Raw genomic sequence first — 121,896 nt, 5'->3', positions numbered from 1 at the left:
AAAACCTCAATTCGCTCGTAGCTCTAATGGTTGGATGAGATAAATGAATTATCTCATGACTCAAAATAATATAATAAATACAGATGATACAACAAATAAAACATATATAATGTCCAGTTAAATATGATCCATATAAATATAAAGACAGTATCAACTAATAACCACACAGGTTTAAGACAAAAGATTTTAATAAAAAGCAAAATTTTGGCCAATTTACAGGGGCACCTGATTTTGGATCGGACCTTTTTATCCAATGTTGGACATCCATAAACAATCCAACCAAAATAGTGAGTTTAGATAGCTGTGTTCTGGACCTGATTACTAAATTATATTTGAAGTTTTTTTTATAATGTAATTAGATAATTCATACAAAATTAATATGAATATATCCAACAAAATCAGAATAAATATTTCTAAAAATTTTTGAAGCAGCTATTGCATCGATCCATAGGATCGCTGAGTCACAAAAACAAGCGACCCAATCCGCTCGGGACGCAAACTGGGAGTTCTAAACACGAAAAGTTCACACAATACATTACATAATGGGTAGAAAGAAACTGTTCTATCATACACCAATCTCCTCGTGCTTGGTGGCACGCGTAACTACGGTCACGTGACTTAGGGACAAAGCATACTTACAACTCCGCGGAGTAGGATACGTTGCGTGGCCACCGGCAACCACATCACGTGCGAAATAAATCCCGGAGAACGTGCATCTGCGGCCGCCGCGTCCCGAGTCCATGCCAAGTGGAAGGACAGGCGCCGCCTGCCTCCTCGGTACCCGCCCAATTGCGCTCACTGCCATTCCCGCTATTATTATTGCCCTCGCCATCACCATGGCGATGCTCTTCGCTTTCCTTCCCCTTCTCCGTAGCCCCCATCTGCAACTCCAAGCCAAAGATGATTTAAGAGAGATGAAACCTAGCAATCGCTTTTCTTCTTAGGTTTATGTTGTGGTTGTTGTTCGCTCACCGATACCAGAAACCTCCTCTCCTCGAGCAACGCCTGTCCCTGCACGACATAACACAAAAGAGAGACGGAAGGCATGTGTATAATATATATATATATAACACGTGCTTAAACATTATGGTTTTTATTTTTTACATTCATATTGATGTTTTCTCTCTTAATAATGTATCCGGGTTATCTTCTTTCATTCTTCCTCTTGTCATTGACTTTTTTTTTTTTTAAGTTTTTTTTGCGTTTTTTTTTTTCTTTTTTCAACTGCTACGTATTTGGATGCATGTAATTTGGTCGTTTGGGATGGTTATCGGAAGCGGAGGAACGATGGCACCGCTCGCCAGGGGTCCTGCTGGCTGCGGTTTGACAGCTGGAAATTAAGTTGGAAGTCGAGCGCGCAGTACAGGCAAGTGATTACTGATAATCCTTTTCTTATGCTGCTACAGTAGATAGCCCCCCAATATGCACCGGTTTCGGATGTTGCTATGGCATCCCTTCCGTTGTAGGGAGGATCAAAATATTTGTCAGTATTTATATTTCTAATAAAAAGATGAATATCCAATCCAACCTTTTTTTTGTAATTGATGTTTAAGGTTTACCTTGTAACAAGTATACATCCTCTATCACCCAAAAAAATTGATTTGCACCAATTGAATAATCAATGTGAAACTAAATACCCAGCATATACTCTTTTGGTTTAAGCACCGACATTCTCATTAGGCTAAAGATTCAAATCCATTCAAAGCTAATCATAAATACTACAATCAATTTATGATCAACCTCAATAAGCCCCTGTTACACTACAATCAATTCATAATCAATCTCAATTAGCCCTTGTTGTAGTATCCTTTAATCCATATTAGCTGTGTCAGATCAGTTTTAATACTATTTATCATAATCTAAGATCTTATCTAAAAAAAATTAACTAAAAATTATTATTTGGATTCATATAAATATTTAATTTTTTTTTTATGAATAATCGATGTAGGACTAAATATATGCCTGCATGGGTTGTTACACAAACATAACCCAATCAAATTCTCCAATTTTAAAGAAAAAAAGAGAAGATCTACTCTCTCTCTCTCTCTCTTCTTGAGTCATGAGATATTGCGGGTAGAGATCTAGAATAAGAAAAAAATGATGTTCACTTATATTATTTATATATATAGAGAGAGAGATAGAGAGAGAGAGCATGAAAAATAATTAAAAGAATGTAACTAAAATTCAAGATAAAAAATAATATATATAAAAAAATAAAAAATATCCTAGTATGATATTTGGATATCATACTAGTATTTTAAATCTTGATTTACATTATAGAAGTTCAATGTACATGAGTGATGAACATGATTTAGATGCTGACAGTTTGAGATTTCTACTATCCTGGATTCGTGAGACCTAGCCATCAAATATTTACAACATGAATCACTATATTATTTATGCTTCCATGTGTGAACCATTGAATTATTTTGTTTCATAGGATTTATCAAACAATCCCAAACTAGGCAATTTAGGCGATACCAAACAAGATAGGTCATAAATGGGGATGGTTCGGCCACCCAATTTGGTCCTATATCAAAACCGCCCAAAATTAGTCTGAACCACGAGCTTTGTTCACTTTCAAATGATTTCAAGCTATTATGAAACTGAAACAAGCTTAATTTTCTATAACCATCCTCTCTCCTGTTTCTCGATCCTCCTCTTTTGTGACTCATCTTCTCTTTTGCGATTTCCCTCCTCAAAGTTAAAGTTTTATCACTGCTGCCGCTAATATTGATGATGACGATAACAACCGCAGACTATCATCGCTCTCTCTCTCTGCTCTCTCTCTCTCTCTCTCTCTCTCTCTTTTCTCACCATGCCACCATCTTTCTCTTTCTTGCCACCATGCTACCGCCACCTTTTCCATAGATGATGATGATGAGGATCGGATCCAGAGATTTTAAATTTGAGGTTAGCATGCCTAGCTATCTCTTGCATGCTTCTCTCTCTCTCTCTCTCTCTCTGCCCCTCTCTTAATTTTGATATGTCTTATATCAGTACAGTACATACCAATATCCTATGAAACTGATAGGTATGACTCCTGATAACGGTTCAGCAAATCTTGCCGACTCACGAAAAAAAAGAAGACAAGTAGATGATCTACATGGGTTGAATGGAGAGAGATACGAGGACTATGGGTATCTTCTGATATCGCACGGTTGCAACGCTCGGCCTCGTATCAAAAGCAAACCCCATTTTTCCATTGGGAAAAAAACATGAGGTCAAGGTGCATTTCAAGGACCGCCATGTAAAATGACACCAGTCCAGATAATCACCATTTTCCCAAAACGAGGAGGACGCTCAGTCTTAACATAAGAACTTGGAAGTTCGAGTGGCTAAATAACCAATCTTGGATGTTCATAGCTGAGCTCGAGCCAATCTAGACCAAAGAGTTAGCTTCCGCAAATGGCTAAAGAGTGAAGCTTTGACAACTTATATATCACAGCCAAAACGAACATGCAGGTTGCGTTGCTTGCAGCCCTACTGTAAGTGATTAGTAGACAGAAACAGATGTGTGAAATACTTGGTAAAACAAAAACTTCCACCCTCGTGATGCACACAGGTAGATCGAGTGGACAATTTGCTATATTGGGTTTATCAGTATGACAAGCCTTCGACGCGACAGCACGCAAGTCTTTCATGGAAGAATATGCAATGAAAAATGAAGATGAATCCTGCAAGTTTTGTTTTTGCTCTTATGCGTGTCCAAACCGTTGGAGGACAATACCGAGTAAGTCCAAGCCTGTTAGAAGGCAAAATTTATACTGCAATTTGATCGCCCCACTAGTTCCGCTTATATTAAGTTCACATTCAGCCTTGCATTTTAACACAAATATACACATGACATGTCGTTTATTTAACCTATAATTCTTACTTATAATAAAACTCTGATTGATAATGCAGTTTGGTAGCATCAACTGTTAAATCAACTTTGACCACTAACTTGAAATTGACCCTGAGATTATAGATAACTTGAGGGTGATCCACACGGAATGAGAATAGTATGCAGGATCTTTCATGTTCAGTAGTTTTAGTAATGAAAGGACTAATCCTTTAGAAACATTTACTATCATTGAATATGACCATAACATATGACTGGATGGTGCTAGTTAAAATATCTGGATTCCTTTTCATGAACAACATACCTTCTCACGGAGCCTGACAATCATATCCATCATCAATTGGGTCTGCATTCAGAAGGGAGAAAATAGGTGTTGAGTTAATTCTTTCTTCGAGTCTAGCATGGACCTATATCCATAATGTAGTATTGTTATCTCTAGTAATGGTTCTTTGTAAAAGATTTATTGAAAAGCAAACTTTACAGAAATATGTGCTCATGTTCGTACTACTGACTAAAAAGTTGCCAGAACATCTGACGAGTGTGCATTATTCCAATACCTCAGTCTAGTATTTTGTGAAAATAAATTGGATGAATTTCTTGAATAGCTGCAGATACCTCTGAGATGTACAAGTTATCTAAGTTCAGAAGACTATATAGTTGACAAAATATTGGAAACATTGCACTTCAGATGTTGCCAAGCTATCCAAGTTCAGAAGATTATATAGTTGACAAAATATCAAAAATGTTGCACTTCAGATGTCATTAATATTTTGTTGTATCATCTGAGGCTTGTTTTGCAATGTGTCTAGAGGCAAAGCAGTTAAAACAAAGCCCTAGGACTTGCAAGATGACTTTCTGTTGTATGCTGCATATTATCGGAGTCCACACACCTTTGCTACTTCATGAAATAAATAAATTTTAGAAGAGAGTAGGCCTAAATATAAAAAGGTATGACCAGTGTTGGGAATAACCCTGGATCCAGATCTTACTTGGACGTGAAAATGAAATAAATTAATAGACAATAAACAAAGATAGAGAAATAATGAGACACAAAAATTTACGTGGTTTCGCTTTTAAGCCTATGTCTACGGGTGAAGATGATCAAAGAAATTTTCATAAAATGGAGATATTATAAAATATTCAAAATTCTCTCAAACTCTTTGCCTAAATACATCCAAATCTCACTTGCTCTTACAAGCTCACACTCATTTTGCTTGGTTGCCTCAAATGCCACACAATGTGGCCTTTATATAACATCCATATCATATCTTGCAAGAATCTTTTAAGATCATATCATATCTATGCATATCCTTATCATATCTATCCAAAGATTTTATCAAATCTTTTGTATATCCCACATTTGTCATATGGGTTAAATGCTTGGCCACCATTCATTTGAAATCTTTGCAAGATCTTCCACATTTATCACATGGGTTTGGGCATTAATTGATTCAAGACACAATTAACAAATTTTCACTTTGGCTTGAATTGATTAACTGCCATTAAAAAATTCTTCAATCATCTTCTTCAAAATGCCCTTAAAGGCAAATCTCAACTTTAACAAATACTAATCAAGTCCAAACAATATCTGAACTTGTTCACTGTGAGAGATTTAGTCATCATATCAGCTGGATTATCTACAGTACCAATTTTTTTCCCGATAATTTTTCCTTCAGAAATAATATCTCGGACAAAATGGTACTGCGCATCAATGTGCTTCGTCCTTTCATGAAACATCTGGTCCTTTGTCAAATGGATATCACTTTGACTATCACAATGGACGACAGTCACTTGTTGATTGGAGCTAAGTTCACCAAATAAACCTCTCAATCAAATAGCTTCCTTTATAGCCTCAGTTACTGCCATATACTCTACTTCAGTAGTAGATAATGCAACTGTAGATTGTAAAGTAGCTTTCCAACTGATAGCACAGCACAATCACTGAGGGTAAACACATACCTCGTAATGGATCTTCTTTTATCAAGATCACCTGCATAATCAGAGTCAACATAACAAACTATATTATCTTTCGTCCTTCCAAATTCCAAACATGCATTAGTAGTACCGCGTAAATATCTCAACATCCATTTCACTGTCTGCCAGTGTTTTTTCTTGGATTGGACATATATCTATTGACAATACTAATTGCATGTGAAATGTCAGGACGAGTACAAACCATAGCATATATGGTACTACCAACTGCATTAGAGCAGGGAACATGTGACATATATTGAATTTCTTTATTTGACTGTGGTGACAATGCAGCTGAAAGTCTAAAATGAGCAGCAAGTGAAGTACTTACAGGTTTGGCGTTTTTCATACCAAAATTTTCTAAAATTTTTTCAATAAAACTCTTTTGAGTTAGATACAATTTACCTGTAGTTCTGTCTCTCTGAATCTCCATACTCAAAATTTTTTTAGCTGCTCTCAAATCTTTTATTTCAAATTCACCACTCAACTCTGATTTCAACATGTTAATTTCATATATATCTTTGACAGCAATAAGCATATCATCAACATAAAGTAACAAGTAAATGAATGAGCCATCATTAAGTTTTCTGAAATAAACACAGCTATCATATTGGCTCCTAGAATAGCCATGTCTAATCATAAAAGAATCAAACTACTTATACTACTATCTGGGAGACTGTTTCAAATGATACAATGATTTCTTCAACAAACAAACATGATCTTCTTTACCTTTAATTTTAAAACCCTCAAATTGTTGCATGTAAATTTTCTCTTCAAGTTCACCATGCAAGAAGGTAATTTTAATATGTAGTTGCTCTAATTCTAGATCATGCATAGCAACTAATGCAAGCAAGATACGAATAGAGCTATATTTAATAACAAGTGAGAAAACATCATTAAAGTCAATTCCACGAACCTGACTATAGCTTTTAGCAACTAATCATGCTTTATATCTAATATCTTTAATACTATGAGTGCCTTCTTTCTTCTTGAAGACCTATTTGCAACTAACAATTTTCTTGTCTTTAGGCGGTTTGATCAATTTTCAAGTTTTGTTCTTCTGAAGAGACTTCACCTCGTCCTGCATAGCCACAACCACTTGCCTGAATCAACACAAGAGACAGCCTCTAAATATGTTGAAGGCTCATCAACAGTATTTGTCTTTTCTGCCACAGCTAATGCAAATGAGACAATCTTCAAATCTTACGGGTCTCATCTTCTTTCTTGGTGGCTTATGTTTGGTAATGAAATATTCTTCCTCAACATGTGGTGTTTCCTCTACTTCAGTAAAGGCAGGCATCTGAACTGAGCTTTGGAGAAGGGTTACATTTTCCACCTCAAACTTCACCTGCTTAGAACTCTTAATACCTACATCAAAAGAAACAGAAATCTCCTTTCTCGAATGTAACATAGCAGATTCATCAAATATAACATCTCTACTAATTATCAATTTTGAAGACTTAGGATCGAGGCACCATAATTTGTATCTTTTTATACCAGAAGGATAACCAACAAATATGCACCTTTTAGATCTAAGTTCTAACTTACTATCATTAACATGTGTATAAGCAGGACACCCAAATATCCTTAAATCAGAATATTCAATAGGTTTACCAGACCATACCGCTTCTGGAGTCTTTAACCCAATTATTGTGGATGGAGAACGATTTACCAAATAACAAGCTGTAGAAGCTGTTTCTGTCCAAAAGTTTTTAAATAGGCTAGAATTTGATAATATACAGCGAACTTTTTTCAAGAGCGTTCTGTTCATATGCTTTGTTACACTATTTTGTTGTAGTATGTCTCTGACTGTAAGGTAACGAACAATGCAGTCAATTTTACAAAATTCATTGAAGTCACCTTCACAGAATTTCAAGCCATTGTCTGTACTGAGTCGCTTGACTTTTCTTCCAGCCTACTTCTCAACTAAGGCCTTCCATTGCTTAAAGGTGGTAAATACATTATTTTTATGCTTCAAACAATAGATCTATATCTTTTTGAAGTAGTCATCAATGAAGGTAAGCATATACCGGGCACCACCTTTTGACAGAATACGTGCAGAACCCCAAAGATCTAAATGAATGTCGTCCAGAGTATCTTTAGTTCTATGAGCTACCATACTGAAAATGACTTTTTTCTATTTTTTGAAAATACAATGCTCACAGAAGTCTAATTTTGATGTACTCTGACCACAAAGAAGACCTTTTCTGCTTAACACTGTTAAGCCTTTCTCACTTATATGTCCCAGCCTCATGTGCCATAATCTGGTGACATCTGAGTCTGATATGGAAGATGTAGACAAGGCTATTGCACCTGTAATTGTAGAGCCTTGCAGCACAAATACTTTACCCAACTTTTCAACTTTCATCACAACTAAGCAGCTTTTGACAACCTTCAAAACTCCATCTCCAACAGTATATCTGTAGCCATTCGTATCTAATGTACTCAAAGAGATGAGATTTCTCTTTAAGTCTGGAATATGTCGAACATCAATGAAGATTTTGACTACTCCATGCATCTGGATTTTAACTGTGCCCACTCCTGCAACTTTGCAAGCATGATTGTTGTCCATCAACACAACTCCATCATTTACGAATTCATATGTGGAGAAACAGTCCTTGTTGGAACACATATGAAATGAGCAAGCTGTATCCAGAATCCATTCATTTTTTATTTTGGATCCATCATCACTAACCAAGAGAACATCACATTGCTTATGATTCTGCACAAGACTGGCTTCAGCAGGTTCATCCTTCTTCTGGTCTCTATTCTGCTGTTTGTTCTGTAACTTAAAGCATTTTGCTTTGATATGCCCATTTTTCTTACAATAATTACAAGTCAAATTTCTGTATCTAGACTTTGGTCTAGACCTTGACTTTTGACTGCTAGCAGAGCTTCTATCTATAGACCTTCCTCTGACGAGTAGACCTTCTGTCGGGTTGTCATTTCTACTCGTGCTAAGCTATTTATCAATAAGTTCTTTTGAAAATAGAGCTGCTTTAACATCCTCTAACTTTAGAGTTGGCCGACTATAAATTAGAGTATCTCTAAAGTGCTTGTAGGATGGAGGTAGTGAGCGAAGTAGCATAAGAGCTTGATCTTCATCATCATAAGAAATCTCCATATTTTGTAGATCCATAAGGATAATGGAGAAATCATCAATATGAGATTTAATAGACGCACCTTCGGCCATGCTGAGTGTGTAAAGACGGTGCTTTGCTACCAACTTGGTGGTGAGATTCTTTGTAATATATAAAGATTCAAGTTTGTCCCACAAATCTTTGGCTGTCTTCTCTTGCATGACTTCTCGCAAGACTTCATTTGACAAGCATAACTGAATGAAAGCAACGGCTTTATCATCCATCTCCTGCTTCTTTGCCTCATCCATGGTGCTAGGTAATTTGTCTGTACCCAGTAGTGCCTGATGTAGACCATTCTAAGTTAAGATTGCGTGCATCTTGACTTGCCACATAGTGAAACTCATATTGTGATCAAATTTCTCAATATCAAACTTTGTTGTTGCCATCTCAAAACCCAAACAAGAATTAGCTATAATAGTTCTGATACCAGTTTGTTGGAAATAACCCTGGATCCAGATCTTGTTTGGGTGTGAAAATGAAATAAATTAATGGACAACAAACAAAGACAGAGAAATAATGAGACACAAGAATTTACGTGGTTTAGCTTTTAAGCCTATGTCTACGGGTGAAGATGATCAAAAAAATTTTCATAAAATGGAGAATTACAAAATACTCAAAACTCTCTCAAACCTTTTGCCCAAATACATCCAAATCTTACTTACTCTCACAAGCTCACACTCATTTTGCTTGCTTGCCTCAAAAGCCACACAATGTGGCATTTATATAGCAACCATATCATATCTTGCAAGGATCTTCCAAGATCATATCATATCTATGCATATCCTTATCATATCTATCCAAAGATCTTATCAAATCTTTTGCATATCCCACATTTGTCACATGGGTTAAATGCTTGGCCACCTTTCATTTGAAATCTTTGCAAGATCTTCCATATTTATCACATAGGTTTGGGCATTAATTGATTCAAGACATAATTAACAACCAGCATCATGAATTGAGCTGATTCAAAAGGTAAGGACTTAATTTAGAGGATAGATTTGGAAAGATCATGAGTTCATCTGATTTAGAAGGTAGTAACTTGATTTGTGGGTAGATATGGCCAACTTAATCAAGCATTTGTTAAGCCAGTAGTTACGCATGGTTAATTGGTTATATGCAGCTGAGTTGGAATGGAAAAAAATATTAAATAAAGCACAATAAAGAAACAAAGAACTTCTAATGTGCACTTCTGAGAGATGGGTGGTTTGCATCTGTTAGATAATAGCAAAAAAGATCAAAATGCCCACAACGTTCTCAGAGTCCTAAATCTTACTCAAATATTAATTGCGTTAACTGTGTCACCATCTTGTGCTGAAATTCAAAAATTGAATACTCCGATCTGAAAGTATAATTAGCTGTCAGTATATTGAATCACACATTAACTTGTGACCTGGCCTGTCAAAGTTGACAATTATTTAACTTATTGCCTTTGTAAATCTAAAAGATTGAATGACTGCAATATACTTCCTAAAGTAGCAATACTCTGGGTCCAGTTATCAAAACCATTTCCTAGTGCAACCAGAGCCTATAAATCCTTCTAAAGTGCATCTACATAATTCATCTAGTATATACATATTGGAAATACTCAGAACTGCCAAAAAATATAGCTTTTCAGAGGGGGGACATCAACATTACAGCAGTGCTTACTGTATGGCATTATACCTTCCAAATTCCATCTTCTATATCCTCATGAAGTATTCTTAAGCTTCGGTAGCATATAGATAACAGTGTCTGCATTTACTGCTTTCAACCTTTGTCAACCCAACAGCATTTTCTTGAATCTCATGGAAAGAGGAAGAGGTCCTTGGAGAAGTGAATCCGTGTTGTCGGAAATTATGGGGGTGCTTGGTTGGACGGATGTGGGGGTCTGGAATCGGAATGGAAATGGGTAACTTCCATTCCAACCGTTTAGTTGGGAGGAGTCCCATTCCGATTCCGATTCCAAAGTAGAATGGGAATGGCCTAATTTATATAAAATTCAATCCTTATTCTCCTCTATGGATTCAAATTTTCATTCTAATTTCGATTCCGATTCCGATCACGAACCAAGCACTTCGGGGGATTTGGCCATTCCAATTCTGATTCCAAGCCACTCCGATTTCCATTCCCATTCTAATTTCGGTGGTGAACCAAACACCCCCATATCTATTGAGCAACAACTTTTGCATGTGCCTTCACTATCTCTAAGGACATTCCCCATTGATTTCTTTCACCACCCTTTCTGTAATCCAACCTCTACTTTCAAGTCGATGATCCAGTCAGCAGCTTCAGTTTTTAACATCTTGAATCATGCCTGATGGCTTACACGTATTTGTCTCAACGACCAGCTTCTACCTGTCTAAAAGAAGTCTACACTCTCTAGTGAATTGCCTATCATCAAGATATGACCCTGTTATCATCCATTTTTATCAATTTCTGCCTTTGGAACTTGTCTCCATCCCTGCAGATAGAGTAACTTTGAGAACCATCGATATGTTATGAACTTATGATCATTCAGAGAATGTGCATCGGAGGAAATGGTGATCGATGCAAGAGCAAAATAGGCAATTATAAGGCATCTAAGAAGCCGAAGTCAAGGCATAATATATTTATGCAACTGTACTAATGCTAAAGCTTCAAAATCACCATCTTCAAATTACTGTTTATAAAGAATCTTTGTTCTCATCATATTTGTACAAGTAGATTCCCTAGGGGAGATTTTCAAGTAAACTCTACAACACTGGTAAGCCTCCAACACTGGTGGCAGTCACTTTCACCTCTGCTAAGATGTTTGAACTAGCAACAACTGCGGCAAGGGTCAATCATTCACTGTAGTGGCTTAATCAAATGATATCATTATAGAAGCATGAAGTGCTATATGAATTAGAATTTGCAGCATCAAATAATAACAGATTTGACAGCATCCAGATTGCCACGGAGGGAGAGAAATTTAGTTTCTAGAGCTAATAGACTTATAGGTTATCCAAAGATGTAGTTACTAGTTAGATTATGAAAGTGCTTTTCCTTTTGGGTGGGATTGGGGGAAGTTGGGCTGTGCTGCCAAGGATTTCTTAGTGGGCAGAATGTTACTGTCATTTGTTTTAGGAGTTTGAAAAAGGATGATGGCAAAACAGGAGAGATATGTTTTGGTTAAGAAGAGGATTCCTTATATGGAATGTGTTGTAGTCTATGAAAGATGGTGGGATAAGATCAAACAAGTCTATTAGAGTTCATGTGATGAGTTTGGGGTTTGTGACTGGTCAAGCTTCAATGATTGGAGGGGTGAAAGCTAGAAATTTGCTAAGTATGCAGAGGAAATAATAGTATCTTTGCATAGCTTTTGTAAGAATTATGATGAATATTATAATAAGTTGTCAAGATCATGGCAACTATGGTAGCATGACCACGGAAATTCCAAGATCAGAATATCATGGTTATTATGGCCATAAATATCATGACTATTATGATAATGATTATCATCACTATTATGGTAGCATCACTATAGAGATTTCAGGGTCAAATTTATCATATTTATTTGATTGTGATTATTAGACACAATTGTATAGCTACCATATCTGTTTAGATACAATTGTAAAACTACCATAATAGCTATTCCATTTTAGTATATTTAAAGAGCTGTATTCATGAAGTTAATAAGCAGAAATACAATATTATCTTTTTCATTAACATGGTATCAGAGAACCCAGTTCCATAACCCTAGCCGCCACCCATCTCCACCACCTCAAACCATCACTGCCACCTCCTCCCTCACCACCCACCGCCTTTCTTCTTGATCCCACCCTCTATTTCTTGACATTTTTTTCTCTCTTCTTCTATACGGCGTAGGTACCTTTTCTATGCCATGTGAAGATTATCTGACTATCTTTTTGGCTATTTACTAATCATGAAAGCGGTACACTGCTCGTGATTCTCCTGGCTGCCACCCCATGGCTGTTTGGTTATTTCTATCCTCTTTCTGGCTGCTATGGCATCCTCAAATGACGATAACAAACAATTCTTAACATTTCTGACTCTCGGTTCTGATGATGTGTTCAAGAATCTAATGGCAACTACAGTGAAGCTTAAAAAACACTATCTTTTATGGGTCCAATCATTCAAACTATTTATTGGTGCCCCACGGAAGGTGCAGTACTTGACTGATGATCCTCCAAATTTCAATGATCCCACCTATGAAGACTGGCTGGCTAGTGACTGTTGTGTTATGTCATAATTATTGAATAGCATAGAAGAGAAGGTTAGTGCTAGTGTCATGTTCTTAAAGACGACTGAGTAAATCTGAGACACCCTCAAAGAGATGTATGGGCATAAGAAGAATATCACAAGAGTATTTGAATTCTATGAGTAATCCTTCACACTACAGCAAGATGATAAGTCTGTAGCCAATTACTATGCCTCTCTGAGAGGTATTCTTGACTAGTTAGATTTACATCAGCCTCTAATCTTGGATCTACAGAAGTTAAAAGACTACCGTGAAGGTCTGGCGGTTGCAAAATTTCTATCTAGATTGAATCCATCTTTAGTTCATCAAATTCGTAGTCAGATTCTTGATGGTGATTCAATTCTCTCTGTCTGTGATTTTTTTTAGAGTTCTACGTGTCTCCACTAGAACATCAGCCTCCACCACCACATATCAAATGGAGCATTCGGCTATGGCTATTGGTGGTCGTGGTTGAGGCCATGGTAGAGGATGTGGTACAAATTAAGGGGGAGGCTGTAGTCATCGTCTGCTCACATTTGACAAGGGACCACGTCATTGTTCACATTATGGGCGCAACAATCATGTGTCTAAAAATGCTAGCTCAAATTTGGCAAATCTGATTGGGCGCAGTCGGTCTCTACCGAGACTACGACTGATACTCTTATTCCGCCACCGTTGGCTTCTTCTTTTGGCATGATGTAGATCCCACAGGCTGAGTATGAAAAATTTCTTCAGTTCCAATCTACTCAATATGCACGGACAACTACTCACGCCACCACTCCAAGTATTGGTGCATTTATTGCTTCCTCTGGTAGTTCCTGGGTACTAGATTTAGGAGCATCATCTCATATGACAGGTATAAAAAATCAATTTCACTTTCTTGTCTACTTCTAGTCTTGTTCCTTCTGTTGTTCTTACTGATGGCCCTTCTTATCCAATTTTCGGTGAAGTTGTTCGTATTTTTTCATCATTTTTTTTAGATCATGTGCTTTATGTTTCAAAATTTTCTGTTAGCATTTTGTCCATTAGCCAAATAACCAAATCTAAAAATTGCTCTGTGATATTCTTTCCTACATATCGTGTTTTTCAGGATCTACAGACTAGGACGAGGATTGGTTTTGGGAGTGACAAAGATGGCCTCTATTATCTTGACAATGGTGCATCTTCCAATGTTCTAGCTATGGTTTCTTCATTGTCGTCTATCTCTCCATTATTATGGCACCACCGATTAGGTCATCCTTCCTTACAGAAGCTAAGTCAAGTTTGCCTTTTAAGTCGTCTGTATCTTTTTTAGAGTGTGAGTCCTGTCAATTAGGTAAGCACCATCATTCTTCTTATCCAAGTCGACTCAATAAATGCAGTTCCATCCCTTTTGAGTTAGTTTATTCTGATGTCTGGGATCCACATCGTTTTACTTCTATTACTGGACTTAAATATTTTATTATTTTTATCGATGATTATTCTAGAATGACCTAGGTGTGTATGTTGAAAGACAGGACACAAGTTTCTGATGTTCTTAAAATCTTTTATAATAAAATAAAAATCTAATTTTCCATATCCATTCGTATTTTTCTCACTGATAATGCTCTTGAATTTTTGAAGCATGATGTATCTCAATTCTGCTATTCTCATGACATTTTACATCAAACTAGTTATGCCCACACCTCTTAACAAAATGATGTTGCAGAAAGAAAACATCGGCACTTACTAGATGTTGCTCATACTCTCATGATTCAAATGCATGTACCCAAATATTTGTAGGCAGATGCTATTTTGTCTGCTTGTTATTTGATTAACCGAATGCCATCATCAATTCTCCATGGAGATATCCCTTATTCGTGTCTCTATCCTGATAAAGCCATTTTCTCCCTTATTATATACATTTTTGGGTGTATCTGTTTATGCAGGATCTTCATCCTGATCTTCGTAAATTGTCATCCAAGTTAGTCGACTATCTTTATAAGGTATTCACAGACTCAGAAGAGATATAGGTGTTATGATCTGGTGACTAAAAAGTATCACACATTTACGAACATTATCTTTTTTGAGTCTACTCCTTATTTCTCTGACGGATCTCCAAACCTCACTATTGAGCATATTCTTCTTCCTCAATCAGTTGAATTTGTACCTATTCGTGTTATAGCTAAACCATTGTAGGTATATACCGGAAGACAGAACTCAGGCACCTATCTCTACTCAAGCTAATTCCTCATCTTCAGTTGGAGATCCAAGCCATCAACAACCTGAATCTCTTGTGATTACCTCAGATTTGGATCTACCTATTGCTATCCGCAAAGATAAACGATCTATCACAGCTCATCCTATTTTTCATTTTGTTTTCTATGATCGTTTTACCCCTTCCTTTCACCAGTTTGTCTTGTCCCTGTCATCTATGTCTGTACCTAGATCTTACAAGGAAGCTTTGGATAATCCAGCTTGGAAGGTTGATATGGATGATGAGATGGCCGCTCTTCTCTCTAGAGGTACATGGGATCTAGTTGATCCTCTTACTGGCTCTAAAATTGTTGGTTGTAGGTGAGTGTTCATTGTCAAATATAAGCCAAATGGGATAATAGACAGATACAAAGCCGGACCAAAAGGGTTTACTTAGAATTATGGCGTTGACTATTTTAAGATATTCTCACCAGTTTCTCGGCTAGATTCCATCAGGATAATCATCTCAGTTGCTGTCAACAATTCCAGCTAGATGTCAAAAATGCTTTCTTGTATGGTGATTTGCAAGAGGTATACATGGAGCAACCTCCTGGGTATGTTGCTCAGAGGAGAGAACATAGTGTGCAGACTTAAGAAGGCAATTTATGATCTCAAACAGAGTCCTCGTGCTTGGTTTAACAAGCTCAACCAAGTTATTATGGCATTTGATTTTCATAAGTGTAACTCTGATCATTGTATTTTTGTTCGTGAAAACTCTGCAAAAACTGTTATTTTGGCTGTTTATGTTGATGACATACTATTGACCGAGAGTGATCTAAGTGGAATAGAGGAAACTAAGGAGTACTTAAAATGGCATTTTGTTACCAAAGATATGGGGAAGCCTAAATACTTTCTTGGGATAGAAATTCCATACAACAAAAAAGGTGTGTTCCTTTCTCAGAGCAAGTATGCTTTAGATTTATTACAGGAGATGTGATTACTTGGGTGTAAATCTGAAAGTACTTCCATTAATATTGATCCAGAGTTCTAGGCTGAAGATCCAGAATTATTTGAAGATGTTACACAATACAGGAGGTTAATAGGCAAACTCATTTATCTTACTGTTACTAGACCAGACATAGCCTTTGCAGTGGAGGTTGTAAGTCAGTTAATGCAAAAGCCTAAAATAGTTCACTGGAAAGCAGCTTTGAGAATATTAGCTTATGTTAAGAATTCACCCGACAGATCCACTGTACAAAAAGTATGGACATCTTAGAATTGAAGCCTATTTGGACTCTGGATATGCAGGAGATAAAGGGGACAGAAAATTCACATCAGGATACTGCATGTATGTGGGAGGTAATCTTATAACATAGAGAAGTAAAAAGCAGAATATTGTCGTCAGATTTAATGCCAAGGCTGAGTATAAAGCTATGGCTTATACTACTTATGAGATGATGTGGATAAAATCTTTAATGTCTGAGTTTGATTTTGATCATCCTGATCCTATGCCTATATACTGTGATAATTGGGCAGCCATTTATATTGCCAGCAATCCTGTGTTCCATGAGAGGACCAAGCACATTGAAGTAGATTGTTATTTTGTAAGAGATGCTGTGATGAACAACATTATCAGAACACTGTTCACTCTATCATCCAAACAGTTGCTGACATTTTGACTAAATCTCTATCTTCTGGTATTTTTAACTCTGTGTAATAAGCTGGGAATGTTTGACATATATGCTCCAGCTTGAGGGAGAGTATTAAAATCATGGTGAATATATTATAATAAGTTGTCAAGTTCATGACTACTATTGTAGCATGACCACTGGGATTCCAAGATTAGAATATCATGGCTATTATGGCCGTAAATATCATGACTATTATGGTAGTGATTATCATAGCTATTATGGTAGCATCACTATAGAGATTCCAGGATCAAATTTATCATATTTATTTGATTATAATTATTAGACACAATTATATAGCTACTATATCTATTTAGATACAATTGTAAAGCTACTATAGTAGCTATTCCATTTTAGTATATTTAAATAGCTGTATTCGTGAAGTTGATAAGCAGAAATACAACATTATTTTTTCCACTAACAGCTTCTAATGAAGGCAACTTATTGGCTAATTATTCAAATAGAATGTCATGTAAAGTTTCTAAATCAACGCAAATTGGAAGACAGAAACTAGATATAAAAACGAAGACGCTAGCATTTTCTGGTTAATCACTAGAATTGGTTATTAAGTTTGTTAGTGAGAATCTAGATATGATTTTGACTAAACGAAAATTTGATTTTAAAAGATTATAGTTCCGTATGGTATAAAATAGAGGTGCTTAAAATGGAAGTTGGGCAGCAAAGAAGGTAGGAGAGGGGACTCCAAAAAAAGGTTTAAGGTCTATATTTAAGATTGTGGTTTTATTCTAGGGAATCTGGTAGCAACTGAGTAAAGAATTTATTGAATTACCATGGCCAGAGACTATTGTATGGAGCACTTGTTTGCTTAGGAATTAAACTATCAATTCAAGAATGAAAACAGATGACTTATTTCTAGGCATTAAAGGTTTGTGTACATTTCTCTAATGGCGCTTGCACAAAGCTCAATGCTGAGTTTTTCATGATTTCCAGTAAACTTGAAATTCTCTCATTAAAACATATCTCCAACCACAAGGTTAGCGCAAAAAATAGATAAGTGCAATAAAAAGATCAGCGACGATTAATGAACAGAATATAGAGTCCAGAAAGAGCAAACTTGTTATCTGTCATTAGTTATAGCAAGTTTTGGGATATGAGAATACAGTCATGATGAGTTAATTTCTCATAAATCTTAATTCTGTCATTAGGTGATGCTACGACTCTACGAGCATGCAGCCCTTTCTTTTGAAAGCCTTGTGCTTCACTTTTATAACATTTTCCTTCACCACCTACTAAAATCAAAATAACAATCTTAAACATCACCATTAGGAAATATGTTTACCAAATTGAGTTTTAAGATGATGCTCTGCAAGAATTAGTTTCACTAAGCGTAAGTGTTAATGCCGTGTTCTTTTGCTTCTTAAAAGGCATTATAAAATGCTACTTGCTAATATGGCTGTTATCTTCCCATTCAAGTGGAGAAGGGATTCTAAACCTTCGCATTTAAGTGAATGTGCAAGGACAGTCCCTGATTTTGAAAGTTGAGCTAAAGGCTACAAGGAAATAGCAAGAGAGATCAAAGACATGGTGAGTGGAGTATACTTGGCTGAGGAAGCTCAAGCATATAATGGACATGCTCGAGCCTTAGAACAATCATTTTTAAACATGATAACTGAAAGGTCAACCACATTAATGAGAAAAATCATAAGGATCTCAGCAAAGACAACATAATTTATCCTTAAGCAGAGTTGGAAGATACCAAAAGTTAAAGACTTTAACGAGAGAAATCATGTAAATGCTAATAAAGACGGCCTAAATTTATCCTTGGGCAGTAAGGGTAGATAATTACATGAATTCGGGGTAATAAATGGCCTGAGTGAGGGAATTAATATTACTTGGTAAAAAAATTGGAATTGAATATATACTTGCACAAAAGATCTGAGAATGCTTATGACAATGTCGATCACAAATTCCTATAATTTGTTTAATAAGGGTCTTCTCCTTTATTTAAGAAAAGTAAGGTCTGTTCACTTTGCAAAACTAATATAAAAACATTTTTAACAATGTTGTGTAGCATGGAGTGATGTCCTTCTGTGGGAGATACAATTACATATACAGTGGTTGGAAAAGGCATAGACAGTATGAACATGGATATAAGGAGACTTCAATAATGGAGAGAGGCTTCCATTGATGTGGAAGGTCCAGAAAGAGGATCGATGATAATTAGCCTGAAGTCATAGAAAGCAAAGATCCAAGTCCCAGCAGTACGTTTCATAGGACATCGGGATAGAGTACCATTTCATGTCTCGGGACAGGATCATCCTATTAGCATCTCAGTATCTTGACCGGAATGTCTTGGGACATCCTGACCCAATGGTCAGGAGAGGGCGGGATGGTGGCTATCCCATTCAATGAAAAAATTGGGACAGTGCCATCCTACGGGATTTAAAATTTTGATAAAAAGCGATTGCAACATTGCTTTTTCCACGTGTTTAGAACTTAGCAGGAATTTTTGTTATATGATTTAGCTTCAGTTCAGCTACCGGACAAAATTGTCATGTAGTCATATTTATCCAAGTTCTCAAATGTTTTTGTTCAAATGATGCGAGAGATTTTTGTGAGGGTAATAGTGCATGCGCAAACAAAAATTGCATCTGACCTTTCTTGACATTGTTTGCTTTAGTGCCCAATCTAAGTCCTTTTCAATTTGACTAAGCTCATCCAAGCTCAGCTGGGCAACATTTGATTCATCAAGGGACCTGCAAAAATATTTCACTCTGAATTAACCCATGCATAAACTATAGTGTTCTTTATTTTGCAGATTTGGTAGGAAATGTTACCATTGAGCAATCTGCAGAAGTTCATATTTGGTTCTTGGACAAGCAAAGCCTTTGACTAGACCCTGTGCAACAATGATGAAGCAATGTTAAGTGAACAATAATAACTAGTTTACTTTAGATACACCCACCCATCCACCCACGCTTAGGGCATGCTACTCAACATATCCATTACAACAACAAACATATATATGGAGATACATGAAAGCTGAGCATGTTCACCAGTTTCATGTAAGTCTAAATATATCTGGTCTGGTTTATTAGGCATTGGCATAGATTGTTGTTATAATCAAGGTTCACCAAACCGATACCGAAACCCATACCAATCGGCTACCAGTTTTGTATGGTATTGTTTCAGTACCATACCGACACACGATATGGTAAGGCGTGCTATTCGATACGGCACACCAATTTCTTTTTTTGGGGTTTTTCAATTTTTTTGGCTCCCAAGAGCTCTAATCTTTTTTTTTTTTTTGTTGAATAATTTTAAGCTCCAATTAATGTTTGTTGATGTGGATCTAAGCTTGACATGATGCTTTACTCTAGGGACAATCTTGCAAGGACTAGCCTAGGGACAACCTTATAAGGATTAGTCAGATGTGACCCCACTCATTGATGAATCGATATTGAACATTAAATAAAAGATATTACTGGACCATAATATGCTCAAATCAAATAAAATATAAAATGATATTAGTTAGTTGCATGTATTTAAAATATACATATTGAGATCTAGAATCTTATCGAATGTCAATATTGCACAAAAATATTCGAATCATTTGCATAATCAAAAGGCACATCAACCCATCTACGATGCCTGGGCTTGAACCCATCAAACCAAGCTCCTTTTATTTTTCCTTCACATGACACCACTTTTAGTGTGTGGAATAAAATATGGAGAAGGGGAGGCGTGTGTCTTATTAATGTGTGCGCTATCTCTCTTTATGTGCAGTCATGGCACAAGCAAAAAAAAAAAAAAAAGGATTAAGACAAGGACGTGGAAGGGGGGATAACCGCATCGCAAGAGCCAATGGAAGGTCCCATCCTCTCTCTTCTTTTCTTCTGTTCACATTGCACTCTCTCTTCCTTCTATGCTTTCAATGATTTTCTCTCTCTCCCGCACTCACCTCTCTCTCTCTCTCTCTCAAGTTCTCATGCTCCTACTCCCCTTCTAATTTCTCTCACACACATGCCTAGCCCTTGAGAAGTACTACTACTCTTTTCATCCTCTCTAGCCTAGCCCAAAAGGGTTTCATCGTGCCACCTCCTGCTCCTCTGTGATGGAAATAGGGTAAGGTTAGTAATCTATTTCTTTATAAAAATTAAAAATTGGTTAGATGTTTGAGAATTTTAAAAATTATTGTAATATATTAATATGTCGCTAAGTAGACCCATATGCATGTGTGGTTTTGGATTATTAGATCTCGAAGCATCCCTGTGACAAGATTAAAATTATCTAGATCTTGACATCTGTAAGGTAACTTAATGCTTCTTGGTGTATTTTTAAAATAGTTTAATAATTTGTGCATTTGTCTAATTAAATGGTCAAACATATTATGTTTATCTATGGTATAAGAATTAAATGTCTTTTGATACTTCTACAAATAAATTAATTTGATATATGATTTGCTCTAAAAATGATCTTAAAAAATGATTGGGTAACTTATGAAAATATTTTGGTATATATTTAATATGGCTATGATCTATTGTAGCCCAACCAGTAAGGATTGCATATTGGTCCCGTCGACTTATAATCTAAGAAATTAGTTTCGACACTGCACTATCGATGAATAGAATAGTAGTTATCTAAGAACCTATTATCTATTATCTATTATCTATTATCGATTATTTGTTACCGACCCATGCTATTGGGTTATATGGCTATAGCTAAATATTAGATCTAGTACTAGTTTGTGAAAATTAAGTATATTTTTTTAAAAAAAAAGATTTATTATTCCTTGATATGTGATAAAAATTCAATTTTGCCCAGTCAATTATATGTATTTAGTTTTGTTATGAATCAATATGCTTTGACCGACCCTGAGGTGTTTTGACATTTACTGGGCTACTATAACTCATTATTTTTCCTCTTTTCCTTTATTTTTAAATGCTGAATGCTTACAAGACTCTAGGAAGCACGCTAGCTAGCTGTGAGTACTTGTAAATGCTAGTTACTCTAGTTATCTTTGTTAACTAGTTTTGTGTTTAGTTTAGATCTGAAGGTTGTTATTTGACTTTTCTTAATATTATCTGAAAATGTTAGACTTTTCTTATCACAAGATTATATGATAATAAAAAAGGATAATGGAATATAATTATATGAGCTCTCGAGGATTGTAATTATTCTAATTAAAATTATAATGAAATTATTATTCTTATTATTCTAATTGGATTTATCATTCAGGTAGCCTTACGTATCTGTGGGATCTGTCTTGTAGACATGCGGTATTTGTTACACTTTGGATCGGGGCATGACAGATTAAATAGTATCAGAGCTAAGTTTAAGATTACTAGGATAGTGATAAACTATGATTCGAGTAGTGATATAAGAATTTAGGATCTAGGATCTTTAGGATCTATTGGAAAAGTTGACAGTTGGATATAGATTAAGTCATGAGATGCTCTATTTGTGTTTGCTTCCTTATTGATAATCTTGTATTATTTTGTCTAGAAATTACAATAATATTTGTTTTACTTTTTGTTGAAATTAAGAATGCAATCCTATCATGCATGCAGCTAAAGAAAAAATGATTTGCTAGGAGGTTCTCAAGGTGAAGCTCCTCATAAATCAATGGCTTAGAACACACAAGATCAGGTGCATTTAATTAGAATGTAAATCCTAATATTCAACAAGAAGCGACAGTTGATCAGCCAGTTACAAATCAACCAATCCTGGACCAGCCAGTAGTTCCACCAGAGAATGTAGCTAAGAATTTGGATCGAATGCTTGAACTAATTCAAGAGGTTGTGAGGTTGGTGCATCAATAGGAGTTACCTCAGCAATCTTTGCACTCACTACAATAGAATCCTAGCTCATCCGATCATAGAAAGAGCAAAACAGAATTCAAAAAGATAGCCCCTACGGTCTTTAAGGGTACTACTAATCCTTAGGAGGCTACAGCTTAAATAGATGAGATGAAGAAAGCCTTAAGGGCAATGAAGTATACTGAGGAAGAGAAAGTCAGATTTGCTACTTATATGCTTTAGCATGGAGCTCATCACTGGTGGAAATCAGTGAAGTATACACTGACCTTTGTTTAGGGACCAATTACTAGGTGAGGTTTCGTAGTATCTTTTATTCTAAGTATTTCCCTTTGAGCCGATTGAGGGAGTTGGAAAGAAATTTTTTAACTTGTCCCAAGAGGAAATGACTGTAGATGGATATAAGACCAAATTTGATAGATTTTCTCGATTTGCTCGTGCCCTAATCACAAATAATGAGTCTAGGATGAGGAGGTTTGAGGAAGGATTAAGATCACACATTCGGAGGAGTTTGGCTGCAATACATTCATCAAATTATGATGATCCAGTGGATAGGGCCAAGAACTTGGAAATTATTTGGAAAGAAAATCAAGATATAATAGGAAAGCAAAAGAATAGGAGCAGAGATTTTGAAACTCAGTGGATAATATGGACAAAGTTTTAAGGGACCTGCAACATTTCAAGCAACTAGGAGCTCTGTATCTCCATCTATTTCTTATGCTAAGGTTTCTCAACAAAGAAAATAGGGATCTTATGGTGGGACCCATCAACAAGACATGCCTAAATGTGCTATCTGTGGGGAATCCATAAAACTGAAAATATTAAAAGGGCATCCAAAGCCTGCTCTAAATATAGCCAATAGGGTCATAAAATAGCTTAGGGCCATCAAAATATTCAGGAGTCCCAATCAGTACCAAGACCTCAGACTACTACAACTCAACCAATTCAAGGTACGTTCTACCACTTAGGCTCCTATTACTCAAGCTCAGGCAGCTCCAACATCCTTCCAAGGGCAACAACAGGGGGGAAACCGCGCATTTAATGCCATGTCTACACACTAACACAGCAAAATGCATAAGCATCCAACACCGTGGTATTAGATATATTACTAGTTACATCTATTTATGCTCATGTGTTATTTAATTCTGGTGCCACTCATTCTTTTGCATCTTTCATGTTTGTGTGAAAATATAATTTGCCGTGTGCCATTAGAGTATGATTTATATGTTCGTATTGTTAGGAATTAAGTGATCTCTAGTCAAATCTGCAAATCTCATTCAGTTCAGATAGAGGATAGAAAGTTGATGGCTGATTTGATAGTTGTAGGCATCCATGGTTTTGACATAATTTTGGATATGGATTTGTTGCCATTAGATTATGCCACTGACAATTACCATGAAAAGTGGGTAACTTTTTAAATCCCTGGAGATGCAGAGTTCAACTTCATTGGTAGTGGCGCCTATGCTTCTCCTTGAGTTCTCTGCCATGCAAATTAGGCAGTTACTCAGAAAGAGGTGTATGACATATCTGGCTACAGTGGATCAAAAATTAGAAGATATTTCTATAGTAAATGAATATCCTGATTTTTTCAGACAATTTTTCTGGGTTACCTCCAGATAAGGAGATCAAGTTTATAATTGACATGATTCTTGATTCGACACCCATCTCTAAAACTCCTTATAGAATGGCCCTAGCTGAAATAAAAGAATTAAAAGATCAGATGTAGGAGCTTCTTGATAAAGGTCTTATTAGACCCAGTATCTCCCTTTGGGGAACTCCAGTGATATTTGTTAAGAGAAAGGATGGTAGTATGAGACTATGTATTGCTTACTGAGAATTAAATAAGATAACAGTGAAAAACAAATATCCTCTATCTAGAATTGATGATCTATTTGATTGAAGGGAGGTCAAGTGTTTTCCAAAAAGACCTTCATTTCAGATATCATCAATTGAAAATAAAGGCAAAGGATGTACCCAAGACTACTTTCTGCATGTGTTTTAGTTAGTCATTATTTCAGCTTTTCAATCAAAAACAAGAAACTGGCACACTTATTTAGTTGAAGTTCAAGAAGAATCTCAAGCTTAATAGTTTTAATGCAACCTTCTTTGTGCAGAAAAGGAATGTAAAAATCATGTATTTTTACCTGAACACCAAAGTTGCCTCTATTTACACCTCTTTCCGCCTCTGAAAATTGGCAATAGCGCTCAATAATTTTTTCCATGCTGAAATGATAACAGCTAGCACTTAGGCTCAAGTATGATGTCAATGTGTTATAGACTAATATTGTTACCATGCAATTTCCAGCAATTTTTAGCTGCAGATAATCAGCAAATATTATAGAGAAAAACATCGACATTTATGAAAGTTGTAGGAGTCAAGACTAAGCTTTAAAATTATTTTATATTACTATTTATCCTTTTTTGAGAAGGAGAATATTTTGGAGAAAATGTATACTATTTATTCTTGAATTTTAAATCAATCAATTTTCATGTTAGTCTTCATGGCAGTATTTTGCACATACTAATTCTTCATGTGATTTCTAATTTTAGTAGTCACAGTGTTATGAATTTTGAAATCAATATGATTCTCCAATGGTCGGATATTGTTGTGGCTTTAACTGCTAGTTGGTATTGGTAAGGCACTGTATGATATGTATCATGACAATGTTTTTTTTTTCGGTACATGAGTATCATGACAATGGTTTACCGGCATGCAGTACCAACATGGTACCAATTGTACCCATTATGCAGTTTATTGTTGTGTCAAAGCGTGTGAAGCTGAAGGGGTGGCAATCGGATCGGGTCATAAACAAATTGGATCAGAAAATCGTCAATCCAAATCCGACCTGTTTATTAAATGAGTTAAAAATTCAAATCTAAATCTGACTTGTTTATTAAACAGATAATCCGATCCGATCCGTTCAACTCGTTTATTAAATAGATCAAATTAGGTTAAACGGGTTAAACAGATCGGCTTAAATGGGTCAGAAATAGGTTAAACAGATTTTAAACAGATTAAACGGATCTTAAATGGATTAAACAGATAAAAGAAGTCGGATTAAATAGGTCAAAAATAGGTTAAATAGGTTAAATGGGTTATTTGACTCAACTTGACCTGAATATTAAACGGGTTAAACGGGTTAAACGGATCAGATATCTAAAATCCAAATCCGACCTACTTATTAAATGGGTTAAACGGGTTGACCCGTTTATGACCCAAACCTATTTAACCTAAATCCAAACATGTTTATGGTGGGTCGAACACGGGTCAGGTTGGTGGGTCGGGTCATATTTTGCCGGCTCTAGTTAAGCACTCTTGCCTTGACATCACACGGCAATACATGGTGTCAAGTCAGCCACCGAGCCATGATATTTTAGTTCTTGGTTGAAATGAGATGGATAATGCACCCATTTTGTAGTTTATTGTTGTGTCAAAGCGCATCAAGCACTCTTGCCTTGACATCACACAGCATACATGGTGTCAAGTCAGCCACTAGGCCTTGATATTTTAGTTCTTGGTTAAAATGAGATGGATAATATTAATGGCTTTCACCAAGATCGGAAGGCCTATGCATGTGAACTCTACCATGCTTGTGGGATACAAATGTCAGATCTCACAAATATGCATCAGTAACTCCCCCCACCACAAACACAGCCCCACCCTCCCCCCACCACAAACCCACCACCAAACCACGAAAAAAGAAAAAAAAGGGAAAAAAACTGAGTACTTGGCTATACTTCCTAGGTACTTTATGAGAAACAGAACCAATGCTATATTTTTGGTTGGGAAAGTTGATCTCCACTAGCTCTTTGGTCTGTCATGTTCTTTTTCTTGTTTGATTAGGTGTTCTTAAGGTTATTGTTAAGTAGGTCTCAAGTTCGGTATAATTTCCAGAAGTTCATCTTCAACACCTTCCTAATGGTACTACCATGATAGTTATAGCCAAGGTTTTATGTCCCAGTAGGATGGGAGGTGTCCCAGCTATCCTATTCCGTTCTTATGAGAAAACGGGATCGAGACGGGATCAAGACTACAAAATCCATCCATATAAAGAAAGAAGAAGAAAAAAGAAAGAAAGAAAGATGAAAAAAAAAAAAAGCAAAAGAAAAGAAGAAAAACGAAAGAAAGAAGGGAATGGAGAAGAAAAAGAAAAGAATGAAAGAAGGAAGAAGGGAAGAGAGAAGAAAAAAGGAACAAAAGAAAGAAAAGAAAGAAAAGAAAGAAAAAAAGGAAAGATAGGAACGTAGAAGAAAAAAAAGAAAAGAAAGAAAGAAAAAAATAAAAAAAAGAAAAAAGAAGGGAGAGAGATAGAGGATATCAATTGGGATGTGTGATCGGAATGGCTATCAGGATGGGATAGAATAGCAGGACATCTCATTCCATAGAGATACCGAGAGAACTCCGTTCCACAAAATTTAAAACTTTGGTTATAACAATAATCAGTGGTTCGACACAGCCCTAGCATTTAATTCCATGTCTTTTTTTTTCTTCTTTATTTGAGAGAGCAACTATCCTGCTTCGTTTCCCTCATCTATTTTGTCTGTTACATATAATGTCTAAAGTTGGCCACACAAAGTCGGATTTTAGAGGTGAAGACCTATGGGATCAATGCATTAAATACATTTGGTCCCTTAACTATGATTTTTTTTTCTCTACTTTTGGAGAGGAAAAAAGCAACAAATCTAGTATCTACCTCTATGTCAAATATGGCATCTTTTTCTTCACAAAAATCAGCAGCAAGCCATCTCTCTCTTTTTGCTGTATATGTGTATACACGAAAAATATATATATATAAAAAAAGGCATACACTTGTATGCAAGAATTGCCAAACTGGTATTGGGATCTATATCGACCGGCAACCAACATGGTACGATCCATAACAAACTATGCCAAGGCAAACTATTATTTCTTTTTTGAATTTTTTAAATAAAAGTCAGCAAATGAGTTGTCGACTCCAATTTAAAATCGGTAATTTTTTTTTAAAAAAAAAATTTCAAAATGAAATGGGAGGGCTTCCAAGCCCTCTCTCCCTTCCTGTCTCCCCTCCTCCCTCTCTCTCTTTTTCTATCTTCTTCTTCCTCACCCTTTTTTTCAAATTGACATAACGAACCATGCTAATAATTGACCGGTTCAGTTTGGTACATCCTGAACCAGCTGGTTCGGCATGATTCAACAAATTATGCTTGTATGCATGAGGATATATAAACATATTCACTGATATATTGAAACATAGACAATATGTGTATGTATATACACATGAAACATATGAAAGATATTTCATGTAACATGTTTCACAGATCTCACAAAATTGGTTAATAATATAGACATTATTTAGTGTAATGTGATTGCTGTAAATGTCACACCAAGATATAATGTATGAAAATCTAAGTAAGATGATGGTAAGAGTATAGACAAATGAAAGATATAATGTACGAAATTGGTTCACAATTTTGTATTGATTTTCTATTAGCTAGTGGATTTTCAACCCCAAGTAAGGTTAGAAAATCTTTTAATTCATTAGAATTATGATCCGGAAAGATTTGATAGTTTTATACAGGATCCTATAGCATTACAGATTTGTTAATATGACAAATCTTAGATTATCTTCCTTTTTGATATGATGGAGATTTATGTTGACTAGGAATGCCATCGTAGTCAAAGAATATAAGTTATAGTCCTACATTCTTCTACTTCATTCAACCCCTTCTTCATATATTTACTTTTTCATCATTTTGGCTAAGAAAATAGTAGAATGTAAAAGAGATTAATATTAGAAGGAAAGCACCAATGCTACCTTAATTAAATATTGTAATCTGGGCACAAATTAGATCAAAGATGATGAAAATACTCTCAACCAAAGTTTGCAGAATCGGTACCGATGGCCAAATCGGCTGACTGGCGGTATGATTTGGCATGCCCCCATTCCGTTCCGAATCGAGGCGAACCGACGAAGAAAAATGAAGCTGAACCGGAGAAGAAAAAGAGAGAAAGAGAGAGAAATAGAGAGAGAGGAAGAAAGAAAAAGAGGGAGGGGGGTCTGTCGGAGGGGTCGTCGGAGAGCCTCCGACGGACTGTCATGGCCTGTAGGTGGTGTTTACGCCCCTTGCGGCTCCACGGCATGAAACAGGGACGATCCGTCCTTATTTTCATATTTTTTTTAAAAAATATTTTTTTAAATGAAGCCGGCACTTTAAAAAAATATTTTTTTAAAAAATATGAAAAACAGGGATGGATCGCTTTGTTTCACGCCGTAGAGCCGTGGAAGGCGTTTACGCCGCCCGACGGCCACAATGGCCCGTCGGAGGCCCTCTGGCGGATCTCCCTCCCTTTTTTTCTTCCTTTCTCTTTCTCTTCCTTTCTTTTCCTCTTTTTCTCTATTTTCTTCTCCGGCATCGGTATGTGCCGTTTTTCATGCCAGAACCATCTCGGTTCCCCACCGATACGGTTCGACATGTCTCGTACTAGGCAGTTCGGCCCGGTACTGCATTCCTTGCTCAAAACAAATAGATGATTATAACAAACATATTTAGTAGCTCAATTTAAATACTTCAATAACATACAAAATACACCAATTATGCCCCTTTTGTCAAAAAACCTCTAAGCAGAAAAAAAAATATCATCTATATGGAGTGAAGGATGGTGGGCTATCTAGTTTTTGCATTAATGATCTCCCCACCTTTTTATCACATGATAAACCTTTTTGCCCCCAACCTCTCATGCTTAATTCCTCATGAAAGGGGGTGGTCTTGCATCCCAAGTCATTTGGTACAACCATTAAAAACTCTACTAGCTTGCAAAGTTGATACTTCAACTAACATTTTATATCCCGATGGGATGGAGGGTATCCCAGCTGTCCTGTCCCATTCTTGTGAGAAAACAGGACCGATACGAGCTTAGGACTCAGGATTTCGAAACCCCTCCTTGCATGGAGAGAAGAAAAAAGAGGAAAGAAGGAACTAAAGAAAAGATGAAGAAAAAGAAAAAATGAAAAGAAAGAAGAAGAAAAATGAAAAAAAGGAAGGAAGAAGAAAAAGAAAGAAAAAGTAAAGAAAAGAAAGTAGAAAAAAAGAAAGAAAAGAAGGAAGAAAGAAAAAAGAGAAAAAAAAAGAAAGAATAAAGGGAGAAAGATGGAGGATATCTATTAGGATGCATGACTGGGATCACTATCAGGACAGAACGAGATAGTGGGGCATCCCGTCCATGGAAAAATCGAGACACTTTTGTTCCACATAATTTAAAACCTTGCTTTTAACCTCCCACTCATTCCCTACATTAATAGATGTTGTTTAAGCAATATTTGAGTTCAACCTCCTAATCATTTCCAATATTAATGGATGTTGTTCAACCAATATTTGAGTCATCATCACCATTAGTGCTAAACTAATGGAAACAATAATGCTAAAAAATTAAACAGTTTATGCTTGTCTTAGTGGAAACATTGTATTTGAATTTTGATCAGAGTCCTCTATGTCAACTAAATATGTTTGTAAGCTAAATTGGTTTCTCTATAGTTTACTAGTTTTGCATCACTAAATGTTCATAAAAGCTTTCACCTCGTCTATATGTCATATAAGGAGAGCTCCCAAGAGAACATTGCACAGCTTAAAATAGCACATCTAACTTTTCAGTCATTCGCATGTTACATACAAAGATCACACTAGGCGCCCCTCAGACCCGTAGATTGTTTTGGACAATGTTAGCATGGATCTTGTTTTAAGTACAAGGTGGCAAAACTGATCAATACCTACTAAGCTGCATGAATCCACTAGAAACAAATGGGTTTGTGTAGTTCTTTTCAAAATTAATTCTGAGTCAATCCAAAACCAACTTGAATATAATGGCGTGTTTGGTTCATGATTAGAATCACGGAATAGATCGGAATAGGAATCAGAACGGTCGCATCCTTTGATGTGTTTGGTTCGTAAATTGGAATTAAAATGGAATTTGAATTCTAAAGAAGAATGTGAATTGGATTTTAGAGGATTGACACATTCTGATTCCATCTCTGGAATCGAAATAGGAATGGGACCACACTCGACCAAATGGCTAGAGTGGGAGTCACTCATTTTCATTTCCATTCTCATTCCAGAGTCTAACTCCAACCAAACATGCCCTAAATGATTAGATTTGGATTAGTACTTAGACTCGGTAGGTCATTCAGGGTGATCAATCAACAAACTCATAAGCTCAACAAAGTTCTAGTTCTCTAATTCTATCCAATAGAGTGGTTCGATTCACTGAAAATACAAAAAAGAGAAGGATTATAAAGAGTGAAAGGATTTTGGAATTTGAAAATAGATTTGAGGTTGTTTTATGCTTAATTAATTTATGACTATCATATGTTGTAAATTTCTAAGTTTATTATGATTATTGATATGTTTGAAGATAGATTGGATTCATTATTTATGATCTTTACATACTACATTTTGGTTTGTTTTTCAAATATATAAATATTTGATGAGTGAAAACTTAAATGGATTCATGGATGGATATGGATCTATATGTAAAACTAAATGGGTTGGATATCTGTCTACATTTTTCAACTCAATTATCAATGGGTTAGGCATGTGTCGAGAGTTTGACCCAAATCCAACTCAACCAAAGAAAAACAAAACTATAATGGTGTCTCATTGCCACTTGTTATATCAAACAACCTAGTACCTTCCGATCTAGCAATTTGTGGTGAGTTATGAAAAGTACATGACATAATTAAGATATTAATTCGTGTGGAAAAAAAGACTTTTGCCATTCTTGTATGAAAGGTAGGCTGACATACAAACATCATACAAAGTAGATATTTTAGATGTTGAATTGGGAGATTGGAGGTACCCCATCATCCACTACTTGACAAACTATTCGGCCCAGACCAAAAGCTTGGTGAAGTTGAAGGCCATTAACCACGTATTGATGAGTGACGAGCTGTACAAGAAACAATGAGATAGATTATCACACGGGTTTTTTAGTGAGGAAGAGTCCATACTGGTAATTAGTGAGGTCCATGGAGGAATTTGCACGGGGACTGGCCGAAAGATTGGGAGAACTGTATGAAATATGTCAAGAGGTGCTAAGTGTGCGAGAGACATGACCTTAAACAAAGGGTCCTTGTGGCATAATTACACTATGCTGTCAAACCATTGCCATTCATGGTTGGATCAGGACTTGATCAGCCAGATTCTTCCATCTTCATCTACAAGTTTATTATCATGGCTATAGACTATTTTACTAAGTAGGTGAAAGAAGTGCCTATAAGGCTAGTTGATCAAACTACCATAGTTAACTTCATTAAACATCATATAATTCATTGTTTTAGTCTGCCAAAAACCATCATGATTGATCAAGGGACCATCTTTAGCAGTTGATATGTCTTGGTATTTGTGGGGGACATAGGTTTCCATATCATCCACTCCACATTGTATTACGCTCAAGGTAATGGATTAGCTGAAACCATCAATAAGATCCTAGGGTTAATATCCAAAAATTTTTTGGAAATATATTGAAACTATCACATGAAGTCATATCAGAGGTATTATAAGGATATAGAACTTCAAAGAGATCGGCCACTATAACACTCCTTCCTCTCTAACGTATGGCCATGATGCAATGCTATTGATGAGAAGATGATTGTTAGATCATATAGAATAGCCTACAATCCAAGTTGTTAGATAGCTGTGTATTAGTTGTCAAGATACACCTAGCTAGCTTTCCTCTTCAGTAAGATTTGGGTGAGTTGTACATGGATGTCAAGAAACACCTAGCTAGCTTTCTTTTTAGTAAGATTTGGGTGAGATGTACATGGATTGTGTATAAATTGTATATGAGTAGGCGTAGGTACATGCCTGACTTAATTTACCTCTTGTGTATATAAGGATGCATCCTGTAACGTATTTGGACATCAAATAATATAGTAAATTTATCCCTTCTATCATGGTATCAGAGCATTAGGGCTCACGCCCTAGATCCCTGCTATGTCACCATGCCGCACTCGCCCCGGGATGCGCCGTTCCATCCCGACCATGACTTCTAGTTCCACTACTATGGCTCTTCCGATCGTCAACATCAAGAGTCTTGTCACCATCAAGCTGACTGAGAATAATTTTTTACTTTGGAAGAAGGTTTTTTCTAATATTCTTTCTACCTTTAAGGTGTTAGGACATGTGAACAGTACTAGCCTCCCACCTCCTGCATTTATTGAAGATGATTCCAAAAATCATCTTCCTAATTTGGCATTTGAGACATGATAGGAGAAGGACAGCATTGTTCCGCTGTGGCTCGCTGCCACCATGTCCCCTACCATGCTTCAACACTTTTTTTCTGGTACTGAGAACACTGCTAGGGACATTTGGCTTGCTATTGAGAAGCACTTTGGTGACAAAACCACCGTTATAGAGTTCCAGTTAGAGAGCGAGCTTCATCTTTTGAAGAAGGGCACTATGTCTGTCTCTGACTATATCTTAAAAATTAAGGCTATTGGTCAGAGTCTTTGATCCATTGGTAGTCATGAGGTAGATCGTGATCTTGTGATGGCTGCTCTTTATGGTCTGCTCGAGGAGTATAAGAGTTTCATTACCACTATTACTACATGTGGTAATCTTTCTGATCTTGAGGAGCTTCGCCTGCTACTTCAGGAGGAACAGCAGGATCAACGCTTTAATGCTCTTTGCAGTTCTGCTCCTCCCACTGGCCATCTACTGCCTTTGTGGCTACACATGGTGGTGGTCGGCCAGGCAATCAGGGTAGCCGTGCAGATCGATCTCGTAGAGGCAGAGGTAATCATGGAGGATGACATCAGGGACTAGGACAGATGACTAACTATCAATATGGTGTTCAGCCTAACTACTATCAACAGCAACATCCACACTACCGAGCCACACCACCTCCCAGACCTCCTAACCCTTCCCTCTTTCAGAAGCAATCTGGCCCAACGTGCCAGATGTGGTAAATTTAATCACACAGCACATCAGTGTAGATAGCACTTTAATCATAATTATATATCTTATGATATACCACAGTCCTTTACTGCCATGAGTATTTCACAGGATGAGTCTTACCAAGAGGTGTGGTACCCTAACACGAGGGCGACGAACCACATGATTGTCACTTGAAGTATACATTCGCACTCTCAATCTTATCACGATAGTGATCGTATTCTAGTAGAAAATGGAGAACAAATTGCTATTCATGCTGTTGGTGAATCTAGGCTGCATACACCTCATACTAACTTTCCTTTGCATAATATTTTAGTTGTTCCTTCCATTAAAAAAAATTTGTTATCTATTCGACAATTTTGTCGTGATAATAACTGTTTTATGGAATTTGATTCATCTAATTTTTCTGTAAAGGATCTGAGAACAAGGAGCTTCTTCGATGCAATAGTCCTGGCTCGTCACTTTATCCTATTGCTTCTCAAGTTTCCACTATCAGTGTTAGGAATAAGACAGCATTAGCAGCTATCCAGTTGAGTCCTAAACTTTGGCATAGAAGATTAGGTCATCCCAGTAGTGATGTTTTGCTTCATTTCTTGAAAGATATTAATAATGTTTTACATACATCTGTTAAGTCTATTCAATTCAATAATTGTAATGCTTGTCATCTTGGAAAGCATGTCAAATTATCATTTAGTGTTTCTCAATCAAAATCTTCTTATCCATTTGAACAAATTCACTTAGATGTTTGGCAATCACCTGTTCTTCTCCCACTGGATATCAGTATTATGTGTTGTTTGTTGATAATTTTTCTCGATACGTCTGGGTATGTACTCTTAGATTTAAACATGAAGTTTATGATAAATTTATGAAATTTCATGCCATGTTAAAAAATATTTACAAAGCAAATATTTGTTACTTTTATTCTGATGGGGGAAAAGAGTTTGTTAATAAGGTTTTTATTGATTTTTTGAGTGCCAGTGATATTTTTTATCGATTATCGTATCCCTATACATCTCAGCAAAATGCCATTACTGAGCACAAAAATAGACACATAACAAATGCTATTCACACTCTTTTATTTCAATCTGCCATGCCAGTGCGATTTTGGGCTGAAGCCCTACACTATGCTGTATTTCTTTTAAATCACATTCGATCATTAACTATTTTGAATAACTCCACTGCTTATCAAAAATTACATGGATATTCTCCTCCTGATGTGAATGTTATCAGAGTTTTTGGGTGTCTTTGTTATTCGAGCATTCAGGATATTGCATCGCATAAGATCCATCCATGGTCTCTACCTTGTATTTTTCTTGGCCCTTCTGAGCATCACAAGGGATTTCGCTGTTTATATCCTCCTTTTGGTAAAGTTCTCATTTTCCGTCATGTTGTGTTTGTATTTTTCTATACTTGTTTATAGTCCTTTTCAAAGCAATCACATGACATGCCTACTGCTGGTGACTTAAATAAACTGAATTTGTTTGTCTCACATCCACAACATGATTTAGATCCCTCTACTGCCTACTCCATTTCTGTGCTGGTATTTCACGTCATAGTTTGATATCGATGACATCATCACTGCATCTGCATTTGGTCTAGCCCTAGATTTACCCAGTGCTGTTGCTACTTGTTCTCCTGCTTCTACTGTGGATACTAATAGTTCTACTGAGGTTCCTATTGGTAGTCATGTGGATCGACCATCGGTTCGGATTGTGCATCAATGCATTCGGGTACAGACTCCTGAATCTACTCTGGTTCCCACACCCCCTAAGTAAATTCTATCCAATCCAATGTTGCTACTGACCCTAAACCTCTTAGACAACCTCGTCCTATTCTACAACGCTTGCACCATATGATTCTTAGACATCAGTCCTCTTCTCAAGCTGACCCCTCTACACTACTTGTATCTTCTAGTTCTAGTTTTTTGCAGAAACCATCGACATTCAAGGAGGCTTCTCAGCACCCTGATTGGGTCGCTGCTATGCAAGAAGAATATGATGCTTTGATATCGAACTGTACTTGAGATCTTGTTCCTCCATCCCATGCTAATGTTATTGGATGCAAATGGGTCTATAAAGTCAAAACTCATGCTGATGGTTCACTTGAGTACCTTAAAGCTTATCTTATGGCACAAAGATATAAGCAGCAACAAGGTATTGACTTTGAGGAAACCTTCTCTCCTGTTGTTAAGGCCACTACTGTTCGTATAGTTCTCTCTGTGGCATTATCACAAGGTTGGCCCCTTCGGCAACTTGATGTCAAGATTGCCTTCATGGCATTCTTCAAGAGGAGATCTATATGAGACAGCCTCCAGGATTTATTGATGCTGCTAATCTATATTACCTTTGTAGACTCAAGAAAGCCTTATATGGTCTCCAGCAGGCTCCTCGTGCCTGGTTTCAGAGGTTTACCTTGTTTCTTGCTGAGCTTGACTTTCATTCTAGTGCTGCAGATGCGTCTCTATTTGTTCATTTCAGTACTCATGGCATCTTAATACTGCTCTTGTATGTAGATGATATTATAGTCACAGGCAGTTCTGGCCCTCTTTTGGACTCTCATTACCACTCTTCAATCTGGGTTTGCTATGAAAGACCTTGGTCACTTCACTACTTGGGGATTGAGATTAAGTCTAGTTCCTCAGGTCTTCATCTCTCATAAGGCAAGTATGCTATGGAGTTACTTTCTCATCATGGTATGAAGGATTGCAAATCTATCAGCACACAACTCTCTTGTAGCACATATCTATCCATTCATGAAGGACAGCCTCTTTTAGACTCATATGAATATCGTCAAATTGTTGGGGCCTCACAGTACCTTACCTTCACTCGGCCTGACTTATCTTATGCGGTGAATTTGGTAGCTCAATTTTTTCATGCGTCACGTGAACCACATCTTCAGGCTGTGAAGTGGATCCTCCGTTATGTTCATGGTACACTCAACTATGGATTACATTTCTCTTGATGTCAAAATCCATCGCTTATTGCTTATTCAGATGCCGATTGGGCTAGGTGTCCTGATATCTAGCATTCCATTGCTGGATTTTGCCTCTTTCTCGGGCCCAATCTCATTTCTTGGTCTGCCAAATAACCCACTATTTTCAGATCCAGTTCTGAGGTCGAATATCGTGCCATGGCTTTGGCACTTGCTGAAATAGTTTGGGTCTGTCTCTGTAGTCTTCGTGATTTGGGATGCTTTTTGTCATGCCCAATCCAGTTATATTGTGACAACCTCAGTACAACCTACTTTATCGCCAACCCTGTTCTCCATGCTCGCACTAAACATATTGAACTTGATCATTTTCTTTGAGAGAAATTACAATGTGGTGAGCTGTCCATGTTTTATATTTTTTCTGACAAACAATTGACTGATATCTTCATTAAACCACTATCTACATCGTGCTTTCATACTCTCTACACCAATCTTCACATCCATCCACCAGATGCTCACTTGCAAGGGAATATTAGATAGATGTGTATTAGTTGTTAAGATACACCTAGCTAGCTTTCCTCTTCAGTAAGATTTGGATGAGTTGTACATAGGTGTCAAGATACACCTAGCTAGCTTTCTTTTCTAGTAAGATTTAGGTGAGATGTACATAAGTTGTGTATAAGTTGTATATGAGTAGGCATAGGTTGGCACTTGCCTGACTTGGTTTACCTCTTATGTATCTAAGGAATCCTATAATATATTTAGGCATCAAGTAATATAGTAAATTTATCCCTTCTATTATAAGTAAACAAGCCAAAACTACACTCTAGCCATGATAATTGATTTAAGAGAATTGGATGAGTAAGATTGGTAATATTGGATTGTTTGCATGTATAAAAGCTCAAAGTCACTTGCTCTTACAATAAGAAACTTCTGTCAGAGTCTTTCAGCATTGGAGACTTGGTCTAGAAAATGGAACTTTCTATCGGATGATAAGATCCTAGATTTGGGAAGTGGTCTTCAAATTGAGAGAAAACTTACATCATCCATCAAATCCTACCAAGAGTTTACAAGTTCGTTCATAGGCATTTAGTAAAGTCTCTTTCTAGAGTCTAATATACAAAGAGAGTCAGAACAATTTCTTTAACAAGTTTATTCACAATCATTCATGTAGTCTCTTTTTGGAGGCTCAAGCTAATGACTGAGGTATGGCCCGCTAATGTACCCCAAAAAAAGCAACCACTTAATTAATTAAAGAAAGAGCAAAAATGGGAGAAAAGGGAATCAAAGCAGAAGAAAAAGGGGAAGATAAATATTTAAGAGAGAGCCCTTCTCTTTATCATGCAGGGTAGCCTCTCTTTTTTCGTGGCACATTGTGGTCATTGTGGGTGTTGGGCGAAAGAAAGAAATAAAGGCTGAGAGAAGCAGCTTGGAGTGATAGAAAGTGGTAGAAGGCAAGGTCGATAATGGAGTGATGGAAGGGGTGGAAGGCAAGGTTGAGGAGGGAAAGAAAGAGGGACAATGTGTGATGCGAATAAGCCCTGAAGATGTGCAGGAATATAAAGAAGATCATTAAAGAGTTAAGAGTCTCTAGAATGTGTCAATCAAAGAAGACTTTTAATTTTCCAATTGAGTGTAGAATGGTCAATGAAAGAGTTTTATTTTTCCAATTGGGTCTTTAAATATAGTCTTCAATTACCAATCAAAATTTTGTTTCTAAGTTAGTATTTATTATTCTAATTCTTGAAAGCACTAGGAGCCTATATGAGGCTTCCTTATATACTTTTGATTTTTGAAGGTATGAATGTATTTAGTTTTATATTTATCTCTCTAGTATTATATCCAGATTTATAAGTAGATTTTCTAAGGGAAGCAATGAGGGGAGGAGGGCGCTCTGGTGGTTGTGGGGGCGGGCATTTTGGTGGTAAAGATCGGTAGGACTTAGGATTCACGATGGTAGTCTAAAAGTGGGAGAGGGAGTATTGTTAGGAGAGATTTGATGAAAAAGTATTCAAATCAGTCTTATGGTAATATTAGTCCCGTCCTTCTTATAAGGGCCAATGTCGTTCCCCTAGGAAGGATGAGGAAAGCTATGGCCCTTCGTGAGGAGGTTAGCTTACATTGATTGAGGAGTTCCCCTCCATTGTCTAGTAACTCTGATATCATGGGTTTTGCCCCTCTTAATAACCCTTTATCATTTTCCCACCCACCCAAGTTCTTGCACTTAAGTCCTTGCACAAATGGAGCGATCTTTTGAAAACCTCAACCATCGAGCTCTTTATCAGTAATGTTGTTATTGCTCTTTCATGATCTGCTCTCTTTTAATCAAGCCACCCATCTTTTGCTGCACAATGCACTTATTGCTACCACCTCTTCAAATTTGACTCCTGTTTTCAGTGCAATAAGCTCAACCACTTCCAAGCGGAGTGCAGGAATGGCCTGGCCAATTTCCTCCATAGAGGTGAGGGGTGCTGTTCAAGGGTGTATAGCCTGAATAGAAGTAGAAAATAAAAAGAAGACATGTTTGTCCTTAGAAGGCCAATCATCAAAAGGTCTCCATCCCCGTCGAAGCCTTCCATAGGAGGAGGTATGATGAATTATCTCTTGCTATAATTGTTTGTTTTAAGCCCTATGGATCAGGTGTGCATCCTTCGATGATTGGCTAGGCCAAATAGGTGCTCTGTAGATTTGCTACCAATTTCAAGTGGGATCCACTTCCTATGGGGCACAATATTTTTCTAGCAAATTTTTCCTCTCATAGTTGTCTCCTTCGAGCCTCTGGCAAAGAAGAGAGGCACCATTACAATTATTTGATCTCCAACCAACCTTGGTCTTTTTATTTTGTGGTGACTCTCCAAAACTTCCAAGTTAGGGCCCCGCTCGAGCTCTATGGTGTCTCCATCCATGCTGGGACTCTAAATCACTATGCCAAATTGTCTCACCCTTTGGGCTAGTGTATTATAGGTGGAGACCTCTCCTTCTTAGAGGTTTTTATCTTCTATGAAGTTCGAATCTGTCTTTTATTCATTCACGGCATCGATTGGGGATGCGGCATACAAGATCCTTATTACGATCTAGGATGCCAAAGCTGAAACATCTCCATCTTCTGATATTGCTCCTTGCCTTGACTGGGAGCCATATTGACCTACAAGAGGGGTACACTTTGATTCGGAGGCTAATGAGTTTGTTCCACCGATTGAGGACCCCACTATCACTGAGCCTTTACCATCTGGAAGTGATGTCAGAGGTAGGTGGAGCAGCAAATTATGGACCTAAGAGCTTTGTTGGCTTTCCCTCCCACCCCGATGATTGTCTATGACCCTATTAAAGAAAAGGCATTTATCATGCATGAGTCTATCATTGTGGTAGATCTTCCCTTGTTTTAAGGTGCTGAGAAGTGTTCCTATAAGAGAAGCCAACTTTCACCAATATGAGGTGGTATTGAGAGTGTGGGTATTCAAGTTGATGCCTCCATCGATGTTCTTCTAGGCCTCCGCTTTTTCTAGGAAGTGGCTACTGGTCTGCCTTGGTCTCCTTCACCGAAGTTTGCAGTCACTCCTCCAACTCCTATGATGGCTTCGAGCCCGTTGCTTGGTTCGAACCTGATAGTGCATGTTGGCAACTTGATCATACCAAAATTCAATTGAGACATCATCTATCCATGGTGCAAGCACTAGGCCCAAGAGTTCTAGGGATCTGATCTTGACAGATGCTGCTAATGGATCTGATATGTCTGTTACAAAAAGATGGAAGATCTTCTCCCCTTCCTGCCTCAGCCGCACTATGATGCATTCTCTAAAGATGGAGCATCAATCGACAAGTCAAGAAAAGGGATTGCCAAATTTCACCTTGGAACCAAAAATTCCTGGCCTTGAGTCGCATTCTCCCAAGCTGAGTCTCCCTTCAGCAAGCCTGGATATGATGCTGTCAACTTTCATTTTTTAACCTTGATCTAGCTCCTATAACCATTCTACACAAGATCAAGCTCATCTACAGAGTCGTAACACCTTACTGAGTTCGATGGATGACTGCCATGTGGCTAATGAGATTGAAGTGGACCCTCATGATCTTTGTTAGGATCCTATGGTGTCTGTGGTTGAGCTTGTGAGAAGGCATCCTTGGTCCAAAGCAATTGGGGCAATTAAGCTAGCCACTGCCAAGTTGATTCCCACTAAAAGGAAGAAAAAATCTAAGACCAACAAGATGACTATTCCGACCTCTGCAACACCTCTGCATGATATTGGAAGCCATGTCCTAATCAACTAGGGAAAGCTAGTGGTTTTGATTTCTAGGAGGAGAGGTTAAAGGAGGTGGTGGACTCTATTCTCTCACTTAAGAATGCCATAGCAAGCTAGTTTTGTAGCTTAATGAATTACTGAGCTGATCATTGACACGATCGTAGGGTAGTTCGATGATTAGTCCTTCTGTAAGTATCAGCTATCCTCTTTTGAGTTTTGTACTTCTAGTTGTGATGCAGTACTTTGTGGGTCTGATCTTCTCTTGTTTGGAGTTGTTTCGGTTTTCTAATTGATCTTGGTTATTAGCTATTTTCTATTACTTTTTATATTGGGTTCGGTTGCTCTGTTGGTCTATTAAATGGATGTTTGTGTTTCCTCTATTGGCCAATTGGTGGGTGTGCCTTCTGATGATGCTTGTTTTGCTAAGGTGATAATTTTGTCGTAAAATATCCGAGGTTTTGGATCTCTGTCAAAAATGAGGGTTGTTAAAAACTGTATTAATTTTTGCAGGTGCAATATTGTCATGCTATAGGAATTGAAAATTGCATTGCTTTCTTCATTCCTTGGAAGGGAATCGGATTGATGAGTGGGTTATTTTAGACTCTGAGGGCTCCTCTGGTAGAATGCTTGTTGGGCAGAACTCCATTTTATCTTTGTCCCAATCGAAGGCCATCTTTTACTTTAACCATGGAATTATTTTGTATGCCTCAGGATAAAGTCGATAATCACATCCGCCTAAGGCCGCCATGAGAATCCCAGAGGCTGTCTTTTTTCTAGGTGTCTTGTATCAGAAGAGAGTTCTTGGGACCTTGGCTGCCAAGAGGCAACTTCAATGTTGTCCTTAAGCAAGTGAAAAGGTAAGGGCTAAAGTATCAGAGACATCTTGTTATTTATGGAATTTATTTCTTGGAGCTCATGGATCTCGAGCTCAAGAGCTGGAACTACATTTGGTCCAATAAAAGGGAACACCCTTCTTTTGCCAGGTTAGATATATTCCTGATATCGCAGGAGTGGAAGACTTTGTTTCCTGCTTTGAAATAAAGTGCCTTGGCCTCTCATTCATTGAATCATTGTCCAATCACCTTGAATTGCCTTGATTATTTTAATAGATCCAAAATCTTCAGGTTTGAGAACTAGTAGATGAAAGAATTGGAAACTAGTGATGTGGTTGTAAGTAGTTAAGAAGTGTGAGATTGCACCCCAATCCAGCAGCTAAATTGGGTTGACAACCTTTGGAGACTAAGAGTATCATTGAGAAGGTTGTCTATAGATAAGAGGATCAAGAACAAAGTGTTGAAACTGAATCTCCTTCATGACCTAGATTTTCTTAGTCAAAAGGGGGAAGTTGAGGATTTGACATAGATGGAATTGACTACTAAGAAAATTCTAGAAGCTAGTCTCAATGAGATTTACAAGGAGGAAGTATATTAGTTCCAAAGGTTAAAGGTGCATTGGTTAAAGGAGGGTGACCGACACATGTAGTATTTTTATAAAATTGGCTCTAGTAGAAAAAGGTGTAATTATATTGCGAGCATCTTTGAAAAAGTTATGGAGTACATGGATTATGAGGGCATCTCCAGAGTCCTGCACAACTTCTTTACCGACCTTTCGGCAAGGACTTCTCTCCTACCATGTTCATTAATTGGAATTTGCTCTTTGAGGAGGATGTGAAGGACCTTGAGTCCTTGGTTGGGGGGTTCTCTTTGGAGGAAATCAAAGGTGCTCTCTTCTCCTTCGCCAGCTCTAAAGTCCTTGGCTTGAATGGCTTCCCTTTTGCTTTCTTTCAAAGATATTGGGATTTAATCAAGGATGATTTGTTTGTCCTCCTTCATGAGTTCTATGGGAAAGCCTCGATCTCGGTCGTTTCAATTATTTATTTATTTTGCTTATTCCGAAGGAGGTCAGCTAGAGACTTTAGTTCAATTAGCCTTCTCAATAGCCTCTATAAATTGATTGCGAAGATTCTTGCTAGAAGGCTTGCTTCTTGCCTGCCCAATTTGATTGCAAAGACTTTTGCTTCTTACCTGCCCAATTTGTAAAGGGTCGCTCTATCATCGAGAACTTTCTGACTTTGCATGAGATGTTGGCTTACTATAGAAGAACAAGAAAGAGAGATATTCTCTACAAATTAGACTTTGAAAAGGCTTTTGATAAGGTAAATTGGCAGTTTCTCCTAGATATTCTAAATACTAGAGGCTTTCCTCCAAAGCAGGTTAATTGGATTAAGATGCTTCTTTTTTCCTCTTCCATTGCCATACTTGTGAATGAGACCATATGCAAGTGGATTAAATGCAAGCAAGGTTTGAGACAGGGTGACCCACTCTCACCTGCCATATTTATTTTGATTATTGGTGTTCTTTCTCGTATTCTAAAGCAAGCTAGTAAGATGGGCCTCGTGGAGAGAATTAGCAGTAGCCCTTGTTTTATTGGCATCCAAAGACTTCATTTTATTGATGATACACTCCTTTTCTATTCTAGCTGCCCTAATAGTTTGCTTGCAGTTAAAGCCATCCTTCTTGCTTTTGACAAAGCTTCGAGATTAAAAGTGAACTTCAAACAAAAGTATGCTTCTGTGCACGAATATCAATGAGGTAGCTTCTTCTTTTGCCATGTTGCTGAATTGAAAGATTGGCTTCTTACCACTTACCTGTTTGGGCCTTCCTTTGCTCCACAAGAAGCTTCCAAGACATTGTTGGATGCCTTTCATTGAAAGGACGTGTTAAAGGCTTGCATCTTAGAAGGGCAAACTACTTTCCATGGCGAGCAAGTTAACTCTCATCAATGCTATACTTAAAGCACTCCCTTCGTACCTCATGTCTATCTTTTATCTGCCTAAATGGGCTGCCTTCATGATTGATGAATTGAGGAGGTCGACAAAGCATCAATAGTTTCAATTACCTAATGAACTTGGTGTGTTTGTCGTTAAGGGGGCTTGTTATATCAATGATATGAATAAAGTGCTCCTTGCAAAATTGGTTTAGAAATCTCTTTGTAATCCCAACTCGACATGGTATAAAGTTGTAAATGCCTATTACTCCTAAAAAATGTTTGGTATCCAAGTATGAAAGTGTTTGATCTAAAAACCTTTCACCGACTTGGAGAGACATCAGTCAAAACCTTTCAGCCTTTTGGAACTGTGCAAGGTTTTCCTTGGGGAATGATCAAAATATCAGATTTTGGGAGGATACTTAGCTTGGTACGATGCCTTTATCGCCGCTATTTTCTGACTTATTTTTCATATCTTTGAAATACAATGCCTCAATGGCCTCTCAATGGAATTGGAGAATCTCAAGATAGAAGGTTACTATTAGGGGATCCTTGTCGCTTTAGCAAATGGGCCAGTTTCCAGATTTGACCAAATTGCCTTGTCTTGTGAGGCCTTCGCATGTCGTGGATACCCAAATATGGAAGCTTATCCCAAATGGTTCCTTTACCATGGCCTCTAAATTTCTTAACAAAGGAGGTTTCATGTATCCTTTCTATAGAACTATGGCATGCTTGTACTAGAGAAAGCTAAGGTGTTCCTATGGCTTGCCCTCAAGTATAAGCTTCACATAGCCGAATTGATGCAATGGAAAGGATGGCTGGTGAATCAAGGCTGCTGTCTATGTGGGGGAAGTATCAATAATGTGTCTCATCTTTTTCTAAAATGTTCCTTTGCACGAAGCATTTGGTCCACCATGAAGTCTTGCCTTAATTTGAGAGGTTGGTCCTCTTTGTTTCAATTTCTTTGAAGCACCTAGAGGAAGAAGAAGATACAACTCAAGTTGCATAGAACTTGCGACCAGCTGGTCATTGCCTTGTGTTGGAACATTTGGATTGAAGGAACATACGCATCTTTACAAAAAAAAACTTGCTCCACATTTTCAGTGCTACAAAAAGCCTTGAATTCATTGTGCCTATTGAAGCATTTGGGTACAAATAGGACAAAAGAAGGCCACTCCAGGATCTGGAATGATTTAAAGTCATTATTTGCTGGAAATAGACTCAACTTTAGTTTGGTTTTGCCTTCATCCCTAGACTATTGATCTACTGCTGCCGACTGTTTGGAGGATATTGGACTTCTATTACTTATGTCTCAATCTTGCTTTTCCAGTTCCTTACTTTCTCCCTTGATTCTTCTTTTGTTTCTTGGCACCATCTGGTGCCAAGGGCTTCTCTATAATAAACTTGCATTGTTGTTGTGCCTATAATAAATCAATAGGTGGCTTCACCTCCTTTACACTCAAAAGAAAAAGAAAAGTAAATTTTCTAGGATTGGATCTTATCCTAAGGTCTGTCTAAGGAGGTGGACTTCTCCTGCACTTCATTCCCAATGCCAACCATATAATTTTCATCGACTTAGCCTTCTTTTTTGACTTAACTCCTATGCTACATCAAATTTTTTTTTTGTAGTAGAGTCGAGCTTTGTGTGTAGTCATTAGGCCTTGTTTGGCAAAGCTTTTGGAGTGTCAGAAAGCACTTTCTATCCCTTCAAACATAATTTTGGGTACAATGATGTTTGCTAAAAAAATAAATTATTTTAACTTTGCTAGAAAGTTGAAAAGATCCACTTAGAAAAAGCTCCATTTTTTTAGCTTCTCCCTTAAATTGCTTTCTAACGACTGTCGAGAAGCTGCTTTAGTTTTAAATAAATTTTTTTCAATAACCAAAATGCCCACCAACAAATCTTATAATTACATCTTATATCATATCATATTAGATTATTAAGTATAAATATAATATAATAATAAATTAATATTATGTATATTATAAACATATCATATAATCTATTATAGTATTATTATATTATAAAAATATAATCCAATATAAAAATATTTAATAATAATATAATATTATTACATTATAATAACATAATATAATATATTATTAGATTAGATTGTATTCAATCATATTATATAATAATATTATATTATATTAAATTACAATAATGTATTACATTATACAATAATAATGTTATATAATATAATAATATTTTATATATACTAATATATAATATTATGTAATATCTTTTGTTATCATTTTATTATATCAAAAGTATTTTTTTTATTTTAGTTACCAAACATATATTATATTTTATAAATGTGGTTACTAAATAGTAAACAACTTTTTATAAAAACTCTACTTCTCAAAAGTTATACTTCTAAAATCTCCAAAAGCTTTATTGCCAACAACTATCCCAAATAAAGCCTTAGCCAAGAAGAACACCTCCTTGCATATCTTGTTGAAAAACTTGATAAGGTAGAGATGAAATGCTCCACATATGATCTGAAATTTTATGCTATTGTTCAGGCTATCAAACATTGGAGGCACCACTTGTCCCGCTAAGGATTTATCCTTTATTCTGATCAGGTGTCAAAGTACCTTAATTCTCAAAGGCACCCTAATTCAAGACATGTATGATGAAGTGCATATCTACAATAGTTTTCCTTTGTTATTAGCACCGCTTAGGTGATGAAAACGAGACAGTAGATGCTCTCGGTAGAAGGATGACTATGTTGGCTGCAATGTCTGCACAAATCACTGATTTTGATGAGTTAAAAGGGGAATGATCCTTATTTTGGACCAATCTACATAGATTTGCAAGCTAAGGTGTGTGCCGAGCATCCGGATTTCAGTCTCCATGAAGGCTTACCCTTTTATGGTGCTCGATGCTTACCCAATACTTCAATTCACAATTTTCTTATGTGGGAGCTAAATTTGAGAGGAGTTACTCATCATTTTGGACATGACAAGGTGGAAGATAGATTATATAGGCCGTGCTTAAGTATGATGTTGAAAAGATTATTTGGCAATGTCATTTTGGACATGATAAGACAGTTGCCGATATCTTTAGTTTCATGGAAAGATCTGTCTTAGGACTTTCGAGTACACCTAGAGGGCATGATTGAATATTTGTTGTGGACTGTGGGCAAGTTCTCAAAATGGCACATGTTATCCCTTGTCCAAAGGCATCTGTTGTCCGAATATTTTTGCATGAGGTTGGGTGTTTACCTGGTCCATCCAAGACTATAATTTCTAATCATGATGTTTAAATGCATGAGCTACTTTTGGAAGACTACGAAAAATTATGGGCACAAAGCTAAAGTCCTCAAGTGCTTATCACCCTCAAACTGAAGAACAAATAGAAGTAATTAATCGAAGCTTGGGCAATCAGCTACGCTGCCTTATGGCAGACAACGTGCAATCATGGGATCTAGTCTTGCCTATAGTAGAGTTTGCATATGATGGTTCAGTTAGCAACCCTACAAGAAGGTCACTATTTGAGTTTGTCGCTGGTATAAAACCATGACAACCTATTGACGTTATGCCATTACCTGTTGATAGTGGATCCAATCAAGAGGCTGAGGATTTAGCTTGGGATGTTCACGAGATTCATGAATAAGTTTGAAAGAAGATTGCTGCTAGCAATGAGCAATATAAAGCTGATGCAGGTGCACATAAGATGTTTGCGGAATTTCACCCTAGTAATAATGTTATGGTATAATGAAGGTGACATAGGATAGAGGAAGAAGGAGAGGGCAAAAGAAGAAGAAGAGGAAGGAAGGAAATAGAGGAAGGAGGAGAAGAATAGAGAGGAAGAAGAAGAGGAAGAATTAGAGGGAGAGGTAACTCAATATTCTCAAATCGCAACAATGCAGAACTTGGGTTCTCAATTACATGTTAGAGGGTATTTATAGATCCAAAATCCTAATAAGAGCCCATTCAAAAAATCTAACAAATATAGAAATAAAAATATTGAAATCCTTACAAAACCCTAGTCCAAATAAAAATAGAATTCCTGATTTTTTTTTTAATTCCTATATTTGCACCCAATGGTAGTGCACTTGGATCTCTTATTAGACGGTCATCTATCATACTCCCCCAATTGGAAAGAAGACTCCAACAAGTTTGACTGTAGGTACCAGTCAAAAAGCTCTAGATCTAAAGTGTGAAACTCATCCTCTGTAATCCAAGATGCATCATATGAAGGGTGGCCTTTTCAATCGATAAGATAGCAATAAAAGTCATCATCAAAAGAAATAACAACCTCATCATCCAAGACTATTTCAATCTCACCTCTTAGGTGCAGAAAATATGGTATCTTAGGAACTAAAGTACCTGCAGGATCACTATATGACAAAGTAAGAGGCTTAAAGATGCCTTATAAGATAATAAATGCTCCACATTGAAAATAAGACTCATATTCATTTGATCAAATAAACTAAGTAAATATGTATTAGATCCAAGTTTTTGAATAATCGGGAATGGACCATTGGCTCAAGCATGTAGTTTTGTGAAGAATTTTTCAGGCAAGTGTTCAGAACAAATGCGAACTATGATATTATCTCTTATGTTCAACTTCTTAGCCCAACGATGCACCTCGGCAGCAAGTTTATAATCCACATTACTCAGTGCAATTTTGCACCAAATCTTTATGTACAAATCATGCATCTATTAGATAAAATTTTCAGCAAGTTTAGAAACATGAGTATCGGATAGTAAAGATATAAAATCAATAAGAATAGGTAAAGCACACCTCACAATATCTGGTCAACTACCTCTGAATTATCCTAAAACTCCTGATCTCTAGAATATTTTATGGGATCTTGGTTCTCAAACTCTTGCAGATCATTAGACTCTTGCTCTAAGGCTAAAGTGCACGAAGGATAACACGTAGCAATGTGTCCTCTGTTATGGCAATGATGACACTTCACTAAAGAACCATTAGAATGAGGATCATTGGCAAAATTACTAGGATGAGTAACAAACTAAGGTTCGCTAATCCTAGCAGTACTATCTCTGGATGCAATTTGGAAATTAGGTCTAGACTAATTAATAGATGTAGACTAGAGGAAAGGTCTAGGCTAACTAAACTTATTACATGAGAAGAGAACCTATTTTAAGGAGTCTTAAATATCTTTCTATAGCAATGTCCTTTTGATATGCCTCCTCCAAAGAATCGAGCGCATACAACTTCCTTCTTTATATCTTCCCTGAGCCTATGGATAAAGCTCCTATTTGTATGGAAGAGATCTTCCTATATTCTAGTCTAGGCATAAGCTCATCAAATCTCTCCATACATTTGGACACGGTTGAAGTTTGTCTATTGTTAAAAAGCTGATCAAATTGATTCCTATAGTAAGAAGGTAGGTACTTCTCTACTAACTTTAGTCTCATGACTACCCGTTGGGTAATAAATGGCTTATGTAAATGTTGAAGATTTTACTAGACACTGCCAATATTTCTTAGCAATTCTTACTAACTTTATCTTGACAAAATGAACTCTCTCTATCAATCATATCATACCAATTGAAGTAATCCTCAAACTCATCCGACCAATCTAAGAAGGTGTCATGGTCTAATTTACTATCAAAATCGCATATCTACCTTAAACAACTTAGCAATGCCATTAGTATCCTCTAATTGTATCTATAAAGTGGAGAAGAATGCCTATTGACCCTTTCAGGACATCTAGCTTGCTGATCAACTAATCTATGATAGACTTCATTTGGACAATTATCAATTGGCTGCCTATGGTCCTATCTATGCTAACGCCTACGAATTTTGTGCTCTTTTATAAACTCATCCTCCTCATACATATCCTTATGAACCTTAGATTTCATATTATGACAAGGATCCTTTGGTAAAACTTGAGCATATCCAGGAGCATAACCCATCCTATTAGTAGCTGCTAGTGACTCAAGAGTAGGGAGCATAACTTGGATTGACTTAATTGAAGGAAGAGACATCAAGTTGCATAACAGACTCATTTACCCCAAAACCTCTTAGGGCTTGAGCTACCCGTTGACTCAATTACTCATATTATTGACTCATTCATTCAATTTTCCAATCAACAGAGTTCATAAAGGCTTAAGGGTCAAATGGTAGTATACAAGTGGAGAAAATAGAATTTTTGGTAGTTTGGTCTGTTGTGGATGGGTGGTCACTCTATTTGTTCCTGATTATAGTGTGATGCACTCAAGCTAAAGCAATAAAAGTATATAGAGATAGATAAAAAAAATAATATGTTATTAATTCCTAAGCTACTACAATGCACATACATAAAACTAATAGGCCTAATGTAGATAATATGCCAAATTTCAAAAACTAGGATGCAAGCAAAAAAAAGAAAGCTAGCTGCAAGATTTCTTTTTACTTTTTTTATGGGAGGGATGGATTACATCAAACTTGGACTAAGTAATTTGTTAGCTATCTAATCAAATAAACATCAATCAAGCTTTCAAAGGAAACGATGTTGCCTGACAAAGAGTGCTTCAAAACACTACTTTACCTAAAGCATTGCTTGGTAACTGGCGTGAGAGAGAGAAATGACTGAGAAATGAAAGGGCATCGCAACGGTTTTGTCTTTCCTCTCTTATGGGGGGTCTGGAGAGATGGTTGAGGCTCAGATGGACCTCGATTGCTCACATTTAAAGAAGGCTTCCATGCTGGAGCCTTCAAGGATATGAGATCTGAAGGAAAAGAGGGCAGCAGCTTCATCCCCAAGTCCATCAATGAAGAAGGGGACAAGAGACTCATCCCTCAGCTCATCAACGGAGAAGGTAGGTGGACAATAATGGAGGCAACATGGTCTTGGGCTCATGTAGTTCAGTGCATTTTGTTTCGAATTGGAAACTTCAAAAGCAACGAAGGCCAATATTGCTACATTTGAGGAGTTCAACCAGGCGGTCATCTTCTTTGATGAGGACATTGATCGAATTGTTGCAAAATGGAGGTATGCTCTGGTCAGAAAGTCACTAGGAAAAGGGTTTCCATTGGATTTTGTCCAATGAGAGACGAGAGTTAGGTGGAATGTGGAAGAAAATTTCTATGTTCTGTAGCTTGTTGAAGGTATTTTACTACTCCGATTCGTCAATGAGATGATGGACCGTGTTTTGACAAAGAGGCCATGGTCTCTTGCTGGTCAGCTTCTAATGTTAGAATACTGGCAGCTCTAGTTCAGACCCAGTTGAGATGCAATCTAGGAGACTAGGGTTTGGATTCAGCTGCCCAAGCTATTGTTAAAGTGGTGGGATAAGGATATTATCTTCAAGATTGTAGCAACAATGGGTACTCGTCTCTGTCCAAATGATTGGACAATATCTACTACAACAATAGGCAATGAGAGGGTTTGCACCCAAATAGATGGTTCAAAGAGCATTTGCCCCGAGGTGAGAATCTAGGTGAAAGACTCCTAAATGTGGTAGGAGTTTATCTATGAAGAGTTGCCAAAGATTTATTACTCTGACTATATTCTTGTCCCGCTAGTGGATTATCGATGTTCAAAGTCCTTGAGTACTAAGTTTGATCGCCCACTCTATGGCCCTTGGATTAGCCCTATGAGGGTTTCAATCTCCAACCATCCAAATTAGGATACTCAATGTTCACCTACTCCATCTGCAGTAGCTGGATCCTCAGCTAAACAATGGGTACAACCAAGGAGAAAATCAAAACTGTCTCCCCCAAGGCACCGACAAGGCTTGATACAACCAAAGGTGGTTCTTAATTGAGCCCTTGACACAACAAAATTTGGAGGAGACCACTATGCAAGCAATGGGAATTATTCCTGCCTCCTGAAAACTCAAAGCTATATTGTCTTCAAAGGAGGCAAGAAAAAGCACAAAAGATTGCTTGTCAAAATCTCCACACTGAGGAGTTCTCTTGGCTAATTGCCTCCCTAAACTAAAGTATAGGTGGTGGAGGACCATGCCATTATTCTCAGATCGGTAGCATCAGCCTCAGGCCAAGCAAGCGTGCAATTCCAACGGCTACATCAAAAGAAGTTTGGAGACCGGTGACATCAAAGGTGGTAGCGTCTTTATCCCAAGGGCCTAAACTTGTTACGACACTAGAGCAACATGCTATGGGAGCAGCCTCTGAATCTCAATCAAAGGATCTGGCTAATCATTCTATCTCTCACACTGATTATTTACATCACTTAAAGTCAATTTTAGGGCTGCAACCTTTCATAGGAGGACACAAGGGACAATCACAGAATCATCCTGATACACTTTTGGATGCACTGGGGAGGCGAGTTCTACTTTGGTGATGGATGATGGGCCAGCTAATAGGGGATTGGCAGAGCCACCCTTCCATCATCCATGAAGATCTTATCTTGGAATTACAGGTGGACTTCAAAACCCCACTTTGTCAATTACACCAAGTCTCTAGTCCGTCAATATAGTCTAGACATTTGTTGTTTTTTGAAAACAAAGTTGCTAGAAGGTGCATTGCCTCATATCCATAGGATCATGGGTAGTCATTGGAAAGTTTATATGACACTAACGGTGAGACTCTCAGGGGCCATTGTAGTGGCCTTAAGAAAGGATATTGGTATTGTTGACTTTATACATTATGATGCTTAAGTTGCTTATGGAGTTATCTATTCACATTAGGAGCAATCATGAGTTATTGGGGTTGTTTATGCCAGCACATGTGTTATGCAGCATAGACGCTAATGGCATGCAGTTTCTTCTATTTTATCCATTAACCTTCCACTATATGGCATGTAGTTTCTTCTATTTTATCCATTAACCTTCTACTGCTTATCATTGGAGATTTTAATTGCATAGTCCATGCAAAGGATCAATAAGGGGGCAAAAGCCTTTTAAAGTCAATCGAGAAGTTCGGGAATTTCGAACTTTCCTTCAAAATACTGGGCTTATCGATCTAGGGTTTCAATGCCCATCCTTCACCTGGTGCAATAATAGATTGGGTCTAGCTCATGTTTGGAAAAGATTAGATTGAGTATTTACCTCTAAAAAATGGCTTGATCTATATCCAACTATGTTTCAGCATCTTGCCAGATTTGCATCGGACAATTGTCCTCTTCTTCTTTTAGTTCCGAATCAGAAGCCTATAGGACTTTGGCAATTCAGATTTGAAAAGTTTTGGCTTTGTTGCGGTGGTATTCAGCAAGTTATTATAGATGCTTGGAAGTGTGAAGATAACTATTCCCCTGGAATAAAGCTGTCCATTCTTTTATAAAGCACCAGGAAGGCTTTGTTAAGGTCGAAAAAGAAATCAAGCAACCTGTTTACCCAAGGTCAGCAGCTACAAAATCAAGTTATGAACTTACAATTATAGGAGGCTTGGCAAGGGGGTCTTGAGGACCAACAACACATGCATCTCTTATGGCTGTTTCGACAATATCAGAAAAATTTTCACATGTAGGTGGTATATTAGAGGTAGAAATCTAGGGTTGTATGGATTAAAGGTGATGCTAGTATCCATTTTTTTTTATCATTCCATTGTGCTCCGTCGTAGGTGAAATAGGATTGTTTCTCTCTACAAGGAATATGGAGAATGGGTAGATGAGGATCAGGCTATGAGAGGTATGTTCCTACACACCATTCTCAGCAATGGTGGTCACAGCATGTAAATATTGATTAACTTGATCATATGGATCTCCCATCGCTCTCAGAAATTGTCTAATACCCAGTATGAACAATTTATTCGAGCAGTAATGAAGGATAAGGTGGCCTATGCAGTGCAACAATCCAATCTGATAAAGCACCAGGGCCACATAACATTCGATCCTTTTTTCTTCCAACAATTCTGGCCTATTGTCCATGATGATGTTGTATCTACTAGTAGACATATATCCAAACCATGCATCTGGAAAGCACTAGCTTGAGCCCAACTACCGTCAAGGCCTTGGTCATAGAATATTTTGGCAACAAACTTATCCCACTTTGGTCCCAAATATACATAACCCAAAGGTGGTAAAAGATTATAGGCCCATTAGCTCATGTAACAATTTATAAAATAGTTGCTAAAATTTTAGTGAATCGGTTGAAACCCATGTTGCCTTCCCTTGTCTGTTGAGCAGGGTGCATTTATATCTGGTTGCTATATAGTTGAAAACATTATGCTTGCCAAGGAACTTATGCACTCTATAGCTCGAGCTCCTCTAATGGCTTTGAAAATTGGATATGACAACTGCTTATGACCTCATCCATTGGGCCTTCCTTTGGAAGGACTTGCACCACTTTGGATTCCCACCAAACTTCACAAAATGGATCTAAGCATGTGTGCTTGAACCAAAATTTGCACTTATCATCAACGGCACTCCCATTGATTGGGTTCAACCAGCTAGAGGGCTTCATCAAGGCTGTCCACTTTCCCCATCTTTATTTATTCTATGCTCGGAAATTATGTCTTATTTATTGCAACTAGCTGTTCAGTACCAATTACTCCATGTCTATACGCCCAGTAGAGAAGGCCCTTCAGTTTCTTATATTCTATTCGGTGATGATTGCATGCTAGTGGCAAGGGCAATGGTTAAAGGTAGAATCTACCTAAAGTTCCTTGTTGATGCTTATTTCTCTATGTCCGACCAAAACATAAATCTTGCAAAGTCCTATATTGTCTTCAGTCCAAGAACTCGAAATGCAGTCAAGGTGAATATCTGAAGGGTCTTTGAGATGCAGGAGCAGCAAAGTGTATTGAACTGTATGGGGATCCATTTACCAGGCATGCAATTGTCCTCCTCGGATTTTACTGGTCTATTGGATAAGGTGACTACAAAGATTGCGAGTTGGAAGTGGATGGCTTTATCGCTGGCTGGTAGAGTAACCCTACTCCAATCAGTGCTTTCATCTATACCCATCTATAGCATGTCTTGTGTTGCTGTTCCAATATCGATTCTTAAAAGACTAGAGAAGGGTTTCCGAGCATTTTTGTGGGGGCATGCATCCAATAGAAGATGTCTTCATCTCAAATCCTGGGGCACAGTTTATATGCCAAAAGATCAGGGAGGACTAAACTGCCACTCATTAATTTAAAGGAGGCGCATGTTATTATGTAAGCTTGCCATCCAAGTGGTCTTAAAACCGGATTCCCTATGGGCACATGTCAGCGGCTTAGTACCACTTTAAAGGGACACGGTGGAACTATAAGAAGCCTCCAACAAGTTCAGCTATATGGGCTAACATTTGTTCCTATGGACACTTTGTGCAGAACAATTTTCAGTGGACTATTAGTACCGGGTCTCAAATTGATGTTTTGAGAGACCCCTGGTTTACCTCCATTCCCTTCAATTATCAATGGCCAACTTATACCAATATGGGTCTGGCAGATTCTCATTTGCTTGTACAATCTTTCATTTCTCCCAATCGAGAGTGGAACTGCCAGCTTTTATCTTCCTTTTTTCCTAGCTGAAGTGATGACTGCTATATCTCAAATTCTTCTGGTAAGAGGGATGTAGTCTGATCAGCTCACTTGGGTCCACAGTAACTCAACTCATGTCACTCTTAAAGGGTTACACCAACTATTTCATCCTCCCCAGAAACCTATAAACCATGGCCAGTTTTGATGGATTTTTGGAAGATGCTTGTGCCAATGATGGTTAAAACCTTCTGGTGGTGATTGCTTTGGTGTCGACTACTGTCCAAATATCTGTTATGCAGCAAGGGTATTACATCAGAGGCTCAACAATTTGTGATGTCTGTGGACATAATACTGAGGATTGCCATCACATTTTCATTCAATGTCCTCATGCTATTGAATGTTGGAGGCAGCTCAGCGTTATATGCTGACTGAGCTTTGTTCCCAACTCTTTGCTGGTGTTAGAGAACTTCCTCTCTAGCTCCCAGGTAGAGAGAGAAAATCAAGCAAAGCTGGCATGTGCTATATGGCTTCTTTGGTCAGCTCGCAATGTGTGTATATTTCAGCAGGTTTTAACTCATCCGATACCACTGATTAGGTACATTTTTGGGTTAATTTCTGATGCTCGACTACTTAATTCTCACACTTTTGATGTCCCGGTAAGATACTGGGGTGCTGGAATTCATCTTATCTCTCATACTTCAATGCAGCAAGTGAGATGAAACCCTCCTCCCTTAAGGTGTTGTTTGGTATATCACCAGTAAAGTAATCACTGCAGAGATGTGATCATCGGTATGATGTGAGCACTAGGATGATATGCAAATACTGAGATGATGTGTGATCACTGTGTTCGGTATATCACTGAAATATCACTGAGAATAGAACTTTACTATGTTTGGTATATCACCAAGTAGTGATAGTGATAATATATAAAAAATTATAAATAGCCTTACATATTAGTATATAATAATTACTCTACAACTTGATTAAGTATTCTTCGTTCCCAACTCCTCACAAAAACATATAATGATAGTAATAATTATAATACTTATTATTATTAATATTATAGGTATCTGTTTTGGTTAGGTTATTAAAATGATATTACGATAACATTATATATAATCGGACTTGATTAGGTTTAGCCAATTTTAACCATTAATATCTGGACTGCTCGTTAGGAATGATTTAGCCTATCAAAACAAAATGAGGAAGAGAAAAGCATGAAAGATTTAGCATGATCCATCCATGCCAATTAACCACCTATAGAAATAAAATAGGCATCCAATAAATAAGTAAAAAGCATCCATGTTATTTAATTAAACCTACCAACAAAAATAAAATAGGCATCTAGTAGATAGGTATTTATAGAACGAGACGAGGAAGGTTTTTTTTTCTCTCTAATTTACTGATTAGGGATATTTTTGTCCCAAAATAACTTCAGCATATTACCAATATCCAATGACATATTATCACTTAGGGTATGTGTGGTGATAGCATTACTGCACAATACAGTGATGCAATCACTGAATTTATCACTGGATCCTTCATCGTTAGATGAAATTTTGCAACGTCAAATAAGATGATCATATCACCTAACTCACATCACTGGGGTGATGTGAAATATCACTCCTTACCAAATAGGACCTAAGGGTATTGAAGGTTAACTATAATGCATCAATCCATTCAAATTCGGCTACAGTAGCTTTCATAATTCGTGACCATCAAGGAAGGGTTCTTAGAGCTGGTGGTAAACAACTACTGGCCTCTCTACTATTTCTTTTGCAGAGCTCATCGCTGCTTGGATGGGTGTTACTGCTGTAATGGCTGAATTCCAAGCACAACAACCATGGCTTGAAGGTAATTCTCTAACAGTCATCACTTGGAGTAATAATTTTCATGTCAGCAGGGTCTAGGGTAATATCTATTTGGGGGACATCATGGGATTCAAAGCTTCATGGAAGGTTTTCTTAGCATCGCCTGTCCTACGAAAGGCAAATCTAGCAAATTTCATTGCTTCTCTTGCTACTCAGATTGAAGTATCCATATGTTTTGGGGACCCCATTCTAGTATTGCTCCTATATTTATTGCAAGCTGATGCCTTAGGAGTTTCTTTCACCAGGGCCTAAAGTTTCACATTATTGCATGCAGCTAATTGCATAGGTCTGGGCTCATTAGTTTTCTAATAGTTTTCTAGTTCTATTAGTACTATTTAGTTATATCTCCTTGTTCTGTATTTGTACTAGGATCCTCCTTTAACCTTCTACACTCGCCTACTTTGTACCCCCAAAAAAAAGAAAACCAATACTTTACCTTCTAACAAAGAAAACTCACTATAGAGGTAGAATTGGGAGAAAGGATGTCAAAAATAATATCATCACATTGAAATTAGCCTGGATAGGTTTTCGATGCTAAAGTAGCACTGACATGGTAGAGAATGCCATCAAAGGGCAAAACTGAGCTAGTGACAGGAGCAGTCAGAGGTTGAAGATCATTGCTTCGTATGGGCATGATGGTTGTAGATGGATAGGGATGTGGGCAATTTCTTTTTTTCTTCCTTGGTGATGATGTGGTTGGTGATGATGTGGTGATGGTGTGATAAACAATCATGACTCTTGAGATGACAATGATGGAGCATGGACCGTAGCTCTTGAGGTGACATTGATGGAGTGTGGAGCATAGATCTAGGGAAGATGGTTCGAGAGGTTGCTAAGGCTATAGTGATGGAGTGGCAAGGATGCGATAGTGGCGGTGGATCAAATTTGCACTAGTACCAATTGAAGAAAAAGGAGGGAAGAAAACAAATGAAGGAAAAGAGGAGAAAGGAAGAGCAGAGAGGAAGAGAGAGAAGCAACTCAATATTTTCAAATCTCACTAATGTAGAACTTGGGTTCTCAATTACATAGTCAGCAAGTATTTATAAACCCAAAATCCTAATAAGAGTCCATTTAGAAATCCTAATAAATATAGAAATAAAAATACTCAAGCCTTTATAAAACTCTAGTCCTAACAAAAATAGAATTCCTAATAAAAATAAAATTCTCTGGTTCCTATATTTGCACCTAGTGATAGTGCACTTAGATCTCTTATCGGATGGTCCTTCGTCATACGGCCAGAATATTTTCCAAAAGAAACATTTCAAAACCTTCATTCAAGGAAAGTGGGAACTTTTGAGGTGCTTAAAAGGCTCGATGCTACTAGAAGATGTACATGCTAGTCCCCTATTCAATGTGGAGGATCTCACTCTATGTTATGGAGACTGCGCCCACAATTAGAATGCCCAAAGTAGCACAAAAAGTTGAAGTTGTTGATGATATTCTTGATGAACGACATGTTTCAATAAGGGAAGTTATCAAAAGTCCTTAGTCAAGTGGAAAAGGAAAATAATCTCTAAAAGCATGTGGATCACCGCTTAAGAGTTTCAACATCTCAATACAACTCTTTTTGAGGCACATCAAGCTTTTCACTCATCGGAGCCGAGTTCCCTTTCATTAAGGGGAGTCAATGGGAATCAGCCCGCTTAAAAAAATCTAAAGATATATAGGAGTTTAAAAAAGATCATTAAAAAGTTAAGTGTATCTAGAATGGAACAAAAATTATATGGGGCAAACATCATAGAAAGAAATATGGAGCAAATTTTTATTTTGCCACATTTCCACTGTTGCCTATCTTAAAGCAGAAGTGTAAAAGTGAAAAACTTCTCCCAGTAACGAAGATGTTAGTCCCATGATTATAAAAAACTAAAAAAAGAAATAGAATCATGCATGGCATTCTTTCTTCCTCAGTTGCAAAACATACTTTTTACCATACATACTATAGGTAGATAATACACATCAAGCAAATTAGTCAATTAGCAAGATAATATACATATCTAGATAAATCGATACATAATGTCTAGAATATGATGTTCATCATTATACGATTAGATAATATACACTTAGAAATTTAGTTATCTAGTAATCCAATATGCACCTTCAAGTAAATTGATGTACAGTTTTTGAAATATTATATTCACCTGTACACACTACATAGTTAGGTGATACATGTCAACTTCCCAATATACATTGTAGGATTTTTTGATTCTAGATAAATCCTAAAGGTATGTATTGGTATTGAGCATTACATCGAAGAATCTTGTGGTGTGTATTGAGAAGTTAAAAGGTATATATCATCTAACCATGTAATGTGTACCAATAAATATGATATTTCAGAAACTATGGATCAATTTGCTTAAAGATGTGTATTGGATTGTTAGATTGCTAATTTGCTAAGTATATATCATTTAGCCGTGCATTGTATATCAGTGAATTTCATGTTCTACAAACTATATATCAATTTATGTAGATGACTTACTTGATGATTAATTTACTTGGTATGAATCACCTAGCCATATAATATATAGTGCTAAAAAATATATTCTGAAAATAAAGAAGAAAGAGAATGTCATATTTTTTTTAATCATGAGACTGATGACTCCATTAGTAGAAGTTTTTAACTTGTAAGTTTCTTTTTTAAGATGGATATTAAAGGAAATATGGCAAAATTATAAGCCCGCTCCATATTTCCTTCTATGGCGTTTGCCCAATAGAATGTGTTAGTCAAAAGAGCCTTTTAAATTTCCAACTAGGTCTAGAATGATTGGTTAAAGAGTCTTTTAGTTTTCCAATTAGGTTTTTAATTGTAGTCCTTGGTCATTAGTCAAAGTAGGTCCACATCTATTATTCTATGTCCTGATAGTTCTAAGAGTCTATATAAGGCTTCCTTGTATACTTTTGAAGGCAGGAATGGATTCAGTTTTATATTTACTTCTCTTTGGCATTAGTCCCGGATTATAAGCAGGTTTTCTAAGATTAGATGTCATCCTAAGGTTTGTCCAAACTCCAATGAGATGGACTCCTCCTACACTTCATTCCCAAATCCCATTAGAAAATTTCCATCCATTTATCCTTCTTTTTTGGCTTAACTCTTGAGTTGTATCAGATAGTTCGGGTACCATTAGATTTCAACATCCATAAAGAGGAAGAGAGAATGAGGAGGAAAAAGAAAAGGACCTCATGCACCACCAGATCGTCAAAGAGGAAGAGAAAGAGAGGAGTAAAAAGAAAAAGACCTTATGCACTTCTCAGGGGCACCATCATTAGGTCGTGTCTATCATCAACATCATCAAGGGAGAGGTTTAAGGTTTATTGATATCTCTTAGACAAGGAGGGGTCTAGCCATTAAAGGACAGAAGGTAGGCCTTTTGGGCATGCTCGGTTTGAGATTAAAAAATTTGTGTTAACTAGGTTAAAAGAAGTAAGTTGAAGGGGAAAGTGGAGAGCTAAACTATTCCTGTGTTAAGTCAGGTAAATAGGTTCATAAGGCAAAAGTTACGCATTTGTTCTGTATCAAGATTGGAAAGTACCCAATAAATATAACTGATAAGTATATGACAACAAAAACAAACAAAAAATCCAGCGATAAAATAATGAAATACAATGGAGTTCCCCCGACCCTCTCACTTAGTTTCCCTCTAACAATGAAATAAATATGTTAGCATATTCACTGATGTTTGGCTTGGATTTGGCGAGAATTGAAGTTAATGAAGCAATCACATGACTAACAAAATTTCTTTTTTCTTGATTCTAGTTGAGCCTTGCAACTCTATATAGGGCTAAAACTAGATCGGATGAGGATCAGATACCAACACATCCATATCTATATTTGTTTTATCTGATGAATACAAATATGGATACATATATCAATCGGATGCAAAAATTTATATTAAACGGATATGGATACAAATCGGATATTGGAAGTATGGATATAAAGATGGATATAAGTTGAATAATTAAACTTTATGACCATTGAATCAAAGATATTATAAAATGAATAATAAATCAAGTTAATAACATATTAATATCGTAATATATTTTTTTAAAAGTTCATGAGTATTATATTTAAAAGCAGAATTGAATATTCAGATACGGATTGGTAGTTATCTATCAATATCCACATCCATTTTTCTTTGATAGATGGATATAAATATTAGTCGTATCCTCAAATTTTTATCCATATCCGGATAGATTCAAATATGAAAATAGATCCGAATGGATAATATCTTATTCACTTTCACCCCTAACTCTATCACATACATGTTGGTTTTGAATAGTGGTCAAAATGGAAGCTCAACATCAAATATAAACAAGAGTATGAATTGGTGGGATTGGCAAATAGGACGAATGGTATTAGGTAGAGTTGTTTTCTAAGGAATTTAGGTATCATTGATATCCTCCTGGGTCCCTCAAAATTATCATGATAAGAAACAAAATGGAAACAAATGAAAGTAATGTGACATGCATCCTCTATTCTATTTCAAGACTTAAAACTCATATTAATCTGTATCAATACAAATGTATCATCCATCATAGCGAATTATGAGTAGATATGCAAACCATAGTATACTCATAACAAGAGATTTTAATACTCAAGAAAACAACTTACTTCATATCTAGCATGCATTATCTCAATAATTCCAAGATTTCCGAAATAGAATCTTCCTTCCTAATACAAATTCTAATAACATGGTGATCAAGTAGAGCTTCATGTAGTACTTAAATATAGGGAAGACCTATAATTTGATTTAAGAAACCTATCTTGTTCCCTGTGCATGGTTTGGTTTTGATAGATAAGGTTTCCTTTCCTAAGAAGATCCTCCTCAATTAGATCCCATTTAAACAATCATTCAACTCAATCTCATGTCTTTAACCCTTCTAATTTTCATCTGCAACTTGTGACCTTCCAACAATATCAAGGAGTGTCTTGCCTGTGATCTTCCAAAACTATGGATCCAAATAGTAATATCCCACAATCATGAATGTAGACACTGTACAAATTTTTAGCATGAACATTTGACTTTATGCAGTATCATTTGAGTGACAACCTCTTGCATTGTTACATTCATAATCCCATTACAAATAGACTGCATGTTGGATGATTTATTATTAGAAGACCCATGCCATCAATGAAGTTTAGGTTTGGATCTTATCACAAGACAACCCGAATCTAATAACTAAGGGAAACAAGAGTAGATCTTTTTCAGAGATCTCTAGAAAATATCATTTTGTAGGCTTGTAGCTAATATCAAAGCTTTCTACTATCATCATAGCAACTTGTTGAAGCAAAATAGCATTTACAACCAAGTATTTAGAAGACTCGCAAAATTTTGATATTTCATGATCAAGAGTATTATTTGATATCAGGACTTATAATTCTATACACTAGTATGGTTACTATCCATACCTCATCTTGACAACTTGAGTGATTGCCTTAGTTGGATACCATGCCGATAAACCTGATGGTTCGAATGGTTTTGAGCAAGTTATCACGTGACATCCAATAGGCTGAATGGAGCTTGACCGAGGTAGGCCGAATGATCACAAGAAGCATAAAAGTGCTAAATGTATATACTAGAATATTAGACCTAGGGACAACTCAACACCGGTAAGTGATAGTTAGACTTTAGGCCCCACAATAGTGCTCGCATAATATGTGGAAGTATGTGAGCAGTGACTAGAACGAGGGGAAAGGGAGGATCGTAGGATGTGACTATAGGAACCACTAAATATACATGAAGAATCACTTAGATGGTTATGGATGATTGAGAATAGCGCCTTGCATCATATAAATAATGAGATAAAAATCTCCTTTAGCCAATCAAACCCCTATTGTTATATTTACTTTTATTTTTACTTACTCTCGCATTTATCTATAGTTTATATGCTTTAGTTATCCTAGTTTATCCATAGGTATTAGAGTAGAATTATGGTCTCAGCTACAACCTACCTCCTACTCTTTCAGATAGGCGGTATCACATAGTGTCAATCTTTGAAGTTCAACCATCAAAACTCTCATTATCTTTGTTTCTATTATGGACATCGATTGCATGCTTATACACTTGCATGAACTGCCAGAGACTCACGTGCCATGTTCCATCCTTGCTAAGGATCCAATGGCCAACAATTATTTATTGACTAACAAATATATCTAAAATCCATAATCATTCATTTAAGATCATGAATCTAAGTATTAATTAATTTTTTATCAAGTTTATAATATGCGTCGGCCTTTGTTCTGCATGTAATATTGGAAATTTAAAGTCCTATAGCAATTAAGTAACATGATTTCCCACATAAAATATCCCAAACTCTCCTGAACCATTTAAATTGGTAATTAAGATGAAGTAAAAAAGCAATGAATTATGCTTTAAAAAAAAAGGAATAATAGCTATTGCAATAGAAAATGGAAGTATATTCGTGCATAGAAATAAAGACATGTGAATTACTCAAAAAAATTTTAATGCAAGAATAAATAAAAGTAAGACTGAAAAAAATCCGATGGAACAACGGTCAGTGGCAAGGCATCAGATATTAAATAATGATAAAAGGAATTAACAGAACAGTTCAGCAGGAGGAAACCAAGAATCCACAAAATAACAGTAAACTAGATGCACCAGGATAAGCCAAGCGCAAACTATCGGTAGGAGAAATTTGTGAATTCCGATGACTCTCTAGAAGAGACCAACTATGACGTCATAGAAAAGCTATGAATGATCCCGGATTCCGATGGTTCGAGAAACCGAAGGCGACCTAAAATGAAGAAGTTTTGAAAAAAAAATTCCAAAAATAAGGTTTGGAGATCGATGAAAGATTCAAGTTCATGGAGACTGTTCCACCAACGTATGGAAGGGATTCGGGGAAACGAATTGCTATTCGAATCCGGAAACGTTAAGCAAAAAATAATAGAACTCTCGAAACGTTTTACCAAAAATAAATCTTCAAGAACAAAAACAAAGTATCTCCATTTCACTCCATCTCAAGCCATCCCCTGTCCTCCTTCGTTCCCAACGACCTTGAAATCCGCATCACATCGCCGCCGCTAAAATTAAACAAGGCGAGACTCGACTTCGGAAAGAGAAGGGAAAACCGATAAAGCTAAGAAGATAAAAACGGATCAAACACGTACGGTTACACCTAAATTTCGAGGAATCTAAAGGGTTTTCAGATCCAAAGATCTATCTGGCCGCCGGGTGGAGAGAGGTGTACGGAGAAGGGAAGGGAAGGCTTACCTGGAGGTGCTCGCGAAGTCGTAGAGCTTGCCCTTGGCAGAGAAGATGATGAGGCCGACCTCGGCGTCGCAGAGGACGGCGAGCTCGTGCGCCTTCTTGAGTAGGCCACTCCGCCGCTTGGAGAAGCTCACCTGGCGGCTCGTCTTGTCCTCGATCCGCCGGAGCTCCACCCTCCCCCTCACCATTGCCGCCGCCGGAACCCTAACCCTGAATCCAAAACCAGAAAGACGAATCCTTCGAGTGGATGATCGCAGGAAGAAGGCGAGAGGGGGCGGTGGTACTTATAGCTCCCGGTCTCCAATATAGCTCCCGGTCTCGAATAAGAAAGAAAGAGTGAAGAGAGAGATTCCCTCCGCTCCTCCCCACAACCCACCGCGCTCTTTGCACACGAGAGAGTGGTCCCTTTGGTGGAGAAGTGGGGCCCACCAGAGACCCGAACATGGAGGAGAGAGGCGGTTCGGTCGTTATAAGATGGGAAATGGGAGCGGTGGACGCCGCAAGCGAGGAGGAAGATCGCGTGCGCTACTCTGCGCCGAGCTCTGGCTGACAGACACGTGTCAGGGTGGTCGCGACGCGAGAGTTCTGTTTCGAAAAGAAATGGCAGGCCCCCTGGTTTGCTATGGGTCCCAATCATTGGTGTCAAAACAAAAACTCAAAAATTAAATAAATTATTATTTTTATAATTAATATATTTTTTATTTTAAAAATATTTTTTTATTGACTATACAATATAGTCAGAAGGCACCATTAAACAAATTAATTATCAGATAAATTAATATATATATTTAAATAAATTAATATATAATTTTCAAAACATTACATAATGTACGACTATATATATATATATATATATATATATATATATATATATATAAATTAGTCATCTAGTAATTTGATATATATTTTTAAATAAATTAATATATATTTTTAAGATTTCATATTCATTAGTATGCACTATACGGCCAAATATACATACTCATCATTTTCTAATAAATCAATACTTAGTTTTTAGAATATGCATTTTATCTATATTGGATCACTATCAGGTATATATCAAAGAATTTTATAGTATATATCATGAAATCGATAAATATGTATTATCCGATCATTTTGTGTATACTAATGAATATAATATTTAAAAAATTATATATCGATTTATTTGAAGATATATTTTAAGTTGCTAAATGACTGATTTACTAAGTATATATCATCTGATCATATATTATATATATTGATGAATACCATATTTTAAAAACTATATATCAATTTATCTAGATGTGTACTAGCTTGTTATATGACTAATTCATATAATATGTATTATCTAACTATATAGTATGTATCGATAAAAAGTATGTTTTGAGAACAAGGAAGAAAAAAGATGCCATGCATGAATTTTTTTTTTTTTTTTTTTTTTGTTATCACGACACTAATAACCCATTAATAGAAGAAGTCCCTGGCTTTTGAACTTTTGCTTTAGGATGGGCACCAGAGGAAATGTAGAAAATGGGAAGCCTGTCCCCAATTTTCTTCTTTGGTGCCCACCCCATATGATTTTTGCTCTTCTATTTCTTTATTATCATTCCTCTCCCTGTTACCCTTCTAACTAGGGATGGCATCAAGCTGAGTTCCGAATGGATTTTTACCTATCTAAATCCAAATATCTAATAAACTATCCAAATCCAATTCAAACACTATAGAGACTAGATTTTTTTTGCCCAAACCCATCTCAATTGGATATCGGGTAATTCGAGTTTATCCGATCCGAATCCAATTGAGTCAAATTGAGCATTTTTTTTTAATTTTCATTTCATAAATCATACGTATCTTAAAAAAATAAAATTCAATAATATTTAGTTCTATATTTAATTAAAATAAAATTCAAACTGTCCTAAGCAAATAAAATCCAATAACAATTAGTTCAACAATATTTAGTTTCATATTCAATCAAAATAAACTTTAAATATAATATAAATTTAATAGATAAAGACATTCAAAAATAACACTTAGTTCTAATACCTCTAATGAATTGACAACTAGCTAACAGACTAATGGTGGTGTCACTACTGACCAAAGGAAGGGACAACGGAATGATTGATGGATGGTGGTGTGGGTTTGGCCGACTGGTTGTATGGAATTGTGGGTGAGGAGGGTTTAATTAATGGGTTTGCCGTTTTGTGCTTTGTTCTTGTGGGGCAATAGCTGAAGGGAACAAGGGAAGAAAAGAAAGGGAGAAATGAATGGATAAGTTAGGATTTAATAACTAATAGATGGTAATTGATAAAATATATTTAATATAATATATATGTATATATTTTAGAATATCAAAATATTTCGGATTGGGTTCAAGTCGGGTGCATAACTATCCAGTCTCAGTCGAAACCTAAAGTTAAGTATTTGGATTTTATCTAAATCTGGTCTAAATTCAGTTAACGCATTGACTACCCGATTCAATCAGGCCGGGTTGGATATCTGTCGGTTTGAATTTTATTGCCATCATTACTTTCAATGTGGAAAGAAATTTAACAAAGCTTTTCTCTTCATGTTCTTTTTCAAATATTTACTATTTTGCAAAACCCTGGCCTCCTCCTACCCCTTCCTAGAATTCGACAGCCACTCCCCCCACTGCATCCAACCCTGACTGCACAATGATCGGCTCTCTTATATGGGCGGCAGCACCAACATTCTTACGGTTGATCGCTCCAATCCGCTTCACTACCTCCAACGACCACTTTTGATTATGGACCTCGAACTGCTCTTCTCTTCTCTATTGCTCGAGTACAACTACCTACTTCCCTTCCCAGTCAAGCCCGCTATCCGCCCGTGTCTTCCACTTTGATGCCCTCAAGTACTTTGTTCTTGTGATCCAGTCAGCACCACCCACCACTCTAAGGTAGAGTTGCCGAGGCCATATTTCCTCAACAAGGCTTTGTGGTGCCCCTAGCAAAGAGTCGAGGATCCGATCTTTGAGCAACTCTCATTTCTTGAAAATTTTTGGCTTAATTTATAAAAAAAAACTAAAAACTTTGTGTATAGATTTTACTAAAACTCTGAACTTCAATTTTTCATAAATGGACTTCCGAATTTTTACCCTGCTAATAATTGGACCCTTACGTCACTGAGGCATTAACTACATAACGACAAATGTCACATGCGTCATTGACGTAAGGGTCCAATTGTTAATGGGTTAAAGGTCGGGAGATCAATTGTGAAAAATTAAAGCTCGAGATTTAAGTTAAATCCGAACACAAAGTGCAGAGTTTTTTATTGAATTAAAGCAATTTTTTTTAGATGGAGATCCTTGGTTGGGATAAGCTGGTCTTTGAATTAGCTTGACTCCATTCCACTCCAATATACAAGGAATATTATGATTATTTTTAAAAATTATTAATATTAAAATATATTAATTAATGATTTAGAATTGAACCAAGTTAGTTCAGTATTAATAAAAATTGGATTGATTCTAGTTCAAGATAGAATTGATTTTTACTCCAATTTAAAATTTTTTTAGACTATTTAATTAGTCTCATGTTCAATTCAATTGATTTGAAATTATGTTTAAATTAAGCTTCAAATAGTGATAAATAAACTAAACTTCATTCTAACTTTTGAATTCGAGATTAATTAATTTCAAATCAAATTTGATTAGATCTAGATTCCACCTCAACTTTATTTAGGAGTGGCAATCAGGTTGGGTCAAGTCGGACATAGATCAAATTGGATACCGATCAGGTCAAAACTACATAATTTATTTATTAAATAGGTCAAAAATTTAGATCTGAATAGGGATGGCAATGGATGGTATACCCACAAAATTTGCCCTACTTGTATCCGAACCCATTTAAAATCTTATTACCTGAACCCATCCCAAACTTGATTACAAAATTAACTAAAAATCCTAAACCTATCCCATTTAAAATTGGTATACCTGCCAAACTCACCTGCTTATCTTTTATTCAGGTCAGATTATTCAGGTACCCGAATGCCCCTGACCAAAAATTGGTTTCTTTGATTCGAGCATGACTCCTACCCAATCTTTCGAAATGAAATATTGCTACCAAGATTGAGCTCTCAAAACCTCAAGGGACTAACTAACACAAAATCCCATATGCTTGAGAAAACAAACCCAATCAAAACCCAAGAAAACCCTCTGATCTCCCTCAAGTGCTCTCCTTCCCTATAGATCTCTGAAAAAGAGAGTGAACTAAAATCAAAAAGAAGTGAAAAGAAAAAAATGATCAATCTCTATGGGAAAAGGTCTTATCTTTTAATTTTTTCCGTCTTTCCTTTGTTTTTGTTGATTTTTCCTATAGTTTTCCCTAATTTTTTTTTCACTATTCTTTTTCCATCCTCAAGAGTCTCAATCGGTGGGAAACTTGGAGCAGTGGCTTTTCCTTTATTATTCTATCCTCCGGAGTCTCAATTGAGTGGGAGGCTTGGAGCAGTGAGCCACTTTTCCTCCCTTTTTCCATCTTTAGGGGTCTCAATTGAGTGGGAGGCTTGGAGCGGCAGCTAAATAGGAAAGCTTGGACAATAGCTAGGGTTTTGTATTGGTATTTATTTACTACCTGATTCGGGTAGTGGATATTCGAGGGGCAAATCCCAAAGCTGTCCAAACTTGTTCAAGTTTAATTTTAAACTAGCTTATAATCTCATGCGATATATGGGATACGATTTTTTTAAAATAATATATGATTTTATTTATCTATTTTATTTTATCTATTGTATATATATTTTAAAAATAGTTAAAATAATTAAAAAAATATATTTTGTGCATTGCGTGTATTATAAACTATCAGACAAATCTTATGAAAATTTGGTGATCCAGATTCCATGAAGCTCCTTCTTAAATACATCATTTCTTACTATTTTTGCTTTTAATCAGTTTTAAACCTATCCATCTCTCTTTCCCCTCCTCCTTGGATCCTCTCCTCCCACACCTCCAACTCTCTCAATGTTAGCACTAATAGTATGTTCATAACATGTTTAAAGATACAACAGGAAGTTAATAAATCCAAGAACTTAGCACTACAAAATTCAAAAAATTTTAAAAACTTATTTAATATTCAAAAAGAAAAATAATTTCAAAATAAGTATATGACTACTTCCTTCCAACCACTGACAAATAATGCATGCGCACAACTGTATAAACATGTGTGCATAGATACGTGCATACACAAAATTAGACAGACAAACATACAGATCAATTTATAACAAAAATTGATAGTTTAAAACACTCATAGAAATCAATTTAAGTTTATAATGATATGGTAAATATTGTTAAGTTTAGAATGATATGATAACTTCTCTAATATCAACTTCTTTTATAAAGCCTCCATTTGGGCCATTATTATTTCAGACATTTTCCTTGCTTTCTCCAAGTCTATCTGGCCATTACCTAAGGCTGGACCATGATCGGACTATTCCCCTCGATGTGCGCCACCACTTGCATGCATCTGGCCAGGTAAGTTGGATGGAGCTTCAAGCGGCCAGCTATCGCTCAATACACCAGACTGCTCCAACTCGGGCACCACCACTCACCACTGCTCCCCATCCCAATTGTACTCCCTTAGGGTGCCACTCCCCTCGTCCACCACATAGATAGAAGTGCCATCGTCATCCACCGATGCTACAGAGCCGATCTAGCCAGCGAGGAGGGTGGGTGGCATGTCTTCATTGTGATCGGAGCGAATGTTGTAGATGATGCCCTTCTTGGCATCTTGGCCTCGTAGGTTGACCATGCACAGCTTTCCCCAGACAGCCAATACCTCAACGGACTCTTGGATGAAGCGACCGCTATGGCGGAGCTGCACCACGGGCTCCTATACAGCTAAGGTGAAGGGGCCTAAGTGGGGGTCCCAATGGGTGATGGAACGTGAGATGTCAGCATTGTACTTAGGGCCCACACCTTGGTGAGATACACTACAAGAAAATTTAATATTAGCGATGGCCAATCGCCATCGCTAATAATGGGAATGTCATCACTACTGCTATTAGCGACGCACGGCTATCGCTAAAAAGTGGCTGGAAAAAAGCTCGACACTAAAGCTGCATATTAGCAATGACAGATTAGCCATCACTAATAATGATACTAGTGACGGCTTTCCATCACTTATAATATTTTTTGAATTTAAAATTAAAAAATTAAAAAAATAATAATAGTGATGGTATTCTATCTCTAATAAGCCATTGCTAATATGCTTTAGCGATGGCATTTCCATCGCTACAGCCATCGCTAATAATTATATTTTTTTAAAAAAATATTTTTAATAATTATATTTATTAAAATTTATTATAATTTAATTAATAAATAATTATATTTAATAAAATTTATTATAATTAAATTAACAAAAAACACATATTTATGGATATTATACAACTAACAATTAACTATCACCATCATAAATAAAAAATTAATATTATATATTACTTCAAAATTAAATTATATAAATAAGACTGCTCAAATTTTAAATACATTATATCAAAACTAAAAAAAATCAATGGAGATCGTTCTCCTATTTTTTCTCCTATACGTCCTCTGCTGTAGTAGGTGGATGAGAGCAGGATGTCTCAGCATCCCGTAATGAAAAAAAATAAAATAATATTAATAACTTTAAAACTAAATTAATTAAAACTGTAAAACTATTATAATTGATGCTCCTCAAGCCTAAATCTTTACAGATAGATATATTTTGATATACTATCTTGATTTTTAAATAAAGTATTTCTTCACATTTTATTTGATGATACAGAGCTATAGACACCTCTAGCCAGTACTCCATCGGATGGTTAAGTTGAATTTTGATCTTTTGAATACTCCCTCCCTTCCATTTAAAGCCTAAACCAGTACGGAGGAATATATTTTGATATACTCTAATTCTCAAATGAATTATTTTCATGTATTCTATTTGATGATACGAAGCTATAGATACCTTCAGCCTATCCATCAGATAATTAGATTGAATTTTGACCCCCTGATACCCCTTCCTTCCATCTCAAGCCTAAACCGATATGGAAGAGTACATTTTGATATACTTCTCTGATTCTCAAATAGATTATTTATATACGTCACATTCGATGATACGGACGTATCTACACCTCCATCCCATCCATCAGATAGGTAGATTGACTTTTGACCCCTAGATCCCCTTCTTCCGATTCAAGCTTAACTATATGAAGTTTCTAAATATAAAAATTTAAAATAAATAAAAAAATTTATTAATACTATTTTACTTATCTGCTATGATGGCTACAATAACGAGCTCAGCTGATTGTGTAGATATGAATTTTAAAGAATCTCAACAATCGTATCACAGATGGCATCTCAGAAGCTCTGAGGTCGCTGGTAAAAAAAATCTCTGTACGACCTCCTTGACATATGCATCACCCCTCATCTAGATCATCGAGATCTGAGAGAAGGATGTCGAAGACCAGCGAGCTACTGGAGGGTCGAAGCTATGCTCGAACCCTATGATCCGGCTCCTAGTAACCCCTCCAATGGCCCTAAGCTATCCCTCGAGGTTAAAGAGGGGCTGATAGGATGGGTCCTTACCGTACTATGCTATGACGTACTCTGCATAATCTACCTACATAGTTTAGAAATTTATTAGTGCTATTATACATATCAGTATATATAAAAATTTAATAAATAATATTTTATTTTATCGCAATCCATCCAGACCTAGAATCTAAGTAATCACTGATCCTCCTAAACTAGTGTGTGGCCTTCCGCAATTGCAGCTGCCGTGGTACATGATCAAGCTGCCAAGTTTACAATAAATAAAGAAATTAAGTTAATAAAAACAAACATATGATCAATTAAAAATGAGATTAATATAACTTTAGAATTTTTACCAATCTATCTGCTATAATATATATACTAACGGAGCTATCAGTGTGCTTCATCGAATCCTGCTGGACAGTCCGATTCTTTCGGACCCTCTGCCATTTACTGGAGTACTCCTCACTACTCCATTGATCACAAAGGGCCTCCCATACATCCATCCGCATCCAATAATCTATGAAAGACTTCCAGTTTGATGATGATTCAGAACTGGAGAACTCAATGATGGCCTACCTAAGGTGGTACAGCCTATCCCGGAGCCTACATATAGCAATCTCCTCGAAGGTCTGACGATCGATCTCCTTATCCTTAGGAGTCTCGAATCGGTAGTATGACTGCAAATAAAGGATGGCATGTATTAATATTGAAATTACAAACATTCCAACATACCATAAATTTAAAAATTAAACACCTTTGACTTACCACGAATATCTCTCATGCAGCGTCACGAGCCCTCGACAGCCAATTGAAAAACTCATTCACTGACCCCGGCATCAATCATCGGATGATCTTCGTAATCACATAAAATATCCCAAGCTTCCTAAATATCTTGCAAAATTGATTTTGAACAATAAATGTTGATTCTAAAACAGATAAAATTTTTTAAACTTATTTCTCGAAGATCTAGTACTTACGAGTGACTTTGAAAGTGCACGAGCTCTCTATCTTCTGATCAAGTTGGAGGTACCATGAGCCAGACGGATCCTCTACCATGATACTAAGACTGAGAGCTGGTCACTGCTCTGTATAACTGTAGGATCAATGGTGACCCTATATCGTTCGAACTTGAGAGTAGCAAAAGATCATAAAGAATATTATATTAGATAATGAAGGACAAAAATATAACATAATTGAGAATTTTTAAAGTGTTAGAGTTTATCTCATGGTGTGGATGCCATAGAACCACATAAGCTGGCCACACAAGAGCTATCTCCTCTAGAGCTTTGTCCTCTGGAGCTCTCTCCTCGGCTAGCACGGCTCCGTCCTCTGGGGGTAGTCATTCTATAATCTCTAAAAATAAAAATAAATAGATTCACGGATTAATTATACAATTATGGTAAGTAATGTAATAATTGAAATGATACAATACAAGTATGAAAAGCAATAAAACAAACACACCACAAAGACAAAAATTGCTCCATCTGCTCTAGGGTTGACTTTGATTATTCAAAAGTCAACACCCTCAGCCCTGGGGTCGACTCCTGCTGCGTGCTAGTTCTCCAGCGTGCCATAGTCGACGCCTTTGACCTTGGGGTCGACTACTCATCGGCCTCTTTAAGTATCTGTTAGATTCTTCTTCTGATTCTTCTTCCTTTTTTTCTTCCACTTATTCCTCTTCTTCCTTTTCTCCACCTTCTTGGATAAGATTATCCTTTAAAATAAACTCAATATGATCTACCTCCTCGTGTTGTCCATCATGTAGGAAAATTCACAGAGCATCCAACTTTACATCTATTAAAGACTAATGAACTCTTAATATTTCATCCTTTTGAAAGCATTCTGGTAAATGAGACTCTTCTTCTTCTTCTTCGAGCTCGTAATAAATGGCTCGAGACTTAATTTTACATACAGCCCACCAATTTTTCCTTTCTCTCTTCCTTGATGGAAAAAGAGTATAATATACTTGAACAGCTTATTGAGCTAGCATAAAAGGATCGTTAACATATGCTTTTGATCTATATTTGATTTTAATAAGCCCATGTCGTGGATCAACCTTCATACATTGATCGGTATCATACCATCGGTACTTAAATAAAATAATACTATTACCTCTAAGGTAGGTCAACTTGATCACTTCTTCGAAGATTCTATAGTAGTCACTCTTTGTCTCTTCCCACTAGTTATCCTTTATATGCACACTATTATTTATTATACTCTTATGATATCTATATTGCTGGGTGTAAAATTTAAAATCATTTATGTTATAGTCATTATAATATGTCACATATTTTAATGGTCTGTAATTTAATGGTCTTAGCTTCTTAGGTATAAATTCGCCCCCTTGCATGACCTGCATGATACAAAAAGAATAAATTTAAAAAAATTAGAATAAATGATCAGACAATAGTCGCTTACCAATTGGTGGAATCAATTTGTAAAGTTCTGTGAGCACTGAGTAAAAATTTCTTCTTCATTTATCATCAGATTGTTCCATCTTAGCATCTCATCATATTACCAATACATGCATAAGATAAGTACAAGATGATAAGTGATTAAAGAGTTGAGATTGTGATGGATACTTACTCAATATATGGATCGACCTCCACATAGTTTAGCAAAATATATGTCTCTACTTATTGAATTTCAGTATTAGTTAATATCCAGTGAATCTCGTGCCCAAATTCACGAGCGGGATAGACAAATATTAAGATCTCCACCTCTGATTCCTCACCACCACCATCATCATTTTGATCCTGAGTCAGCTTTGTCTACACACCGGGTTAAAGTAGTGTCTGTTGAAATTAAAAATTTCTTCAATTAGATAAGCCTCCACAATAGAACCTTCGACTCTGGCCTTATTTTTCACTTTTTTCTTGAGACTGTGTGTGTATCTTTTAAATGGATATATCCATCTATACTGCACTGGTCCCCCGACCTTAGCTTTATATGCCAGATGAATCATAAGATGCTCCATGGAGTCTAAGAAATTAGGAGAGAATTTTTTCTTCAACTTGCATATAGTCTCTATACTGCTAGTCTTAAAATTGGAGATATAATTGATAAATAGTTCGATAGCACAAATATCTCTGAAAAAAGATTAAGTTTGATCAAAGAACTCCATATAGGGTTGGAAAGATCATATCAAGCCAATGAGAGTAATCATTGCATGAAGATATGGCAGTCATGGCTCTTTAGCCCATAGAACTTGCAATCTTTGATATTGATGCATCGAGCTAAATTATTTGCATAACCATCTAGAAATTTGAGATTTTTACACCATTTATATACATCCTTCAACTGCTCTCTCGTTAAAGTGTAAGTTGCTTTCAGCTTCAAAAATTTTTTCAGAGACACCTTAGCCAGCTCAAATAGAGGACGCTTGAGTATGTTCTTCATATCTACTCGGGCCTTGAGATTATCCTTCATTTTACTCTTGACATTCATAATAGTGTAGAAAATATTATCAAATATATTCTTCTCAATGTATATGACATCAAGATTATGATAGATCAAATTGGTAGACCAGTATGATACAAAAAATACTATGCTTCACCCAGTTATGAGTTCTACCGAATCTCTGAAGTTTTTACTTGTTAAATGGTATGCCAAATTGAATTTCATCCAATTGAGATATCTCCTGAAATACTTTCATACCACTGAGTCATGGGGGTGCCTCATCCTTCTCTATTTTATTCCTCCTGAAACTCTTGCTGCTTTCGAAAAGAATGATACTCGGAGAGAAATTGATGATGACAATCGAACCAATAGAATTTATGACCATTCTCAAGTTGAAATACTTTTATATTTTCCATGCAATAGGAACATGCTAGCTTTCTATGAGTGCTCCAACCTGATAGCATCCCATAAGTAAATCGCTAATGATCCACTTTAATGCAGTCTTTATTATGAAATTCTGCTTGTTCGATAAATCAAAGGTATGTATACCATCGAACCATAAGAATTTTAGCTCATCAATAAGAGGCCTTAGATATACATCAATACTTCTACCAAGTGTCGTGGTCCAAGAATGACTAATGTAAGAAAGATGTTATGTTCTTTCATGTATATCCTAAGTGATAGATTGTATGGAGTAATAAAGACTGGCCAACATAAATAGGTTCCACTGCATGACTGAACGGTGTAAATCCATCGGTAGATAGACCCAATCTGATATTGTGTGATTCCTGAGCAAAGAAAGGATGTCAAGCATAAAATTTTTTCCATACCTCACTATCCGATAGATGAGTCATCATATCGGAGTGCTTGCAAATCCATTCTTTGTGCCATCTCATTTGTCCGATAGTACTCTTGGACAAGTAGAGCCTCCGAAGTCTCAGAGTGAGGGAAAGAAATAGTATCGAAGAACCTTATATGGTATGTTCTTTTGATTCTTATCCTCTTGTCTTGGCTTAAATTAGCTTTCACCACATATGTCACATGAGCTCTTCAGTTGGTCATTCTTATAGAAAAGCATGCAAATATTACGGCATGCATCTATCTTCTCATATCCCATGCCTAACCCTTTCATCATTTTCTTTGATGCATAGAAACTTTCAACAAACTTCTCATCCTTTGGTAGCATTTTTTTTATGATTACTATGATCCTGTCATAACAGTTGACCGTCATATTAAATTTAACCTTCAAGTTCAACAATGCTGATACAACTGATAATATAATATGTATTAATATCCTGACCACAGTGGTTCATCAGTATCTCTCGGTATACGATAGAAATCATCGCTGTCAGCTTTTAGATTATCCTCTATATCTCAGTTAAATTCAGAACCAGCAGCATCTATAACCATGTCTACCATTCTATCTGTATCCCTATTCTACTCATTTCTAACTCTTGTAACTATCTCCCATGTCTCTCCATGCAAGTACCAATACTTGTAATTGGGCATAAATCACTCCTATATAAATGGACAATCATCATATCCCTATCAAGTATTTCTTTATTGCCACATCTCATACATGGGCAATGAGTCCGCTCTTGATGTAAGAGTGTCATATTTTTGAAAACATAATCACAAAAGTACTCTACACCCTCCTTGTATTCAATAAAAATCATCTCATCGATTACTCGACGTACTATAACAGAATAGAGTATTAGCAATGCAAAAAATTCATCGTCAATACTGAATTTTCATCATTAATAGTTATTAGCAATAAAATTATTGTCACTAATATTTCATCGCAAATAATGACATCATTGATAACTTTTTATAATGAAAAAAAAATTTCATCACACTAATCGATATTATCGATCAAAAATTTTTATCGTTAAAAAAGCTATTTTTCAAAAACTATTCATGGAAAAAAAAATTTATCGTAAAAAAGTAATTTACGATGAATTATTACATCACTAATAAAAAAATAATTTAAAAAATAATTTATAATAAAATTCTTTCATCGCTATTAATTTAATTAAAAATTTTTATAAAATTTAAATTTATAAAAAAATATTAGCGATGTAAAAGTTTCATTGCTAATATGATAATTGTCGATGAAATTTTTCATCAATACTAAATTAGTAATTATTTATAATGAATCTATTTTTATCATTAATAATTTAATATAAAATTTTAATATTTTTAAATTTATTAAAAAATTATTTACAACCAATTATTTTCATCGTTAATAGGTTTTTTGGCGATCAAAGTTTCATCAAAAATAATTCTATCACTAAAAAATTATACATAATTTTTTTAAAAATAATTTATGAATATTTTTTTAAATTTATATTTATAATATTTTTATTTATAAACTATAAAATAAAAATAAAAAATTTACATAATAAATCTATAAATAAATTTTATCATTTTATTATATTAAATTAAAATTATAAAAAATTTAAAATAAAAATAAAAAACAACATAAACAGGCCATCAAGTATCGACATCTGTAAAAGGAGAATGGGCTGGGGAAGAAGAGCGCTCGGACTGACCTGCTGCTACCTCATCTACTTCATCATCCGCTCTATTTGTACCATCTGCTCCATCATCTAGATCTGGAGCAGTTGGTACTCATCGATGCATGCAGCCAACTCATCAGTTCACTGCTCAACCTACTGTCTATCCTCAGTAATCTGCCTCTGCATCTCCGCCAGCCAAGCATCGCAGGCAGCATGGATGTCAGCTTTGAACGAGCATGACGATGAGGAAGCACTGATCCCATGCCCTAGACCCGTAACATAACAGGATCTTGCACTAAGCATCTGATCACAGATCTCGTCATCTGTGGGTGCGGTCGAGCCCTCAGGGATAGGCTGGGATCTGATGTCTATCACACGATCTTGAAAATTAAAGTTATAGCTATTTTAATTTCGTATTGAAAATTAAACTATGAATAAAAAAATAATTAAAAAAATTTACAAAAAGTTTCTAGCTCTCCATCGTCCACTCTCTTGACCGTCGCTGGTGGGTCCGCTGGTAGATATTAATCCTATCAGGAAGCTTGCCACTCTCTGCATCTCTCTACAATTTAAGAATAATTAATTAAAAAAAATTTAAATAGTTAGAGAGTTAAAATATGCTAATTAAAAATTACTTACCATCTGCTCCATATGACGAACGAACGACCTCAAACCCCCACCATGCAACACGGTCTGTCTTGCCCGATTCGTAATGTTTTAGGCACATCGTCTCTGTATAGTTAGCAATCAAATTAGTAGGTAACAAACTGAATTTAAGAATAAATGATTCGATCATTAAACTCTAAAAAAAAAGAAGTTTGGATGTGTAACCTGATATGTCGGATCCTCGTAATGCCGGCATACGAGAGCCCAATCATTCATAGTGATGCTGTCATACGGCCACTATCACGCTGCCTCCACCCCATGGTCCTGCATCATATGATACCAATGCTGATGAATGTGATGGTGATACTCCTTAAAATGCAAGCATAAATGAGCATTCACAGCTCGCCACATGCAATCCTCCTCAAAATCAACAATATCAAATACACCCTGCCAATAACAAATATTAGAAGAATACCATGCTAATTAAATATTCACAGTATAATTTATTTTACCTGTAACTGAGTGTAGAAAATCTCTCTCTAAACTCATCTAACGTGACGCTAATCGAAAAGCATCATGGGGGCATAGCTACAGCATATGATGTCCAGCTCGATCTACCACGGCTCGCACTATCTCCTAGCGAGCTTGGTATAGTCAGATAGTATCTTTAGAGCAAGATTCTTCGATGGACCTCACTCTCGCCTCACCATCAATGGAGATTGACCTAAAATAATAATAAATAAATCATTAAAATGATAGCTATCCAAATAAAAAATCAAATTTTATTATATCAAAAGTATAATAAAACCACTCGGACCCGCCTCACTCGGACCTATCTCACTGGGACCTGTCAGTGCAGAACCCTCTAATGACTCTGCTAGTGCGGCAATGGAAATGAGTGAAGGCGCTTCAGCCTCAGGGGTAGGCTGCGAACGCGAACGTCATCGTCTGTCTTCTGGTGCCATATCTGCAATTCTTGACATATAAATGAATATAATATTAAACAATAATAGTGAAAAATAAATTACATTCTAATGAATAGAATTATATCGCATACCATTATTGCAAGAGAAGATTCAACAAAGAATATAGATCTACTCATCAATATCCGTTTCTTCCTCGATATGTAAGTCCTCCTCCGAATCACAACAATCAACTAATATATTATTTTCTATCTTATCGTCATTTATGAACTGATCATTATCTTCTGACTCATCAAGATTAAATATAAAATCAGCTTCAACTTCGTTGGACGGCAGATCAGTCCTATTCAAAAGAGCTGTTACAAATTCTTCATCAATAAGAAGCTCGGCTATTATTTGTTCTTCTTTTTTAAAAGCTTTCTCTTCATATAAATCTGAATTTTCATCTATCTCTTGTCAGGTTGGTATGTCACATACATCTCTAAGTACTATTCTTTGTACGACATGCTAATTATCTCGATACTTTAGATCCTTCAAATATATTATGCTTGAGTTGCTAATATATACTGCTCATTCTGGTACCATATTCGTACAAAGTTTACATTGATAAAGTATGAATCGATATAAATATCGATCTTTTTATTGCTAATATCCTACCATTCATACTAAAATAAGAATACAGAATTACTGGATCCATACTTCAGTTCTATGATATCTATCATTACAAACAGGTGTGGCCCTATTCCTTTCAGAAAAATAATAATCTTATTGTTATTAGTCAATATTTTATTTTATTATTATAGAAATTTGGCAGTATCTCCCTATGGTTCTCCAAGTATACGACGTGAATAGGTGCCTACACACCATATCCATCATATATCCGGAGAACAGTGGACAGATAACTATTGACTATCACATAATGAAATAAAATATCAACTATTAACAACAATAAGATTATTATTTTTTTAAAAAGTTCGAATACAGGATATCCAAGAGTCGATCTCGATCAAGATCGATTCTTGAATGAGAATCTACAGCTCAATACAATTTAACTATCATCTCTGAACATATATTCAGAGATAAATTTCTAATTTATCAAAAAAGAGTAACTCTATATTGAAATTTTTTCATCAAAAATTTTAGTAAAATTTATCTAAAATAAAAATATTTTATATATTTAATTATAATAAAAAAATATACAAAATAGCATATAAAATAATTAAATTATTATAAGTAAAAGCAATATGCATTGTGCTAGTAGAACAATAAAAAATTTATAAATTTCAACAGTAATACTAAAAATTTATGCAATAAATATAAAATAAACTATAAGTAGTTGAGCATGCAAAATAATATTAACATAAAATAATAACATGAAATCCAATCCCGCATCGAATATCCTCCGCTCCCTTTCTCTCATCTTCCAAATTCACCAAAAGCAGCATCGTGGAGGCAATCCCGCAGATAGGGCTGGAAGTGGGTCGGGCCACCAGAAAGCCCATCGGGTCAGTCTTCGAACTCGATCTCAAACCATTCAGGTCGGGCTCTAGCCAAAAGAATAGGGCCCATTTGGCCATCGGGCTGGGCTCGGACAGACATTTGGCCTGGCCCAAAGCCGATCCGATTGGATTCGAATCGATTAACCTCCCTCTCCCTCGATCCTGACCCAATCTGGTGCGGACACCAGAGCCATCAAAAATTGGCAACATGATTTAAATTCGATTTGAATCAAAGAAGCCTCATTAGATTGATTCTACTTCAGTTATTTATTTTCAGTCAATAAATTTTTAATGCATTTAGCCTTGGGTCCATAGGGCCATACTTGGATTTGTCCACGTCACCTTTGGAGCCACCACTCTCCACATGCCAAGAGAAGAAATATGCATACCAGCGTGTGCCGTGCTCATGCCAAGTTGTGTCAAGCATCAAGCACCCACATGGAGTTTCATTTCTTTCCTAAAATTCTTTAAGAGCTCTTGGCTACTTATTTTGTTGAAGGCTGATTTCTTTTCCATGGTAGATTATTTTATCACATATAATGCTTTACTTTTTTGTGAAGGGCTGATTTCTTCCTTGTAAAAGATAAGAGATTCCTAAAGAAATAGGACCTGTAAAGTCCTATATAAATCTTTGTATCTTCCATGAAGAGGACAATGAATGATTTTACAAACTCCACAAATACTTGTGTTAATCGCTCCGAGAGAGAGAGGGTGTGAGATCCAAAATCACCCCACAAGGAGAGGGTGTGAGGTCCACTTTCTATCCTACTTCTTCTACTTAAGATCCAATATTTCTGTGACTCTGATTCGACTCCACCATCTACCCACGCAAGCCTATCCCACCAAGAGAAGATCTGTCTCCTCCAGAATTTTCATCTATCGTGCTGAGAGAAGAAGTGATTTCTTATTCTATAGATCATATACTGTCAAGGACCTTCGTTCCTTATCAGTTGATCTTTGATTTTTTTAATCCGATGTTGGTAAAGATCTAGTTCTTTATCGATGGATCTGTTTGGTTAAAAGATTAAGAGTTCTAATCAGAGTAGTTTCTTAACTACCATAATCTGGATTCTTATCGTCTTCTTAGATTTTTCTCATAGATTTAATATTTTATTTTCTCTCATTCTATTCATATTTTTTTTTGTATTTACTCGTGAGCATATTTAATTTCTACTGTCTGTTTATGAAATTCTCTATTGCTAGTTGTTTACTGATCTCTTGAATGACATTCATCTGTATCATTTAAATTGATCTCACTTTAGTCTCGTATCAATCAATCATACCTCTTGAGCAGAGTATAGATAACTATACTGTCTGTCCTGAGAATAATGAGCCCCTGACTGGACGTGATTTGTTGTTGATGAACAGAAGAGAGCTTGATCATTAGGATTGATTTTTTTTCTTTCTTCTTTAGAATTGTCCCGTATCAATTTGGTATCAGAGCCGGTTGATTAGGACTTTAGTTTAAATTCAGCAATTTAAATTTTTGCAAGTTAAATTTTTGTACTCTAAATTTTATATTTTACTTTCAAGTATTTTAATTTTTATTACACCTTATTTCTACATCCTAGAGTTGCATGACTACTAGATCAGGTACCTGGTACCAATATCTTACTTTCCTATTCAACACCAATATAGATCCCAATATAGCAACCATCATTAATGCCCTGACTGAAAAGTTTGATGACATGAAAAATTTTATGAAAGCAATGGATAAGAGAATAGTGATATTAGAAGAAGCTAGACAGAAATAATATGAACCTGAATCTCCCTGACTACCTATAGGACAAAGAGATAAGAATCTAGAACTTGATCGACTTATAGGGGCACGTCCGTCCATAACCAGTTCAATCAAGATGAGCATATTCTTAAGAATGTGAAGGTTGAAGTCTCAAATTTTGATGGTTTTCTAGATCCGAGAGAGTATCTAGATTGAAAATCAGGTATGGACCATTATTTTGGATGGTACGAAATATCTGAAACAAGGAGAGTTAGGTTTGCTGGGATGAAATTGATTAGACAAGTCCGACTTTATTGAGAAAGTGTTGAGTGTCTTCTCAATCAGAGAAGACAAGATTCGATAAAAATCTGGGATGAGATGAAAGAAAAACTCAGAGAGAAGTACCTCCCCACCTCTTACCAACAAAGACTTTTAGATCAATGGCAGAGGCTTACTCAAGCGAATAGATCAATCACCGAGTATATCACGAGATTTGATGAATACCTCATGAGATGTGGAGTAGCCGAAGATAGGGTTGTTATCTTATCTAGATTTAGAGCTGGATTACGAGAGGATATTCAGTGTGAGCTCTTTCTGTGAGAGATAACCACGTTGGAACAAGCTTATCAACTTGCCTTAGACTTTGAGAGATTTTTTAGATATTTGACTCCCCGTCGTCCTGAACCCAGTCGAGTAATCCCTTTTGGATCGAGACCTAATATTAATCAAACTCCTAGTAACGGACCTTCACTTACAAATCCTATTGGGAGAAAAGAAGATAAAGGAAAAAGAGTTATAAGAGAGTTATTAAAAGGAAGTAGTTCTTGATCCCATTGCTTCAAGTGCCATGGTTACGGTCATTTTGCTGCACAATGCCCCAATCAATCATTATTCGTAGAAGAATTAGAAGGAAAAACTCTAGAAAATATTGAGGAGGAAGTTTATGAAGCTGATCCAGATTTAGCCGAGCAATTTGAGAGTACTGAGGACATCCTAGGTTATGCCACACCCGAGTTAGACCTTAGGCTTGGAGTCGTTAGGTATGTCCTAGCGCAAACTAAGGAAAGTGAAGACTGGTGTAGGACCTCTATTTTTCATACCTTCATAAAATTTGACGATAAAATTTGTAAGGTGATCATTGATAGTGGTAGCTGTATCAACGCCATCTCCACCGACATGGTTAAGCGATTAGGATTAACTCCTGTGGATCATCCCAGTCTATACTGTGTGTCTTGGATTGATTCCTCCTCTATTCTCATCAAATTTAGATGATGTGTGCCCATCCAGCTTCATTTCTATCAGGATCATATGTGGTGCGATGTCTTACCCATGAAAGTCGGAAGTATCATATTAGGTCAGTCTTGGCTATTCGACAATAATGTTACGATGTATAGCCAAACCAACTCCTATAGCTTTACTCATCAGGGTAAGAAGATCACAATTAATCTTTCTTCACTTAAGGCTACTAATAGAAAGATAGGCGATGGACCAAAAAAAAACCTCAAGAAGAAAAGCCTCCATCTGCTAGGTGCTAAAGAATTAGAGATGAATTAGAGATGACCATGAGTGAAGGATCACTAGTTTGGATGCTTGCTGCTAGAGAAGTTCATGAGGATTCTAAGGTGGATTATTCTAAAGAAGTAGCTAGCCTTCTTAGTGAGTTTCATGATGTCTTTTCTGAGAATCTTTCAGATTACTTATCGCTTATGAGAAACATTCAACATGCCATTGATTTAGTTCCTGAATCTATCCTACCCAACTTGCCCCACTATAGGTTGAACCTTAATGAGCATGTCGAGCTACAAAGACAAGTTGGAGAGCTGATAAAAAAAGAATTTATGAGGGAGAGTTTGAGTCTTTGCGCGGTTCCTGCACTGCTGACTCCAAAGAAAGATGATACATGGAGGATGTGCATAGATAGCCGTGTCATTAATAAGATCACCATTAAGTACCGCTTCCCTATCCCTAGGTTAGATGACATGTTAGATATGATGGCCGGATCCACTATCTTTTCTAAGATTGATCTTAAGAGTGGTTACCATCAAGTAAGGATTAAACCAAGAGATGAGTGAAAAACTGCTTTCAAGACAAAAAATGATTTATATGAGTGGATGGTGATGCCATTTGGATTATCTAATGCCCCTAGTACTTTTCATGAGATTGATGACCTAAGTACTACGATCATTTATAGGAGTATTTGTAGTCGTATATTTTGATGACATTTTGATCTATAGTCAAACTATGAAAGATCATCTAGATCATCTCCAAAGAGTGTGTCAAGTTCTTAAAATAGAAAACTTGTATGCTAATCCTAAGAAGTGCGCTTTTATGACAGACTATATCATCTTTTTAGATTTTATTGTTACCTCCAATGGTGTATCTGCTGATCCTGAAAAGATTAGAGCAATAGTTGAGTGATCGGTGCCCAAAAGTGTGCATGACGTGTGGAGTTTTCATGGATTAGCAATCTTTTATCATAGGTTCATAAAAGAGTTTAGCACCATAGTCGCTCCCATCACCGACTGCATTAGAAAGAAAAAATTTGAATGGACTAGGATAGCCAATAGAGCCTTTTTAGACATTAAGGACAAGATGACCCATGCCCCAATCTTACGTCTCCCTGATTTTTTTAAGGTTTTTGAAGTAGCATGCGATGTGTCAGGAGTTGGGATTGGTGGTGTCCTTAGTCAAGAAGGTCATCCGATAGCATACTTTAGCGAGAAACTTAATGATTCTAAACTCAAGTATTCTACCTACGATAAAGAATTTTATGTGGTCATCCAAGCTTTAAGATATTGGAGGCATTACCTACTACCGCAAGAATTTATTTTGTACTCTGACCATGAGGCCCTTAGATTCCTAAATTTTCAAAAGAAATTGAATCATAGACACGGTAGGTGGGTCGAGTGTTTACAAGCCTATACTTTTATTTTGAAACACTGTGCATGTATAGAGAATCATGCTGCTGATGCCCTGAGTCGTCGTCATACTTTGCTGTCCACCGTTAGTATAGAAGTTGTTGATTTTGTAAGGTTAAAAAAAATTATGAGTGTCCAGATTTTGGTGACATACTTATCACTTTACGTAAGGGGCCATCTAGAAAATGTAGTGAATATACCCTTCAGGATGGTTACCTATTTAGAGAAACTAAGCTGTGTATCCCCCATACATCTTTAAGAGATTTTTTAGTTTGGGAATTACATGCTGGAGGATTAGCTGGACACTTTGGTAGGAATAAAACTATAGAGTTGGTAGAAGCCCAGTTCTTTTGGCCAAGCTTGAAAAGAGATGTCATCCGAATTGTTGCCCAATATAGAACATGTGCCATGGCTAAGCAGAGAAAATAAAACACCGACCTATATACACCCTTATCTATACCAGACTGTCCTTGACAAGATGTTAGTATGGATTTTATTTTGGAATTACCTAGGACAGCTAGGAAGCATGATTCTATTCTAGTGGTTGTAGATAGATTTTCAAAAATGGCCCATTTTTTATCCTGTTGCCAAATGTCTGATGCGTTGAAAGTTACAAGGATATACTTTGATAAAATTGTTAGACTACATGGATTGCCTAAAACCATTATTTTTGATAGGGATGTTAGATTTATGAGCTATTTTTGGAAAATCCTATAGCACCTTTTAGGCACAAAACTAAAGTTTTCTTCTGCCTATCATACGCAAACCGACGGTCAGACCAAAATGGTTAATAGGAGTCTTGAAAATCTTTTGCGTTGCTTGATTGGGGAACATATGGGTAACTAGGATCTTTTGCTGTCCTGAACCGAATTTACATTTAATAGCTCTGTTAATAGGTCCATTGGCATAAGTCCTTTTGAAGTAGTTCATGGATATCAACTTAGAAAACTAATAGACTTCATCCCACTACCCATGTATGCTAGGATTTTTGAATCTGCAGAGTCATTTGCACAGCATGTCAAGAGTCTGCATAAAAAGATTAGTAAAAAAATTAGTATGAGCAATAAAGTTTATAAACAGAATGCAGATTCACATCGACGTGTCTAAGAGTTTGCAGAGGGAGACTATGTGATAGTTCGATTGAGGCCTGAATGGTTTCTACCCAAAACCATGAAGAACTTATATACCTGAGGAGCAGGTCCATTTAAGATCATAAAGAAAATCAGATCAAATACGTATGTTGTGGACCTACCTTCAGATTTTGGGATTAGGTCTATTTTTAACATTACAGATCTTATCACCTATAAAGAATCAACTAGGATACCTAGTGAGCCATTTGAGCCTGAACCAACCTTTGAGAGTGAACCTGTCCTTGAGTGTCCACCAGCCAAAATATCAGCAAAACACGATCAGATTGAGAGAATTTTGGATGAGCAGATCCTCTCCACCTAGAGTCAAGGCTATCAATGGTATCTGATCAGATGGCAAGGTCGATCGGAGTCTAAAGATATCTGGATCACTCGAGAAGAGCTGCAATGCATTGATCCCGATCTACTTGAGCGTCACCAGAGCAGAATCGACCCACACTCGACAGGATCGAGTTTTTTCCACCTCGGGAGAATTGGTGCGGACACCAGAGCCATCAAAAATCGACAACATAATTTAAATTCGATTTGGATCGAAGAAGCCTCATTAGATTGATTCTACTTTAGTTATTTATTTTCAGTCAATAAATTTTTAATGCATTTAGCTTTGGATCCATAGGGCCATACTTGGATTTGTCCACGTCACCTTTGGAGCCACCACTCTCCACATGCCAAGAGAAGAAATATGCATGCCAGCATGTGCCGTGCTCATTTCAAGTTGTGTCAAGCATTAAGCACCCACATGGAGTTTCATTTCTTTCTTAGAATTTCTTAAGAGTTCTTGGCTATTTACTTATTTTGTTGAAGGATCATTTCTTTTTCATGATAGATTATTTTATCACATATAATGCTTTACTTTTTTGTAGAGAGCTAATTTCTTCCTTGTAAAAGATAAGAGATTCCTAAAGAAATAGGATCTGTAGAGTCCTATATAAATCTTTGTATCTTCTATGAAGAGGACAATGAGTGATTTTACAAACTCCACAAATACTTGTGTCAATCGCTCTGAGAGGGAGAGGGTGTGAGACCCTAAATCGCCCCATAAGGAGGAGTGTGAGGCTCACTTTCTATCCTACTCCTACTTAAGATCCAGTATTCCTGTGACTCTGATTCGACTCCACCATCTACCCACGCAAGCTTATTCTGTCAAGAGAAGATCTGTCTCCTCTAGAATTTTTATCTATCATGCTGAGAGAAGGAGTGATTTCTTATTCTACAGATCATATGCTGTCATGAACCTTCATTCCTTATCAGTTGATCTTTGATTTTTTTAATCCGATGTTGGTAAAGGCCTAATTCTTTATTGATGGATCTGTTTGGTTAAAAGATTAAGAGCCCTAATTAAAGTAGTTTTTTAACTACCACGATCCGAATTCTTATCATCTTCTTGGATTTTTCTCACAGATTTAATGTTTTATTTTCTCTCGTTCCATTCATATTTCTTTTTTTGTATTTACTCGTGAGCATGTTTAATTTTTACTATCTGTTTATGAAATTCTTTATTGCTAGTTGTTTACTGATCTCTCGAATGGCATTCGTCTGTATTATTTAGATTGATCTTGCTTTAGTCTCGTATCAATCAATCACGCCTCCTGAGCAGAGTATAGGCAACTATAGTGTCTGTCCTGGGAATAATGAGCCCTTGGCTGGACGTGATTTGTTGTTGATGAACAGAAGAGAGCTTGATCATTAGGATTGATTTTCTTTTTTCTCTCTTCTTTAGGGTTGTCCCACATCATAATCCGTGTTTTAACTTTTATATATATAATAAATAATTTTTTATTTTTTAAAAAATATTTTTTATCTAAAAATATTTTTTCCTAAATATTATTTTCTCTAAACATTTTTTTTCCTAACAATTTTTTTCCTAAATATATTTTATTCTAAATATTTTTTCTTAAAAATTATTTTTTCCCTAAACATCATCCACCCATGGCCTGACCCACCTCCCGTGGCCTGACCCACCCCCTGCAGTGCCGTCGCCGTCACCCACTCCCCGCTGCTCGCACTCGGTCCCCACGACCCCCGCTCCCGCGGTGCCGCCGCTATCACCCACCCCCCGCCACTCGGACTCGATCCCTGTGACCCCTGCTCGTACGATGCCATCACCGTCACCCACCTCTCGCCACCCTGACCCATCCCCCATAACCCACACTCCCGCAGTGCCGCCGCCCTCACCAACCCCCCATTGCCCTCATCGACCCACCACGACCCCCACTCTCGCAGTGCCGCCGCCCTCACCTACCTCCCGTGACCCACCTCCTGTGGCACCGCCGCCCTCTCCAACCCCCCGTGACCCCCACTACCACAGCGCTACCGCCCTCACCCATCTGTACCTCCTCTATCGGTCCCCCCATGCTTCTCCCTTCATTTTCTTCCCCTCCGACAGTCAAAATTCCTTAAATATTAAAGAAAGGGAGAGGGAAGCACCCTTACCTCTAGTAGATGGCAATGGTGGCAGCAGAGAATTTGATGGAAGCGACGGTGGAAGCCGGCGATGGTGGAAGCCTGCACCGGATGGTGATGGAGATGCGGTCGTCGATGGGAAGAGAGGGGGGAGAGCTCGGAGAGGGAGAGGGTTTCGCGGGAAGGATTACGAGGCTCTGCGGGAAGGGAAGCAACGTCAACTTGACCTGTAATAAATGAACAACTATTAAGGATAAAAATTTTCATCGCTAATATGCTTATTCATGATGAAAAAATAATTTTCATCGTCAATAAGGTCTGCTAAAAATTTTTTGCTAAAAAAAATTTTTCTCTTAAAGAATTTCATCCAAAAAATTCATAAAATAAATTATTGATGATGGAAATAAAAATATGCATCGTTAATAAGGATATTAGCAACGAAAATATAGTTTCCATCGCTAATAAATATCACCCAAAAATTTTTTTTTCCCTTTAATAATTTTTCCTTCAAAAAAATAAAAAAATATTTTAAAAATAATTTTATTGATGAAAATCTTTTTCATTGCTAATAAATTTTTTTCCATTAATAATTTTTTCTTCACAAAAATTGATTAAAATAATATTTTTAAAATATGGTTGCTGACGATGAATAAATTTACATCACAAATAATTTTTTTTAAAAAAAAAATTAAAGAAATTTAAAGACTAAGAAAATTTAGTTTGCATTACTAATAATTAAAAAAAATTTCTTAAATTTTTTCAGTCTAAAAAATATTTTCAATAATAATTTTATAAAAAATTAATTTTGGATTTTTTCATCAAAAAATTTTTTCATCTAAAAAATTTAACAAAAAAAATGATATTAAAAAATATTTATAATGAAAAATAAAATTAATTTTCTTTAATTTTAAAAAAATTTGATCTAAATTTTTTTTTTAAAATAATTTCATTGAAAAAATTATTTTTTTATTAATCAAAAAAAATTTATATAAATAGTTAATTTATAATTTTTTTACTTTTTGCTCTAAAAAAATTATATAAAAATATAATTATGATGAAAAATTTAATTTACGTCGCTAATAATTGTTATAAGAACAGCTCTTCGACTTTCACAATAGAATGGATACTATGAAAGATCGATAGCTTTGAGATCTTCGATCTCCAAGGAGCTCGTCTTCTTGGAGTCCTCGTTCTGAAAGTCGGAATACGAAAATATCACATGATTCTGAGATCGTGAGAGAAATCTATCAACATTGTGATTTAAAGGATAGGATAGGTATAGAAAGTTAAAGGTCTAAAAGCTCATATATTGCATATGAGGATCGAGCTTGAAAATTTCAAGAGGAATTAAGTGAGCATCAAAGAGCAATTAACCAGAATCAAAGTAGATCTACGGGTAGTATAAGTTAGTTATAAAGTACAAGCTCATATTTATACTTTGTATTGCTAGGAAGATGAGTGCTCATATTGTTTGTCTTCTCATGATTGAAACTCCTACAGAGATATATTTGAGCATCGATCGATGTGAGAAGCACGATACTTTTTGAGACTGTAGAAGTCATGCTAGAATATGCTACTTAATATATAATTTTTACATGAAAGAAGGCTCCATTCATACAGCTTAAGGCAGACACTTCATCAAAAAAAATTATTGATATCACTAGTAACAGTGATAATGATGAATAGATAAATTTTATATTACAATAAACGTATAGCTCATTTTATTCAAAAGAATCTATTCATTCTACTCTATTAATATCATCTACTTTCATATGATTTTTTTATATAAAAAGTTCGATCTGGATCATAACTCATATTTATTTTTTTATCATATAAAAAAATAAAAGATGTATACAGCTGCTATAAAAAGTAGATGCAGTTGCCTTACATAAAATTAAAAATTTAAATTTTATAATTTTTTTAAATTTTTAATTTTTTAAATATTAATGATGAAAATATTTTCATCATAAATAATTAAGTATTTATGATGTAAATTTTTTACATTGTAAATACTTAATTATTTATGATGAAAATTTTTTTTCATAAATAATAACTAACTTTTGATTTTTTTAAATTTTTAATTTTTTAAATATTGATGATGAAAATATTTTTATCATAAATAATTAGGTATTGATGATGAAAATTTTTTTTCATCAAAATATTTGATTATTTATGATAAAATTTTTTTATCATAAATAATAAATAATTTTTGATTTTTTTAATTTTTTATTTTTTAAATATTGATGATGAAATATTTTTATCATAAATAAATAGTAATTTTTAAATTTTTTAAATTTTTTATTTTTTTCTAAATATTGATGATGATAATATTTGCATTGCAAATAAACTTATTAATGTTGAAAAAAATTTGTTTATCATAAATACTTAATTATTTATGATGAAAATATTTTTATCACTAATATTCAAAAATTTAAAATTAAAATAAATGATATATTATTTATAATAAAAATATTTATCATAAATAATAAGTATTTATGATGAAAACTTTTTTCCATCACTGATACATGACTATTTATGATAAAAAATTATTTTTATCATAAATAATAAATTATTTATGATGAATATTTTTATCATCATAAATAGTATTATTGATGATAAAAATATTTTTATCGTAAATAATTCTATCACAAAAAGGCTATTTTCTTGTAGTGACGATCCATCTAACTACAATCCATAGTGCACTACTTAAGGATTCTGCATATACAAATGCAAGGCAACAGCTAAATAATTATTTTATCATTTTAAATGACTTATATAATAATTGTATCCTACCCTCAACTAATAAGTATAGAAGGTTTTATCTCATTCTGAAATTATATTAATTCTATAGGTCAAGTATAGTAATCAAACGATATGCAATAGTGGCTGAAAGAAATTTTGATAGCATCTCCCCTTAGTTCTCTCCCATATAGCATAAGATGTATGAGGAGAACTAAAGAAAAATACTGTTTGAAATTTTTTTCAAACCCTCACCATACCATTTGATTACTGTAATGACTTATAAAATTAATTATATTTTTCAAACTATCCATATTGGATAATCAATTGACTAATGTACATAATTCTTCCATCTATATAAAAATATATAAATGTACGAATGTCATAGAATATGTACATTAATCAAAGATGGATCTATGATTATATGCAATGTAATATTTTAAAATTTTTAAATTAGTAGGTTTCAAAGTACATAGCATTATTGCAAATGGGGATAGTCGGGATACACATCCCACGCATGCAGACTTGGAGCATACTAGACGACTAAGCCGCACTAGCATCCCGGCATGCTATCCAAGTATATCCCATCTTGGAGGTTTCAAAACACCAAACAGTATTGCAAATAGGATTGAAAATGGGTCGGCCTGAGCCAGGCCACACCCCTCCTTGAGCCCGGCCCGAAAATTTTTTTTGGGCTTCAGGTCGGCCCTAAGGTGTAGAAACTTTTAAAATATGAGGCCCGATCTCGGTTTGAATCCAATTGGATCGGCTTATATAATTTGTGAGGGGTAAATGTTCCTCATTGAAAGTATATTGGTCATCGGAGAACTCGTCAAGCTACTCTGACTACCGTTGAAGTAAATGAGCAGGCTAAAATCGATCCGATGGTGGTCCGATTCCGAATCCTTACCGTCAAAGACAGTGGGACTACTCTCGTCGGAGAGCTCCTTGGAGTGGTTCTACCTCCGAGAGCACCATCGGATGTGAGATTTTGTACGATAGTGGGGTTTGTCTGGATCTTACTGATGACTGAGAATGTGCTTTTCGTGCACAAATTCTCGATCACCAGCAAGATCTGGATGAACCCTGCTATCGTATAAAATTTTATTAACTTCTTCAAATTTTATTAATTTAAATAAATATGATAAATTAATATTTAAATATTAAAAATTTAAAGAGAAAGGAACGGCATGCGGCGACAGCTCCGTCGCCATCGCTGTCGCTAATACTCACTAGTCAGGTAAGAGCAATATGCAGTTCGACTGGAGCGTGGGTTTGGTAGCGCGACGCTCCGGTGGCATGGCTGGGGAAGAAGAGGGGAGACGAGGGAAGAAGAGGGGAGACGGAGGAAGAAGGGGGAGGCGGGGCACGGTCAATCTGATGAGGGGAAGGCCGATCCAGTGGGGAAAGAAGAGGGGAGGCTGGGAAGAAGGGGGAGGCCGGGGCACTGGGGTGTCGGGGAAGAAGGGGCACTGCGACACCGCATTTCGGTGGTGCAGCATTTCAACGATGCAGTGTTCTGATGGTGTAGTGGAGGAAGAAGAGGGGAGGCACGAGAAGAAGGGGGAGGCAGGGGACGGCGGATCTGATAAGGAGAAGGCTGATCCGACATGGAGATGCTCGATTCGATGTGGGGATGGTGATAGGGGAAGAAAGGGGGAGGTCGGGGCACCAAAATAGTGGCTTCGACGAGCTTCCGACTGCACCGAGGGAATAGGGGGAGGTGGGGAAGAAGGGGGAGGGTGCAGGCTCGAAGACGACCGATACAGCAAGGGGATGTCAGATCCGAGGAGAGGACGGCAGTGTGGGGACTCGGGCATGGGGATGGAGCCTCTGATGGCATGGAGGGGGAAGAATGGGGACTGGAGGCGGGGGATTAAGGGGCAACGGCAGAAAATGAGATTGAGCAATCGAGGATGGGCTGTTTTAGGGCATCTATATTAGCGACAGATGATGGCGATGATGGTCGGTAAATATTGCTATTAGTGATGGCTTGTTTGCCGTCGCTAAAAGCCGTCGCTAATATAGTATTTTCTTATAGTGATAGAGAACACCGGTGGTGGCTCTGGCAGTAGACTAACAGTGAGGGTAGGGGAAGGGAGGACTGAGGCTCATGGAAGACGAGCGGATGCGAGAGGGCAGGAAGGAGGGTGAAAGGTTCGAAGCAAAAAAAAAAGCACTGCCTTAGGAAAAAATAAACTCATGGTGGATGATGCCTTGGAAAAAAAATAAGAATTTTTTATATGTATATCCTCTTAAACATTCAAATTTATATGAATATCCTTTCAAAATTAATATTTATATATATACCCTTATAAAATACTTATTTTGCATATATACCCTTCATTTTTTTTACATATGCACCCACATCATATAACATCATTAAAAAATAAATGGTTTAAAATTTAAATAATTGAAATTTTCTCATGGGTAGTTATGTAAAATTTTTTTTATAAGGATATATATGTAAATAGTAATTTTATAAGATATTCATACAAATTTGAATATTTAGAAGGATATACATGCAAAAGGTTTTAATTTAATTTTTCTCTATTTCATCTAGATGGATTCAGATCTTCTTACTCTATGATGTAGTAATATATTACATAATATAACAACATGATGATGATATCATATAATATTTTATATATTATAATAATATATTATATTTTATTTTTAGACAAGATGGGATGAGTATATTCATCTTATAACAATATGATAAACCTTATACATTTCACAAAAATATTTTTGATAAAAATTTTTAAAATAAAATATAATAAGATTATAAATTTTCATTATTATGTAAACTCCAAATCCTCAACTATGTCTATTCTATGCAAATGTACAAGCTATCCATTTAATATCATACTTAAATATTTTTCTCGAAAGTATATTATTATACATTAAAGAAAAGATGGATGGTTATGATCTGTTTATTTTTTAGATAAAATAATCTTGATCTATTATTTGATAAAAAGAATATTTTATCTATGTAAGTCATTATTTTAGTCATATATGTTAATTTTTTTATTAAAATAAGAAAAGAATTAATAAATCAAGAGAGATGTATTGCATGCAAAAAATTTTAATTTAGATTTTTTGCATGTATACCCTTCCAAACATTCAAATTTGTATGAATATCCTCAAAAAATTATTATTTACATATATATCCTTAAATTTTTTTTGGTACATCTACACATAAGGATATTTTAGTCATTTTAATTTTAAACTATTAATTTTTAGCAATGATGTGGGTACATATGTAAAAAAAATATTTTATAAAGATATATATGCAGATATCAATTTTAAAAGAATATTTATATAAATTAGAATATTTATGAGGGTATACATGTAAAAACCCCAAAAAGTAAATACATGGCAGATGGGGTTGGTGCCTCTATTTTAATATATATATATATATATATATATATATATGTATATATATATTATATTAGATTAGATATAGATTCCAAATCCATCTCAAATCGTATAAGGTTAACCCCAGAAATGATTTTGATGATCACAAAACATTAGAGCACAAATTGATACTAATATCTCTCAAGTGTGTCAAAGAATATTTTTGTTAAGAAAAACACTGTTGGAAGGCTCTAAGTATAATTAAAGATCATTTGAGTCATATAAAAATCAGTTCTAGAGACAAACGGCTTAAGAAAAATCCTTTTAAAGAATTGGAGCCAACTTATTTGTGAATTGAGCCGACTCTGACATGAATAGGGACTGGCACAGTGGCTTAGCACGAAGCTGAGTCGACTCGGATTGAATCTGAGCCAGCTCTCTCAGAAAGATAAAAGACTAATTTTTGGATTCTAAGAATTGAGCTGGCTCGATCCAAATCGGAGCCAGCTCTCTCAGTGAAATAGAAAGATGACTTTCAAATTTCTGAGAGTCGAGCCGGCTCGATCAGAATTAGAGCTGCCTCTCTTATAGGAATAGATGTCATACTTTTTGAAGATCAAAGTTGAGCAGACTCAAAATACAGCAGAGCAGGCTCGAATCCAAATCAAGTTGGCTCGATTTCAAATTGAGCCGGCTCGATATCAGTTCGAACCAATTCGTTGGCTTTTAACAAGCATAACGGCTAGTTTTTTATATTTTTTTAACTACTAGTTTTTAGATCGAACGACTACTCCAAGCTCTCTAATGGTTACAACTCATTTTCAAGCCTCTTCCAAGCCTATTAAAAGCTAGAGAATTATTTGGAAGGAAACCAAGTAGATTTCAAAGAGAAAATCATTAAGTTGAGTGAGGAACATTAAATACCATTGAATAGAGAAGAAAAGAGAGGAATTAGTACATAGTTTTGAGAGCTTTCAAAGATAAATCATCACCAACTTCTTCCATATCCTCTCAAGCTTCATTTGAAGAAGAAATTAAACATCAAAGAGCAAATCATCAACTTCTTCTTTAGACTTTATTGAGTTTAAATTTTATTTTTATTTTGAGTTGAAACTTTTCACTTTGTATTTTATTTTTTTTATGAGTTTCTTTAGGAAAAAAAAAACTTGGAGTAAAGGCCCGTCCAAGCCTAAAATTGGACTTTGTAGATTTTGGTTAGTGAGCTCGTAAAACCAACTAGATTGATTGTGAATTCAAAAAATAATTGGTGTAAAATTTTAGTTAGTGACATCGAAAAATCAACTAGATTTACTTATAATCCTGGATAAAACAAGCACACTGTAATCAAAAGGATTATAGTAAAATTCTCAAAGAGCTCTTGAGAAGTGTATGTAGATGTGGAGTTACATCGAATCACTATAAATTATTGTATTTTTTTTGTACCTTTTACTCTCTTACTTTGTATATCTTGTATCATTTTAATTCTTATATAGTTTTACTTATTCCACTGCTAATATTATTTACTCTTTACAAATACTCAAATAAGTTTAATTTGAAGTATGTTCTTGCTTAGATTGTTAATTTGATCAAAATTATTAAAGAATTCAATTCACCCATCCTCTTAAGTTTCTATCTTTTTGGATAATAATTGATATCAAAGTAGGTACTCTGTTATTTGTTGTTGACTTAACAGTCTAGAATAAAAGATCATGGCAACCATGGTTGGTCCTTTATTTGTCGAAGGACAATCAACCTCAAGATCATCACTATTCAATGGCACTAATTACACTTTTTGAAAAGCAAGAATGAAAATTTTTATATAAGCTTTAGATTATGATATGTAGAGAGTCATAACTAAAGGATCACAAACATCTACAATTGAAATAAATGGAGTGTCGCATCTCGAGTTGAAAAAGAATTGGGATGAATATGATAAAAAGATGGCACAACTAAATACTAAAGCCATTAATATACTTTATTATTTTTTAAATATACATAAATTTAATAGAATATCTATTGGTACGTCTATCAAAAAAAAATAAAAAAGATTAGAAATAACTCATCAGAGAACAAGCCAAGTTAAAGAGTTCAAAATTAATTTGCTTGTTCATAAATATAAAATATTTAAAATAAAAAAAATATGAGTCTATTTCTAATATATTTTTAAAATTTACTAATATTATTAATTTTTTAAATGATCTTGGCAAAATCTATACTAATCATGAACTTATTTACAAGATTTTTAGATGTTTATCAAAAGAATGAGAAGTAAAAGTGACAGCCATACAAGAAGCTAAAGATCTTACTAAGCTATTCTTAGAAAAGTTTATTGATTCACTCATGGCTCATGAATTGAACATGCATCAAAAAGAGAAAGAAAAAGACTCAAAGAAGAATAAGAACATCGGCTTCAAATCAACCACCAAATTTGAAGAAAGTGATGAGTCGGTGGATGAAGATAAAGAAGAAAATGAAGATGAAAAAAAAACTTGAGGCTACTCATTAGAAAATTCAAAAAGTTCCTCAAGAAGAAATGGATAAAGAAAAAGAAAGACAAAGAAGAAAAAGATAGTAGAAGTGTCATATGCTATAATTGCAATAAGAGGGGACACTACAAGCTAGATTGGCTCCTACTCAAGAAAAATCCCAAAAGGAGCAAAAAGAGTGCAATATTAGACATTTGAAAAGATAGTGACATTTCTAGCTCAGATGAAGAAGAAGATGAGAAAGGTATTACAAATCTATGCCTCATGATCAATGATGATGAGGTATATCTTGAAAACTTCTCTGATTTTTCTTTTGATGAATTATATGAAGTCTTTAATGATTTAATAGATGAATACAAAAATATAAGATTAAAAAATAAAGAACTTAAAAAGTCTAGTCTATTTTTGACTGAAAAAAAAAATGATTTTGATAGAAAAAGATGATCTTTTGAAAGAAGAAAAAATGATAAATAAAGAAAAAAAAATCTTTTAAAATCTAAAAAAGTTCTCATAGAAGAAAATGCTAAACTAAGAAAAGGAATTAGAATATTAAAGCTAATTATTGAAAAGTTCATATTTAGTTATAAAAAGCTTCAATTAATGTTAAAAAATCAAAAATCTATTTTCTGTAAAGCTGAAACTGGTTTGAACTCTTAAAGAAAATAGAAAATAGTTAAAACTATATTTTTAAGAGCTTTTCATGAAAACCATTCAATTATTTGCTATAAATGTAATAAAATAGGATATAAAATTTTAGAATGCAATGTTAAAAGAATTGGTCATATGTTGATAAAATAAATTTAAATTTAAAAAAAAAATCATGTACGCTAACCCTAATGGACCCAAGATGGCTTGAGTACTAAAAATTATAAAATAATTTTTACAGGTGTGCCAAGCATCCAATAGAATGAAACGAGAAAAATCTTCAAGGATGGATGCTTTGAGATAAAAAAAGATGGATGATAATATTTGGTAAAAGCTAAATCTTTCTCATACAATCATTGTTTGCTATCATTGTTTGCTGAATTTACTTTGCTTGACTGATTAATTTTGATGATTTCTCATGTTAGCGATAATCTTATTCTATGACTTAAAAATTTTTGATATATTGATCTTTATGCTCTCTTCCATGTATTATTGTGATTATTTTGAGCATACATTTTATGTTAAATTCAGTATATATACAACTCATATCATGATGTTAATAGAAAAACTTAAATTAAAATGAGCTTAATGATATATGAAAATATTTGAATGCAAAACTGTCAAATTAATTTTTGATATTCTCATAAGATATATAACTATTGAAATATGTCAAAAATTGTATGATTCAAGAAAAATCAAGATAAGTAATCAATTCATAAAAGATTGCATACTTGATGCTGTAGACTTGCATTGCATGTCAATTTGACCCTTAAGGATTTGAATATCCCCTAACTGAACCTAAAAGTCTTTATCTAGTTTTCTCTTAATTTGATCTTATTTGATTTGATTATTGGAAACCCCCCCTCCCTAATTGATTAATTTTTTATCATTCTAATAGATTTAAATATCTTTCTTGATCATTAACTTGATCACCTTTTGATCCCTATTTAATTTGAGCCATAATTTCTTTCAAAACCCTCTCCCACTAATTTTGAAACCATCCTATCCTTCTACCTAGCTTGGACCTTCTTCGTAGGATTATCTTGATCTATTCTTGCTTAGGATGCTAACATTCATTTCTTAAATCTTTAGTGACCCTAGTAATCTATTTTTTGATAGAGACAGCTCTCATACATCTTATATACCTTAATGCTTTTATCATTTGTTATGATCATATTTTGCAAATTAATGAAATATAATCTTTTCTTAAAATACAATATACTTGATGCCCTTACTTATGTTTAGTTGCTTAATTGAACATTTGTCTTGCTTATAAAACTAAGAGGGAGACAAATATATTCTTATGATAGATACTTTGAAAATGAATGAGCATATTTTAAAGAAAAAAGAGAAAGAATTAAGAAAATTAAGTTTTGTTGCATTTATCATGAAAAACAGAGGGAGCAAATAATTTTGGAATATAAAAAAAAATTATTTTGAAACTTAATAAAAATAGAAATTATTGATAATCATTTGTTTTAATCTATTTGTACACTTTTGTTGTCTTGTTCATTTTTAGAAATTATTATTAATCTTAAGAGAAAGATCATTAATAAATAATCATACTTTGCTTATCTTATAGATTTATTTGAGCACTTTTGTGGTTTTGATCGTTTGATTTGTCTTAAACATCTATTCATACTTTATATATTTTGATCATATCATCAATTTTTGATAATTAATTGATATCAAGAAATTATTTTGGATGTCAAAAGAAAATTTATAAATGAATTTTCATCCTTTGTTTTGATTGATTGATATCAAAAAATGAGTTTGAAAAATACTTTTCTTGAATCTTTTGAAATTGATATTAAGAAAAATATTTTAAGAAAGCTATCATGCATCTTTCAAGCTAAATATTTAAAAAAAAAATTAATTTTAATCAATTGGTATGAGATAATTTATTGATTGCCTTGCATTTTATTTATCTACTATGTGGCAAAAATAGAAGAATGTCTTTGTCTCAATCTGATTTTGCAAAACTATATTGTTGATAAGACATCATTTAAGATAAATCTAAAAAATTAATATCTTTTCAGAACTTAATTACTTAATACTTCTTATGAAAAAGATGAGATGATCTTTTTGAAGAATAACTAAAAATCTCTTAATTTGAATGATTTGCTGATATCAAAACTGTTTAATTTGAATCGATATATCTTTATCACTTCAAAAGTAAAATAATTGATATTAATTTTTTTTTGAAAAAGTTGCTATATAAAAAAAAATCTAGTATCAAGCTGAATTTGAAACATACTTTTGTATTTTACTATAATTGACTATTTTCAAGAAATATATTTAAAATATGTTCTTTTTAAAATCTCTAATTTTTATCAAGATAATTACTATTTAATTTATTTTTCAAAATAATTGGTATCAAGAAGATTAATTTTCATACTTGATTTTTAGATAACCTAGTTTTGCATTATACTCTATTGCTTTATCTCTTAAAAAAAAGAAAAGAATACCTTATCTCTAGTTTATTTTGCTTTAATACCATGTTTTGCTCTAATTTTGCTCTAATACTACATGTTAGGATCATATTTTGCTCTAATACATTCTTAGTATGATGTCATTTGAGATAAATAAAAAAATTGATATCATTTCTAAATTTACGTATTTGATGCTTTTGAAGAAAAAAAATGATTTTTGAAAAACTAAACTTATCTTATGAAAACTCATTATTCTGAAAAGCTTTATCCTTCTTAAATCTTTAAAGTTTAAAGCTATTTTATAATTAAATTTAAAAATCTTTTAATATATCAACTATATTCAGAAAGGGAGAGATATATTTCTAAATCTATATTGATCAAATGAAGAAAGATAATTCTTTTTGATAGTTGCTATTTGAATTAAATCTTAAAATATTTGGTATTAAAAAGAATCAAATTAATTATTTTTCATTTTAAATTGATTATTTTCAAAGAAATAAACTCAAACTTCTATCAATTGGTATCAAGTAGAATTTATCAAGAATATTATCACAATTGATATCATAATTCTCATAATTGGTATTAAATAGTTTTTTTTATCTTAAATTCCATTGCATGATCTTCTGGCAAAAGAAAGATATGTTATGTCTCAAATCTGAATTTTTATGGTTATATTCATGCTATTACATTGTTTGAGACAAACTCTTGTGAAATATTTTTGAGTGATCCATTTTAATATATATATAAAAAAAAAAGAAGTGTCTTCAAGACTATATTGTCCAAAATTTTTATCTTTAAAGCCCAAGTACTTAAAATTGAAAGGTATTTTTGCATTCATGTTTTTGGAGAAAAAGGAGAAGTCTTTGTCCAAATTTAAAAGTTACACTCAAGTTGAATTTGAAAGGGGATAACTTAAATAAAATTCTAAGAATTGAATTTCTTTAGATGATTTTGATGATTGATTTTGATTTGAAAAATTTTGAATATTAAATTCTGAAAGTTTAACTTAAATCTTTCTCCTGTGCTTTTTGATGCTGATAAAAAGGAAGAGAAAATTGAGTATTGATTGAGCATATTAATTAAGATATTAATTGAGCTTATTGATTGTAATTGAGCTCTACGAATCTACTAAATCTCATATATATCATTTCACAGAAAGCATTTATTATGGGGGAGCTAAAATTTTAAGCACTTATCAAGGGGGAGCTAAAATTTCAATGACTTGATATCTCTTGAAAATTTTATGCAACTAGGAGGAAAACATAATTCTTCTACACAGTAGATCAAATCAGAAATTATTTATACATATAGTGTATATTTAAATGTAAAAATCTATACCTTTGATATGGTGCATTATTTTACATTGAGTAATTGTTTTATATATGCACAACTATATGCTCGATGTTTTGTCATCATAAAAAAAAAGAAGATTGTTGATCCCAGGAATGATTTTGATGATCACAAAATATTAAAGCATAAATTGATACTAATATCTCTCAAGTGTATCAAAGAATATTTTTGTTAAGAAAAATACTGTTGGAAGGCTCTAAGTATGATTGAAGATCATTTGAGTCAAGTAAAAATCAATTTCGAAGACAAATGGCTCAAGAAATTTTTTTTTGAAGAATTGGAGCCGACTCATCTGTGAACCAAGTCGGCTCTGGCACGAACAGAGACTGACACAATGGTTTGGCATGAAGCCAAAAAAATAAAAAAATTGAAGGTTGATTTTCAAATTCTGAGAATCGAGCTAGCATGATCCAAATTGAAGCTGACTCTCTTAGTGGAATAGAAAGATGATTTTCAAATTTTTGAGAGTCAAGCCGACTCGATCAGAATCAGAGCCGGTTCTCTCAGAGGAATAGTGTGTCATATTTTTTGAAGACCAAAACTGAGCAGGCTCGAAATGCAGTAGAGCAGGCTCGAATCCAAATCGAGCTGGCCCGATACCAGTTTGAGTCGCCTCGATAGCTTCTGACAAGCATAAGACTAGTTTTTTATACTTTTCTAATGACTAGTTTTTAGTTCTAACAGCTACTCCAAGCTTTCTAATGGCTAAAACTCACTCTCAAGCCTCTTTCAAGTTTGTTAAAAGCTAGAGAATCAATTTGGAAGGAAGCTAAGTGGATTAAAAAGAGAAAATCATCAAGTTCAGTAAGGAACATTAAATACCATTGAAAAGAAAAGAATTAGTGCATAGTTTTGAGAGCATTCAAAGACAAGTCATCACCAACTTCTTCCACATTCTCTCAAGCTTCATTTGAGAAAGAATCAAGCATCAAAGAGCAAATCATCAGCTTCTTCTTTGGGCTTTATTGAGTTTAAAATTTATTTTTATTTTGAGCTAAAATTTTTTACTTTGTATTTTATTTTTTTTACAAATTTTTTTGGAGGAAAGAAACTTGGAGTAAAGATCCGTCCAAGTTTGAAATTGAATTTTGTATATTTTGATTGGTAAGCCTATAAAACCAACCAGATTGATTGTAAATTCAAAAAATAATCGTGTAAGATTTTGGTTGGTGATTCTGAAATATCAACTGAATTTGTTTATCATTCTGAGTGAAACAAATATGCTGTAATCAAGAAGATTATATTAAAATTTTCAAGAGGCTCTTAGAGAGTGGATGTAGGTGTGGGGTTAAACCGAATCACTATGAATTATTGTATTTGTCTTGTGCCTTTTGCTTGCTCTCTTGCTTTGCATGCCTTGTATCATTTTAATTCTTATATAGTTTTATTTATTCTACTGCTACACATTGTTTACTCTTCACAAACACTCAAATAAGTTTAATTTGAAGATATACTTGCTTAGATTGTTAATTTGATCAAAATTGTTAAAGAACTCAATTCACCCCCCCTCCACCCCCGTCCCCTCTTGGGTTGCTATCTTTCTGGATAACATATAGGATATTATTAAACAGATCCTATTAGGGTTTAGATGGGTTGGATATTCGAACAAATCCACAATCCACTACCATCCAAATCTAATTTATTTATTAAATAGATAACCCAACCTAACCTGTATAACCTATTTGGCTGAGTTAGGTTAAATAGTTTAAACAGGTTAGTTAGATTTTTAATGAATTAAATGGATCTTAATAGGTTAAACAAGTTAAGTAGATTACATTAAATGAGGCAGAAACAGATCAAGCATATTTTAAATGGGTTAAACAAGTTTTAAATAAGTTAAAAATATGATTATGATCCGATCTAATTATTAAATTTATTAAAGGTCTAAAGTTACACCTAACTTATTTAATAAACAAGTTTATATAGGTTGACCTATTTATGATCCAAATATATGTGATGAAGGTCATTTGTAGGTTAGGTTGATGGGATAGATTATAAATTACCACCCCAAACTTAACTACACCCCCAATGTCAACGGGATTGAGGTTTTACCCTTCATGCAAAATAAGAATTCACCTTCCTTTGTGCATTGTTGGATCATCTAGGGTATAGATCTTAAAACACTTTGAACTCTATCATTCATCCATTTGCATAAATCTCAAATTTATCAATAGATGATCCAATGGTGAATTCATGTGAAGAAAGATGAATTTATGAGCTCCACCATTCGAAGTATGAATCTAGAAAGATGAAACTAAGAGAATCAAAGCAGAGATTGACCATAGTGGAGATTCAAGGAAGTGTTTAGGAGCTCCACCATTTTGAGAAGGGTTCAGGTTGTATCTTTTATGCGAAAGAAAGTGATGTCAATTGTTGAATTATATTTTATAAAGCTTCCAAGGCATTCCAATTTTTTTTCCATCCATAATATAAGTCATAAAACAAACACCGTATTTTAAAAGATTTGCAAAATGTAATTCAATGGTTCACAAGACCAACCCTCCTTTTGTGCAAAAAATACAACCCCAATGCTTTTTAGATAGTCAGAGAGTGGCGCGAGCAAAAACAAGAGCATAACAGAAGGATAACAAGAAGTGGATTCATGTGGGTTGTGTCGGTTTGAACTTTAATATTGATCCAATATTGATTTTAAGTTCAATATTGATCCATTTAAATTTATTTATTTTTTTATTAATTTAATAAAAAAAATTTAAATCTTATAAGTTATAAATTTTAGACTTATTTTTAAATTTGTATAAAATAACATAAAAAAAATTATTACTCATTTAAAAGTAACTACATTTGAAATTTTTTACTTTAAAATTATCTCAAACTGATGTGCTTTTATCAACAATTCAATATTAATATTTTTATAAAATTAAATAGATGATAAAATATTTTTTATAATAAAATATTGAAGTTTAAACAATGCCGTCTCAAATTGAAAGTGAGTTTGTAAAATACTATATACATTCGATTTCATATAGTTAAAAATATAAAAATCAAATTTAATTATAGATAATTAATTTTTTATAAATATCAATCTAATTTTATCTGATTTATATTTTTTAATTAAATAAAATTAATATTTTAAATTAAATTAAATAAATTTTTTAAATTTTAATTATTTGCCCAATCCGTCCTTGCGCCAGCCTTCATATACCACCAGCAAAGTGCCCGAGGCTCCCACAGTCGTACGAGATATCAGAGGCGCTCCATTTCCAAGCGGATGAGAGATCCGACGGAACGACATGTGGCCCGCATAAAATTATTTATGCGAGAAACGGTATCGGGAGGTCACGAGGAGGTCATTCGTACGGCAAGCGAGAGACCGGCACGGCCGCATGATGCTGCTGGTTCTATTCCCGGTCGAAGGGATTGCAAAATCGAACCGGGTTAAACCGGCAGGCGTACCCGTGAGAGACAGGGATCGAAGGGACTGGAGGTGGGGCCTGGGGATCCAGGGCCCCATCATTTTTGTACGAGGAATAAAGAGAAGAAAGCAACGTAGTTTGGAAAAAAATAAAAGGTGGGGTCCGTGTGGGGGAAGACTCGTACAAAAGATTCCGAGCAGCGACGTTGGCTACCACGATTGCCCGTGCACTTGGCAGCTAGCTAATTCATCAATGGCTATGATTTGACATCGGCATCGCGTCCGAAACATCAAATCATGGCCCACATGGCGACGGATTTTGTCCAACGCAAGGGATGACAAAACCGGTCGAGTTTCCATATTCTTTTAGCTTAAAAAATTAACATGCAGGAAGGATAGAGGTTAGACAATTTTATTATTAAAACAAAATAATTTCATGACGGTTGTCAGATAGATTTCTGCCTCACCATCACCATATATCAACACTCATCCTCTAAAATAGGACCGGTGAAAAATGAAAGCAACTCTACACAGTTAATTGAAGTGACGTATATCCATACTGTGATCAGTATTATTGGAGATTGGATGGTTACGTATATGGCTGATTATATTGATTCGACTTTGTAGGCCATGATTGATAATTTTTTTAATTTTTTAATTTTTTTAATTTTAATAAAAATATTTATTCTAAATTAATTTAATAATTTTGATTTAATAAAAAAAATTTAGATGATGATGATGTTGTAGATCTTGATACATCTTCGAATCAACTGAGCTAACACATCATGCGTTACAGCCAAGACTATATTTTAATGAAAATAGAGGAGAAAGATGCGCAAAATAAAGATAACAGTAAATTTAAAAGAAAATTCTCTTTTAAAATTTTAATTTAATCTCAAAATAGACTGCTTATAACGTTGACCAAAGGCTTTATTTATAAAAGAAATACTCTAACTTGACATCTAAGCTATTTGGAATATTTTAGGTTTATTCTGAATACAAAATAGGTAAAAAAAAATAAAACTTTCAACTCATCCAGAATCTTTCGAGCTCTCGTCGACTTATTACATGAATGAATTTGGTCTCAAAATTGGACTTCAATGATAAAGCAGTCAGGCACGTAGAGCATGGAAAGAGTTTTTCAAATTGGGATCTGGTAGGTGATTCTGATTTTGGACGAGAGATTTATATCTGTTTTAATATGGTAGGGTCAAAACTATAGACGCAATAGCCTGATTTCTTGCCCTTTCGGGTTTGATCCATCAATCAAGGTATTTACCATCTAAGGCATCTAAGTCATCCTCCTCAGACTGGAAAGAACTCGTCCTAGAGTTAAAAGTCTTCTCTTCATCTGACAAATCACTTGTGTAGGGATCCAAGTTAGGGATGGCAAAATTAACCCGACCCGATGGGTATACACCCTACCCGAACCCGGTCAAACCCGAAAAATAGGGTTTGACTGGGTTTGGGTTCGGGTTTGGGTAAAACCCGAAAACTATAGTACGGGTATGGGTAGGGTATGGGTAGTGCTATTTTCTACCCGAACCCGACCCGAACCTATGGATATGGGTAATATCCGAACCCATATCCGAATATATATACATATATATATATATATATATATATACATATATATATACATATATATATCCGAATATATATACATATACATATATACATATCCGAATATATATATACATATACATATACATATATACATATCCGAATATATATATATATATATATATATATATATATATACATATACATATATATATATATATATACACACATATACACACACACATATACACACACACATATATATGATCTCTCTCTCTTTCTCTCTCTCTCTCTATATATATATAATTATATATATGTATGTATGTATATGTATGCATGCATATATGTATGCATGTATGTATGTGTGTGTGTGTTAGAAGTGTGTATGTGCGTATGTATGGATGTATGTATATATAATTGGTAATTCTATTTTTGATTGATAGTATGCATAAAATTATTTTACTTTTTTTTTTGGTATAGAATGGATGGGTATGGGTTGGGTATGGGGCGGGTATGGATTGGGTATGGGAAAATGGGTTACCCATGGGTATCCCCGAACCCGTTGGGTATGGGGATGGGTATCTCTTTTCTTACCTGATTGGGTATCGGGTAGGGTTTGGGTATAGGGTATTAAGTTCGGGTTTGGGGATGGGTAGTATACTACCCGACCCAAACCCTACCCATTGCCATCCCTAATCCAAGTACTTCATATTGAATATATTAAAGATACGGAGATGACTAGGTAGCCTCAACTAATAAGCATTATCATTAATCTTTTTGATTATCTCAAGATGATCAATTTTTTGCTGGCTCAGCTTGTTGAATTCACCAATAAGATATCGGTCCTTAGTCAGAACAGTCCACATGAAATTGTCGACTTCAAAAGTTAACTTCTTCTGATGTTTATCAATGGCCTCCCTATACTTGGCATTATTGACCTCAAATTTTTTTCTTAACCGACTGATGGATAGCTTGGATTTCTTTGGCCCAGCTTCCAGCCTTCATACTGGATCATCCTTTAGAAGTTATTAAGTCAAGTCTGGAATACTATTTAGATTTGACCCATAGGCTACCTGAAATGGACTGTAGCCCGTGGACCGATTCATTGAATGGTTAAAAGCAAATGAGTGCTTCGTCAGAAGATTGATGTTGGTCTTTGACTTTGATTTAGGTAAGTCATTCATCTTCATCGGCATCAGAGTAATCTTATAACTGTCCTTTCAGAATGAGTTGATATTTTGATGACCATCATGAGTGACACTGTGATCATACTATCAAGATCTCTTTAAAAGTAGATGGTAAGCATCCATGGTAATTGTAGGAATTTTGTGATGCCCCCATAGCCTTAGAGGTGACCACAGCTAGAGTCGGTGCGATAAACTCCAGGTTTGCTAGGATGGGATTGGTCCTAGGGTGGAGGCAGAGCACGACTTCCATGGGCTTGAGGTTCGGACTTGTGAGGACTTCGAAGAGCTTGATTGGGGCTCTAGATATCTAAGATGCAAGGTGGAGTAAGAAATCAAGCATAGAGCTTCTGCTAGTACAGGAGTTGACTCAGCACTAGGAGGAGTTGGCTCAGATCAGGTCGAGTTGGTTTGGACCCCTAAGAGAGTCGGCTCGAAATCCAAATAGAGAGTAGTATTTTGTGGCATGCTGGTGGCACGATAGTCGAGCTGACTCAAGGTTTGATTGAACCGACTCCAGTGTGATCGAGTCGACTTGAGTCGTAGAAATAGATGTGCGGGATTTCTGTTTGGGTTTGGGATCAGATTTTGATCCTAAGATCTTAAGGCCTAGTTTGATGGATCTTAAGGAGACTAATTCAAGAGATGAGTGCATGATCAGACCATGAGTGTACATAGATTTGGATGAGTGCATTTGGATTAGTCCAGAAAGTTTTTCAGATTTGAGTTTTGTCCCATTGTATAGACTATATATATGTAACCTGTAACATTATGGAATGAATTGAATCCTTTTCTCTCAAAACACTCATTTTCTCTTTTCTCTCTGATTCTATGCCATCATAGGAGGGGAGGAAACCCTAGCCGCCACCTCCAAAGGTTGAAAGAAGGGAGGTATTCTCTTCTCAAGCAAAATCCTAGTGCCACCTTTTTCTATGTGGTTTGCTAGTATTCTCGAGTTTTCATGATCTGAAAAAATTATACAACAATTGGTATCAGAGCCAGATGGAGCATGGAGAAGGAAGGAGATGTTAGGATCTATAGTTTTCTGTCAAAGATATTTTTTCTCAATTAGATCTGCGTTGTTTGTGGTTGTGGTGTTGAGATATCATGAGCAGCGTGCTGAAAATTGATTTTGAAAAGTTTGACGGAAAGAGAAACTTCTTGATGTGGGGGACAAGGATAGAAGATCTGTTGGTTCAGCAAAAATTAGATCTAACTTTGGAGAAAAAGCTAGAGGAGATGATAGATCGGGCTTGGAGTTCTTTGGAGAAGAGGGTCTGTTCACTGATCAGGTGGTGTATGGTGGACTTGGTGCTATATGGTGTGCTGGAAGAGAAGACACCTAAAGATTTGTGGTCGAGGTTGCATTCTCTGTACATGGAAAGGAATATGTGCAACAAGCTTATGCTGAAGAAACAACTCTATAACCTTCGGATGGAAGAAGATAAAGATGTGTTGGGACATATTCAGTGGTTCGACCAGTTGAGTATAGATCTACTCAATTTGGGTGTGGTTATAGAGGAAGAGGATAAGTCCCTAATGTTCCTGTGCTTATTATCCAAAAATTTTGATCCACTGGTGACAACTTTATTATACGGAAAGGAGACACTAGTCTATGAGGAGATAGTATCAGTCTTTCAGATGAATGAGTAGAAGGAGCGAATGGTGAGGCATAGTACGGAGCTTCCCTAGGATGCCATGGTGGCCAATGAAAGATCTTGGAGGGGAAAGGATAGACGTGAGACAGTGGGGAGATAGAAATTTTCAAGGAGTATTAGAGAGGTAAGGTGTTATATGTGCCAGCAGCTAGGGCACATAAAGAGCGATTGTCCTCAGAGGAAGAAAGGAAAGGGAGAAGGTTCCAGACTGGAGTCATTCAGTGCAGTGGCTAAGAGCGATGTATCAGATGATCTTCTGATATTATTGACTAGATACAGGGAGGAGACAGATCGATAGATACTGGACTTTGCTAGCTCTTATCACTATACACCTCATCGGGCATGGTTCACTTCTTATACACAGGTGGGTGAGGGGCAGTGAGTGATACTAGAAGATGGAAGCTTTTGTAGTGTAGTAAGAGTGGGTTCCATCAGACTGAGGATGTATGATGGGAGAGTGTGGATCTTGATAGATGTACATCATGTATCGAATCTCAGGAGGAGCGTAGTATCACTTAGATACTTGGAGGAAAAGGACTTCATTTTTAGAAGCAATTCAGGGGTGCTGATGTCTCCAAGGATAACAGGATTATGATGAGAGGCAGGAGGTTGAGGAGTTGTCTGTACCAGATGGAGGGATCTGTTGTATCCGAAGAGGTCGAGGTGATTGCTACAGTCATGAAGGATCAATCGGAAGTCCAGTCAGTGCAGATTGGATAGTTGATAGTATGTTATTGGAGCTGCCTATTATGGGGTTGTCGGATCACAAGGAGGTGAAGCATCAAGGACAGATGCATCCACATGTGGAGGAGAAGGAGCATCAGAGAGAGGTTCCTTCATTAGTGATGATGAAGACCATGGCAATAGCATGGGCTCTAGACAAGGAGGTACAGAGGGAGGTGGAGTCTCTTAGAGGCTCGGACAGTGGTGAGCAGGCACCAGGAGAGGACCTAGAGGCATATGCATCGGAGATAGATGCTACGGCGACGACAAGATGCGAAGAAGATCTGGATACCTATGATAAGACTTCCACCAGCACGGATCAATAGGTGGGTCAGAGGTAGGAGAGTGGAGCTGTGGTTACTCTAAGATTTTTTGATGATGTGGTGGAGCATATCGCAGGAGCAGTGGCGATCGATACCATTGGGCTAGTGGTGACTAAAGCCACTAGAGCAGCAACGAGCAGAGTCGCTAGAGCAATGGCGGTTGAAAGTTATAGGTGGAGTAGCTGGTGGCGCGATAGGTAGATTCATGGAGGTAGCAATAGGTGCAGCTACTGGATCAGTGGTGGGTATAGCCGCTGATGATAGGACCTACAGGAGAGGTGCCCCGATGTAGGATGAGATCTTTAGTCATAAGAGAGGCGGTGTGTTGATCCAAAGATTGATTTTGATGATGACGAAGAGTTTTGAGTATAAGTTATATATTATTCAAATTTAAAAAATTTTAATGAGGATTAAATCAATTTTAGAAGGCAAGTCCAACCTAAAAATTAATTTGGAGAAGAAAAACTAAAAACTTACTTTTGGCATGTCTGGTATGCAAACTAAGCCGATCCAGTTTTAACTGAGCTGATCTAGTGGTAGAGAATAGTCAAAAGATAGAAAGGCTGAAGTTTCATAGAATAGTTCAGTTAGTCGATCCAGTTCAAAGTGAGCCAATCCAGTTCAACAGAGCTGATCCAGTTCCATATTGAGCCGACCAACTGAGCAGTGGAGCAGAAAAAGATAGAAAGCAATATTTTAGCCTAATGTCACTAAAACGACTCAGTTCAGGACTGAGCCAACCCAGTGAGGATCTGAGCTGACTCAGAGAAAACTGAGCAGACCCAATGATCTGTAATGGTTAATTTTTATTTTACATCTTTTATTCTCATTATCTTACAACAGCTACTTCAGCCCTTCCAATGGCTAGAATACTTTCTCCAGCCTCTATCAAGCTTATTTAAAGGTGAAGAATCAAAAGAAAAAAAAGAGAAGTGAATTGAAAGAAAAAATCATTCAAGTTTGAGAGCTTTATTGAATATCCAAGAAAAAGAGAGAAAAGAGAAGGAGATTCAACCATTGATTTCAGAAAGCATTCAAGAGCTATCTTCAACATCATCTTTAATATTCTCTCAGCTTCAAAGAAAGAGAAAGTCAAGCATTAAAAAGCAATCCTTCGGCTTCTTCATCGCGCTCAAAAAAGTTTTTTTTTTAGTTTTGTTTTGTGTTGAATTTGTATTTTTATTTTTTATAAATTTTTTTGGGAGAAAGAAACTTGGAGTTAAGGCTGGTTCAAGCTCGTAATTAGATGAGTGTATGGTTGTGGTTGGTAAGTCAAGGTTAAAACTAACTGGATTGATAGTGAGCTTGAAAAACTACCAGTGTAGGGTTATGGTTGGTAATTTCGAAAAAACTAACTGAATTTATTTATGAGTCCAAAAAAATAAATACACTATAGTCAAGGGATTATAGTAGAATTTTCAAAGAGAGCTTGGAGAGTGGATGTAGGAGTGGATTGCTCTAAATCACTATAAATTTATGTGTTTGTATTGTACTTTATTGTGTTTGATTTACATGCTTTAAATATTTGCTTAGCTTAGTTTTTATTCCTTTGCTATATATTCTTCTCACCATACAATCACTTAAATTGGAAGCACACAATTGGTTAAAGTTTTTAATTTGACTTAAAATTTTTAAAATATCCAATTCATCTTCCTTCTTGGGTATACCTAGGCAATAATTGGTATCAAAGAAGGTGCTCTGATTTTTTGATTTAAAATTCTAAAGTCAAAGATCTTGACAGCCTAAGATGGAATTAATTTTTAATGAAGGATACTTTATAGATAGACCCCACTTCTTAATGGCATAAATTACATATTTTGAAAAACACGTATGAAAATTTTATACAAGCATAAATTATGATGTATGGAAGATTATAGTCAATGGCTCACACACCCCCAAATTATTAAAAGAGCATGATAAAGAAATAGCCTATTAAATGCTAAAGCTATGAATATACTTTATTGCTCATTGGATTTAAATGAATTTAACTTGATTTCTTCCTGCATTTCAGCTAAAGAAGTATGAGAGAAACTAGAAATAACCTTTGAAGGAGCAAATGAAAAAGAAGAATTAAGCTTCCAAGAAGAAAAGGAAGCTCATCCCAATTTTTGTCTTGTGGCACATGAGAATGAAAAGAAGATGAAGAATAAGAAACAAAGGAAAAAGAAAGCTTTAATTAAGGGGGAGCAAAACAAAGAAAAGAAAGATAAAAAAGAAGAGCAAAAAGTAGATAAATCATGCTTGATGGATAAAGAGGAGGAAGGTATTACAAGTCTTTGCCTCGTGACTCAAAATTATGAGGTAAATATAGAAAACTCCTCTGAATTTACTTTTAATGAATAGTTTGAAGTTTTAATAATTTAATCATGAATTCAAAAAGTTAAGATCGAAAAATAAAGAGTTTAAAAGGTCTAATCTATCTTTGGTTGAAGAAAAGAATAAAATATTGATTGGAAAAGATAATTTTTTGAAAGAAATAAAATTGTTAGATGAAGAAAAAAAATTCTTTCAAAATTTAAAAAATCTCTTTTACAAGAAAATATAAAATTAAAAAAAGAGATTGAATCATTGAAGCTCATTCTTGAAAGTTTATTTTTGGATCACAGAAGCTTCAATCAATTTTAAACAATCAAATGGCTATTTTCAACAAAACTAAAATTGATTATAACTCAATGAGAAAATAAAAATTTATTAAAAATATATTTAGAAGAGCTTCATCTGAAAATTATTTTATAACTTATTTCAAATGTAACAAAGTAGGTCATAAAATTTTCAAATGTAATATCAAAAAAATTGGTCATACTTTTGTTAAATAAATTTGGGTTCCTAAGGAACTATATGCACTAACATCCATAGATCCAAGATTATTTGGGTACCAAAATATATCAAATAGTTTTACAGATGTATCAAGCATCCAATGAAGAGAAAGGAGCCAATTTTTATGAATAGATGCTTTGGACTCAAGAAGATGGTTGGTGAAGTTTGGTAAAGGCTGAACTTATTCTCACATCGTACCATCTTGATTGTTAGAATTAGTTAGTTTAAATGCTTGATTTTGATAATTTTTCTTTGCTTATATTAATCATACTTCATTACTTTAATGCTTTGATATATTGCTTAAAACTAGTATATCGTTTTGATTGTTTGTTTTTAACCTTATCTTAAATTCAGCATGCTTGTTCAATCCCTTGTATCATGTTATCATTTAAAAAATTTAAAATATAATAAACATGATTATATAAGAATTTTTTTTATTGTAAAATTTATAAATTGAACAAAATTTTGACTTTCTCCACATAAGTTGTTTAAAATAGCTTTGTTTGCAAAAGAACGAGGGAGAAAATTTGGTAATTAAAGAAAATAAATTTGTCATCAAAATCTTGGCATAACATGATATTTTTCATAATATGATATCAATTTGAATATGAGATACAAAATTCAATAAGGATAAGAATTGATAGTTGTAATAAGAGTAAGTAAGGAATGAAACTAATAATTCTGGCATATAGTAAGGGGAGCAAATTTTGAATGAAATTTGAACTCAATTGATTATGATTTTAAAAGAGAGTTAAATATTTTTAGATTATTAAAGTAAAATTTACTCTATTGATCTTATTGATTATTTCATTAAATTATTTTTTTTGATGATGTCAAAAAGGGGGAGAGATGGTAAGTATATGCTTGAGCTTGAATTTGAATGAAGTATGCTTATATTGTTTAGTGATTTCATGTTTCATAAATATGTGAGTTTTAAAAATTTATTATATATTATTTTGCATATACTCAAAAGTTTTGTTATCATAAAAAAGGAGAGATTGTTGATCCAAAGATTGATTTTGATGATGATAAAAAATTTTGAGTATAAATTATGTGTTATTCAAATTGAAGAGTTTTAATAAGGATTAAATCAATTTTAGAAGGCAAATCTAGCCTAGAAATTAATTTGGAGAAGAAAGATTAAAAAATTACTTTTGGCATGCTTGGTATGCAAACTGAGCCAATCCAATTTTAATTAAGCTGATCCAGTGGCAGAGAACAGTCAAAAGATAGAAAAACTGAAGTTTCAAGGAATAGTTCAATTAGCTGACCTAGTTCAAAGTGAGCCAACCCAGTTCAACTGGGCTGATCTAGTTCCATACTGAGCCGACTAACTGAGCAGTGAAATAGAAAAAGATAGAAAGCAGTATTTCAGTCTAATACCATTGAGTTGACTTAGTTCAAGACTGAGCAGACTCAGTGAGGAACTGAGCTGACTCAGAAAAAATTGAGCCGACCTAGTGACCTATAACGGCTAGTTTTCTATTTTGTAGCTTTTTGTCTATATTTTCTCACAATGGTTACTTCAGTCCTTCCAATGGCTAGAATATTTTTATCAACCTCTGTCAAGTTTATTTAAAGGTGAAGAATCAAAGAAAAAAGAAAAGAAGTGAATTGAAAGAAGAAATCATTCAAGTTTAAAAGCTTCACTGAATATCCAAAAAAAGAGAGAAAAGAGAGAGATTCAAGCACTGATTTCAGAGGGCATTTTAGAGCTATCTTTAACAGTATCTTCAATATTCTCTCAGCTTCAAAGAAAGAGAAAGCCAAGCATCAAAGAGCAATCTTTCAGCCTCTTCATCGTGCTCAAAAAAGTTTTTTTTTAAAATTTTATTTTGTACTGAATTTATATTTTTATATTTTTACAAATTTCTTTGGGGGAAAGAAACTTAGGGCTCAGGCTAATCTAAGCCTGTAATTAGATGTGTATATGGTTGTGGTTGGTAAGTCAAGATTAAAACCAATTGGATTGATAGTGAGTTCGAAAAACTATCGATATAAAATTATAGTTGGTAATTCCAAAAAAATCAACTAGATTTGTTTGTGAGTCTGAAAAAATAAATATATGGTAGTCAAGAGATTATAGTGAAAATCCCAAGAAGAGCTTGAGGAGTGGATGTAGGAGCGGATTGCTCCAAACTACTATAAATTTATGTGTTTGTGTTGTGCTTTATTGTGTTTGATTTGCATACTTTCAATATTTATTTAGCTTAGTTTTTATTCCACTGTTACATATTATTCTCACCACACAATCACTTAAGTTAGAAGCACATAATTGGTTAGAGTTTTTAATTTGACTTAAAATTTTTCAAAATATCTAATTCACCTTCCCTCTTGGGTAGTCATACTTGGGCAACATGGTGGTAGTCTCTCGGATAGCTCCAGAGATGAGATATACTGTAGTGGTGAGGAGGTTTGTATAGTTGGCTTCATTTCTCATTGGTCAAATCATGCAGAGGATAGGAGCTCATCGATCTGTAGTGCTTGTCAAGGCTTTGGGGGCACTAAAGTGGAGATTATAGGGATTCTGTGGTGCCCCCATAGCCTTAGAGGTGACCACAGATGGAGTCAGTGCGATAGACTCCAGGTTTACTAGGACGAAAGTGGTCCTAGGATGGAGGTGGAGCACAGCTTCCATAAGCTCGAGGTTCGGGCTGGTGAGGACTTCGAGGAGCTTGGTTGGGCCTCTGGATACTTGAGATGCAAGATAGAGCAAGAAACCAAGCAAAGAGCTTCTGCTAGCAGAGGAGTCGACTCGGCACCAGGAGGAGTCAGCTTGGACCCCTGTGTTAGAAAGTCGGATAGGGTGCATGTGTAGATTTCAAAAATCTTTTTGATCGCAGTTGAAAACTAATTAGATTAAACCATTTAACCCCATATGCAATAGATCTCATCTAATCCTACCCAAGCCTAGAAGAAAAGACATACATATAATCTGAAAAATAAAATAAATATAAGATTAAATCTCAATACCTTAGCACGGATAAAAATTCACCGCTACCAATGATCTCTGATTCGAAGGTCCTCGAGCCATACACGTGTCTGGCCTCTATAGGTATCCATCGGGATCAATCTCGAATCGATTTTCTCATAGTGGATCATTCTTCTCTAAGAAAGATCTCAGTTCTTTAGAACCTTGATCAACTCTTTGATCAAGACTGCAGAATCAACTCTTTGATCTGCAGCCTTTTCTCTTCGTTCTTCGTTGTAGATGAACAACTCCTCAACTCTTGATGTGTAGAAAGGTTGGACGCCTAAACTTTGAGTGTGGAAAAGAGAAAAGGGAGAGGGTGAGGCGTGGAGAAGGGAGAAAGGAAGAGAGATTTGGTTTTTAATCAATAAAAACTAACTTCTAAAATTCTAGAAGACCTTCTCATTATATTGGCCCTTCCCTGATTCAGAAGAAGAATCCAATTAACTTAAAAAGGTACATCCTTATCTTATAAGAAATTCTATCCTTTTAATCTGATTTTTTTTCAATAAAATCAGACTTAATTGGTATGTTATCATTCTTCTTTAGCAAGAATATAGGGTGCTCCAGTTAGATATGGAAATCTGAATGAACGCCCATAAAATATAGAGCAAGTGGTTGGGGCGCCAAGAAAGCCAACCCTTGGCACCCCATCATAGGGTTTTCATTGAAGAGAAGGGGCATGGTCCCTATCTCTCTCTCCTCCATGCTATGCCACAAGAGGGGGCGGGCCCCTCTTGCATTATCCAGGGGATTGGTGCCCCTTGGTCCTACCATAAAAGGAGGTAGGCGCCACCCTTCTTTTCAATTATTCCACACACACATTAGAAGATAATGAGGAGATAATGAAGAGATAATGAAAAGATAATTTAGCCAACTAATTGACTTAATCCAATCCTCTTGAGCTCATAATTAGGCAACCAATTAAACCTTAATGAATTTAGATAAGGTTCAACGCTATGGACTTGATCCAATCGAAGTCTCAAGAAGAATTAGGTTTAATCATGTGCTAGCATGGTTCTCTTAAACCCAATAGAATTTTAATAAATCCTAATCCAATTAGAACTTCATAAGTCCAATTGATAAATTCAAGATTAAATCTCTTAATGTGTGACCCCATAGGTTTCATTCTATTTGGTAGTGAGATATATTATGATCTCCATCACAATATCATCAAAACTCTTTTCGATGGGTTGGAGCAATTCCAACTCTACCCTTCGAGGGTCATCGATCATCAAGATGATGTCCGATGAGTCTCACAATCCATCAGTGACACCTAGCAGTATGTAGCGACAATCTAGTAGAATGAAAGTATGAATCTCTAGGTGCAGTTATCGTATGATTCAGTCCTTCTATCGTGAGTCCCAATTTGATGGAGGTCATGGAGAACTCATCAAATCCCATTATCAGTCATATGCAAGATTGGCTCGACTCGAGTTCATTTATGAATTCTGTAAAATTTTTTTTCAGTATTCATATTTTTTTTGGTCAAAGACTTTTTGAACTCAATCTCACAAATTACATAAAACTTCTCCTTTTCTACCAAAATTGATAGATTTCTTCTAGATACATCATACTCCAAATGGTGAACTTGAACCTATTGAAGCCAACATATACAGTAAGGATCCAAATGGCTAAGGATCAAGAAAACGTATAGTAAAACTCAGTAGTCTCGCTGCGAATAGCCAATAACACTGCAGGTCAAAGGATCACTCACACCACTGCAGTATCGAGAAGACCACTGACGAGTGAGTAGTCATCCATATGATTTTTTATGTTGGTCACACTTAGTGCAAGTTATTCTCTAACAATCATCTGCACCCTCATCCCAGTGTTCCTACACTACAGATCCGAGACTCATTTATCCATAAGGGAGGTGTACTGTGCACTGATCTTGAATGGATTGATCATTGTCCTCTATGACGATCTTTTGATCAGGAGCATTTAGAAATTAACCACTAATTAATATATGTCTCAAATTTTTAACACTTTAAGAATATATAAAAATCATCTTTGTTAATTTTTAGGATAAATCATGGACATATAAACATGATTAGAATGAAAAAGCTCTTTATTGATAATAAAAAGTTATAAGTACAAGTTTAAGCTCTGAAATTATATAATGTGTTAGCCAACAATTGACTTCTAAAACATAAATCTAACAAACTCTCATTTGACCTAAAGTCAATTGACCATATACCTAAGACCCATCTTCTCAAAGTAAGCTTCGATCTTCTGCTGGCTAAGAAGCTTGGTCAGTAGGTTCATCATGTTTAGTGCGGAGTCGACTCTTTGCATCCCGATGAACTTTTTCTTGAGGTGTTCGCATATGATGTGAAATCATCGCTCTATATACTTGAACTTCTGATGAGACCTGGGCTCCTTAGCAAGGGCTATGGTGCCATTGTTGTCACAATGCAAAGTAATGATATTTGATGGCATCACACCTACCTCCGCAATGAACTACTTGAATCAAAAATCTTTCTTAGCAGCTTCAGAGACGGCGATGTACTCAGCTTCCATAGTCGAATCTGCAATGATCAGCTGCTTGAAACTCTTCCAGCTAACCGCACCACCATTACACAAGATGATATACTCTGATGTAGACTTTCTATCATCGATATTAGTCATGAAGTCTAAATCGGTGTATCCTTCAACTTTTAGCTCCGATCCTCCATCAAATATCAAAATTAATTCTTAGTCCGTCTTAAGTACTTAAGGATGTTTTAAACAGCAATCTAGTATTTTTCATCTAGATTCGTCTGATATCTGCTTGTGACACTCATGGCAAGAGCTATATCAGGTCATGTACATAACATGGCATACATGAGGCTCCCTATTGTTGAAACATAAGGGATCTTGCTTATGCACTGGATCTCCTAAGGTGTATCGGGACACATCTTCTTGGAGAGATGAATATCATGTCTAAGGGGCAAAAGATCCCTTTTAGAGTTTTTCATACCGAACCTCTTCAGCACCTCATCTATGTACATTCGTTGTGAGAGTCCTATCATCTTTTTAGATCTATCTCTATAGATCTTTATACTAAGAATGTAGAAAATTTCTCCTAGGCCTTTCATAGTGAACCCTTTTGATAACTATACTTTGACTGATGTCAGTATGGAAATATCATTCCCAATCAGGAGGATGTCATCTACGTGCAATACAAAGAATATGACAGTGCTTCCACTGATCTTTTTGTATACACATTGCTTCTCCTCATTTTTGATGAAATCAAATATTTTGATCACATTATTAAAGTTAGTGTTTCAACTCTGAGATGCTTGCTTGAGTCAATATATGGACCTTTATAGCTTGCAAATCTTGTGATCACTATCACTAAATGTGAAACCCAAAGACTGCTCCATATAGACATCTTCCTCAAGATATTCATTTAGAAAGATAGTTTTTATATCCATCTGTCAAATTTTATAATAATGAAAGGCTACTATCGTAAGCAGAGTATGGATGAATTTCAGCGTGGCCACGGACGAAAAGGTTTCATGATAGTCAATGCCTTTACATTGACTATAACCTTTCATGACTAGCTTTGCCTTGTAGGTCTCTACCTTACCATCTGATCTAATTTTTTTTTGTAAATCCATTTACACCCAATAGGTACAATACCTTCAGGTGGATTTACTAAGGACCAAAATTGATTGGAATGTATGGAATTAATTTCTGACTTCATCGCTTCCATCCAATTCTCAAAGTCTATATCTAATATTGCCTCATCGTAGATCTTGGGATCCTTCCTAATGTTCTTATCTTCCACAAGAAATATTTCCTCTAAATCCTCTGTAAGAATGCCTAAAAACCTTTCAGGAGGATGGGAGACCCTACTTGATCTACGAGATGAAGGAGGTATCACATCTACTGACTTATTACTGGGTTTAAGTTCTTGGACTCGATGCTTTTTAGAGACTTTCTTTTCGAGCTCAATCTTTCTCCCACTACCTCCATCTTGGATAAACTCTTTTTCTAAGAAGATGACATGACGGCTCACAATCACATTGTAATCCACAAGAAGATAGAAGTAGTATCTCATGATTTTCTTAGGATATCCTATAAAACAAGCTCTAAAGGACCTAGCCTCTAACTTGTCCTACTACTGTCGCTTGACATAGATCGGACACCCTAAATCTTGAGGTAATCAAGAGTTGGCTTCTTACCATGCCATAACTCATACGATGTGGTAGGAATGGATTTAGAGAAAATCTTATTTAAAAGATGAATCGCAGAAAGCAATGCATGTCCTTAGAGAAAGACAGGAAGGTCTGTGAAGCTCATCATAGATCGAACCATATCTAATAGGATTTGATTTCTCCTTTCAGATATCTCATTGAGTTGAGATATTTCTGGAGGTATCCACTGTGAGACTATGCCATTATCTTTAAGATAGGTCCAAAATTCTTCATTGAGGTATTTCCTTCCTCGATCTGATTGAATAATCTTTATGGGTTTTTTGATCTATTTTTCTACTTTATGTCTAAACTCTATGAAGTTTTCAAAGGCTTCAGACTTTCGATGTATCAAATATACAAACCCATACTATAAATAATCATTGATAAGAGTTATAAAGTATATATAGCCATCCCTAACTTATACATCGAATGAACCACACACGTCAGTATGTACCAAAGATAATATTTCAGTGGCCCTTTGCTCTTATCCTACAAAAGGTAGCTTGGCTATTTTTTCTTGAAGACACGATTCACAAACAAGATAAAACTTGAAAGTTAATGGTCTGAGAAGACTATCTTTCTTCAGTTTGTTGAGTTTGTCCTCTTTAATATGTCCTAGCCTAAGGTACCACAGATATTTTTAGTTAATCCTATCTTTAAGTCTTTTAGATCCTAGCATTCATAATTTGCTCGTTAATATTTATACTTGCATCCATATGCAAATGATAAAGACCATCAATCAAGAAAGTACGTGCAACATCTTTATTTTTAAAATAAATTAAACACATATCTTTATTAAAATAAAAATTATAATTATCCTATACCAGCATAGATATGAAAATCAAATTCTTACTGGCTACAAGTATATAAAGCAGTCTTTAAGAATTAAACAAGTCTTAATGATAATCGTAGAGGGTAAGTCTCAACAGCCACAATAGCAACCCTTACTCTATTGCCGATCCGGAGAGTGATCTCACCTTCCCTCAGCCCTCTCATTTCTTCAAGATCCTGCATAGAAGTGCACAAATGAGCACTTGATCCAGAATCTAGAACCCAACTAAAAAAAAAGAAAATCATTAGACTAATTTCAATAATGAGTATATCAGACATACTTTCAGAAAACCCATCCTTCTTTTTGCTCTTGACAATTGCCAGATAGGCCAGATAGTTTCTCCTCCAGTGACCTTCGATGTTGCAATAAAAATATTTTCTTTTGTCATTGGCTTTCTTCGAAACCTATTTCTTGGGCTTGGCCTCACTCTTTTGCTTCTTCATAGGTTTCTTCTTCTTCTTGAAAGAAGACTTTCTTTTGGAGGAAGCCCGCTCCACAGTCAGAACTGTATCCCTTGAATACTTCAAGATGTCCTCTACTGTTATCTGCTGTTACTAGCATATTCAGT

General features: G+C 35.5%; 1 protein-coding gene and 1 pseudogene across 1 annotated transcript; one reads left to right on the top strand and one right to left on the bottom strand.

The window, feature by feature from the left end:
- Positions 1-380: 380 nt before the first annotated feature.
- LOC105042149 (MADS-box protein EJ2) lies at positions 381-64,523 on the bottom strand. The gene is made up of 7 exons (XM_029263658.2): positions 64,059-64,523; positions 24,917-24,995; positions 19,794-19,855; positions 19,613-19,712; positions 4,149-4,190; positions 973-1,011; positions 381-881 (listed from the first exon to the last, which is right to left on the bottom strand). Exons 1-7 carry the CDS (start codon positions 64,241-64,243, stop codon positions 684-686), a joined length of 705 nt encoding a protein of 234 aa, XP_029119491.1. The 5' UTR covers positions 64,244-64,523; the 3' UTR covers positions 381-683.
- Positions 22,734-23,634, top strand: LOC140851615 (uncharacterized; annotated as a pseudogene).
- Positions 64,524-121,896: the final 57,373 nt, after the last annotated feature.

This window comes from Elaeis guineensis, chromosome 9 (assembly GCF_000442705.2).
Source record: "Elaeis guineensis isolate ETL-2024a chromosome 9, EG11, whole genome shotgun sequence".
In the NCBI taxonomy this organism is placed as follows: domain Eukaryota; kingdom Viridiplantae; phylum Streptophyta; class Magnoliopsida; order Arecales; family Arecaceae; genus Elaeis; species Elaeis guineensis.
The sequence above is the reverse complement of the archived record's forward strand: the minus strand, read 5'-3'. Positions and strand labels throughout refer to the sequence as shown.

Bases quoted from the DNA above. Each gene is read 5' to 3' on its own strand.
- LOC105042149 (XM_029263658.2), bottom strand. From the start codon at position 64,243: ATGGTGAGGGGGAGGGTGGAGCTCCGGCGGATCGAGGACAAGACGAGC. The intron at 1,012-4,148 runs GTATGTTGTTCA...TATGTCGTGCAG, and splicing joins TTGTCAGGCTCCGTGAGAAG to GGACAGGCGTTGCTCGAGGA. The intron at 882-972 runs GTGAGCGAACAA...TTGGAGTTGCAG, and splicing joins AGAGGAGGTTTCTGGTATCG to ATGGGGGCTACGGAGAAGGG.